The sequence below is a fragment of the Mauremys mutica genome, chromosome 2, assembly GCF_020497125.1.
Source record: "Mauremys mutica isolate MM-2020 ecotype Southern chromosome 2, ASM2049712v1, whole genome shotgun sequence".
Classification (NCBI taxonomy): Eukaryota; Metazoa; Chordata; order Testudines; family Geoemydidae; genus Mauremys; species Mauremys mutica.
Window position 1 is genome coordinate 218,627,033 of NC_059073.1, and position 121,390 is coordinate 218,748,422.

The window sequence follows — 121,390 nt, forward strand, 5'->3', positions numbered from 1 at the left end:
ATCTTGTTTGCTTGCACCCTGTTTACCAAGTAATCCAGATTGCCCTGTATCAGTGATCTGTCCTCTTCATTTTTTAACACTTCCCCAATTTTTGTGTCACCTGCAAACTTTATCAGTGATGATTGTATAATAAAGTATTACAAACTAGTTACTTACTTCTAACCCTGAAATAATGTAATAATCACTTTTATAATTATATAGATCATTATTTAAATTCAATTTGTTATTGCTCTGACCAAGAGTAGCAGCATCAGGGTAGAATAAACTCTCTTATATTAAAATTACCACAGTCTTTCTGATTCTTCTAGCATTCAGTGAAATGCCAAATGTTAGCTCTTGATATTTGTTGGACACAATACAAATCTGAAAAGGTATTAGTTGGAATTTTGGTCTGTCTAGGTCAAACAGGAGTCTGACAGAGCTACTTTTGACACAGCGCTCTCACCATGATCTCCTTTGATTTTTAAGTAGTATTTCAATCATATCATAATTAATATGGCATCGTAAAAATACACCGTGCTGCACAGAATGTGAACTGTGCCACACTAGTAACAAAATCTCTACCCTGATTTACTAAGCTGATGCCATACAATATAGAATGAATATAAACTGTGTTGTGGCCCTTACAGGTTTGTTTTTTTAAGGAGAAAAGACGGGGGTATACTGAGAAAGAGACAGAGTTAAGCATATAATGCCACATGAAAAGAGGTATGAAGTTGAGAGTGGGTAAGAGAGACAAAAATAATCATCAGGAGAGAAGCATAGACAAAGCAGAGAGGAGGAAGAGGTGTAAATGAGAGCAAAGATCATGCTGGGGTGGATTTATAGAGTGCATTACAGGTGGGCTGGAAACTTGAAATTTTTGCAGAAGAGTGGAATCACACTAGTAGAGAGATCTGAGGAAACACTGTCAGAGTGGCAGGAAAGGAAAATGATCTCAGTGGCAGCATTTTGATTACCCTGAGGAGAGAGAGATACCAATAAGAGCAAGAAGGCTGGAAAAAGGGGTACTGGATAATCAAGGCGGGAAATAACCGTAACTTACTGAGTCTTTAGCCTTTAGAGGGGAAGGACTACACTGTCCCACTGTGTGCTACATTTTTCATATTTTATTTTGCATTAATTGTAGAAGGATTGGGTCCTGCTTTCTTTTTATATTCTAAAGTACAATAAAGAAATTAAGGAGATCCTATAAAGTTGATTTAAGCCTAAAATGTAAGTACTTTGAGAAATGAGATTTCACAAAAGCTAGCAAAAACAAATATTTACATATTCTTTTAAATTCCAATTAAAACAGCATTTTTTAAAAATATAGACACATTCCTCTGTAGTGTTGGCAATCCATATGTTGTTGAAGTGTGCTAGCTAATGCATGGGAACCAAAAAGTGAAATTGACTATACATGAAAGTGAAAATAACTAGTTTATTTTATTGTCTTTATCTGAGCTGAATGACATGAAAAGAGGGAACAGTGCTAACTGTGAAAACTGAGTTAGATTATAAAATTGTTTCCATTTTAATAACATAAGGTTCCAATAATAGAGGTACATAAATTAGATTTTATTAAAATATTTTTAACCTCACAGTGTCTCTTTAAAGCCTTGACTCTTCTTTCAAGAATTCTAAAGCACAGTCAAATTGAGGAACTTAGATGGGCCTGTTCCATGCCAACTTTTTTCAGAAAATTCTTTGAATGGAGCACCACCTGGTTTTGCAAAACAATCCACAGCTGCTGACAAGTGTCCTTTCTGGAGGTCTGCCTTCCCTTATGATCCTTCTAAAAGAGATTTTCAAGTGGCATGACTCAAGTCAGTGCTTACACTTCTTAACTGTTCCTCATTTTGAAAGAATTCTTTAAAGTGCACATTTACATCAATTTCACACAAACCTGGCTGATCCCACTTTTCATTATTGTTCCTAACTGACATCACAAATACTGAAGCTGAAGCTACAAATCAATAAAGTAATTACTATGACATCATTTCATAGTTCCTCCTCTATTCCTTTCTGTTGTGTCTCTCCCTTTCTTGATCTTTGTTATGCACCTTAAAAGCCTGTGTTACACATCTAAGTTGGGGAAGGTTGAAATGTCCTCTCCAAATAGGTCAGACATTACACTTTTTTACAAATACCGGGTCTGAAGAATGCTGCTATTGCTGAATGCTGTACAGCTAAACCCCCTTATTGGATATTTTTTGGTTCTGAGGACCTGGAACTTCAGATAAAACCTTGGTTATCTGTACTCCCTGCCTTGATTAGCTTTAATTATCTGCCCACTGTCCTTTTCTGCAGCTTGTATCTTTAACACACATAGGCACTCAGCCTAAAAAAAGATCATAAGCAATAGAAGAACGCATACTGTTTGCTTCCCAGCCTACATGCGTCTTCTTCATTCACAGATAGCTTATGTTGAAAAACCTTATTACATTTTCTCTGCCTCATTTGAATTAATCATACATTATCTCCATTTTACAGGTGGAGACATAGAGGCATTTGTGACATTGATTTGCCTACGGTCACATAATGAGCCAGTCCCTTGGACTAGTATCTAAATATATTCACTCCCAGTCTGTACTCTAACTTCTAGTTTACCTCATTAGCCCTATTATTTAGAATATATTAAAACAAAAATGTTTATTTAATATTCACGGGTCCCAGTCTAGCGTTCCTGAAATGTGAATGCTATCAGGCAACAAGTCAAGGTACACTGGGTTTTAATCAGGTGTCTTCTCTTTCAAAGAACATCCAAAAATAGTGTTGGAATATTGGATTAAACACATTTGTTAAGGTATGTACAATGTTAGTGCCACTGCTACTATTTTTAGTTTAAAATTATTAAATATTACTATTTTAATTTTGATAGCATATGTTGGTAATGTAAAACTCCTTTAGAACAATTCATTTATATGGTGTACTATTCTGAACACTTATGAATCTTTAGAATGTTTGCATAATTCTAAGACAGAAGAATATTCTTCTCTTACTTTGTGAATTGTGTGTCTAACAAATGAACTATCACTAAATTTGAAACTGAAGCTGTGTCTTTGGCTTTCTCTCTTGCAAGCTAACAACTTTCCACCATTGCAGTATTTACTAATAAATACATGTAATCCCTTTGGAATTCTAACCTTATTAAAAGTAGATATGGATAATGAGCCAAACTCCATTGACGCGCCCATTGAATCTGGTTAATTGGGGACAAAAAGAGAAATGCAGACTAATTTCTTTCATTGGATAAAGTGCTTTTTACTCATTTTGAGATGAATACCTAATGTTCTTCAAATTCATATTTGAGTACACTGCAAACTGATTTGATTTTTAAAATAAGCATTTCGGGTTTACTGCAGGTGTGTGAACTCGGCAAGATAACTTAAGCAACTACCAATCCTCGACTAGTGCTAGGTTAAACTACGTTACACTTAATGGGTTGTCAGGTTCCATTCCTAGCCTATAATCTAATGCACGTTCGTTTTAAAATAAACTTTCAGACCGTATTTAGTACTGATAATGTGCTATTTGTGGCGATTTTGTATTCAAATATCTTGCTTTAAAGAAACAAAAAGAAGGGGAAAGACTCCTCCACAAAGGGTAACTAACTTATGACCTGACACACCCAAAGCCTACTGGTGAGGAAGGGGACAGGTTGAGATCCTAACTAGTCAGTTCCCATTTTAGACAGTGGAGGGCCCCTCCTTCTTTCCGTGCGCCTGAGTAGGTCTGTAGCCTCCACGTCTTCCTTGCAAAGGGACTAGAGATTCCTCTTTCTCTCCTGCGAGCTCTTGCTTCCTAATGCTGACTATGCCGTGCACGCTACCTAGGGAGTAGAGGCTGCATTTTTGCCACCCGTTTACTCGATTTACCCCGCTCTGGCTTGGACAAAGCAGGGACCAATCTCCCCTCAAGTGAGTGTGGGAGCGGTCGGGAGCAGGTGCCCCAGCATACGGAGCCGGGGCAGCTGAACTGATCTCAAGCTAGCGACAGAGAAACGGGGAACAGCAGCCTCGCTAGGTACTAGGGGCACCTCCCAGAACTGCCGCCTGGAGAAGCTCGAGAAACGCTGTGGCTAGTAGTGGTTAGGCGCCTTTTTCACAGCTCGGCCTCCGCCCTGCGCCTGCGCAGCTCTCCCTGCCGCGTGACCCTGCGTAGGGGTCCGCGCGCCGCCCTGGCTGCTTCTGGGCGAGCGCGTGAGGGGAGCGCGCGACGGGGCCTAGTCTTGGCAAAGGCGCCGGCTGAGTGAATGGGGTGGCGGGGCGCTGCGGGGACACGGCTGGAAGCCGCAGGGCAGGGTGAGCAGATAGGCGGGTGTGAGAGCCGGAGCGGCTGCCGCCCGGCTTAGGTGCGGGCTGTGAGGGGCTGCAGGCAGATCTGTATTTGTGCTCACGGATCTTTAGTTTGTGGAGGGCGCGGAATTCAGAGCCCTCGGGGCGGGGTGGAGCTCGTGAAATCTTTTCTCTGGGTCGGCAAGAGACTCCGAACAGCAGGCGGCTGGGGGCAGGTCCCCACCCACTTCCTCTCCAGGCAGGTGTAGCTTTCTGTCAGAATCCTGCTGCTCGGCTAGGGGCACCACCGCTCAAGTGTGAGCCCTCCTGGTCCTGGTGCACTGGGAGCTGTGTTTAGGAGGCGACTCAGGTTGTCCCCGAGTTTCCTCACCACCGGTCCTGCTTTCTCCCCAAATACTGAGGCTGGCCAGGTTGGTTTGTGGTATAGCTGGGGGACTGGTTTCTGCCGTGGCTAAAGGCAGTTTTTTTGCAGAACCTGGGGGCCCTTTCTCTCCCTGCAGGATGCCACAGCTAAGATCTCGGAAAGTGCAACTAAACAGGGAGGCACTGACTGCTGCGATGGGGCCCTGCCCACAACCTGTGGCTGCAGAGATGGGAGCCCACTCTGAGGACTTATCTGTGGCCAAGGGGAACCCTCAGCAGGAGGCGAAGAGTAAAGCAGTGCATTCCTTATCCTGCTCTTCATCACCTATCCTGTTCTCCAAAGTCCCATGTGAGCAGCTCACACTCCCAGCAGTAGCATCTGTGGAGGAGCAACATGGGACTAATACGAGGCTTGTAGGTAAAAGAAAGGAAGGGGGACGAGGCTGCAGAGGAAGAGGCATTGCTGCTGCTGGAGGCAGAAGAGAAGCAGCTTTACAGGTTTCAGACCATGCTGCAATTAAAGTCTGGGAGAAGGTGATGGTGCCAGTAGGGAAGTGTTGGGAAAAGGCTATCCGTAGAAAGAGAGGACAGGGATTGCAGCAGTTTCCCCCTAGAACTAGGTTGGAAGAGAAATCGGCAACAGGGATTGAGGGAAAACTAAGAAGTAGCTCCTCAGCAAAATTGGGGCTGTTGGGGCCCCAAGAGGGTTTAGGAAGCCCAGGGAAAAAGAGCAGACATTCCTTAATGGAATTGAAGCTACAAATTCCATACACCCAGGAAGAACTGGTGAGCCCAGAGAGGAGTGACAGATGCACCTTGTCAGAACCAGTAGCACTGGAGCTTGGGAAGGATGCAGGGAGCCTGATGGCACTGGATGTGCAAATCCCAGACTCTGAGAAGGAAGCAGTGAGCCTGAGTGAGAGGAGCCAATGCACCTTGGTAGAACTGGGGCTTCAGGAGGAAGTGAGGAGGCAGGGAAAAGGGAGCCAGTGCTCATTTTCAGAACCAAGAGTGCTGAGGCCCAAGGAGGGAGAAGAGAGCCCAGTGAAAAGGGTCAGATGTTCGTTGGCAGGGACAGAGTCTTGGGTAAAAGCAGGGAGCCTGCGGAAGAGAGGCAGGCGCTCCTTATCTGTCCTGGGACCCCAGGAGAAAGTAGGGAGCCCAGGGAAGAGGGACAGATGTTTTTTAACAGAGGTCAGGATGTCAGGGCCTATAGATGAAAAAAGGAGTCTGGGAAAAAAGGGTGGGCAGTCTTTGGTGGAAGTGAAACTAAAGAGCCCAGGGAAGAGGGGCAGACACTCATTGGCAGTGCTGCAGCCACAGAGACTAAGCCTCCGAGAAGAACCAGTAATCCCAGGAAAGCGGTTCAGGCGTTCCTTGCAACTACAATACTCAGGCACCCAGGAGGAAGTAGGAAGCCTGGGGAAGAGGAGGGGTAAGCACTCATGCACCACTGAGGAATCACATCTCCAGATCTCAGGTCCCTAGGAGAGTACAGGTAGCTCAAGGATAAGGGGCAGGCATTCCATGGTGGTACTGCAGCCACACAGTCTAGGCCTCCATGAGGGAGCATGTAGCCCTGGAAGGAGAGGTAGGAGCTCTTCTGTGGAACTATGACTACCAGGGCCCCAGAAGGAAGCAGGGACCTGTGGGGAAAAGGGTAGAACTGACTTGGAGGGAGCAGGAACCTCAGGACACAGGAAGAGGAGCAGGGCCTCCTCAGCAGATGAAAGGGTGAAGATGGTGATCCAGGCTCCTTCTCAGTCAAGGCTGATATGTGGGAAGGATTATGAAGCCCAGTGCTGGAGGCCAGGCAGGGGTTCTGCTGCTGGAAATACTCGAGGGAGCAGATGAGGGAAGATGGAGCAGTAACAGGTTGTAGGGCAAGAAGTGGGTTCTACACCCACTGATGATCTGTTCATTAGTAGAGTAGAGGACAATGGTGAGAGACAGAAAGATGGAAAGGAAGAGGCTGTGGGTTCAGCTGAACTAAAATTAAAGATCAGAAAGCCTAGTAAGATTTTATAAATATGCGGGTTGGGAACTAGGAGCATTGTTGTTGCCTCTAATTTCTTGATGGAAATACGAACTTTTCTCTGTATTGTTGAAAATAGTAGTATGTATTTGAGCCCTTTTTCAGATAGGCATAATTTATTGCAATAGGAAAAACTTAAATACTGAAATTATGATCTATTTTGAAAATTTGAGATCTTATTAAACAAGCACCTTAGTTTAGTGGTTTTCAGCCTTTTTTCATTTGCGGACCCTTCAAAAATTTAGAATGGAGGTACGAACTGCTTCGGAAATCTTAGACATATACCTCTACCCTGATATAACGCTGTCCTCAGGAGCCAAAAAATCTTACTGCGTTATATCGAACTTGCTTTGATCTGCCAGAGCACTGCTTTACCGTGTTATATCCGAATTCGTATTATATTGGGTCGCCTTATGTCGGGGTAAAGGTGTAGTATGTGGTCCCTCCCCCCGCCCCTCAACCACAGCTTGAAAGCTATTGCTTTAGTTTAATGATTACGTGAAGTATTATTAACTTTCTCACAGAGTTTTACCAATATTTTTTCTGATTTGCAGTGAAATGTTCACAAATACAATTTTTAGATATAACGAATACTTCCTGTTAAAAGAACAGTAATTTGCTTAGTATAATAAAGAATTTGTCTTTCTGGTTCTTCTTGAATTAAATTTTTAAACAGGTGCTTTTTTTTTGTTTATTTGTTTTGCTCGGGTGATCTTGAACACATTGTAATTTATGAATATATTTATTTCAACACATAATATGTGAACAAAAGGCTTTACCTAAAATTTAAAAGTGGGAATAGTATCTAGCATTTTCTTGCAAAAATACTTTAGTTTGATTTGCCAGTTGGGATATGTTTGAAGTTCTTTCAATTTTTTTTCTTATAACAGCCTAGCATTCTGTAAAGACTTTATATAACAGATATTTTAAGCCAGTTAATATGCTAGTTATTTCCTGTATGTAAATATGTTAGAATGTAACACAACTACATTTCACCTCTATAGTTTTTATTTGGTAGATAATAGTCTTGAAGAACCATGTTTGTAGTATTTTTTTCTAAAAAGGCAATAGTTCAGTTTTTTCTTAAAGCACTTGTATTAATGTGTAAGACTGACTGTGATCCTTTTTTTTAAATCAGCAAAGAAAAAAATAGTAGAAGTTAAGGAAGACTCAGATGCGCAGGATGGAAAGCAGCTAGAGACTGATCTAAATATATCAAAAGAATATAACATAAAGAAACCACTAGTAGCTTACTCTGAATCTCTCCAGGAAGCTAAGTCAGATGGCACTAAGAGCAAGGCACCAGTATGTCCGGGTTTAAAAAGGGGATCTGCAGTACAGGGTAACAAGAGAAGAAATAGAATCACCAAGATCAGATGTTTACAGAATTTGAATGTAAAAGTAACAGAAAATAAAGTGACAAAGAGCAGACTGGTAAAGTCTAAGGATGAAAAATGCAGAGAAACCCCAAATTATAATAGCTTGCCTTCCACAGTAGAAAAGAATCCAGTTGTAAAATTATATGACTGTCGTTACCTTAATACATTTGTAAAGTCTTCAGTTGATGCAACCAACTGCCGTTACAAAATTGGTGGTGGATTCTTGCATGTAGCACAGGGTAAGAGAGAGACTTTTTGTCCTGACAGTGTTATGGGACAGAGTGATATGAATAGCAAGCTTAATGTAATGCAGATGTCCACACAGAAAAGTATATCATTTGACAAAGAAGGAATATGCCAAAATAGAAAAAATTGTCAAAATGAAAACAGTAAGTGCTTGAGGGAAAGAAAGTGGAATATTGATAGAAAGCCCAGGAAAAGGATGAAACTTTTTGAAAAATCATCAGTCCAGAATGTTCTCCCAGGTATGGACAACAAATACTGTGAATATGAGTTACATACGGAAGATAAAACTGCCACAACAGACTCTTTAGCAGTTTTAGAGTTAAATAGCAATGACACTACTTCCTCATCTTCATTTGATCAAAAATCAGATCCCCATCTAGAACCAAATACTCAAGAAGCACAAAATGGTTGTACTGCCTCGGTTAATAGAAAAATGCACTTGAAACCCTGTGCAACAGAAGGTAGTTTTGAGAAGAGACTTGAGTTATCTGAAATTGCAAAAGGAGAAAAGGGTGGTTTTGATTCAGAAAGTAAAGAACAACAAGACCGCTCGAATACCTTAAATAGTCCAGAAGTAGTTACTTTGGTCAGTGACATCATTTCTGATTACTACAATGATGCCAGTTGCCAAAAGAAAGAGAGGATAGTGTCAAATGAAAAATTTAAAAGTAATGTTGAGAAATTACAGCTATATAGCTGTCAAAGAATAGTACCAATGTCTGGTAAAAATGTTTGGCCTCGTGAATCATGTGCTAGAACTTCGGAATGGTTTCATAAAAATCACGTGTCTGTCCTGGAAGCAAAAACTTCAACTTCTGTTTCTCAGAAATGCTCATATGAAAACAGTACTGAAGCTGTAAGAGATACGGTTTTAACTGATAACTCCAGGCAATTAGATTTAAGTATGGTAGAGGCAGAAAGTGTCAAAGAATCTGCGTGTAAAATAACAATGGATTCTAACTTTGAATGTCTGACTTCTGTTAGAACACCAGAGTCGTCATTATTGGATATCTGTGGGACTCTGAGAGTCACCTGTAATGAAAATCTAGAGTCATCGGTGGATAGTAGTCCCATAGCTTCTAAGTCTGAAGCTGTCCATGAAGCTCAGGTGATCTTAAATTTGGCAGTAAAACAAAAACAAGATGATAAAAACAAAGGAGCTTTAACAAAGAAAAATCGGATGATGGCTCTCCAGGATGGTATATCTGAAGATGACAATAGAAGTAAAATGATTGTTAATCATAAGACATCAATGATGAAAAAAACAGTTACAATTCCAAACTTAATGAAAATGTTAAACCCGGGAAATCTATCAAATTTCAAAATTCCTTTACGCAAAAATAAAACTGAATCCAGGAACGTGGACTATGTTAGATCATTAGATAAAGAAACATACAGTCCACTGGAATGCCTTCACAAATCTGCTGCTGCTTCAGCAAGGCAGAACAGAGCCGAGGAGAATTCCTCTGTGGTAGTCTCTGAGCAGCAACCTATCTCTGAAGAGGCAGATATCTCTGTAATCCCCTTAAAGGAAAATGCTGACCAAATGATCAGTAAGGACTTTGGCAGTGGTGGTTCTGAAAGTCTTTCAAACGAAATAAATATACTTTCTGAACATGTTTCTACATATCAGTGTGCTTCTCTTGAGGGAGAATTGGATTCATCTGCTCTTGAGGATGTTACTGACTCTTCTGTTACTGCACCTATAGAGCAAAGTCGCACACTAGATTATTCCAGTAAAACAGTTGACCGTTCTGTTTCATTAGAAATGCATGATGATGATAAAAAGAAATCAAGAATGGATCTTGCACAGAGTAAGATTAAAAACTTTCCAGATGTTCTTAAGGCTTATGAAGATGATATTCTTGTGATTGATGTAATTCAGGATGACCCTGACCTTTTTGGAACCACTGATGAAGGGGAGCTTGCATTGACAATGAACCATCTGACTGAAAAGCACTGTAATATCAGTACTACCTCGGAGGAAAAACAGGATGTCAAGCCAAAATGCCTTATCCTTCCAGAAACTAAGGATTCAAGGGATTACTTTAGGTATGCATATCATTGCTTTACCTTCATAAAAATATTTGTGTAATACGGAGTACGTTGAGACATCAATTTAGTTTAGTCCAAGTATTCAGGTTTCCCCAAAAATGCTGTATATGTGTATGTTTAGTAGAGTGGGCAGCACAGTTATGCATTCAATATGAACAGAAACAGTTTCATGAAACTGAAAAAAAAAATCAGCAAAAATGGACTTTGGGAATTTAAACATTTTTTGGCAAAATTCTGAATCCAAACACAGCGTATGGTTACTGCATGAGAACCAGAAAGTAAAACTGATTATAAACCAAAGTAACTGAATTGGTCAGGCTGAGTGAAATGGGAAAAAAAATGCTGAAAAGGAAATTCATTATTTAAAGTTCTTTTTAAGTAAGATGTGGGAGTAATACTGGTAATGCTGAAATGATGTATATATGAATTATCTCATTAGTGTCCTCTTAATGATAGCTTTATGTTGTAGTATGGCATTTTAAAATATTTTTAACTCTATTATTATACCTTCTGCTGTTTCTGCATTCCCATGAGTAAGTGATTTTGGTTATCCAGATAGTAACAATACGTTTTTCTCACATGCTGAATAGTTTTTAAAACTATAATTTTTCTACTAGGTTCTAGTCAATATTTTTACCATTCTTGCATTGTGGTGTTTGATCTACACATTGAGATCAGAGTAAGGCACAGTAAAGGAGGGAGAGCAGAATTACATGTACTAGCAACCTTGTATAAATGTCAGCTCACCATGTGTGTTTAGAGAGAGACTCAAAATCTTTTTATTGCTGCTTGATATATTAGCTGTTGTACAACATTGGTAATCTTATGAGAAAAGTGTAAAACTTGCATAGAGGTTTATAGTACAGGATTTTCTCCAAAGACCTGAAGACAAGTGCCTTCCTGTTCAATTTTTATTTGCTTCCTCTGTTTATGCTCTTTGCTCCCTGTCATCTTTACCTTTTTTAGGTTAATACTACAACTAACATTTTAAACTTTTTTTTTAAAATATTGCCAATTTCTTACCTTGAAATCCTCCTTGACAGTTATCTCCCTCTCCCTTTCCTGAAACTATGGTGTACAAAGGAGGAAAGTAGGAAGTTAGCTTAGGGTAGTGCTGAAGTGTGATATTTAAATATCCACTTTAAAGTTTAATTTTAACTATGTATCTTAGAATCTAACTTTTGACAAATAAAGTAGCAGCAGCAGCACAACCCCCCCCCCCCAAAATCCAAAGACCTTTAAGACAGTTTAACTCATGCAGATAAATGTTGGTCTCAGGGTTTGACAGTTTAGTGCTCCAAGAAGGTGACTTTATTATTAATAGAATATGAAGTTTTGTGTTCCCAGACGAAGTGATAGATCATATTTCGGTATTGCAACAGTATTTCTCACATGTTGCCTTACCACTGATCCTTAAGCATGAGCTAGGGGAAATATGTCCAAGGATCAGTTCCCATACCCATTTATTCATGGTTTTTCATGTGCTCCTAACCAAGGGTGAAAGCTTGTGGTGACTGCTGTAGTTTGAGATCCCAGTTATCACATGCTCATAACCAGGGGTCAGACTGAGAAGGGAAAAGGTGGGAGGTGCTCTTCCAAGATCTTCCCTGGTAAGGCACCAAAATGAGACACTGCCCACCATGCATTTTGCAGACGTTCAGAATGTTTTTGCATGCTCTCTAAACTCCACTGAGGTCTTTGAACTTGGCTCCCCCTTGGTGGGGTTTCAGTATGCCCTGGGCTTTTCTGGCTCCTTGATTTGAGAAAAAATAATTGGTGGTATCTCCCCAGTGCCGCCACCTTTTGGCATCAAGATGAGACTTGACTCACAGTATATTGTATAGATCTGTCATTCTTCCTCTCCTTACATACATGAGGAATGAAATAATTTAAATGTCAACATTATTAATTATCACTGGGATATGAGTTAACACCTTAATGGAAGAACAAATATCAGACCTATTGTTCCCAGTCTCTAGAGACCAGATTTTTCTGCCTTGGTTACATTTGGTTCACGTTTTTGATGTTTTCTTCACAACTATAACAGCTTAGAAAATTTGTTTTTTTAAAAAGAAGCTGTGATTCTGAAGAACAAAGTAGTAGCTTCGGAGAAGTGCTGGTACAGTTAATTGGTACCCCTCCCCCCCACCTGTTTCTGAGCCCTGGCTCATTCCAAAATACTCACCTTTGGGCTGAAACGTTCTGTTCTTGGTCTGTACCTGAATATGACTTTTTGGTGTTTTGAAAGAGAAAAAAGTCAGTTAAATAATTTTTCCTCATTGTTAAACAACAAAAAACAAACAAAAAACAAACAAACAAAAAACCCTAAACATCCTTCAGGGAAAGCTTGAAAAAACATTTGAGAACCATTTAGTTTTTAAAAGATCTGAAATACACCATATCATGGTGCATATATAGCTGAAAATACTTTTTAAAAGGTGGCCTTAAATGTTGCTATGATACAAAGCTAGCTAATTGTATATGATTTACATAGCAGGTCTGGTCAAAACATACAGGTGCTTAAAAGCTAGAGGAGGTTGTTCCACCTCTCAGGCCATGAGGCCTAAAGTAAAATACTCAGGGCTGGGAGCCTAAAACTTCTGAGCTCTTTTCCCTGTTAGTTGTTGTGTAATATTTGCTCTTATATAATACTTCCGTAAAATTTTCTTAGGTTTCACAGCATCTCTATACAGTAGGTAAATATAACTCCCATTGTATAAATGCTGAAATTGAGGCTCATAAATTAAGAACAAGATTATCCACTCTAATTCAGGCCTGCTCAACTGATGGCTGGGGTTGACAGTCTGGTTGGTCCAGAAAAAGATGATACTTCACCCATCTTGTCTCTAAAAATGAAAATATAGGATTCTGAAGCTTGTCAGAACCTTCCCTTGATTTGCCATGGAAAGTTAGTTATATCAGCTTGCCATATTCTTGCATCATACATTCTATAATTTATGCTCTATAACTAGCTTTTTCCTCCTAACTCAAAATCGAGGAGCTAATAGACTGTTAGTTGCTATAATGGGCCAGTTCTTTCTTGTCTCTAGGCTTCTTGGAGGAGTCAGAGCATTGAAACCATGTGAATGGTAGTTGCTCTATCCTGATGAATATGTTCTCTATGTGCAGCAACTTTAAGGGTTTACCCTTTCACATTTTTCATCTCAGATAAGTTTTTGGACATAAAGCAGAATTGTTTCCACTGCTATGAGTTCTAGCATAGCATTTTCTAGCTTCAGTCACAGTGATTACTTAAGTTGATACAATACAATATGCCCTGTGTCTTGCCTGTTTTGGTCTCTTTAAGAATGACCCTGAGGCCTGGTCTACACTAGGGGTGGGGGGGTCGAACTAAGGTACGCAAGTTCAGCTACGCGAATAGCGTAGCTGAACTCGAACTACCTTAGTTCGAACTACTCACCCGTCCAGACGCCGTGGGATCGAAGTCCGCGGCTCCCCCGTCGACTCCGCCACCGCCGTTCACGGTGGTGGAGTTCCGGAGTCAACGGGAGCGCGTTTGGAGTTCGATGTATCGCGTCTAGACGAGACGTGATATATCAAACTCCGAGAAGTCGAATGCTACCCGCCGACCCGGGCGGGTAGTATAGACGTAACCTGAGTCTGCTTCTTGTGTGTGGATGACAAGCAAAACGATATCTTTTTGATAATTGTTTCCAGTGTTCAAACCTGACTAGCAAAGCAGTCTACATGGTGAAGATCACCCCAGAATAGCTCATTTGCCTCTAGGGCATCAACAGGAGCTCCTGTACTTAAACAGTAAAGTGTGAAAATCTTTCTAAATTCAGCCTTTATGATAGGGAAATCTCATTTTTGCTATCTAGAATAAAAAGCGCTTAGTTATGGTTGATTCAGTACACAATAATGTGAAGAGTTTCTTGTCTAAACTTGGCCTGCAGCATGCCATTTGAAAAGCCCACGTTCACTATACTATCTAAATTCAAGCCAAGCATGTTGACTGGAGCTATTCCAATTCCTAAACCTTCTAATACTATTTCTATGGGATACCATCAGCTGTTCTATATTTCCATGTGCTACACCAACAACGACGGTATATTTTCCAGTCCTGCATGAATGTGATGTACATAGGCTTTTTACTCAGATGTAGGCCTGTGAATGGATCATCAGCAAGTACTGTAATCTAAATTTCTGAGGCAACCTCAGTTGTTTCTATAAAGTCTTTCATGCTTATTTTAAGATACTTTGAGCCAAGATTTAGGGCTATTTCAAATCTCTAAAAATAAAATAATGTTTGGCAGGTAAGCAGCTCTCCTGACATTGATTTTACAGAGCGGTTAATAATTGTGAACAAAATAACACATTGTCTGATCCTTTGCATTTCATATGACTAACAAAGATGTCACATTTTGTGGGGAGAAACACTTATAAAAAGACTGCCGTTTATCAGAAAGCTTTGTATAGTTTCTGCAAAGTAAACATTTTGTTTGACGTGAAACTCATTGATAATTAACTTTCAATGAATTTTGTCAGTCCACTGAGATATTTGTATTTAAGCCAAGTGTCTATCTACATTGACTTGCGCATAAGTACTCAACCTTGTACTCTGTTAGCTAAATTTCCCCAAGGTAGAATGTTTCCATTCCTACCTGCCCTCTCTGATCACCTTGCTAAGACTGGCAGCTCATTACTGCTGTACCATGATGTTGCTCAGTATGCCCCCAGGTCTCCTCTGCTGCCTTATGCAGTTTCTTGCCTGCTGAGTAATTCTGGTTGCACTTTTCAGATAACACTTTTACTTGTTTGTGGTTTCTGGAAATAGGAAATTTTCAGATTGTACCAATATTTAAGCCACAATATTTGTTGAATGCAGTATTCTTCTTTTCCTAGCTTAAATTTTGTAGTATTGCCGTACTGTGTTTCACTCCAGAAGTGGGTGAAGTCTACGTAAATTAGTAACATTTTCAATAAGTACCTTTTGGGATTCATCTTGCAGGAAAAGTGTTATAAATATTTTGAAATTGGTGAACTGGTTAACTAACACAGTATTTACAAATCTTCCTTATTTTCTGTACCTGCTGGATTTGTCTGACCTTTGATGTGAAAGATTCCCCCAACAATATTTTAGGCAAAGGTGTGTTGAGGAGAAAAGCCAAAATTGAAGAACTTTAATAATGTAAATATTACTACTATAGTTACGATAATACTAAAACAATTGTGAATGTGCTTAGACGGGGGAATTTTCAAGGAAAGCAATATGTGAGTGTAGAAAAGCCAACTCATAGTGGGACGTTATGCTGTAAACATGTTCTGTCCATAGCTGAAAGCATTCATTGTTGGACTGGAAAGCTTTGATTTTCTGTAGCTAGGTTAGATTAGTCTGCCTCTTTACTAGAGATTTGAAATGTACTTTTTGTTTAAAACAGAGAGAGTCCCATTCAAGAATCTGGAACATTGAAATCTGTCACAGATTCATATGATGCACTGCTGATGGGTAAGAATGGAACTTTTTAAAATGCGTAGTTAGGGAGAACAGATATGTAGGTATTCAGTAGCAAAACCCATACCTTAATTTTCTAAAATAAATTAGAAAATTTGTTAGATCAATAGTATATCCCTTCTTGCTTCTCTATTACTGTAATATTTATTTTGAAGAAACTCTTTAAGCTTTCATATTGAAATAATTTTATACAAATTTCACATTTAGGAAGCAATATGAGTTCTTAAATTTGATTGCTATAACAGCTTAGTATGGAAGACTTCGCAGTAATATGTTCCACCTTTTCAGCTAATAAGATTCAAAAACATGATTCCTCAAGTGGAAGCTGTCCTTTGGGAGGTGTAATTGAGGAGTCTTTTGAGGATGGGCAGCTGGTTGAATCCGATGAACTCTTAAAGGATTCTCATATGGATGAGAAGGTACTAAAGAAAATACATTGCATTATGTCACAAACTAATCTAGGCAGGAATGAAAGTAGTCCACATAGAAAATCCTAATAACTAATGGCATTTCATAGTCATGTTACATTTTAATTTTATGTAGTAAAGGGTATAGCTGCTTTTCTAAAAGAGGGTTTTATTGATTACTTTGATATGTTCTGTAGACCGGGTCAGAGTCTTATTTGACAAACTATTTTTCTGTTTTGTTACTGACACTTCAATTTAAAATTTTAACTTGAATAAGATATTACCATATTAATTATGGTAACATTACTCATGTCTTACCAATAATATAAATCAGGTTATTCTAATAAAAATATGCACAAACACTGCATTATATGTCCATTAAGACTGGTCTGTATATAACATACCTAACAAAAAGCAAGAAAAGCAAGGAAATGAAGTTATGGCATCACCTTCCTCTAAGCAGCCCAGGGTAGGTTAAGTTGTAAAATTAATTCTGTTGCATCTTGGCAGGTGCTCAGCTCAGGTAGTGATCAACAGGGGATCTGGTTCCCTGATAAACTAGAATTGGAAGCAAATTTGCTTTAGTGTGTGGGTGCTGTTTGGTACTGATGGCCTGTGATACAGAGGAGGTCAGACTAGATGATCTGGTGGTCCCTTTTGACCTTAAATTGTGACTCCATCTCCTAAAGAAAATGGGGAATGGGGTCAGGGCTCCTAATGTCAGAGGCTGTGGGTAGACAAACCCTCTCTTCACCACACATTTAATCCTCATATGAGGGAGGATGATTGAGCCCCTGCAACGGGCTGGGACCAGGTTAACGGTGAGAGAAGTGATAATAGTACTCCACTGCAAGGTATGGATTACAGAAGAAGGAAGGATGACCTGTACTATATGAGTAATTCCAAGATAGCTCCTATATGTGTTACTTAATAAAGTTGCAGCCTAGTTAAGCCACGTTCCTGATGTCTTGTCTTGTCTTCCTGTAGTGTCCAAGACAGGAATATATACCAGGGGTGGCCAGACTGTGGCTCAGGAGCGGCATGTGGCTCTTTTACAATTACATTGCCATTCTCCACCTACCAGACTTGGGAGCATGGGACCTCTGCCTTGCAGCAGGGTTGTGGGGTAGGGGCTTCTGCCTAGTGGGGAGAGGAGTCTCAGGGCTACTGCCCCGCGGGCATGCCTTCTGGGGCTCAAGTCTTCAGCAGGAATGGGGTTGAAGCCCCGAGTCCCAGCAGGTGCACCCCGGCTCCCGAACTCATGAAGATTGTCGTACGCAGCTCAGAGACTCAGTAAGTTTGGCAACCCCTGGTATATACCCTCTACTCCTCACCCCAAGGTATAAACTTTGCCACTTGAACAACCATCATATAACACATCATAACCTCCAACTGTTCCCCAATAAGGATGGAAAATCAGTCATTCATGTTTGGAGAAGGAGAGGGTTGAATGAAGAATATTTGTTTTGAGTGTCCTTGCCAATTTTTGTGTTTTCAGCAACATTTTCCTGTTTCTTCTCTTTCCTGTGGTTGTGTGAAAAATCCAACAAACTTCAGGTGAAACTAACTATATGGGAAAAACATGAAACAGAGACTATGGACAATCTGAAAAGGGTGTTTTTCCTCTAATCTTTCATTTATAATAATCTTTCATGTAGCAGTATTAGCTTAAGAAAAAGTCAGATGAATGTAAATTTGTTTCCCTTTAGATAACAGTAGTTGCTATTATCTGCATTAGATTTTGTGTAGTAAAAGATAACTGCTCATATTTGAGCCCCCATTAAAGTGGAAATGATATGCAGAAACTTTGTGTTTGTAAAATATTATATGTACAAAAAAGAACTAGATGATAAGTTCATGCATAGATGCCAACTTCCCCTCTTTCCCATGTGTGCTCGACCCCTCCCTCTGCCCCCAGCTCCACCCCCACTCCACCCCTTCCACACGGCCCCGCCTCTTCCCACCCCCTTTCCAACTCCTTCCCCAAATTCCTGCCCTGGCCCCACCTCTTCCCTGCCTCCTCCACTGAGCATGCCGCGTCCCTGCTTCTCCTCCCCCTCCCCAAGCGTGCTAACGCTGCCAAACAGCTGTTTGGCAGTGGCTGGGCAGGAAGCTCTGGGAGGTAGGCAGAGGAGCGGGGACGTGGCACACTGAGGAGAAGAGGAGGAGGTGAGGTGGGGGGTGAGGGAAGCTTGGCTGCCAGTAGGTGCAGAGCACCCATTAATTTTTCCCTGTGGATGCTTCAGCCCCGGAGCACCATGGAGTCGACGCCTATGAATTCATGGAGAATGGGGCCATCAATAGCTATTAGGCAAGAGATGGTTTCCCTAGCCTCTTGTTTGCCAGAAGCTGGGAATGGGCGACAGAATGGATCACTTGATGATTACCTGTTTTGTTCATTCCATCTGGGGCACCTGGCATTTGCCACTGTTGGAAGACAGAATACTGTGGTAGATGGACCTTTGGTCTGACCCAGTATGTCCGTTATTATGTTCTTACACTGGGCACAATTATGAAAGATTGTTTGATATACAGGATAGAGTTATCTGAATTTACATTTATTTAAACTATAATCATTTCACAGTACAGCTTTTCAGGCAAGTTGGCCGCTATAAAAGAAGAAAAAGTAAATATTCATGAAGCTGAAAAAAGGTACGTGTGGTGACATACCTTTGAGTAATGTATGCTATTTCTTCTTGAGTAATGTATGCTAATGATAAAGTGAAAAGCAACTTTTTTTTACCAAATCCCGTCAGTCTGATTTTATTTACTCTTTTTTCACTTTATATCATCACTGTTTATGTAAAAAATTAAACTGACATCACTTAATATGTTTACAGAGCCAGAAGTATCAGAGGTGTAATGTAGTTACTGTTATATCCTGGTATAAGTGGACGGAATTTTGATTGTCTGCAGTTAATTTATTTTGTCTGATGTATCTCAGTGTCTTATCTATTCAAGCATCTCAGAATGAATGTAGTTGAAAATGTATTCCAGTATGGATGATCAGTCTTGAGGTGGTGAACTATAAAGTAGTAGTATTGACTATTTGGATTTGCTGTCTTGTAGAACTAATAATTTGACAAAATTAAAATAATCCAGGAAATAATTGGCTGAGATAAGATTTTGTCTAAAACTGCTCAAGTTCATATATTGGCTAGTTTTTTACTAGAATATGGCAATGCAAAATTCTAGCAACTCTGTAGAAAACACATTTTTACATCTATTATTATGTTGATTTATATAATAGCTTGTTTGGAACGGCAAGACATTTTGTGTCTAGACACTTCATAATAAAAGATTGGAAATGGAGGGGAAATCTAAATGGAAAAATTGAGAAATTTTCAAACTGAAGAGGGAGGAGACTTTTTTTTCCAAATCAAGTTGTAGCCTAGTTCTTCCAAAAACAGGCAAAATGCTTAAATTGTTGTAATTCTCATTACTATGAAAGATCATAGTCAGTTGCTAACTGTGGCTAGTGTGAGCGTTGCAAGAATAGAGGTATGAGTCTTTCATTCTGTAGTGTCACCAGTTCTAGCAGTACTGGACATTGGCTCTCCAGTATTTATAATATAGATATCGGGAGTGACAGAGGTGGTATTCTTATTAGTTTCACTCAGTATTTTCAACAATAGAAATAGTTTTGTTTCCTAATCCTAGTGTTCAGATAAATTGTATGCCTGTCACACTACAAATATTTATTTCCATTGAAAACGATTCCCCAGGCTGTGACAAAATGTATTGTCAATGCTTACAAAATCCACTTATATTTGACCAGCAGGAAACTTTTCCAGGTTAATGTCATCAACTTCTGCAGAAGCTAAGCTTTTGTTTTTTTTAATTAACTTTTTAGCTCTTAAGCTTATTTAAGTTTAAGATTGCAAAAGTAATCTTGCAAATGTGAACCCAGGGTTAAACCATGAAGTATATCTGCCAGTTCATAGTCAGCCTAAGTTTGTCTGCTGCTGCTCAAAGATTTTCTAAGCTGTCACAGAGTGAAAATAGAGTGTAAATGTTCACTGCTGCTGTTTAGAACTGTGCAGCAGTCAAAGAATTGGATCAATATCTGTCCGTTCTAGCATGGGAATTCTTTGAGCTGTAGCAGTCAGGCTGCAGAAACTACGTGCTGTGTCCCTGAGATAGCAAGACACTTAAGCACATACTTAAATTCAAGTATGTCCAGTTGAAATCACTGGAACTTAAGCGTGTGCTTGTGTGCTTTGTGAACTTGGATTGACTCAAAAGCTGAGAGTGGAGAAAATCTTTTGAGAAACACATGTATTCGGTGCAGCCTCCAGGAAACTGGAGGAAAGGTAGGGTAACTAAAGTTTGAGTCACTCGCTCAGCAACCAGGAGGCTCTGGAAAGTGGGAAAGAGAGAGAGACAGGCTATCGCTACACTACAGAGTTTAGAGCATTGCATCTGCACTGCAGACACTCTAAGCCAACAGGAAATAGCTCTCCCATTGACTTAATTACTCTAGCTCCTGTGAGCTATGGTAGCTATTTCAGCAGGAGAAGCTCTCCCATTGACATAGCACTGTTGACACTGGCACTTAGGTCTTTATAGTTGTCGCCACTACACAGATAGGTAGACTACACTGGGCACAAATGTATTTGCATCTGATTTTTATTCTATTTATAAAATACTGCAAGTAATAAAATCCCATTGCTTTAGCGTGTTTCTCCTGATATAGCATTGGAATAAAGATGTACTCCTTTACTTGAAATGCACATTTTGCAGAGTAGAGAACAAACAGAATCTTAAAATTCAGCTTGTGGGGTAGTCAGCTAAATTACTTTACACAGCTGAACTGAAAGAAATTTGATTTAATGACAATCTACTTATAGCATCAGAGCAAAAAAGGTTGACTATGAACCAATTAATTTACCATCTTGACAAATCAAAAATTGTGAACAAGTTTAGAAGAGTGGTAGCCTGGAAAAGGTTGGCTAATGGACAGAAATAATTAAGAAAAACAAACTTTTTCAACAAGAATGAACTAAAATAATGATGTACCTCTCTTAACAAGGACATGCACAAAAATCCAGTATACCAGCAGTGCATGTGTTTGCAAACTGGAATAGGGTCTGGGGAATAAATTTTCTTTTTTTCTCTTTTTTAACCATTTAACAAATACACTTTCTCTATGCTAAGGTTCACAGATCTGTTATAATGTGTACTTCTGCGTCTTTACAGCTTGGGGACAGAACCAGACCTGTCAGTCACTAGCAGCATAGGAATGCTCCTTCTCCTGAAGTTCCTTCTAGTTTTACCTGCCACCACAGCAGCTGGCAGCTTAGCCATACCCCCCTGCTGTAGACATTTCCTGAGAAAAATTCCAAGCTTTATTTCAAATTTTTAGACTAATGGTTTGTTTCAGTAACTCCTCTGTGTCCAGCTATGTCTGAGGGTTGTGCTTGATTTTTAGGGTGATTGTTCCACTTCCCCTTTGAGGGATTTGTGGTAGTTGGTGTCCCTGCAAGCTTCAGGGTCAGAGCTAGGCCAAAAAAAGTCTGTGTTCTTCACTGGGGAGATTGTCTGGCTCTGTGGGCAGAGGTAGTTTCCCTTACAACCCACTCTGGGTGGCGTGACTTCATCTCCTCTTCCCTGGGTAAGGAGGGAACTGCCTGTCAGGATCAGAGAAGCTGGCTCTTCTGAGCAAGAAGCAGCCCAGCCTGGGCAGAGTTGTTTTGGTTCCCTGCCCCCCAGCAGGAAAGGACACAGGCAAAATTGGAAAAGAACTGGCTCTGAGACAAGTAGCCTCCACTCTCTCCATCTCCACATGGGGACTGGATTCAGGAGGGCAACACGACAAATGAAAGACTGCACTTGAAGTTCCTATAGTCCATACCAGCCACCACACCTCTGACTGTGGAGTTCAGCCACCTCCTGCTCCAACCTCTCCCTCCACTTCCCTACAGGTTGTGGATGGAAGACACCAGAGGCAGCATGGATACCATCACTGGAGAATGTGGTAAGGGGGCCTATCCGTCTCCCTCTACTGCCACTTCTATAGCAGGTGCATCTTCCCCCCCACCCAAGAGAATCCCGACTCGTATCCCAGGACAAGAACACCAGACAAATCAGACCTGCTGGACCATGTAGAGCCCATGCAACATAGAGGGACATAGCTTCTAGGAAGCCCATACTTGAGCTTCAGACCAGTGCCTTCCTTGACAGACCCATAAGGGGCACATGTTGTGTTAATTCAGATGAAATAAATGGGCAAAGAGTAAAAGGTGTTGACGTGACCTGTAACTGCCCAATGCTAAATTGTTTTAAACAAGGTTTGGGGTTTAGTCAACCGACCTCGGCCTACTTAGTACTATGGCAAACGTGTAATTAAAAATCTTTTAAATCTTTTATTAAAGATACCAAAAAACAAAGGAAAACAGTTAAAACAAACTTGAAATATAAAAAATATTTTTTTCATTTATAACAACATCCCCTATTCCCTTTTCTTGTAACTGTAGAGAAAATTTTAGAGGGGAAAATCCCTTTATTTCAACAGTCTCTTAGATAGTAATAACTGCCCTTTTTGGAAAAGAGAGAGAAGAAGTTTGTCGAGATGGGCTGGAGCTATTGTTGAAATCTAGTCCTGTTTCCTAGAAGACAAAACAAGACACACACAAAAGGGGAAAGAAAAGAACAGCAAAGATAGAAAATGCAGCTTGTCTCTCTGGTATTGACTCACTTGCAACCTTACTGCTGGAGAAACACTGACATCCCACTGTCTTATCAGCCACTCTGAGAGCTGGCACACTTGTACCAGGATCAGTCTATTTAGGGTATTGCTTTTAGTTGCCTCTCTGGTCACAGGCTTACAGCAGTGTTGCAAAGTATGCAGTCATGGCTGGCTAAGACAGACTCTTATTGGATAGAAGGAAAAAGAGAGGGGTAGGAAAAGAGAAGAAATAAGGTGAGGAAGGAAGAGGACACATTGGGAATTGGGGGGTGATGCAAAGTCTCCAGATGGTGTTCAAGAGTTAGCTGGATCTGGTGGAGGAGGTGGTGTCGTCTGGGTCCAGCCCGGTCTGGTTAGGACATTTTAGGATTAGGATGAAAAAGGCACAGTGGCATTCTACTGAATCCCAAGGTCCAAGGATCTGGTTGGGATAGCAGCCATGATGGTGAAGCTTGCTCCTTCCCCTTCTTGCTTGTTTTTTAGTCAACCAGTGTTCACATCTATTCCCTCAAAGTCTCTTTGAGGATCCCCAAAAGGAATGTGGGTGGAATAGCCCAGCTTCTGATTATTTTGTCCACTAATTAGGCCCAATTTCTGATAAACCAATTTTGGTTCATGGATTTCCCATACTTCTCTTATTTACCAGGTTTCATCTTAATCCAGTCCTGGAATTATATCAGTAGGCCTCTTTGTTCGGACTAATTTAGTCTTTTGGCCCTTTTTCACCTTTTCCCATCAACACACATTGTTCTAGGTTATTGTGACAGTTTATAGACTTTTCATAGTTGAGCTCACACTTAATGTAAATGCAGGAGGCAAATAAACCCAGCCTTTCTGAGGGCTGGGAGATCACTAACCATGTGTAATATTTTCAGAGTAATAGCTCAATTTCACTCCTCCCTCTGAAGCACTATTATGTGGACAGACTCCCAAAAGGAGTTTTTCATCTTCACAGCATGCAGCAGGGCAGATAATCCTTAGCTCTTAATTTCCCTGCTCACCCTCAAAGAGTTTAGCATGGCAGATCAGTGCAGAAAAGACCCGGACATAAATATATGCTGATTCCTTTAGGCAGAGGTACACACAACCCCATAAAGGGAATTCTTTCTCCTTAAGGGAGGAAGGCCCAGCATTCCAAATCTGAGTTAGAGAATCAGATCATAAAATAAATTTGAAACAGTTACCTGCTCCCCACCAAAAAAAAAAAAAAAAAAAAAAACCAAAGGATAGACTCTTTCAGGCAAGTGTTACTGGGTATTGTAAAACTATGCGTAGGAGCTTGGCAGCTGCCTTAGAGAAGCTATAGTTATATATCCATCCTTATGCACCCTGGGAAGTTGTAACAGTGGGATAGGAATTTCCTGCCATGTCTAAAACACTGGGAAGGTATCAGGTTGTCATCCTGAACTGCTGGTGTGGGTCATGATGCCATAACTGTTGGGCTGTCGTTCCCAGCTATTGCTGTGGGTCATTATACCCTAATGTCCAGGTTATTGTTCCCAGCTTCTGTAACAGGTTGCCATATCTTACCTCTACCACCTCCATCCAGCAGATGGCTGTGGAGTATGAGGGACAGAGGCTCAGATGTGCAATAAGGGGTCTCTTGCCCACTGTTTTTGCATGCCAGCGTCTCCCACACTTCTTGACATCTGGGCTGCTTCCCCCCACCTCCGTTTGGAGGAGGATCAGAGTTTTGGAGCCAAATGGTTTGGCCATGACCCCTCAACTCCTGCTTGCTTCCAGTTTCTCTGCCTTTGTGGCAGTGCAGAGATGATGGCTTTTACAGCTCCCACTTTCACATTTGTCTAAGGAGGACTTTTTTTGTCAAAATGCGGGGCAGTGGTGAACAGTGATCTCCCTCCCATCCCTTTCTCCCTCCTGGGCTAGTTTTTGAGCTGGGTGTTGAAACCCCCCAGAGCCTCAGCTGTAGTGCCTCTCTACTGGCTCCTCTGCACCTTCCAGGTATGGCAGAGTGGCCTAAAAGACACTGAATGAAATCCAGACAGTGCTTTATCTATGTGACTCCCCTCCCAAGCATGGCAGACAACAATTTATGCCTAACCTGCACTCAGCCTTTCGTCTCTAACTCTGTTAGGTCTCGGGGTATGGAGTTGGACAGGCATGTGGGATTCTCTGCTGCAGCTCTGATGTGGGAAAAATGGACCAGGAGTCTATGGGTAGAGCAGGGAGAGGCTCCAAGGACAAGAAGGTCCCCAGTCAACCAACTCGGGTAATTCTCAAGTGTCCCCTGGAGAACAGAGGGCAGAATTGTGGAGTCACAAATCTTCCCCCCCCCCCCAAAAAAAGTCCTAAAATGGGTTTTGAGCACCCTGGGGGGGGGGAAAGTAGGGCTCATAAGCACACAGCCCCCTTTGCAGTTTGGCTGGGAAGGGTCTGGAAGAGTTCCCCCCCACACACCTCCTGGGGGAATGGGATCCAACCAGCAAGAATTCAGGAAGAGAGCTCATGAGAGGACTTTGGACCCTCAGCAAGGCTACCTGCAAAAGACATCACCAAAGCCGCAACAGCTTGTACGCTGTAAGCAAGCTAAAAATCAAAGATAGCAAAAAATGCAAAGGAAAATATAAAAGATCTAGGAGGTATGAGTCCTGACTCCTCTTTCTCCTCCCACTCCATAACAGAAGATGAATTGTCTGGAGGATGGGCTCTAATTCCAATCAGGACCAGAGGAAGACTTAGCAAAGGTTTTTTCCCCCTGAGAAATTGGAGGCTATGTGCAACAAGGTTGTATCCACTGTTCAGATTCAACCTGAACAAAATATCAAGAGTAAGCCTCTGAGCAAATTTATTCCCTCGAAATCGTCCCCTGGGGCCATGATTCCCCTACATTCCTCTTTTGAGGAAGTAATCAGGGATGAATGGGATAAGCCAGAGGACGGCAAGTACATCTTAGGTTCTATAGGATCCAGGAACCAAAAGTGTCAATTACTGAGATGCCAAAGATTGACAGTGTCCCTGGCTAAAGTTATGGTTATCCCCTCAGAAGGGAGTTCTATCCTAAGGACCTCACAGAAGGAAAAAAATGGAGGCCACTCAAGATTTTTGAGGCTTCCTCAGTGGTCCCTAACAGCTAATTGCTTTGCAAAGCCATCCCTCTCCTGGCTGGAAGATCTCATAGCCTTCAAGCATAGAGACTTTAGCTCTGTTTTAAATAAACTTTTCCTGGCTACACTATTGTTGCTGATGCAATGAGATTCTCAGCCAAAGCCCGGTCCTCCAGCTCAGTGACAGTGCAGGTGCTGTGCTTTGCGAAATTCACTGGAGCCCTGCTTTTCAAAGACAAAGTAGTAGCGGACAATTCCACAACTAAATGGTCCCTTCCAAACCCACACGATGCCACTAAGGCCTGGTCTACACTAGGATCTTAAATCGAATTTAGCAGCGTTAATTCGAACTAATCGCTCAACCGTCCACACCAGGAAGCCATTTAATTCGAACTAGGGGGCTCCTTAGTTCGAATTTGGTACTCCACCCCGACAGGTGGAGTAACGCTAAATTCGCACTTGCTAGCTCGAATTAGGCTAGGTGTGGATGCAAATCGAACTTAGTAGCTCCGGGAGCTATCCCACAGTGCACCACTCTGTTGACGCTCTGGACAGCAGTCGGAGCTTGGATTCTCTGACCAGCCACACAGGAAATGACCCGGGAAAATTTGAATTCATTTTCCTGTCTGGGCACTTTGAATCTGACGTCCTGGCTGGACATCGGGGCGAGCTCCGCAGCACCTGCAACGATGCAGAGCTCTCCAGCAGAGGAGTCAGCCCAATGCAAGAATAGAAAGAGATCCCCAGCATGGACAGACCGGGAAGTCCAGGATCTGATCGCTGTGTGGGGCGAGGAGTCTGTGCTGTCGGAGCTGCGCTCCAACAAGCGTAATGCAAAGACCTTCGAGAAGGTCTCCCAAGCCATGACACAGAAAGGATACAGCCGGGATGCGATGCAGTGCCGCGTGAAAGTCAAGGACCTGAGGCAAGGCTATCAAAAAGTCAGAGCGGCAAACGGACGCTCCGGAGCACAGCCCCAGACATGCCGCTTCTACGAGGCACTGCATGCCATTCTCGGTGGGTCTGCCACCACTGTCCCACCACTGACCGTGGACTCAGTGGATGGCATAGTGAGCCAGGACAGTTCCTACTCGATGTTCGCCGATGGGCAAGACGACGAAGGGTCCGTGGAGGAAGGCGCAGGCGACAGCGAACACAATGCCGCTTTCCCTGACAGCCAGGATCTGTTCCTCACCCTCACAGAGATCCCCTACCAACCCTCACCGGCCGTGAACCCGGACTCAGAGTCAGGGGAAGGATCAGGCGGTAAGTCGTATAAACAAGAAAATATTTATTTGCTCGAAAACATGTATACCAAAAATATAAATTCTATCTATAAATACTATATCTAAAAGTTTTTAAAGGGAAACTAAACGAACAGTAGGTCTACACAGATTGGGATGGAACAATAGTCCTCCATGGACAATTCCACAAATGCTTCAAACAGTTCCTCAAATACCCTCCGCAGGAGGTTTCGAGGAAGAGGTGCCCTATTTGGTCCTCCGGTGAAGCTCACTCTTCCACGCCACGACATCCTCAGATACAGGGGAACCATCGCCTCTACCAGCATGGCCGCGTAGGGTCCCGGTCGGTGAAGTGCTTCCCTTAACATCCTTTCTTTCTGCACTCGAGAGACACGCCTCAGGGTAATCTCGTTACTGAAGTGCTGCATCTAATTAGGGCAATTAGCGAATAGTTACTGTTCTTAATGGTTTACTTATACTTTGCATAACAAAGCCCCGCGCTTAGCAGCCACGTGCTGTAGGCCACACAGGAAAAGCATACATTGATCTTTCCCCTGCAGTGTCGGGAGTGGCTGCAAAAGGGTCATAGTATCTGATTTCCAGATTGCCGTTAGCACGACGGCACAGCTATCCGTTAACTGATAAGCATAATGTACTGTAAGGCTTACCAGGACTCTCTGCTAGAGGGATTCTGCTCTCTCTCCCGACTTCTCCGCTCTCCTGTGCACTGGCGCAGCCAATCAGAGCGTAGGCCAAAATGTTGTGCTTCTCTGGAGACCACGTGACACTTGTTGTCCGGTACGGTCTTCTTCATGGAAATTGACTAGACGGTGTTCACTGTTCGCGAAAATGTATCTGTACAAGGAAATCACTAACTTTCCACATCACACAGCTTCGGGTCCTTCCCGGACTGCCCCGGCATCCCCCTCGCAGAGACTGGCAATGATTAGACGGCGAAAGAAGAAGACTAGGGACGACATGTTCGCTGAACTGATGGTCTGCTCCCGAGCAGAGGCTGCAGAGCAGAAACACTGGAGGGAGACCCTATGTGAGCAGCATCGCACACTCATGGAACGTGAGGATAGGTGGCGGCAGGAAGACCAGCAGACCACCCAAACGCTACTTGGTCTCATGAAGGAACAAACGGACACGCTTCGTCGCCTTGTTGATGTCCTGCAGGACCACAGGCTGGAGGACAGGGCCCCCCTGCAGTGTCTCTGCAATCGCCCTCACCAGCCAAGAAGTCCTGGCCCCCCCTCACCCAAAAGTACAAGACGGAGGGGTGGTAGAGGACGTGAGAACTGTCACTGAACCAGAGCAGAGCGGCCGTGTACCCCGCACTTCTCACGTTAGAAATTTGTAGAAGTGCTTCCCTTATAGGCTCAGCCAGTCCCAAATCCAAGGTTCATCCCCCCACTGTTTATTAGATTAATAAAAGCTGTTTGCTGTTAATCACTGTTTCCGTCATGTCTTTCCTGTCAGAGGATTTTTCGGTGTATGGGGTGGACAGGGGTTTCATACTTGCACGGTATAGCCTACAGTACCAGGGTACAGACTTGGGGAAAGGATCAACTGCGGGGCACACACACACTGCAGTCAGTAGGCACCAGGGTCATTCTGTGTTGTGTATGCTGCCCCTGTTCATTTCGTAATGTGTATAATTGTCCAGGGTCCTAGCGCCTGTCACGCCATTACTGTGAAGGCAGGCTGCCCTTACGATGCACTTGCAACGGATCCACGAGCCTATCCGCTGCCCTGAGCCCCAACAAGAGCCCTCATCCACGGACAGATAGTCACCCTTCTCCCACACCCATCACCCCTTCCCACGCAGAAACCCGCAGCCCACTGCCGTCATCCAAACCCCTATGCAAAGAAGGCACCACTCGCCCCTTCCTGCAAACCCTCCCCTTCATGCAGAACCACTGTCATCCGTCCCCCACCCCAGAGACCTATGTAGGAGCAGGAGGATGTCAGTCCTCTATGGAGGAAGCGGTCTGTACGTCAGTGCACACCGTGCCCAGCACAGTATGCGTCCATGTCTCAACACCAGAACAGAAATGCAAAGTAAAAGAAAGATTTATTAATAATGAGTGTAACAATTACTTTGCTTAAAAACGTGCTTTGGAAGTGGGGGAAACTTGGAGAACAAGGCATGTAGCCGCAGATCCAAATCGACACAAACTGACACAGGCCCAGGGTCAGTTTCTCTTGAAAGCAAGTGGAGAGTCATAGGTTACCCTGATCTCCGAGGAAACTTGCTTTCAAAGCCTCCCGGATACAGAGCGCTTCCCGCTGGGATATTCTCTCGGCACGGGTGTCTGGCTGAGCGTAAACTGCAGCCAGGCGATTTGCCTCAACCTCCCATCCGGACAAAAAGGCCTCGCCCTTGCTCTCACACAGATTGTGCAGCACACAGCAAGCAGCAATAACTACGGGGATATTCTTTTCGCTGATGTCCGAGCGAGTGAGTAAGCTCCGCCATCTCCCCTTGAGACGTCCGAAAGCACACTCCACCACCATTCTGCACTTGCTTAGCCGGTAGTTGAAGAGTTCCTTCTCACTGTCCAGGGCGCCTGTATAGGGCTTCATGAGCCAGGGCATTAGCGGGTAGGCTGGGTCCCCGAGGATCACTGTAGGCATCTGCACATCCCCAACCGTTATTTTGTGGTCCGGGAAGAAAGTACCTGCCTGGAGGAGTCTAAAGAGACCAGAGCTCCTGAACACACGCGCGTCATGAACCTTGCCCGCCCACCCGACGTTGATGTTGGTAAAACGTCCCCTATGGTCCACTAGTCCTTGCAGCACCATGGAAAAGTAGCCCTTTCGGTTAATGTACTCGCTGGCCTGGTGGGCCGGTGCCAGGATAGGGATGTGAGTCCCATCTATAGCCCCACCGCAGTTTGGGAATCCCATCGCGGCGAAGCCGTCTATGATGACCTGAACGTTTCCCAGGTTCACTACCTTTGAGAGCAGTTGCTCAACGATTGCGTGGGCTACTTGCATCACAGCAACCCCCACGGTAGATTTGCCCACGCCAAAGTGGTTCGCTACTGACCGGTAGCTGTCTGGCGTGGCAAGTTTCCAGAGGGCTATGGCCACTCGCTTCTGCACACTCAGGGCTGCTCGCATCCGGGTGTCCTGGCGCTTCAGGGCAGGGGCCAGCAAGTCACAGAGTTCAAGGAAAGTGCCCTTACGCATCCTGAAGTTTCGCAGCCACTCTGTGTCATCCCAGACCTGCAGCACTATGCGGTCCCACCAGTCCGTGCTTGTTTCCCGGGCCCAGAATCGCCGTTCCACACCATGAACTTGACCCATTGCCACCATGATCTCCACTGCCCGGCGTACCCTGCTTTCTGAGAGGTCTGCGCCACTCTCCTCACCGCGCTGCCGGAGCCTCCTCGCCCGATTTCTCAGTAGCTGACTGTTGCACAGGTGGACGATAAGGTGCGAGGAGTTGACAACGGCCATAAGTGCAGCGATGATCGCAGCGGGCTCCATGCTCGCAGTGCTGTGGCGTCCGCGCTGTAACCGACCAGAAAAGTGCGCGAACAGATTTCCCGCCGGCGCTTTCAGGGAGGGAGGGCGTTTGTGAGTGACGGTTGAATGATGACAGTTACCCAAAACCACCCTCGACACATTTTTCCCCCAGCAGGCATTGCGAGCTCTACCCAGCATTCCAATGGGCAGCGGGGAGTGCGGGAACTGTGGGATAGCTTCCCACAGTGCACCGCTTCCAAAGTCGACGCTGGCCCCGTGAATGTGGACTCAGAAATTCGAATTAGTGTATTTAGTATGGATACACAAATTCGACTTCATAAGGTCGAATCCACAAATTCGAACTAAGTTGATTCGAAATAGTCTTGTAGTGTAGACAAGGCCTAAGAGAGACTAGAGACCAGCCTTCTGACAAGGGCATTCCTTTTGGCCATCATCCTTGCAGAAATACCAGTGAAGAAACAGCAGGTTCTTCAGAGGAAAGCCCCAAGGGAATCCTGCTGCTCTCAAAACCTCTTTATGACAAGAAATGCATACATCTCTGCCTAGAGCTGAAGCTTGGGGGCAGGATTTCCCATTTCCTGGAGGAATGGGTTGCTTTGACCATGGACCACAGAGCTAGTGAATCAGGGATACTCCCTCAAGTTACAGGCTCCCCATCTATTTTTCATCCAGTCTCCCTTCTCTAATGACCCCGTAAAGCATGGTCTAATCCAGAATGCGATTTCTTATCTCCTGGATATAAAAGTAAGAGAGAGTTCCCTCGGAGGAAAGACTCTCAGAGTTCTACTCCATCTTCTTAATTGTTCAGAAGCATACAGGGGGAATCAGAGCCATTCTAGATCTCAAAAGGCTCAAGAAGTTGATTAGAAAAATGAAGTTTTGGTTGGAGACTCTAACCTCTACACTGTCATCCCTGTCCCAGGAGGATTTTCTGACTTCAGTGGATCTGATGGATGCATACCTCCATATCCCAATCAATGTGCCATCACAAGTGTCGAGCCACAGGGGTGGTGGGGGGAGCTCGGATATACTCAATGAAGCCACACCAGGTACATAAGTATAACCGGTTTTATTGCCAAAGTATAATAAGCTTCCCAGCCTTCATGCATTACTAAATATGTGCTTTCCAGCAACCAAGCAAGCAAGAATCAATGCTTACGCCCCTTCTGCTACGGACAGTCCTGGACTCTCCAGCCTTGTCCTTGAGGGCTTGTAGCAGGCACTGCTCCAGCGTGGGGAATTCCTGGGCACCCACAAGGCCAGAGTCCGCAGGTGAGATTGTTCATCTAAAACATTCACATAGCTGTTTTTTACCATCATCTCTTTCTGGGGAGGGCTGGGCATGTACATCCACAAGCAGGCTCTGGAAGGAAACACTACTGTGTTCTGTTCCCACACTTAACCCTCTCAGGCCCTCCTTATCTCTTTTTCTTGTTTATCCATTCGAGTGGCTGCAAGCCAGCCTGATCAGTCAAAGCCAGTTCACTACTAGCTTCCCCCCGCTCCCGCCCCCGGAACCATTCTGTAACAACAGGCCAAGGTAACTTGCGGTCAGCTCCAACAGCAAGTTCTTAAGGTTTGCCGATAGCAGGAAGCAATATAATTTATTGGATGCTCCCATTTGGCTTGTCCTTGCCACCCCTCCCCCGCAAATCTTTATAAAGATTTTAGTGATAATCCTAGCCAGACCTCTGGTCACAGGGGTCCACCTAAACATCTTCCTTGACATCTTAATCAGAGCTCCATCCCCAGCAACGGCACACAGAACTACATACCTGGCCTTGAATTTTCTGAAGCTGCATGGTTTTATCAAAATCAGGAAAAGCTCATGGATTCCGTCCACTCAAATAGCACCCTTGGGAATGGATATAAGCATCTTGATAGTCAGGGTATATCCATCTCTAGAGAAGTTCTAGAAGATTCAAGACCTCCTTGCATTGTTTTGGCACTGCAAAAGGACAACTATTGAACTGAGTCTTCAATTGCTAGTCCTCCTGGCATTGTGCATGGGGATCACTCCATGGGTACAATCGCACATCAGGCACCTTTTGAGGCTTCATTTTAAAGGTATGGGACTACTCCTTGGAACACACAAAATATCAAGTGAGAGTTCCGATGCAGGTGATCAACTCTTTAAATGGTGATCGACCCAGGGTGATGTCCACAAGGGCATGCCCATGTGACTTCCAGAACTCCTGATACTCACAACCGAGGCCTTCCTGGGGGGCTAGAGAGCACACCTGGGGTCCCAAACAGTTCAAGACATCTGGAAACTGGAGGAAAGGACCTTGCAGCATAAACCTCATAAACTAAGAATAGTCAAGCTGCCACTATGAAGGTTCCAGTCCAGCCTAAAGAGGAAGAGTCTGATTGTCAGACAGCATGACCAACAAAGGGGGACAAGAAGCCCAGTGCTACATACAGAAGCAATGGAAATCATGGAGTGAGGAGAGCATTCTCTCCTCTCCCTCAGGGCAGCTCACAAAAGGGAGTCCTGAACCAGAAGGCAGACTGGCTCAGCAGGAGCAAGGTGAACAACCCCAAGTGGTACCTGAATCAGGAAGTCTTTTTGAGTTAATCATGCAGTCATTCAGCCTGCCTTCAACTGACTAATTCACGAGCCACATTAATGCAAAGAGACCAAAGTATTTCACCAGGGAAGAACACCCCAGATCAATGCGGATAGATGCCCTATCCCATAAATGGTCACAGGCTCCTCTGTGCATTTCCACCCTTTCCATTGTTTGGGAACATGGTCCAGAAAATAAAACTAGAACAGGCAACAGTAATATTGGTAACTCTACATTGGCCAAGGAGACCAGGGTCTTTGGAGCTGATAGAGCTGAAATTGGGAGCTGTATGGGGTGGTGACAAAGAGACAGGACAGCCTCGCAAGGTGCCTCTGCTTCATCCAAATCTAGACTGGCCACATCTAACAGCATGGCTGTTGAAAGGGAAGGGATTGTGTCATTGTGTTGTCTTCTAGAAGAGTATATTTTTGGACTAGATTTTGTGACTGGTGCCAGGAATATGAAATAAATCCTAGAAATCCAGGAATTATGGCTTACTTGGACTTTTTCTTAAAGAAGGGTTTGACAAAGGTCTCTAATCCAGCATCGTTGTGCATCAGGTGTCTGTCCTTAGTAGCACAATGTTTGCAGGATCTGTGGGTTCTCTGGGAGAGAATCCCCAGGTACACAAATTCCCTCGTGCAGTCTGGTTAGCCAAGCCAGCAATTAGACCTTTCCTTCCCCCCCCCCCCTCCAAGTTGTAATGAGAATACAGAGAAACTATCCCTTTGAACCACTGATGTCAGTGTGAGCATTTTATTTGTACATCAAAGCTTACTTTTTGATAGCGATCCTATCAGCCAGGCAAGTGTCAGAGCTGGCAGCACTCTTTATTCAGGAACTTTACTGTGTGTTTCATAGACTTTAAATAATAGAATCATAGACTTTAAGGTCAGAAGGGACCATTATGATCATCTAGTCTGACCTCCTGCACAATGCAGGCCACAGAATCTCACCCACCCACTCCTGTATCAAACCTGTGTCTGAGCCATTGAAGTCCTCAAATCATGGTTTAAATACTTCAAGGTGCAGAGAATCTTCCAGCAAGTGACCTGTGCCCCATGCTGCAGAGGATGGCAGATGCCCTGGGTTTTTTTTGCCCATCTGCCCTGGAGGAAAATTCCTTCACGACCCCAAATATGGCAATCAGCTAAACCCTGAGCATGTGGGCAAGACTCACCAGCCAGACACCCAGGAAAGAATTCTCTGTAGTAACTCAGATCCCACCTCATCTAACATCTCATCACAAGCCATTGGGCATATTTACCGCTAGTAGTCAAAGACGAATTAATTGCCAAAATTCGGCTATCCCATTATACCTTCCCCTCCATACACTTATCAAGCTTAGTCTTGAAGCCAGATATGTCTTTTGCCCCCACTACTCCCCTTGGCAGGCTATTCCAGAACTTCACTCCTCTGATGATTAGAAACCTTCATCTAATTTCAAGTCTAAACTTCCTGATAGCCAGTTTATATCCATTTGTTCTTGTGTCCACATTGGTACTGAGCTTAAATAATTCCTCTCCCTCCCTGGTAGTTATTCCTCTGATATATTTATAGGGAGCAATCATATCTCCCCTCAGCCTTCTTTTGGTTAGACTAAACAAGCCAAGCTCTTTGAGTCTCCTTTCATATGACAGGTTTTCCATTCCTCGGATCATCCTAGTAGCCCAACATGGTGCCCAGGATTTGGGAATTGTTTATTCCAAAGGTGAACTTTTTTTTTTAACATGTTTCCCAAGGAACCTTCATTCTGCCCAAGGCCGCAACATCCTACTGAGGAAAGGTGGCACACCTTAGATGTCAGAAGGGCTCTCAAAATTTACCTCAGACATATGGAAAGAGCCAATGCATCCACAACCTGGTCAAATGCTACCATCTTTATCAAGCGATACAAGGTAGACTTCCTGTCCTCTGCAGAGTCATCCTTTGGCAGGAAGGTGTGGCAGGCAGTGGCCTAGAAATGATTTTGCCCTTTGAGCAAATATTATAGATCGGGAGGGGACACAATTTTTCCTTTTTCAGACCTTTCCTGTAGTCCTTTCTAAATTTGTTTACTGCTTGGTATTTCTCAGACATCAAGGATTGTGGGAAACACTGGGCTGCAGAACAGAAAATTTCTTACATGCAGTTCATTTCTGTTAGCAGCATCTTCAGTGATTCTACCCACCCGTGAGGGCTCATGAGTCAAGGGCCAGATATTAAGTGGAATCATTACCATATGGCCATCTTCCTTGGTCTAATATACATAGTTATTTTGTTATCTCTGAAATATGAATAACGACGTTATGCAAGTTTTACAGTTTGGGAATAACACATCTGGAAGCAGGAGCGCTGGAACCTGTGTAGAAATGGGGGGGGGGGCACTGGCACCAGAACCGTGAACCTCTGATCCCCCAGCCAGGCGGAAGCCAGAGCCAGGCAGTGGTAAGAGCTACCCAGGGAGCCTGGCTCGCTGTGGGGAGCCTCACACCCTCTACCTGCCCTGGTTGGGGGCGCAGAGTGCCCGAGAGCAGCGCCCAGCCCAGGTCCCCAATCCCTGGGGTATGCCTCCCAGGGAGGTGGAGGATCTGGGACTCCCCACAGCGGCCTGGGCTCCCTGGATGGCTCTTACTACTGCCTGGCTCTGGCTTCTGTCCTGGCCAGGGGCAGGGATTTGGGGGGTAAGAGAAGGAGCAGGGGCCCCATGGTGAGGTGGGACTAAGGACCACCTTTGCCCTCCATCTGGGAAGAGGCTGGTGTGGCTAGCAGGGGCTGCACTTTGCAGTGGGGGAGCAGATCACCTTATTAGTTCCCCTGTCATGCCTGCCTGAGGGTACTATGCCCATATTAAAAAGTGGACGGGCATGGCCCTCCCACTTTTAATAGTGTGGGTGGGGGGGGCATAGCTCTCCTGCCCACCCCTCCACCTCCGATTCCAAGATCCCTGTTTGGAAGCAAGCAGGAGCTGTGGGGGCATGGACAGACCATGCAGCTCCAAAACGCTGATCTGCCTTCATGAGCTGAAGAGAGGAGAGTAGCCCAGATGTCAAGAATTGTGGGAGATATTACTAGCAGAAGAAATTATTGGTAAGAAATTTTCCATTCTTTTTACCTCATCCTCCTCTGAGCCTCCATTTTGTGAGGCCAGAAGGTTTCTCAGTATGCACCAATCAAAAGGCAATATGGTACCACTACCAAAGATAAATGTGACCATTTTTCCTGGTGATCAGGGTCTCATTTCTAATGGGGAAGAATTTCGCCGGAAAGAATGATCACGCTGTACTGACCCTTTACAACCCCTTCTTCAGGTATGCAAATTCTCAGGGGCATCAGAACAACAAAAATAGGCAAACATGGGCTATCATCTGACATACAATGTGTCCCTGCATGCTTTCACAAGCAGTGCTAACATGGGTCGACAATACTGCAAGTACAGCCCCTCTCAACATAAAAAATAAAATCGCATGGCCTAATGCTGGCTACTCCCTGGTTGGGGATATGGGATATTAATTCACCTCTGTTTCATGCAGTTTGTGGAGCTTTGATCCTTGGGGTCAGATGATCAAACAAATCAGTTCCCATCTATCTTACTGATACAGTGGAAACTTGTAGCTGAGGCTATTCAGAGTCATCAGAAGAGTCAACTTAGAATTCTGCCAGGTACTACATGGAGGAATACAGGTCATGTGATGGGTTGAAGCAATCTAGGAAGTACAACAGAAAAAATACCTTTTTGCATATGGTAGTTAGAACAAGTGCAGAGCCATAGCTGCTTCAGAACTGTCTACATCTCTTCCATCCAGACTCCCGATTTGTGTGAGGTTCTTCCATGTTGGGAGCAAAGGGCTGGCTGTAACTTTGATCAGTAAGGTCACTGGGCATTGTCCAAAGGATGGAACTTTTGGAGGTGTGCAAGAATTTCAGGAACAGCTTTGTTCCATTCCCTGTTTCAGAAATCCACAGAGAGGCGATAACATGAATGAAATTAACCTCATCTGTTTCAGATTGGATAATTATAACCTGCTCCCCATCCTGTTTCTAGCCTCAGAGAATAAAGGGCAAGCAGAGCAGGCCCTGTCTGAGACACATAAATAAGTTCCTAAAGCAGGCTTGTTTTCAACGTATTTCCATTTTACTATCCCCAGATAATTATGTTTTGCAGGTAGATTGCTGCCTTTTTGCTTTCCCAATTTTGATCTTCACCATTTGATCTTACCTGTACTCTCTCTGGGTCTCTCTTTGGGATCATGGTAGCAATAATACTGGCTTTAGGGAAGAAGGAAATTCTGTTACATCTTCTGGGACAGTTTTTCTTATCAGTGTTCTGTACAGAGAAAGCTGGAGCAAACACAAAGTGATACAACTTCTGGAGCATTTTGGATTTAAAACAAACATTCACATGTGGTGCCAGGGAAGTCAGTCATAGATCTGAGCTGAGGATGAATACTATCCAGTACATGGTCTCCTTTCAGAAGATGAAGATGGCTATAATAGAAAACAAGTGGGGCTACAGAAACAAATCCAGTTCTTATTAGAGCCTATTGGAATTCTGATCTCATAAACAAGTATGCTTCAGTGATCCAGAGTTCATATACCTACCCATTCATTCCAGGTATCCCTCTGTGTATCTGCCTATATTATCCACTGGCAGAGATCTAGCTCTTGATTGTATATTCTCTGTTCCCCCAACTGAGGAATGCTGAGAGTCAGATTTTTTTAAGGGATCTTCCCAGTTCAGTTCAGGGAATTCGGTACCAGAAAGAGAACACCACATCCAGTAGCTGGCATTTAATGATTCATTGAGATCTCAGAGACTTGTTCCTTCCATGGATAACAGACCTGTTCTTGTCACGATACTCAGTGTGTCTGATTGTGTTTTTCTCAGTTATAACAACCCTACTCCAGAAAGAAATTCTCCTGTTCTGGGTGAAACAAAATTTCTTATTTCCTGTGTGCACTGCTCACCAAGGGAGAGAGGAACACCAAGACTTACATGGCAGAAACCTGAGTAGCAGAGTAGAACCTGAGTCCCTAAGTATTCTCTCTCATCATAAACCAATGTAGTAGGCTGGTAATCAGTCTCTTTAATCTGGAAAAAATAGTGTTCTTGGGAGCCTCTGTCGGGACCCAGGATGTGAGGGGATGAATGACCTCTCTTAAAGCTGTGGAAGGACCCTGCTTTGTCTTCCCAGTTTTTTCCACAGCCCCTCAGGACAGTACAAAGTCTAGGAACTGGATAGCAGCAATGATACTTTTTATGCCTTTCTTGTTGTAGGGGCTATGGCTTAGAGGCCTGATAGCATTGCATCTTCAGATGGCTCTTTTTTGCAGAGGAAGTCTGTTATTGAAAAAACAATCTTCCATCTGGGACTAGACAGGCTTGAAATGAATACTTGGATAAAGTACTTATTTCTCTCATGGATCCCAAAAGAGAAGATGACAAATGCAACTTATTCTACTGGCTAGTGCAAACGTCATAGTTTGGATACCATGTTAACCAATGTACATAGCCTAGAATTCCTCCAGAAGGGTTTTATTCTGGGTGTCTGAGCATCCTACCAAAAATATCAAGTCTCTGTAGTGTAATGTTCTCAGCATTTTAAAGAAAAGGAACTTTTGTACAAATTCCAGATTTAAATGCTTCTTTAAGGCATCAGCCTTATTCCAATCACCACAAGGCTTTACAGCATGACCCAAGAACCTCATTCTGCACCTTCAGCATTACCCAGATTGAACCTCTACAGTAAGCTTCCTTATACTTCCTATCTGTTAGAATGAGATTGTGCTTGCCCATACTTGCAATCAGATGAGGGCTGTTTTAATATGAATTTGGGTGCTTTCTCTAATGAGAACTAGTATTGTACTTTGAATTCAGATGGATAGTTCTTACTACTGTCATAACATTCATTCCCTAAATTCAAGTCTTCCTTAATTTAAGCATCAAAGTCAAGTTCTTAGGGGGAGTGTCAGGGTAGAGTAGTCATGTGTAGTACCTCTAACGTGGGGGTCCTCTGTCTCCTTGGGGAACTCTGATCAATCCTCAGGCGGCAGCCCCAGCAGCTCCTCAGCATCTTGGTCGGCTGGCGGTCCTGGGAGCTCTGGCTAGTCCTCAGGCAGCAGCCCCAACAGCTCCTTAGGGTCTCTGTAGGCTGGCAACCTGGGGAGATCTGGCCAGTCCTCAGCACAGCAGTTGCAGCCCAACTGAGCTGCGGGGCCTGCCTTTTGTACTTCCATTTCCTGTCCCACTCCATAACTTCTGATGGGATGGGCATGATTTTCCTTGTTCTGCCCACCAAGGGGGTGTTTTTTGGTCCCTCCCTGTCAGCCTCTGAGGAAGGTCATGCCTCCTCGCTACAGCCATATAGCCATCAATTCATAAGTTCACCAAGTTCTTCATATTGGTCATCCAATCTTAGCCATTGCCATTTCCTCTCATTTGGAAGAAGTCTCCATGCTTTGGTGACGCATGGAAGATGTAGTTTATATTTATATATAATCTACCTTGTTTTGGATGTCTGCATTTAAAAGATGATCCTGCTTCCCACCCTAGAGGTACACTATTATGAAAATACCATTTAATGGGTCTGTGAACCTTAGCACGAAGAAGAGGAAAATTTATCTGTACTTACCTGAAGATTTCCCTTCTTAGAGTAATAAGGTAAGTAATAGAGTTGGAATAGACATCCAAGAATTTGGATTTGTCATTGTTAGGTGTAATTTGCCATGCTCTTTAGTAGGAGAAATTGTGTTTCTTCCTCAAAGTATATTAAACACAATCTGTGTAAATTATCTTGGCTGTGGATGTTATCTCAACTGGCTGGAACTTTGCGGGGATGGAGCATTCCTATACTGCCAGTGACTGACAGGTTTGGTTCTGCCCCCAAACTGCAAATAGGCTGACATACCCATTGTGATGGATCTGTGTGCCTTATTACTCAAAGAAAGGAAATTTTCAGGTAAGTGGGGCGACATTTTCTTATTCCTTTAACTATAACCAAGGAAGGAAACAACAAACATATTTTGCTGCACTTGCTGAAAATATTCATGTTTCTAAAAAATATACTGTTTAACAGTGTTGAGCATATATATTTGAAATCAGTTGCGAGGTAGAACACTTAATTGGGGCTCAGGCGTATTTTCCCTTTGAAATATTATTTAAAAAATTCTTCCTTTTAGTGTAATTGGTCCATTAGAAAATAAGATTTGCTCTTCAGAAGCAACTTTATAAGCCCCACGGATTTCATCTCTGGCAGGGAACATTTAGCAGTACGTAGAAAAGGGGTTAACTCAAGCATACAGCACAATCATCCCAACCTTCTTTTTATTTTAATGGCAGAATTTTAAACCAGTGGCTCTCAGGTGCTCCCTCCACCAAGTTACTGGATTTGACTCTTGGTTACATAGTTGCTATCGCCTTCTCCCTGCTTTAATATAACTATGGACAAGTTGAGATCACCTTTCACTAAAGCAATATTGGGGGGGATTGCTCTTCAGCTACTTAAATTTACAGTGAATATTTAAGTTTTGCTTTAATTGTTGAAGAAATTATCTAGTGTTTTATAGTTAATACATGACATGAAGAGTTAGAGAAGCATTTGTCTTATTTTGTTAAACATGTTTTTCTTTTACTATTTAGCAATGATTCTAAATATATAGAATTTGTGAGCAGTGAACTTCAGTTAGGATTGCAACTGCCATCCCTGCAAATAAATGCCTACCAGGAAGACACAGTACTGAAACCCTGGATCAATGGTATTTTAGTCTGTAATTCAGTAGCTTGTGCTTTAGCTTCATACTCTATTTAATCTACATTTTAATTAGAGCACTTTAACGTCAGCTGTTAAAGCTCATGCTTCTTCAGAAACTTGATTGTATGTCTGTCCCCTTAGATAGCATTTAGAGAGAATTTTTCCATAATACCTGCATATTTTGATTTGTCCAGATAAGACAGTTTGTTAGGGCGCTCCATTTCAGCCTCTTAGCATGATTTTTGTATATTGTGTGGTCTAAGGTTTTTTTATTTTATTTTTATTTAGAATCAGGTTTTTCAAACTGTTAATATGAATTCGCTGTCATTTCTGATTTGAGTCAGATAGTTATCAGATATGTTGGATTTAATGTGGGTGAACAGAACTCCCTCCTCAGAAAACATTTGCTCTTGAATGAATGCCCATACTTAGGGTTGAAACAGTAAAAAAAATAGTAAATCTAAAAAGCTCTAAATGATACTTTCTGAAATAACTGGAGGAACCCAGGGAGAGGCTGGGAAGGGGGAAAAAAATTGTGACTGGAGCAATAAGATTATTTTGCTCATTATATTCCCAGTTAGTTATTTGGAATAAGAAATATAAAGATTTTTAAAAGTGACTAGTGATTTTTGGGTGCCTCAGTTCTTGGGTGCACAACTTGAGACCCCATAAATGGGTCTGATTTTCAGAATGTTCTGAGCACTCGCTCTTTGAAAATCAGGTTCTTCCAAGGAGTCAAGTTGAGCACCCATAAGTTGAGGCACTCAAAAGCACTATTCACTGTTTGAAAATTTTAGTTTAGTTTTTTCAAATATATAACCAACACTTATATTAACTATTATTCAAAGGAAAAAATCTTATGTCTTATATGGTGGGTGGTGGGTACATGATGTGTGTATAGATAAATATGATTTTATTCAAGTCATTCTAAAATTTCATGTTTTCATGGTGAAAATATTTATAGTATCTCTGATCAGTTTTCCTGTTACAGTGCAGAAAGTAGGCCTGTCTTACATATGTAGGAAATAACCTGAAATGTCATTAAAGGAAAATAGTAATGAGCTGTTATAAGGATTTGATAAATTTAAAGAAAACTAATATTCATGACTAGCATATGACCCATTTTATTACGCAGTCCGTTAAATATTCTTGTCCTGAATCTTAGATTTCAGATATTCAGGAAAAAGCTCTCTTTTGCCGTTGCCAAATTCTGACTGTTATGAACCATGGAAAATGGACAAAAATGTGGTGGTAAGTTGCTAAACACTTAACAAACTTGTAATATTGGGTTAATTTTGTTCATTATGAATATTTAGACAGTTCTTCATAAAAATACTTAGATATCAGCCAAAACTTCAACCACCTTAAAAATGGTATAATTTAGTGAATAAATAGTGAATAAATTTAGTGAATAAAGGGCATAATCAGTGATGAACAAACAGATGTTCAAAATGCAGCTGTGTTGGCTTCTGCTGCACTAGAAACACAATGTTTTTTGCCAATTGGGAGGGATAGTAGCTTATATTTTGTAAGGTTTAGCAGAAGCTGCAATGTCTGTTAGATTGGTCACTGGACTGAGAATAAGGGGACCTGGGATATCATCGCAGCTCAGTCACTAACCTGCTGTGTGACCTTGGACAAGTAATTTCAACTCTCTTGGCCCATAACTTCTCCCACTGGTAGTCCGTTTTATTTATTTAGATTATAAGCTTTTTGGGGTGGAGACTCTTACGGTGAGTGTGTGTACAGTGCCTAACACAGTGTTAGGGGTTTTTTTATGTTTTCATCAGTTTGTCTGTTACACTTTAAAATATAGTTAGTGTCTAACTTCTTCTAAAATGTAAATACACTTTTCTAATGAAAGATGGAAAGAAGAAATTACTATACTACTTTGAGTGATGGTCCCTATGTGTTTTACACATGTGGGTACGCATGTGTGCCATGCACCTGAGTCAGGAGATTTTTAGTAAGCAGGGTCCAGTGGTTCACATATGCGCAGTTCTCCTTGTACTCTGAACTGAGAGTATAAGGGGCGGTGCGGACCAGCATCTCTCCATTTCCTTTGTACCACCATGTGGCCTGAGTCAGAATCTGCTTCTGTCCACAGCTTCCTTCGACTGCTTCAGTCTGTAAATGTACTGTAAATCGTTCCATTATTTTGTTGATTTACTGTTTGGTCTTAAGTACTAGTGTGTAGTTCTTTTTCCCCCATCCTGGGGAAATTCTTCCTGGGAGGCTAAGATTATAACTAGGGTTCAAGAATTGTGTTTCCTTTTCGGTGAGTGATGAACATTGCCCTTAACGCATAGCTGAAATGTGAGCCTCACATAAATGCAGCATTTGCCATTCCTTCCCTTCCAGAACTTGTGATGGTCAAGAGCTAAGACTTAAAAAAGCATTTGATGGAAACACCCCTCTGTCCCCGTATAGCAACCTCAATCAACAGGCAGCGCCCCTTTGAGCACAAGCTCAGGACTTGAGGTTAAAACTTCCAAGCATAAGGAGAAGGCTTCTCATGAGATTAAGAAGAGACAATCTGCCTTCTTCCAAATCTGCCCCAGAGAAAAGAGATTCCTCCCTCATTCCTTCAAAGTTGGGAGAGTCCTCGTGCACGGGTCCTAAAGATTGAAGCCTGAGTAAACCTCTTCAGAGGGGAAAGTGATGCAAAGGAGCATAGATTCATTGGTTTCTATACCAGTTTCAACATGCAAATTGAAAGACAAACATCCACCACTACTCCCTTTGACATCCAGATCAGATTCTGTGCCAATATCATAACAGCCATGGGGGAATCTGACTTTTGCTGTGACTAGGGAAGCACCAGATCTGATGGCTCCACTAACTGACTCATTCTGCACCCCAGAACACTCTGAGACCTTCATCTCCCCAGAGGACATTTTTGTTCTCCCCTGTTCTTCACTCCTCCCTCCTCTCAGGTCTGTCTTTATTCAGAGAGAGTTATACTGGAGGAAGAAGCTATCCTGGAGACACAGAGCCACTGTCCTCTTCCACCCGTGAGCCTGAGTACTCAATCATTGGTACCGTTGGTTCCAGCAGAAGTTTGGGATCCAGCTTTTTCATCCAGTGAGTCGGAGATTTCAAAAGAGCCCCCATCCTATTATACAGAAAGAGGAGGTTACTCTCTAAATTAATCTCTAAAGTAATTTCAGAGTATCATGAGTCATACTTATTGATATTTTTTGTGAAACTGCATGCCTCTGATGAGGAAAGAATGATTCATTCTCTAGACATCCCAAGAGCACTGGTCTTTTATGTATAAACAACAAAAGCAATTAGACACCTAGACTTTTTGTTACCATAGCAGAGATCAAGAGGTCTAGCTATATCTGCGCAGAGATTTTCTAAAATGGATCTCATTGCCCTGTGTTACCAAGTGGCTCACATCCCTCCCCTGGAGAGGATGAGGGTCCATTCCACCAGAGCCCAAGCAACCATTGCTGCATCTCTGCAAGACGTACCTCTACTAGAGATATGTAGGGCAGCTTCCTGGAGCTCCTTACCATCACAGAACATCACACTTTGTTCCAGTCTTCTGCTACAGACACAGCTATAGGGACAGCAATATTAGACAGCCATCACTTCTGCAATACCTCCTGTTTGACTACTGCTTGCTAATTTCCCACATGTGGAATACAGATTGGAACCAGCACTTGAAGAAGAAATGGAGGTTACTTATCTGTAACAGGTGGCTCTTTAAGATGTGTGGTTCTTATCTGTATTCTACTACCCGTCCTCTGTCCCTTCTGCTACAGATCATAGTTAGATTTGTGGCAGGAGAAGGAACTGGAGCGGTGCTGGTCTGCACTCCCCTAGTACCTCAGGTCAGAGCATGAGGAGAACAACTGAAAATGTGCTGACCAACAGACAGTGCTTACGAAAAATATCTGGACTCAGGTGCATGGTGCAGACAGGGACCCCATACATCTCGAAGAACCTCCAGTTATAGGCAAGTAACCTTCCATTTATCTGATGTTTAGGTTTCCCATCTGATCCAGCAGAACCTTGGAATGATTGAGTTGCCCCGTAAATATTGCAGATTTTATTTCAGTACATTGCGTGGCTGTGAAAGAGTGGAATGTTGGTTTTGGCATGTTCCTGAACAAGGAGATGAAAAGGTAAAGGAGTTTAATTGCGGGGAGGAAATCCACAATTTTAACACTTTCTATTTTGTATAAAATGTTTTGTATTCAATTGAGTTCAGTGTGAGTTACCTTTGAAGCTGAGAAATCCAAAGTGGGAACCCAGGAAAACACTTCCTTCCAGGTGCTTTTAACAGTTCTTTTAAAATGTTTTCCTATAGAGCATGTTGATTTCGGCAGATTTTCAAGAGAGTAGACAGCAGCAAAATCATAAAAAATTATATGTACTAACCCACTCTCTGTAGAATGTAATGATGTATTAATAGGAATGCCTCAGTAAACCCAAAAGACCAGATAAGCAGAAATTGTATATGCTCCTAAAGCAACAAAACCATCTACATTATGTCATCCTCCAAAAGGTAGGTAGCAATGTTATCTCTCTGTAAAGATGATATAGTCCTCCTTGAAGAACTGACAGACGGAGTAGAACTGGCCTTGTGTCCCAACTATGAAGCATCGTTGGCAGGTTCACAAGTATCAGTAGCTTCCACCTATTTTGCATGAAGCATCATGACTTCTAGTGATTCTGTATTTCAAGATGTCCTAAAAAAAACCCAAAATATTTAAAATCTATTCTCTATATGATCTCCTTAGCAGCAACATTGCATCAGACTTACAGTTTTGCACACATCCCACATGGTAGCCAGGGAAGTATTTGTGGAGATATTTGTTGAAGGCTGATAACCAGGCCAAGCACTTCATGGTTGCATCAGAGTATACTGATGGGAAAACTGGTGAATCAGTGCAAAAGAAGTGATTGAGTCCAAAAACAAGGAAAATAAATCTTTTAGGAATTGTCATACAACTTTGATCACGGGTTCAATTACTCAGGTATTCTGTTCCTGACAATGACCAGTATCAAAAGCTTCAAAGAGAAGTGCGGTGGAGGGGGGAATTTATAAGGGAAGTTTCTTCTTAACTTCTATTAAATTAGTTAGTGGATGCTTTATTGCCTGAAACTCAGGGGTTTATATCCTTTATACATTTAGTGTTTTATGCTATTTAATAAAGCTGGATTATTTCATGGTCTACACAAAAGTGTAATCCTCTTTTGAATCCAGTATGCTCTTGGCCGTGATGAAGCAATGAGTTCCACTAGTGAATTAACCATTTTATTTTTTAAAAATTGAGTTTCATTGAATGACCCTTGTTTTTATATTATGAGTGAGTAAAGTGGCTCATTGTATGTTTACTGATGAGTTTACTGATGATCCTTAGAGATCTTCCATGCTAATCAGTTGTTCCCATATGAATCACAATCATGTTGGCTGCTTTTTCATAAAGTTATGCCCTGCGTAAGGGAAACAATAGGTGGAATCAACAGGAGCCTTTAATAAACAGCATGATTTCCAATCCCACTTCAAAATGGAACACTCTGATTTTTAAATGTTACTAACTTCTAGGCTTCAATTGACCTATTTTGTGGATGGATACATCAACTCCTAGTCTAGAATCCAGTGTTGTCATTAAAATTCTTCTGGACTCCTGCATATTGATCTCCTCAAAATTACTCATGCATGGAAAAGTATATGTTGTCAGCTTTTTAAAATTAAAGTCAATGTGACTTTTTCTGAAACTGTCTGTTTTCTACAAAGTAATGACCCAGTTGAAACAGGGTGACAAGTTTCAGAGTGGTAGCTGTGTTAATTTGTATCCGCAAAAACAACGAGGAGTCCTTGTGTCACTTTAGAGACTAACAAATTTATTTGGGCATAAGCTTTTGTGGGCTAGAACCCACTTCATCAGATGCGTGAAGTGAAAAATACATTTCCCCAATACTAATTTCTCCCTACTGTTACTCATACCTTCTTGTCAACTGTCTGTAATGGGCCACTCTCTTACCGCTTCAAAAGTTATTTTTCCTCCGTTGGTGTCCTGCTGTTAATTGATTTATCTTGTTAGACTGACCACACACTTGGTAAAGCAACCCCCATCCTTTCGTGTATTTATACCTGCTCCTGTATTTTTCACTTCTTGCATCCAGAGAAGTGGGTTCTAGCCCACGAAAGCTTATGCTAAAATAAATTTGTTAGTCTCTAAGGTGCCACAAGGACTCCTTATTGTTTTTTCAATTGAAACACTTTCTTACAGGAATCAAGGACTTTAAAATCCATTGCATTTTCAGATGCCAAAAGCTACTGTCCCTGTCCATCATTCAATAAGACTATATCATAGAGGCAGGCTTGGACCAAATTCTCCATATAATTTAAGTGTATATATCCTCTCCCATCTAAATTTATTACAATTAACTCTAAATGTAGACTTTCCCATTTTTGCTTGGTCCGTAGATTCAATTATACCCCTTGTAAATTGAGACAATTAAATCAAGGAAAGTCTCATACAAGCTGGAAATGAGGCTCACAATTAGGCTCTTTTATGCATGTAATGTGGACTTGTCCCATGATTAAACCTTTCTGCAACTGGATTTTCCAAGCAATTTCACTAATATTTGGAACAATGATTGCTCCAGATGCAGTCTTGGTATTTTTGGGCATCAGTCCAAAATAGGAGGAAAATAGATTCCAAAAGAAAGCAAATTAATTTACATACTTTTGGCCTGTGCTAAAATTTGTTTTAAATGCCCTCAGCCACCTGGGGTTTTAGATGGGGTTAAATTAGCTCATCCACTACCAAGCGACATTGCATTTTTTTAACAGTAAAAGATCCCATGTGATTTTTTTTCCCAAAAGGGACCTTTTTACGCCTTAACAAAAAGCGGTACTGATAGCTACTAAAAAAATTTAATACAAACTCTTATTTTTGATGTTCTGCATGTGTTTTATTTATAATAAATTGAAGTACTGAGATTCTAAAGTGTTAAGATTGTCTAGTTCTTTCACTATCAGCCTTGCTGATCTGCAGATGTTAATTTTTTTTAGGGAAGAAAGATTGATTTATGGTTAAGTCATAGCTCTGGTTCTGACATTAACTCACTGTGTCACCTTAGACAAGCTACTGGAAGGGACATGTCCACTTCAAAATTAAACTATTTTTTATTACTTATAGTTGCTACAAGTGACACACAGGACTATAAATGAAGGATGCAGCAAAAAAAATTCACTTTGTATATTTGATAGCATACTTATGTATTTTCAGTCTCACTTTTTACTAGAATAGTCAATCAGTTCCCTTTTTTGGGTCTTTCACAGAACAATAGGGGAACAAAAGACATTTAAATATAGGGGAATATGTTGTAAATCCACAAAAATTGGAAAGGCAATTGTACTTGAAACTTTTTTTTTTAACTGACAAGATTTCAAGTTAGAGAGAGAGGAGGTGGGTGAGGTAATATCTCTTACTAGACCAACTTCTGTTGGTGAAAGAGACAAGCTTTCAAGTTTACACAGAGCTTGAAAGCTTGTCTCCCTCACCAATGGAAGATTCTGATACAAGATATTACCTCACCCCCCTTGTGTCACGGCTACAACAACACTGCATACAAGATTTCAAGTTGACAGTGTCCTTTTAATCTGACTGTGCCTTGGTTTCTTCATCTGTAAAATTACAGGAGAATACTTTTATATTGCAAAGCTAAATTCATTAATTTTTTTTAAAGCATTTTAAGATCCTTCAAATGAAATTCTTGACAAAATATTTCAAAACCTCATTTTAATCTTGCGAAATAATTTATTTTAAAAGGCTCTTTATCACTGGCATTGGTCTGTAGTGAAATAACTTCAAGTCAATTTTCTGGGAAATTGCTTTATGGGAAAACAAAGTAATATGTGAACATAAGAACATAAGAAAGGCCGTACCGGGTCAGACCAAAGGTCCATCTAGCCCAGTATCTGTCTACCGACAGTGGCCAATGCCAGGTGCCCCAGAGGGAGTGAATCTAACAGGCAATGATCAAGTGATCTCTCTCCTGCCATCCATCTCCATCCTCTGACGAACAGAGGCTAGGGACACCATTCTTACCCATTCTGGCTAATAGCCATTTATGGACTTAGCCACCATGAATGTATCCAGTCCCCTTTTAAACATTGTTATAGTCCTAGCCTTCACAACCTCCTCAGGTAAGGAGTTCCACAAGTTGACTGTGCGCTGCGTGAAGAAGAACTTCCTTTTATTTGTTTTAAACCTGCTGCCTATTAATTTCATTTGGTGACCCCTAGTTCTTGTATTATGGGAATAAGTAAATAACTTTTCCTTATCCACTTTCTCAACATCACTCATGATTTTATATACCTTTATCATGTCCCCCCTTAGTCTTCTCTTTTCCAAGCTGAAGAGTCCTAGCCTCTTTAATCTTTCCTCGTATGGGACCCTCTCTAAACCCCTAATCATTTTAGTTGCCCTTTTCTGAACCTTTTCTAGTGCTAGAATATCTTTTTTGAGGTGAGGAGACCACATCTGTACACAGTATTTGAGATGTGGGCGTACCATGGATTTATATAAGGGCAATAATATATTCTCAGTCTTATTCTCTATCCCCTTTTTAATGATTCCTAACATCCTATTTGCTTTTTTGTCCGCCTCTGCACACTGCGTGGACATCTTCAGAGAACTATCCACGATGACGCCAAGATCTTTTTCCTGACTCATTGTAGCTAAGTTAGCCCCCATCATGTTGTATGTATAGTTGGGGTTATTTTTTCCAATGTGCATTACTTTACATTTATCCACATTAAATTTCATTTGCCATTTTGTTGCCCAATCACTTAGTTTTGTGAGATCTTTTTGAAGTTCTTCACAATCTGCTTTGGTCTTAACTATCTTGAGCAGTTTAGTATCATCTGCAAACTTGGCCACCTCACTGTTTACCCCTTTCTCCAGATCATTTATGAATAAATTGAATAGGATTGGTCCGAGGACTGACCCTTGGGGAACACCACTAGTTACCCCTCTCAATTCTGAGAATTTACCATTAATTCCTACCCTTTGTTCCCTGTCCTTTAACCAGTTCTCAATCCATGAAAGGACCTTCCCTTTTATCCCATGACAGCTTAATTCCTCTCAATTTTATTTCTGGACATCCTTTTGACTTGGGGTCTCTGTACATTTTTTCTTCCACACTTGTGTTTTCTACCCTTATCTGTTCCCTTTCCTGAATGCCTATTTTCACCTTTTAGTGAACTCTGGTAATACTATGGTAGCCTTTTTTATTTCCAATCTTTTCTCCCGCTTGATGCAAATATCTGTGTGGGGCCTGGTCTACACTAGGGTGGGGGGTTGAACTAAGGTACGCGACTTCAGCTACGCAAATAGCGTAGCTGAAGTCGAACTACCTTAGTTCGAAGTACTCACCCGTCCAGACGCCGCGGGATCGAAGTCCACGGCTCCCCCATCAACTCCGCCACCGCCGTTCATGGTGGTGGAGTTCCGGAGTCGACGGGAGCGCGTTCGGAGTTCGAACTATCGCATCTAGATTAGACGCGATAGTTCGAACTCCGAGAAGTCGAACTCTACGCGTCGACCCGGCAGGTAAGTATAGACCTACCCTGGGAAATTCTGATATAGGTCTGTTTATACACACATGCAATTATTCCCAACAGTTCCTTCAGAAAGGTCCCAAAGCAGCCATCCAAATCTTTTTAAGTTGACAGTATCTGTCCTGCTTCAGCACTGCTTTGACTATAGGCCAACTAGTTTATCATGCATTCACTGTCATCAGATGTAATTTAATCAACCAGAAGCAACCTAATGCTTACTTGCAATATAAAATTGACATTCAGTCTACTCATATGTTGGAATACAGCTTACACTGTTGTAATGGATTCTGCTTTTATTTTTCTAGATTTGCATGGCAATACTTAAGACGTATATAAATATCAATGAATCAAGTTTGCTACAACGTTCAGGTATGATATAACAGAAAATGAATGTGTAATATTGTGATTTATAAAGGAAGTCCAGGACAGGAGCCATGAGCAGAGAGACAGACTAGTTGTGTAAAATCACAATGAGTAATGATAACTACAAGTTATTTAAGGCAAGAATCATGATTGGTCCTTTTTTTGTGCAAACCTCCCATTGACATTGAGTGTTTTGCTGTAGATTGATGGCAATACGTGGTCCTATTCCTAGACAAACTATGATAAGATAAAGTTAGGTTGAGAGTGCGTATCAACACTTAAAGACAAAAAATATTACCGGGAGTAATTATTCCAAAACCAAGCATTACAGACTTAGGAAATTCAGAGTTAAGGTTACATTTAAAAGAAATTCAAACATGTTAAGGTTAAAAAAAAAATGCAGTTAAGGCACCCAAACAACTTTAACTCTGCCCTCTAGTGAAACCAAGCAGCAACCATACAATTATGATTACGGCATTTTAGTATTTAATTACAGATACATTAAGTTTTTTTTTAATATATATATATATATATATTTCCATCTCATGACATCACTACAGGGAGTTTAAAGAATAGGGATAAGAATGGTTGGAGGAATGGAATTCTGATGAAAACTAAAAAAGCTAAATGTGCATAGTGTGGCTTCTGAGATAGTGTGAAGAATATAACACTGTAAAGGTATTTGAAGGGTGCAAATGTCAACGACGGACAGCAATTTTAGGTCCTGATCCTGGAATCAGATCCATATAGACATACCTATGTACACATATAGAGCTCCGTGGAAGTGGAATTCTCTGCTCACATTATTCAGTTGCAGGCTTACGGCCATAGATTGGTACCCAAGGAACAGGAGAATTATAACTGGGAGTAATGGGATCAAATTGAACTTGAAATCTAGTTAATTTAAAAAAAAAATAGCAGATTCAGGGAATATAATGCTTCTAAGTCTCTTGCAATTTGGGTCAAATAAATCATTGTCTTGTGTGTTAAAATGTTTTTCTCTTTCCTATTTCTGTTTGGAAAGCTCACACAAATGAGGAGATTGACTATGCTGGGAAACAGCAAAACTAACTATATGCCAAATGTCTGAGGCACAAAGTGCATAGAGAAAAATTGCTAAAAATGAAACTGACAATCTTAGTTACAATAGTAGATGAAAAGTATTCAGATGGAAGTCTGACTTTAAGTTGTCAGTGTTTCTTTGAGAGGAAACATAAACTTAATGTCAGGTGGAATGCTTGCTGACAGTGGAAGGTGTTGCTAAATTGTCTTCCCAAAGTGGTAAAAGCCATATTGTTTGGGACATTTTAAATCAGATTGGAACAAGTGCTCTAGTCAGATTCCCTGTATTTCCAGTGAGGCTGGACTAAATTTACTGTAGAATAGTAATAGATCTTCTAGTAATATCTTTTTAATTGCTAGTTTCTGTGATTCAATGAAAATATGATGAGCAAAGCTGAGTGGCTCTGAAGACTGATAATAGAATATGGATCTTTTAATCTCTAGTATTCTCTCTGATTAATACCTGATCTTGGGCGTGACAAAAAGTGATTGCTGTCTGACACTTGTGTGGCCTGTGTGAAATAGGTCCAGTTAGTGGACAAGTGTTGACATAACAAACACCATCTCAGTTTGCATTGTATCTTTCTCGTCCATCTCATCAGAGTTGCCAGTTGCTAAATGGATATGGAGGTTGAACTCTACCTTCTCTTAAGTGTTCTCTAGTGCATGGTGGAGGCTCATTTGTGTGGCAATATAGTATGACACTGCTAATCCTTTTACAGTATCCGTTTTATGGATAATTCAGGAATCTGAGTCAGTCTGGCTCCCATTATCGCAACTAAACTCACAGAATTTATCGCAAAATATTTTGTTTTCACATTTGTATTTTAATATAGTGCCTGTATTAAGAAATAACTTCTGTTTCAGGAAATAAGTTGTTTAAATACTTAAGAATGTCAGATACCTGCAAATAGGATTGACTGTTTCATTTGTTGGTTGTTTTTTTTCAGTCCAGATATTTATGAATTACTACAGAGAAGTTACTCCTGGTGTGCATTTTGATTCACAAGTGCTGAATGATCTTCTCATTTCTTTGATCAAGTGTTGTTTGTTGAAAGAAGTATTTCAGTTGTTAAATGTTGCTGTAATGATTAAAATGCTGGTAAGTGACCAGGAAATATTTTGAAAGTCTATTAGATTTATGGGATCATAGTTCTCCTAAAACTCATTAAGTTAACTGTAATAAGTTTTCTGTTTTGTTTACGTGGACTCAGTTCTGAAAGACAAAACTCTGCATAAGGCAACTCATAAACTACTATTATGAGAACTCTAAAATCTTTACAGGAGACAAATGATTAAACGATTAGGATTTTTTTAAATACTTTTTTTTTATTTAGCCAGCTGTTGATGTATTCCTGAAGGTGTTTGAGCATGTGGCTTCCATGAATATAAAAGATGCTGTACCTTCATTAATAGATATCTTTTGTAAGGTATGACTTTTTTCCATTATCTCCTCCTGTGTAGCAATGTCACACAAACATCTTGCCTACTTTTAAAACCTGGACAATGAAATTTTAAAGATTGAATTTAAAACAAGCATCTTTGTTCTAATGTAGCTAGGCTCTTTGCACAGGTTCTTCTTTATCCCTTACTTTTTAAAAATCTTCTCTCCCACCTTTATTTCTTACACTATTATGTTATAGCCTCCATTGTGCTTGCTACTTGGTTCTGGAAATATTTCAGAGATGCTAATTTGTATGTACATCTGCATTTTTTCTTTTGATGCTACAGCTTTTTGATGCTGGAATGGTTTTTGAGCTTGAACATTTTAACTGTATTATTAAGTTCCTTCACCAACTGCAAGTTTCCAGTCAAGAAATTAATGTTATTTTGAACATGAAATCAAGGTGCGTATTTAGTTTAGGGAGTTATTTTACAGTTAATGTGTAAAATATATTTAATGGTTTCTTCTGGTTTTCATTTAATACAAAATTATGTAAAGAACAGACTTAAAGTATATTCCAGTTTTTGGATTGTTACTAATTAGAAAGCATGGTAAAAAGGTGCAAATTTATACACTTTGTACAAAAATGAGAAGTTCAGTTATTCAGTAACTACATGCTGATGATATTTAAAAGGGCTGCCAGTTTAATGGAGAATGCTAACACCAAGTAATGGGAATCAGAAGACCAGGATTTTTGTTTCAGTTATTTATTAGATTTTCCACAGCATTCATGATTATTAAATCTGATTAGCACAGCGGGGAGTAGCATGCACAAATTATGGTGTGACCTTGGGAAAATCATCTAATGAACTCTGTTTTAAATGGTTTGCAACACCTGTGTGAGGTAGGTTGTATCATTTTTACAGATAAGGAAGCTGATGCACAATTAAGTATGCCGTGCAAGGTGTCACAGAATGTCAGTTGCAGAGCCAGAAAAAGACACCTTACAACCATGCTCTTGCTCTGTTCACTAGATCACACTTCCTCATGTAATTTGACATAATTTGAGACTGTTATAGAACTTAGTGGGATATATGAAACTCAGTTTACATTTTGTCTTATCACTGCCTTTTCATTGATAGTTACATTGAGATAAATCTTTTCTATTGCAAGTTAGTGCCTTTTTCTGTGGAAATAGTTTTCTCACTAGAATAATATTTGAGAAATATGATAAGTAGTCTAGTAAAATATTTGAAAATGATTTGTGCAGTATTCATTATAATAGTACACTGTTGAAGCACAAATAACATTCTTAATATGATTAAATATATTTGCCTTTTCCCTCTTGAGTGGTGTGTGTAAGCCGAGGTGCTGGGGGGTTAGAAAGGTAATGATCTAGGACTGAAAACAGTGCTGCTTTTTTTTTTAAGTGATAATACAAAGTACTATACTCTCAAACAGGTAACTATAATTAACAATTTTCTCTTGTTGAAGATTTCAGGCAAGACAGTTTAAAAAGAACTGGCTTTGTGACCTAAATTTGGCAATAGCTGAAATTCAGGTACAGTATGAGCATTTAGTTTTTGGAAACAAATTTCAGAACTAAGCATACAAAATATATAGTACTTAATCAGTTTGTATTTTTGTTTTTAGTCTAGTTGCTGGTTTTATTTCTTTAAAGCCATAGAGCGCAGCAATGTTTTGTCAGTCATAAAGGAATGTTAGTTACTTTTACTTTGAAGACTATTAAAAATACGAAAATATGTTCCTTTAGTCAAAGCAAAATTGTAGACAAGGATGGCTAGCATCCAGTTAGTTATCTTAGTTATAAAGTGATGTGTCCATGTGGCTTTAAAGTTGTGGATATTTGTAGATTGTCTATATATGTCTTAAATGACTTAGGATTTCAAACTCTTTTTTTCTTTAATAGCAAGTGGTTCAGTTTACCTTTTTAAAATGTTAATGTAAACTGAGAACTTTTTATCTGAAAATACCAGGATTCAGATTCAAGCACTTCCTAGAATAAGAGGTAACATAACAAATACCTAAAGCTCTACAAGAGCTACATTACTTAGTGCTGAGAGCTAGGATTATGGTGCTACCAGGAAGATAATTAGTTTAATTGAAATAGTGCCTCCTAAGGAACCTGATAAATTGTTATTTTTGGATGAAACAATTGTATGACTTACCCTTGGAATTTGTGGTGCTTTTGATTTGTTATGGTGTATCATTCCTTAACAAGAATATACATTTTATATTCACTTACAATTAATAGGATTCCTGTCTTATGAAAAAAACAATTCCAAAAGGGGCCTATTTGGAGTGATAATGGTTAACAAATTATAAATAAGAGCAGCAATGTGATTATTTTTCTTAATATGCATTTTATTTTGTAGTATTTGTTATTTTCACTAACAGTAATACTGTGGTTTTTAAAGAACTATCCCCAAAGCTGGTGTACATTTGAGCAAGAATTTAAGGAAATAGTGGATGTAGGTTTCTTGTTAAATAGGAGGGGAGAATCTTTAATGCATCCCAATTAATGTCATGGTGAAGAATCAAAATCTCTTCCATTTTGAGGGGCTCAAGTTACTGACACTCCATAGCACTTAATCAGCATGAAGCAGCTTCATACTGAACAGGAGCATGAGAGTACTACACAAGGATTTCAACCAACCTCTGGTGAGATAGGGCACACAGCAGGTGCTGATTTTACAACATTGTTTTAAATGGCCTCACATATGAGACAGCTGGAATAGATGATGAAGCACCAAGCTGGCTTGATTTATTCCTGTCTGATGTATCTGAGAGAATTATGAATGGTAACTGCTTTACATTTCCAAAAGTTCTCTCAAAGCTCAATCTGTCTCTTCTTTTTCAGTGTGTTTCTATATCTGAGACCTCTGTCCTCATCCACTGTTGAGAGTTTTTGTACACCAGTTATCAAAATAGTGCACTGTGGTGGTCTCATGTTGGGTTTACCAGTGCTCCTAGACACACATAGCAACAGTAAAGAAAGATTGTCTTCCCCCTTCTGCTGGGATGGAGATTGTGCCCATTCCTCTCAGATGAGGACCAGACAGTTGTGCTCCACTCTTTCATCTCCCAGTTTGAGTACTGTGACTTGCTTCACCTAGGGCTAAAGATGAAGGCCACTTACAAGTTTTGACTCGTGCAACATACAGCTGCCTGCCTCCTATGAAGGAAAGACCAGCAACACTAAATGTCAGTGTCCCATTTGCTCCCCATTTAACTTCAGGTCCAATTCAATATTATGGTCCTAACCTTTAAGGCCCTTTGCCATACTCCAGCTTGTTTTCTTGCAGACAATTTCTCTATTGTGACCCACCAAGACACTAAATTCATTGGAGGTAAGGAATCTGTGTGTGACCAGGGTAGAAGACCCATCTAATAGAAGGCAGGGCATCCAGAATAGAAAGCCCTAAACTATAAAACTACATGCTGTCAGACCTCAAGATGAATCCTAGAGTCTTACCATGTTTAAACGATGATGTGAGATGCACCTCTTCAGAAGTCAGTGACATCATAATCTTGCAGTCCTCATGAAAGGAAAAATAAAGTGGGAGGAAAAGATGAAGATGCAAAACATCTATGAAGATCACCTGATCCATGCAGCAGAGAGCAGAGCTCTTAACTGAAAATTCCTTCATAATTTTTAAATATTTATCTGGCACGTACATCCTAGAACTATGCAATGCTTGAATACCAGAGTTAAGTACCTTAGAAATGCTACAAATACATACTACAGTGACTGGCACCTTTTATACTAGTCATTTAGCCATGAACAAGGGTTAAAAACTTTTCCAGTTAACAAAATGTGTGGTGTATTTTGATTTGTTTTCCATCAAACTTCCTTTCCTTGTCTATTATGAATGGTAATCATTACATTAGCCTTCTTGAATCTTTTTTAATTAAAAAAATGATAAAAAAGGCCCTACCTAGATTAGTTGAAGTGCTGTAATAGACAAATCACAAGATAAGAGCACTGTGTGGTACACTTCTCTAGTAGGAAACCAGGTTTCTATAATTCTCATGGGTTATGCAACATATGAGTGCAATATATGGTATGGTACACTGTATGGTACACTTCTCTAGTAGGAAACCAGGTTTCTATAATTCTCATGGGTTATGCAACATATGAGTGCAATATATGCATTTGGTTTGTATTAGGAATGGACGATGGTAATGTAATTGCTATTGGACATAACAACAAATCAGTATTCATGGTAATTTGAGTAATTTGAAGTTTCAGATGTCAAGCATTAATTTATCCCCACAATGTATTATTTTGGTTATATTAAAAGGGTAAGAATAACAATTTGATGTTAAGTCTGGTAGGAGCGTTGATTTTGCATATTGGTTCCAATTAGTTCTTCTTCGAGTGATTGCTCATGTCAATTCCGAGTAGGTGTGTGTGCGCCACATGCACAGTCAGAAGGTTTTTCCCCTAGCGGTACCTGTTAAATCAGCTGTGGAGCCCCCTGGAGTGGTGCCTTTATGGCGGTATATATAGGGCCCTGCCAACCCGCCGCCTTTTCAGTTCCTTCTTACTGCCAGTGACGGTCGTTGGAGTTTCTTTTACTCTCTTGCCTTGGGCAAGTGATTCCCTAGCATTCCCTTTTTTTGTTTTGTAAATAGTGTGGCAAGATAGCCGATATTATTTTGGGTCCTGCGCTTTTCTTGGCGGGGGAGGCTAAGATGCCATCCCTTGCCCCTGCTCTTAGGGCACTAGTGTCCTGGAAAGGTGGTAGAGGAGGGAAGTGGGGGAGGGGCCTGGGTTTGCTTCTCACTCTGAGCCCCAGCCCCTCTCAAACCCTGTGGGTTCTTACCCTCTTCCCCCTTTGGGTGGGGTACCTTCGGCCCTTAGATGCTAGGGAATCTCCCTCCCCTCCTGGGGCAGGGTCTCCCTTACTTCGGTTCTCTAGTCTTTCAGATATCACAACACACCTCCAAGCTCCAGTCCTCTCTGCTTCCTCCTCCTCCCTGACTGCCTGAAACAGGGGGGTTTATTAGGTTCCTGACAGGGCCTTAATTGACTGCAGGTGCTCCAATTAACCTGTAGCCACCCTCCGTAGTCAACAGGGAACCAAACCATAATTAGCCTAAGACTTATATATTTCCCTTCTACCACGCTCCCACTGCTCCCTTGCCCTCCTGTATCACATATTCTGTCCCCATCCCTCCGGCCGCTCAACACCATGGGGTTGGGCTACTTGGGATGAGAAACAGTGTTGTTGTGACAGGCTGTCCGCGTCGCTGTGTTGGTTTCCGGCTCTATACTGTATCCGAAGTCAAAAGGTTGTAGGGATAGGAACCATCTAGTCACTTGTGCATTCCTCTCCTTGTTTGTGTGCATCCATTGGAGTGGTCCATCACAAGGGTGAACCGCCACCCAAGTAGGTAGTACTGTAGAATCTCCATGGCCCATTTAACCGCTGGGCATTCCTTTTCTACTACAGAGTACCGTTGCTCCCTGGGCAGGAGGTTTCGGCTGAGGTAAAGATTAGGTGCTCCTCATCCCCCACCATCTGTGAAAGGATGGCCCCAAGTCCTACCTCCGAGGCGTCTGTTTGTAGGATGAATTCCTTTTTGAAATCTGGGGCTATGAGCACTGGATGGCTGCAAAGGGCCGTCCGTAGGTCTGTGAAAGCTTCTTCTGCCACCCCTGTCCACTTAACGATCTCTGGGCCCTGAGCTCTTATCAGATCCGTCAGAGGCACTGCCCTTGTAGTGAAGTGAGGGATGAACTGGCAGTAGTACCCCACTATTCCTAAGAATGCTCTGACTTGCTTCTTGCGGATCAGGCAGGGCCATTCCTGTATTGCCTCCACTTTGTTCCATTGGGGCTTCGCCAGGCCCCTTCCAACTACACACCCGAGGTGTCTGGCCTTGGCTAACCCTGTTGCACATTTGGATGGGTTAGCGGTGAGGCCAGCCTGTCTAAGAGCATCTAGTACTGCTTCCACTTTCCCCAGGTGTGTCTCCCAGTCAGGGCTATGGATTATCATATCATCTAAATAGGCGGCAGCATACTTGGCATGAGCTCGAAGAAATCTGTCCATCAATCGTTGGAAAGTTGCAGGGGCCCCATAGAGCCCAAAGGGAGGATGGTATATTGGAAGAGGCTGTTGGGTGTAGAGAGAGCATTTTTTTCCTTAGCGTCCTCAGCCAGGGGCATCTGCCAGTAGCCTTTTGTCAAGTCCAAGCTGGTCAGGTATCGGGCCTTGCCTAACTGATCCACCAGCTCATCAATACCTGGTATCGGGTAGGCATCAAATTGGGATACCTCGTTTAACTTCCGGAAGTCATTACAAAACCTTAGGGTGCCATCAGGCTTGGGGACCAAGACAATAGAGCTGGACCACTGGCTGTGGGATTCCTCAATCACCACAAGTTCCAGCATCTTCCTTACTTCTGCCCCAATTTCTTCTCTTTTTGCCTCTGGTATGCGATATGGTTTTATTGTCACCCTTGCTCCAGGACAGGTGACAGTGTGGTGTTGGATCAGCGTCATAAGGCCTGGTTGTGTGGAGAACACGTCTTGGATCCGCTGGATCATTTCGAGGACCTCTGTTGTTCTGGGGCTAATTCAGGGGATATCTTTACCTGCTCTTTTGGGCCGTGTGCCTGGGGTGAAGCTGGCAGGATGGCCAGGCACGTCTCCCGATCGAACCAGGGTTTCAGTAAGTTGACGTGATAGATCTGCTCTGGCCTTCGGCAGTCTGGCTGCTCCACCTTATAATTTACCTCCCCAATGGCTTCCACAATCTCATAGGGTCCATGCCAACTGGCCAGACGCTTGTTTTCTGTTGTTGGTACCAGCACCCTTTCTCCTGCTTGAAATTTCCGTGGTTTTGCCCGACAGTTGTAGTAGGTTGGTTGGGCCTCTTGTGCTTTCTCCAAATGCTCTCTTACTGTGGGGGTCACTTGGGCTATTCATTCTCTCATCTGGGCCACGTGTGCAATGACGTTTTTCCCTGGGTTGGGTTGTTCCTCCCATTTCTCATTCATGATGTCTAATATGCCATGTGAGTGGCGTCCGTACATTAGCTCGAAGGGGAAGAATCCAGTAGATGCTTGGGGAACTTCTCGTATTGCAGACATCAGGTATGGTAAGAAGTTATCCCAGTCTCTTCCATCTTGGGCCACCACCTTTTCAGATCGTGCTCTTGAGAGTGCAGTTAAATTGTTCGACCAGACCATCTGTTTGGGGATGATAGACCGAGGTCCGCAAGGCTTGGATGCGAAGCAGGGTACATAAGTCTTTCATTACTTTCAACATGAAGGGAGTACCTTAATCTGTCAGATCTCCTTAGGGATGCCTACCATAGCAAAAACCTGCACCAGTTCTTTTGCAATTGCTTTGGACGTGGGGTTTCTTAAAGGAATGGCTTCGGGATACCACGTAGCATAGTCCAGGATGACGAGTATGCTTTGGTGGCCCTGGGCCATTCTTTCTAGTGGGCCCAATAGATCCATTGCTGTCCTTTCAAAAGGGACTTCAATTATAGGCAAGGGTACCAACGAGGCCCTTAACTGAGGTCGGGGGCTATGCAGCTGGCATTCTGGGCAGGAAGTGCAATAGCACTGGACTTCTGCTCGAACCCCTGGCCAGTAGAACCTCCTTAGGATTCTATCCAGGGTCTCATCTGCTCTTAAATGTCCCCCAAACAGATGACTGTGAGTTAACTCTAATACAGCCCTCATGTGCTTCCTTGGCACCAAGAGCTGTTCTACTTCCTCCCCCACCCCATATTGGCACTACCCGGTACAACAGATCCTGTTTGATTATATAGTATGGCCCTGGACCTTTGGTTTTCCCTTCTACTGGCATGCCATTTAGCTCTACTACCTCCTCCCTCACTTTTGCATAAAGAAGGTCATCAGCTTGGTCCTGCCCAAAACACTCGTGTGCGGGACTGATCTGGCCTGATTATATTGGACTGGGCTCCCCTCCTTCTCTTGGGGTGCTTCCGCTCGTGCTGGGGGCCGTCTCTGGGTCTCCACTGGTTTCCTCTTGTGGTTTCCCTGATGGGTTCTTCCTCCCAACCAGGGCAGCTCTCTGGTTTACTGCCAAAATCCTGGTTCCCAATCTTTTATCTGCCCTCCTTTCCTGTCTAGATTTCCGGGACTTCCCAGGGAGTGAAAATAACTCTGGGAAAACACAGCAAAAATTGTGGTAGGGCCATCCATGGGCGCCTCGAGCTCTGCTTGGGGTTTACTTCCCGCCCCTAATTCGATGGTGGGGAGTAGGCTCTCGAACCCAGGAAAATCCCTGCCAATTAAGACCAGGTAAGGAAGCTTGGGACCCACCCCTGCAGTCATCTTGGTGGGTCCCAAGCTTCTGGATCTCAATCCGTATTGGATCTCAATCCATATTGGAATTGTGGGGTAGAAATTTACTGTGCCATGGACACGTCACTCCGGTGCTGTTGGCTCGGCTCAGTTGATCTTGCACTACTAACTTCCCTGAGATCAATGTGATAGCTCTCCCAGAGTCCACCAAAGCTACGCTCTGGATGCCGTTCATCTTTACTGTCCTAGTGTACTCATGTGGGGCCGTCGCAACCCCCACCAGGCTGATTAGGCCACATTGTTCCCCAGGATCCCCGAGATTACGTTGCATGGGCTCCTCCCTATTGAGGCACTGGGCTCCTATATGCCCCAACTCCCCACACTCATAACACCAATATCTCATCCTGGAGGTTGCCCTCCAGGAAAGCCACAGCTGGAAGAACAGGCCCCAAGGAGCAGCCTGAGGCCCCAAAGGGACCTGGAGGTTCAGGGGGAGAGAGTTGGCGTCGAAGTGTCTCAAGGAGTAGCAGCTTGAGGCGGTACCGTTCCTCGACATCAGAGTCCCGGTCCTGTGGCAGACGCCATGCTCAGTACCACCGTGTGTACCACTCGCACGGCACCGACAGGTCATTGGTAACCCAGACCTCGACCCACACGCAGCGTCCTATGCTGGTGCCGCACCAGAGCCAATGGCAGGGACCCCCGTGGCAGAGCCAGTGGTGCCAGTGGACCCCATGGCCCCCCATGAATGCTCAGCAAGGCCCTGGGTCGATAGCAGGAGCATTGGAGGCTCTGTCAGTTGCGCTATCCAGACCTCCGAGGGATAGATTGGCGGGTCACGGCTCCTCGGCACCACACGAGGAGTCCAGTCAAGGGGTGGATCCTGTGACACTGGAAGGTAGCTTCCTCGTGTCCATCACGTCAGCCCGGCAGATGTCAGAGCTCAGGGCCCTGACCTGCGACCCTCCGTACACTGTCTTTCACAAGGACACGGTTCAGCTTCGCCCACAGCCTGCATTCCTCCACAAGGTGTGTCCGTCTTTCATGTGAGCCAGGACATCTTCTTACCTGTCCTCTGCCCTAAGCTGCATACCTCTAACTAGGCACGCCACTTCCATATGCTTGACATGCGCAGGGCTCTGGCCTTTTATCTGGATCGGACTAAGCTGTTCCACAGGTCTTCGCAACTCTTCGTTGCTTCGGCTGAGTGCATGGGGGCCAACCGATCTCCACCTAGAGGCTTTCCCGGTGGATTACATCGTGCATCCACACATGCTACAACCTAGCACTACCTATTATAAGGGCTCACTCGACAAGGGCTCAGGCCTCGTCAGCTGCCTTTGTGGCTCATGCCTTATCCAGGACATCCGTAGGGTCGCTACCTGGTTCTCAGTACACACGTTCACATCGCACTATGTGATCATCTCCCACACGATGGATGACGCTGTTTTCGGTAGGGCTGTGCTCCAGCCAGGGAATCTGTGAACTCCTACCCACCTCCATCAGACATAGCTTGTAATCACCTACTGTGGAATACACATGAGCAAGCACTCGAAGAAGAAAGGACAGTTACCTCTTCTTGAAGAATATCAGTTACGGATGTGTTGCTCATGTCTATTCCACATCCCACCCTCCTTCCCCACTGTCGGAGTTGGTCCGTTAAGAAGGAACTGAGGGTGGGGGGAGCATGCGGCTCCCAGTATAGTGCGCTATAGCGGCGCCACTCCTGGCCTTACGGGGACTGCTGAGGGAAAAACTTACGGCACCGGTGCACGTGGCAAGCACGCACACCTACTGTGGAATAGACATGAGCAACACATCTCAAAGAATGCCAGTTACAGAACAGGTAACTGTCCTTTCTCCTTGGCAGCAGAAAGCCTTCCACTTGTGCCACTTATCTGGCTAAGTGGAAGAGGTTTTCAATTTGGTCACTTCAGAAGGGCATTACTCCATTGCAGACCTCAGTTCCCTTCATCCTGGACTATTCACTCCAGTTAAAAGCAGCAGAGGTTGGCAGTATCGTCAGCAAAGATTTCAGCTTCCCACCCTGGTGCAGTGGGTCACTCGGTGTTTGCTAACCCTATCATTGGCCCTTTTCTCAAGGGTGTAGACAGACTGTACCCTAAAGTACAGCAACCAATCCCCCCCATGGGTTCTCAGTTTGGTGCTCTCTAGGCTGATGGGCCCTCCCGTCGAGCCCCTGGCAACTTGTTCTCTCCTTTATCTTTCATGGAAAGTAGCATTCCTAGTGGCTATAACATTGGCCAGAAAAGTGTCTGAGCTCAAGGCTCTGATGTCCAAGCCCCTTTATTCCATGTTTTATAAGGACAAGGTGCAGTTACAATCACACACGGCTTTCCTCCAAAAGGCAGTCTTGCAATTTCACGTGAATCAGGACATCTTTCTGCCAGTGTTCTGCCTCAAGCCACATGCTAACGACAGGGAACGCATGCTCCATTCTCTGGACGTTAGATGCACGCTAGTTTTTTACATTGAGCGGACAAAGACGTTAGAAGGTCGACGCAGCTCTTCATGGCCATTGCCGAGAGGATGAAAGGTCTTCCTGTCTCATCCCAAAGAATCTCCTCTTGGATCACGGCCTGTATCAGGACGTACTATGTCTTGGCAAAGATTCTGTCTCCACCATTCACAGTGCATTCTATAAGAGTGGAAGCTTCCTCTGCAGTGTTCCTGGCTCAGGTCCCGATTCAGGACATCTGCAGGGGGGTGACGTGGTCGTCGATTCGCACCTTTACGTCGCACTATACCATCACCCAACAGACTAGAGACGATGCTGCATTTGGTAGAGCAGTGCTTCAGTCTGCAACTTGGTGAACTCCGACCTCTCTGGGGGACTGCTTGGGATTCACCTACTTGAAATTGATACGAGCAATCACTCGAAGGGAAAAAAAAAAAGTAACCTAACATTCGTAACTGTTGTTCTTTGAGATGTGTTGCTCATGTCCGTTCTAAGACCCCTCCGCCTCCCCTCTCTGAGTATCTGGCAAGAAGGAACTTGAAGAGGCAGCGGCTTGGCAGGGACCTATATACACTGCCATAAAGGCACCACTCCAGGCAGCTCTACAGCTGACCCAACGGGTACCGCTAGGGGAAAAACCTTCCGATGACTGTGCACGTTGTGCGCAGACACCTACTTGGAATGGGCATGAGCAACACATCTCGAAGAACAGTTACGAAAGGTAGGTAACCATTTTTTCTGGGAACAAACACCATTCTCTTTATTCCTGTATTTCAAATAGGAAATTGTATAACTTAACTGTTTTGAAGGGGCAGATGAGTTCCAGCTTGTGTAATTATTGGCTGGTTTTGCACCTCAGCCCTACCCCTAGGGCTTGTCTGCACATAAACCATTACAGTGAGACAGCTGCACCAGTGCAGCTGCGCCGCTGGAGCATTTCAGTGAAGACACTAGCTGTGCTGATGGGAGGGCTTCTCCCATCTGCATAGGTACTCCACTTCCCCAAGAGGTAGTAGCTAGGTTGATGGGAGAATTCTCCCATTGACCTAGTATTGTCTACACCAGACATTAGGTCAGTTTTACTGCGTCGCTCGGCATGTGGATTTTTCACACCCCTGAGTGACATAGTTAGACTGACCTAATTTCCTAGTGTAGACCAGGCCCTAGTCTGCCTAGAGGGCAGTAAATACACCAGAACTGATATATATATGTGATCGTTCTCTGAAAAGTGTGTCTGTTTAAACAAATATACATTAAGAGGTTTGTGTTTTATCAATTATTTCCAAAAGACATTTGCTCAATTTGCAAGAGAAAATGTTACTTCTAGTAACTCTTAACTTGTAAACTGAGTAAATTCAGTATGAAAATGGAGAGACGCTAAAAATGAAACCACACAATGACACTTTTAAAGTCACTTTTCAGAGTAGAACAGAACTTTAAGAGTGTATGTTTTGGAAAAAGATATTTAATATGTGGTTTGTGAGGCTATCAGTTTGATCAAATTTTCAGATGATACAGAAACTCCATATATAGCAAACACAGTATATGATACAAGAAAAATAAAGACATACATTTTGAAGGGCTGGTTTGATAAACAACTCTAATAGTATACATTTGGAAAGGGTCAATATTAAATAAATATAAAATGGGAGAATGTGATAGAAACATTGCAGAAAAACATTTAAGTTGGTTGAACATGCATAACAGACATGGAAAGCAGTTTATAGAAACTTGCAATGTGAGGCTATAATAAAATACCTGGAATGTGCATACTGAAGTATTGCATATAATACCATTAATGTTCCTTTGCCAGTAGTGACGAAGACCTCATTTTAGTTCAATTAGGGGTTTTTCACTGAAAAAAGGCTGGAAAAAAAACAGCATGAAGAATAGCAACAAAGAAAACAGGGTTGGAAGACATGATACATGAATAGACACGGTGCAAATAAGTGATGGTCACATTAACACCACCCTATATCGAAAACCTACTGACCGCTATGCCTACCTTCATGCCTCCAGCTTCCATCCCGGGCACACCACAAGATCCATTGTCTACAGCCAAGCACTGAGGTACAACCGCATCTGCTCTAACCCCTCAGACAGAGACCAACACCTACAAAATCTCCACCAAGCATTCTCAAAACTACAGTACCCGCACGAGGAAATAAGGAAACAGATCAACAGAGCCAGACATGTACCCAGAAGCCTCCTACTGCAAGACAAACCCAAGAAAGAAACCAACAGGACTCCACTGGCCATCACATACAGTCCCCAGCTAAAACCCCTCCAACGCATCATCAGGGATCTACAACCCATCCTGGACAATGATCCCACCCTTTCACAGGCCTTGGGTGGCAGGCCAGTCCTTGCCCACAGACAACCTGCCAACCTGAAGCATATTCTTACCAGTAACTGCACACCGCACCATAGCAACTCTAGCTCAGGAACCAATCCATGCAACAAACCTCGATGCCAACTCTGCCCACATATCTACACCAGCGACACCATCACAGGACCTAACCAGATCAGCCACACCATTACCAGTTCATTCACCTGCACGTCCACCAATGTTAATATACGCCATCATATGCCAGCAATGCCCCTCTGCTATGTACATCGGCCAAACTGGACAGTCTCTACGGAAAAGGATAAATGGACACAAATCAGATATTAGGAATGGCAATATACAAAAACCTGTAGGAGAACACTTCAACCTCCCTGGCCACACAATAGCAGATCTTAAGGTGGCCATCCTGCAGCAAAAAAACTTCAGGACCAGACTTCAAAGAGAAACTGCTGAGCTTCAGTTCATTTGCTAATTTGACACCGTCGGCTCAGGATTAAACAAAGACTGTGAATGGCTTGCCAACTACAGAACCAGTTTCTCCTCCCTTGGTTTTCACACCTCAACTGCTAGAACAGGATCTCATCCTCCCTGATTGAACTAACCTCGTTACCTCTAGCTTGCTTCTTGCTTGCATATATATACCTGCCCCTGGAAATTTCCACTACTTGCATCTGACGAAGTGGGTATTCACCCACAAAAGCTCATGCTCCAAAACGTCTGTTAGTCTATAAGGTGCCACAGGATTCTTTGCTGCTTTTACAGATCCAGACTAACACGGCTACCCCTCTGATACTCAATAGAAAGGGGGATGACCTACTTGTGGCTAGTCAGATGTATTACAAGAATTACTGTTTTTAAATTGAAGTTAGGAAAAACTAACTTTCTTATCTGATCTAGACAAAATAAGAACAATAAAACAGCCTTCTATAAGAGCTGGGTGAGACATCATTGAGGGAAATGTTCAGAAGGTATGATAACATTTTTGAGAATATAAAAAGGAGAATTTGTACAAGGTGTATTTTGAGCACCTAATAGTTCCTGCCAGCTGAACCGTCTGAGTTATAATAACTAATAGCTGTATCATGTTTTGTAGCAATCTTATTTACATTTATTATTTGACTTTTAACAGCACTGTAAAGAAAAAAGTGACTGGGCCAAATTGGGAACTTTGTATGTTAATATGAGAATAGGATGTGAAAATTTTGGTGACCTTCAGAAATTGACTTTATATATTGCTGACATACTAACAAGAGACTCCAAGGAAGAGAGACCAGGAGTTCCTTTTTGTGAATTTGCTGAAGCAGGTAAAACTAAGATGATAATGTATATGTTGCATTTGACATTTTAGCATTCACTTTCTACACTGAACAGGTGTAAGAAGAAAACGAAATTATGTGATGAATTATAAAGCTACCATTCTCTTGACCTTATTTATTTAAATGTATATTGTGCACTAATCAAAATTCCTGTTGCTACATGTAAAATTAACATTAAGTAAACATGTTAAATAGCAGCTAAACTCCCTGAACCCCCTGATCAGAAAGAAAAAGTAAACCCCATCCCACTCAACTACCCCTCCAAAAAAAATAATCAGAGTAAATCTATTGGCCTTTCAGCGTGCCCTAAAAGATGCAAACTTTGCTTGTCAGGCCAAGAAGAAAAGCATGTTCCAGAGTCGAGGGCCCTATACTGAGAATGAGCTGCTCCAGACAGATAAATGTAAGAACCAACAGCTTGCCTCCAGGTTGGGTAATGGCACAAGGAGAGGCAGACATAGGCTCTTAAGTGCACATGACATGACCAAACCATTAAGGACTTCAGTGGGCAAAGCAAACACGTTGAATTGAACCCACAAACAAATAGAAACAGTTTGTGTTTCTGGAGCAGAGATGTAATATGCTGTATGTATAAACAGTATTAAGGAGGAAAACACATTTTGTACTAGCATGCAGTGTGAGGAGGTTTAAAGAGATGCAGCCCCTGAGTGAGACTCCTCATTTGTTCAAGCTGACAGAGCAAGGTCTGTCTCCATCCATCTCAACTGCCCTTAGTCTTTAAATTATTTATATATAGTTCTTGATTTTTTTTAAGGTTAAATTGTACTAAAATTGAGTTTTATACTGCTAGGTCCATGCCATTGTGCAACATTATATCATGATGATGGTGATGTCATGGTAGGGGGTCTACAAACCATGAAACCAGGAAGAAGAGATGGATGAGGCTTTTTTTAAACAACTAACAAAATCATCCAAAGCACAGGACTTAATGGTGATGGGAGACTTTAACTACCCAGACATCTGTTGGGAAAATAATGTGGCAGGGCACAGATTATCCAACAAGTTCTTGGAATGTATTGGAGGCAATTTTTTATTTCAGAAGGTGGAGAACTGCAGGGGTCAGTTCTGGGTCCGGTTCTGTTCAAATCTTCATCAGTGATTTAGATAATGGCATAGAGAGTACACTTATAAAGTTTGTGGACAATACCAAGCTGGGAGCGGTTGCAAGTGCTTTGGAGGATAGGATTAAAATTCAAAATGATCTGGACAAACTGGAGAAATCGTCTGAAGTAAATGGGATGAAATTCAATAAGGACAAATGCAAAGTACTCCACTTAGGAAGGAACAATCCGTTGCACACGTACAAAATGGGAAATGACTGCCTAGGAAGGAGTACTGCGGAAAGGGATCTGGGGATCATAGTGGATCACAAGCTAAATATGAGTCAACAGTGTAACTGTTGCAAAAAAAGAAAACATTCTGGGATGCATTAGCAGGAGTATTGTAAGCAAGACATAAGAAGTAATTCTTTCGCGCTACTCTGCGCTGATTAGGCCTCAACTGGAGTATTGTGTCCAGTTCTGGGCGCCACATTTCAGGAAAGATGTGGACAAATTGGAGAAAGTCCAGAGAAGAGCAAAAAAAACGATTAAAGGTCTAGAAAACATGACCTATGAGGCAAGATTGAAAAAATTGGGTTTGTTTAGTCTGGAGAAGAGAAGACTGAGAGGGGACATAACAGTTTTCAAGTACATAAAAGGTTGTTACAAGGAGGAGGGAGAAAAATTGTTGTTCTTAACTTCCGAGGATAGGACAAGAAGCAATGGGCTTAAATTGCAGCAAGGGTGGTTTAGGTTGGACATTTAGGAAAAACTTCCTAACTGTCAGGGTGTTTAAGCACTGGAATAAATTGCTTAGGGAGGTTGTGGAATCTCCATCTCTGGAGATATTTAAGAGTAGGTTAGATATATGTCTATCCGGGATGGTCTAGACAGTATTTGGTCCTGCCATGAGGGCAGGGGACTGGACACGATGACCTCTCGAGGTCCCTTCCAGTCCTAGAGTCTATGAATCTATGTCAAGACCTCAGAAGTAGTTTTTCTGTAGGCTATACACCTTGTCCAGATTACTCAGAGTTGAAAGAATCTTTTGGGTTTAAGCCTAACATCTGTTTGGAGAAGGAGTTAAGTGGTTTGGGTTCAAGGACTTCAAAGTCTTTGGACCCAGAATCTTTGAATCTATGGGCTGAAATGTTTAATAGAATGGGGCACTCTTTGGAACTGCTGCCTTCTGCTTCCCAAGAAGAGAAGAAAGGAACAACATAAGAGCAAACAAAATTTATTTAGGGATTTATTATGGAGTCCGTGCTGGTAATTGGTTCTGATCATGAGATGCAGTATTCAGCCTCCCCAGGTCTTATAGATCAGAAGCTGAGAGGGCTTTCTCAGATATCAGGCATTCAGATCTCTTGTCTGCCCTAGAGGGAGCTTCTGGCTTCTCCTTCAGGGATGTTGTTAGGCACTATCTGGGCTTTGCAAGAGAAGTTGTCTTTTTGGCTTTTTTCAGTTTCCAGCCCATATCATTTCCTTATTAGATTAGCACGTTCCATAGTGTTGCAGTTCTCTTTAGGGCTGTCATCCCCTTGGGTCTCTGAGTCTCCACCTGGACTATGGATTTGACAATTTTAGCTTTTCTTAGCTTTCCCAGAATGGTCTCTTTTCCTTTCTCCCTCTGCCAGAAGACTTCTTGAAAGGTTTTAGCTCCAGGCCAGTTTCTCCCTTCTTTGGATATTTTGAACTGGATGAGGGCAAGGGAGGGTTATTGTTTGGCTTTGATGTGTTACAAAGGTTTTATAAGGATAAAATAGTTTTGCAGCCTCCTCCAACATTTTTGACTAGGTGGTCTCTGGTTTTCATTTGAACACTTTCATTACCAGTATATTTTCCAAAGCCTCAAATTTTTCTGGTAAAGCTTGGATATTTAAAAGGGCTATTATCTACAATCTTAATAAACCCTTCAGGAAGTTCACTAAGTTGTTTTGTACCTTTTTGGTGAAAATACTGAAAGCAAGTGTATCTTTCCACAAGCAAAATATTCAGGTTTTGTAATCGGATACTGTGTGACCTCACTGAAACTGAAAAGTCCATTCTTCTAAAGAGAAGTAGCATCCTCTGCATCTATTTGTTTTGTGCCTGTTGACATTTGTAAAGCTGCTGCTTGGGGTTTAACTTAGACTTCTAATTAAGCATTATTCTCTGGACACTGAGTCCAGGTATGTGCAATTCAAAGGAGAAATGCTTGTCTCATTTACTTATTAGTACTCTACCTTCTTCCTGAGCATTGTCGTTACTTGCTAATCTGCTATAGTTAGGATGTTTAGGGGGCAATGCCATGGAAAAAGAGTAGTTACTTTAGTATTTGGTGCTCTTGCCTTTAGATCTAAAATATTCCAAGTAAGGTGTAAAATATTTGATTTAAGAGACTAGAGCTTTTAGGCTGGAAAGTAAATTACATTCTTCAGAAACTATAATACTTTAGATCTACACTTTATTGGGGTTGAATCATCATTTTTATTTAAAAAAAATTCCCTCTTTTGGTCCAAAAGTAAGAAAGCTAATATGAGTAGCCATTGGATTGTCCTCACCGATTCTTCCAAAAGAAAAATGTTTGTGTGGAGGCAGAGAGCCAGGCACTGTGCTCCTAGCACATCTTTGGTTACTTCATCTTTCAAACATCAGACTTGAAGGTGTTTCTGGGAGTTCAAAAACAAAAAGGTGATGGAAATTATTCAGAGGTTCCTCTACTTCTACTTCATGCTGCCCCCAACTCTTTTCCCTGGAATGTTGAGATGAAGTTTTCCATTCCATTCGGGGCATTCTAAGTTTCTAAAGCAGTACTGGGAGAATGGGGAGTCTGTTCCCAGTATTTTCTATTCCCGTGACCATTCTGTTATTAAGTATATGCATTTGGTTTGGAGCTCTTGTCGTGATGCATGCTTTATATCCATCAGACCAACACAGAGAAGTAACTATGATTTTGCATAAGTGAGAATCATCATCAGTACAAAATCCTCCTTTTGGGTGTTTCTAACTCCAAGAATTATCATCAGGTACTCAGGTGTAGTGACAGCCTACAAGAGACTTCTGTATGCACTTATTTAGATGACTGGGCTGTTAAGAGTTCATTTGCAGTCTGCAGCACAGGCATGCTCAGAGTTTCAGTAATGTTAATGCTCAACAAAGGGAAAAAATCATCTCAGTTCAGTGAGAACCTTCATAAAAATAACCGTCAACTTATTATTAGCACAACATGTGATATCTAATGAAAATGTACGTATTGCAGCTGGACAATTTCAATTAAACTTGAAGGTGAACCTAAATTTTTTTTAAAAGTTCAAAAAGTTATGAGATCCCAAATTATTAACAACATACATATTAATTGCAAATACATTTCAAACAATTCTTGAATATTGGTTAATTTTACTCACTGGCTGAGAAGTTTGTTTTCTCTTCTATACTTAGCCCTGGTTTACACTACAAACTTATTTTGTTATAACTACATCACTCAGGGTGTGGAAAATGCAGTTAAATCAACCAAACTTCTGGTGTAGACAGCACTGTGTCAATGGGAGGGCTTCTCTCATTGACGTAACAACTGCCTCTTGGGGATGTGGAGTACCTGCTCCGATGGGAGAAGTTCAGTGAAGTGCTATAGCATTGCAGCGTTGTAAGTGTAAACAAGTCCTTAGTGACATTATGTACACTTATAGTAAGAAATGCGGAAACTTCTTCGAATATCCTCTGCATGTTAGCACTCATGAGATGCTCCAACGTGTGCAGCCTGAATGGTAGAACTCAAGCTAGCAGTAGCAGCTCACATGTCCCTTGCCCTCTCTGTGAATGTTGATTGTTCCAGGGTATGGTGCTTCAACTGCCTCAGGTTCTTCAAACTGAGAACAGCTGAACAAATCAGGAAATGCTCTGGACTGCTGCTGGATCCGTATCTTGTCAGCTAGTTAATAATTTAATTTAGTTAAAATTAATTGTCTGTTAGTGTTGATTAACTTGGTTGTAAATATTTTGGTTTTGAAATGATGAAACTGAAGAATAAAAAGCCCCATCTTAAAAAGGTGTATTATGTCTGGTTCTGGCATCTGACCCACATGCCTGGCTCTTGGGTGAAGGACACTCACTTTTAAAAATGCTTGATTTGCTTTATTTTCATAACACAAGCAACAAAAGTGAAACAGAACAGATTTCAGGTGACTTTATTACAAGAAGCACAGTCAGCAAAACTATATGGAACCAAGCAAGCTTCAAACAAGTCTCAGAGACCAGTGTCAGGCCGAGCAAGTCTGTAAGGAAGAAGGACAAATCCTCCACCTTGGGACAAATCCTCCACATTGTTTCCAGAGCCAGTCCACTGCAAAAGGACACAGCTATTATGGAGAGCACGAGCGCTCAGTCCTCGTTGGAGTCAGCCTCTTTTGAAGAGCCAGTCCATGCAAGAGAGAGACATCTGACCAGAGGGTCTTCAAGGAACGTATGCAGCATACACATTCTTGTGGTAGAGTCAGATGTTCTTCATCTGATCTAGATGAGCCAGTTCCAAAAGCATGAGGTAGGAAAAAATATATGGAAGTGGTAGACACAGCACTGCAACAAATAGTAGTTATGGCACAATTTCATCAACTGGATCTGGATCTGGCTCCGGCTCTATTGGTAATTAACCCATATATTTCAATTGAGCAAGAATTGGACATTTTGCTGCAACCGATTCATTTAGATGCTCCCCCAAGGCAGAGAGGAAGAGTTGAAGAACTCAGGATATCTTCTGCTTCTGCCATCTAAGACCCCTTCTGGGTCTCCAGAAAATATTTTTTTTCTCTATATTCTCCTTTATTCAACCAAGGAGATTGCTGTCTCTGGTTCCATCTGAACTAAGAATGGGCTTGGATTGGAGAAGAAATACAGCTCAGCGATCTGATCTGGAGAAAAAGTATTATCAGCAACCTCATTTGTGTGTTCTAGATCCATGTGGACAAAGAAATGTGCAATTGATCTGAGTATGGAGTTTTGGCCTGACTGGCAAGTACCCCTTTCAGGTATCATTGGCTATCTCCTGCACCTTATCAGCATGTTTCTCTATATGACAATAGACATTTGCCAGTTTGGTACTGAGAGGATATATTGTCAGATCTGAAGGATACATATCCACCAATGCAACTAAGTTCTGATAAGTCTACAATGGTAAGAGTTATTATTAGAAGAGGAGGAATTAGTAGTGATACAAGAGTCAGATCCAGACCTCTGGAGGGGTTGCCTTCTCTAGGGGAAAATGTGGGCAACACTTCAGTGGCACCACCATCAGAGGATGTGGTGTCATTTCATGAATTATGGATTGCATCACAAAGACATTAGATATTCCCTCGGTATCAAGGAATTCTCACCTGTTTTTTGATATTTTGAGGGTAACATTCCCCTTATTAGAATGATGGCTTCAACCAGCAAAAACAAGCTGGAATGCTCCCTCAGCTGCCTGTGTCGAAAAAGACTGCCAAATTATACCAATTCCCTCAGGAAGGTCTAGCTATGTTTATACCTTTATGCTCTGCCATCTCCTACTTTGTTAATGATGGAGGCTGTGCTACATAAATGGAAAGTTGCCTAAGTTCACTGTACTCCTGATAAAGAAGGGAAAAGACTTGATATATTTGTGAGGAAAATGTTTCCTTCAGCTATGTTAGGCGTGCATATTTAAAATTATGAAGATTTCTCATGGCTGGTTACCAGCATCATCTGTGGGGGGAAAGTTGTCATTCCTCAGTTCTCCACTGGAAGAGCGTAGAAGGTTAGCTAATGCCCTTTTGATGGCGGGGCAGAATGTTGCTAAACATCAGTTAAAGGGCTGCATTTGATTCTTTGGTTGCGTCAGCTAGGGTAATAGTTTTGGTTATTGTATTCAGAATGCATGCATGGCTGCGATCAGTGGGTCTTTCTCCAGAGAGTAAGATGAGAATCAAGGATCTTCCTTTTATGGGAGAGTAGGGTCTGTTTAGCATGCAGACAGACGAGGTGCTAGAGAAAATAAAGAATGGAGGTCAGCTAAATCTTTAGATTTCTTTAATATAGCATAAAGATCATCTTTGGTTCCACGATTCAGATACCAAAGGCAATACCCATTATATTCTTCATCAATTCCTTACCCCATCAAAGAAGGAATTATTACTACCAGCCCTCAATATTATTCTTGTCAATATCAGCAACTGAAGAAGAGAGAGTTTAAATCTTGTAATAATAAAAGGAATTTTTTGACTTCATCTTCTGCAATTCCTGCAAGTTTTCACATTTGGCTAGGGACCCAGCTACAAGTCAGTCCTGTTAGACACTTTTACCTCTCTGTTTGGGGAGTATTTGTCCTGTTTTCACCATCAGTGGAAATTAATAACATTAATTCTGGAAATTATTGCAAATGAGAATTCAACACAATTTGTAACTCTCCTTCCCAACAAACTACCACATCCCTCCTTGATTGGGGATCAGGTTCAACTCAATTTGCTCAGAAAAGAGATTCAGTCTCTATTACAGTTGGGTTCGATAGAAACCATGCCTTCTGAACACAAAGGGCAGAATTTTTATTTATGCTATTTTCTAATTCCAAAAAAAGATGGGCACCTTCATCCCATGTTGGATCTCAGAAAATTAAATGCCTGTATACAAAGTTTTGTGTCTGCATGTCCTCTGATTTCTAGAATCCCTTATCTTTCCCTTCAGGATTGATTTGCAGCTCTGGATTAAAACATGCATATTCCTATATTTTAATAAAACCATGTAATTGAAAATACCTGTGTTTTATGGTAGGAGAGGACCATTTTCAGTACAGGGTTCTTCCCTTTGGTTTATCCGTAGCTCCGAGGATGTTTACGAAATATATTTCTGTAGTGGCAGCATATCTAAAGCAATGGAGTTTGTCTATCCTTACTTAGATGACCGCTTAATCAAAGCATTGTTGAAGTAAGAAGTCTTATGTGTGGAACAAATATGTTTACTTTTTGCAAACCTGGGATTATGCATAAATTGGGAAAAATCATTCCTAAATCCTAAAATGCTCCTTTTCATAGGGCCTTATTAGACTCAACTTCAGCAAAAAACCTTTCTCCCAGAAGAAAGCTTTATGAAAATAAAATAGTTTATACATCTCCTTCTGAAGTCTCCATAACAGTCAATACTCCTTTTTTCTTGGTTCACTGGGTCTCTTAGCATCAACCACATCAGTGATACCATACTTTGGATGACTGACCTCCAACACTGGCTAGTGAGAAATTACAAACCAGGCTTAGACAACAAGCATCGCAAATTAGTGATTCCATAGCAGGTATTGACAACACTGATGATGTGGACATGTGCTCTAAATGTAATGAAGAGTATACCTTTCAGTCTTTCTCTTTCTGCCATCAGTGGTACTTAAGCCATGTCTACACTACACAATTCAGTTGACCTATTTAGGTTGACTTACAGCCACCACAGTAATTACTGTGATTTTTTTCATGTCCCCACTACCCTCCTTCTGTCTGTGGTGCACGTCCTCACCAGAAACATTTGCACCAACTTGATAGCTAATGTGGGGGGGGGGGGCGCTGAGAGACCTGGCGTCAGCTGGGAGCTCTGTGAGAAGCCCACACCTGGCTCTTGGTGCCAGGCAGTGAGGCTCCAGCTGTCAGCTCTGCTGGAGCGCACAGCTGGAACACCCTCGCTCCCTTATCTCTCCCCCCACCCACCCAATTTCAAAACAGAGACTCTACCAGTAGTGAAATTGGCATTCTTGTCAAGAAGTCAATTTCACGGCCAGTGCCAACAGGCAATGCAAGCAACACAGTGTCTGTACAGACATTGTGTCACTCAAACTATGTAGTCCTAAGCCTTATGTCTCTCGTCGACGTGGATTTACTAGGTTGGCGGAGTGGGCAAGTTACAGCAGCAGGAGGAACACTGTAATATGTAGACTTGCATAGTTAGGACAACATAAGCTGCCTTAGCTTGACTTGCCCCTACTTCCAGTGCATCTACTTTGGGATGGCAGGCCCATTTAAACAACAATCTATTAGTCAGAGCTCACTGGTCACTAAAGAAAGGAATCAACATGTCAGTATTTTAGAATTGAGAGCAATCATGGTGGCTCTAAAGTAATTTCTGCTTCAAGTAAAAAACCAGGGGAGTGCGGGTGGTGACAGAGAGTATGACAGTATTATATTATCTAAACAAACAAGGCAGGGCTCCTTCCCTACAATATATAACAAGACATTCACCCAGTAGCAATTCATGTATCTGGGGAACAAAATATCCTTACAGGTCATCTAAGTAGGTTGACTGCTCAAATACAAGCATGGTCTTTGGAAGGACAAAGTGGTAATATACCTTTTCAGGTTGTGGGGGAATCCTATAATAGATTTTTTTTGCATCGGATTTTGTTTGAGAGCAGGGACTCACTGTCGAATGCATTCCCAATAAATTGGGGTCAAGGGTTAAGTTACGTGTTTCCCCATTTTTCTTCATTTAAAGAGTAATAAACAAAATATGACAAAGCCAGAGTAATTTTAATAGCATCAGCATGGGCCAGACAACTGTGATACCTGGACTTAATTTGCCTGTCCAGAGGGTTAATTGAACATCTGCCACTGTACCAGTTTTGTTAGACCATCCCTTCTTGTGTTATGTCCCAGATCTTCAGTATCTCTAACGGCCTGGGGAATAAAACTCTGGGATTGATAGAAAAGTCTTATTCGTTAAAGGTGTAAAATGTATTGATAAATTCAAGAAAAGAGTCCACATGAAAATATTTTATAGTCATAAATGGAAAAGATTTTTACTGTGGATTTCCATATATGATATAGAGCTATATACAGCACCCATTAATTATATATTAGAATATGTATTATAGAGTGGGTTTCTCACTATCTTCTATGAAGATTTACCTTTCAGCCATATCAACATACAGCTATGGAAAATAAATCATTTTTTACCCGTGAAAGAGCTATAAGAGTCTTGGTAGGTCTTACTAATGTATATGCTTCAATAAGACACCCTATGCCATCTTGGGATTTGAACACAGTGCTTTCACAACTGATGAAACCTCCCTTTGAACCTTTGGGAAAACTGTACGTTGTTCCACCTGTCTATTAAGATAATGGGTTTTTTTTATAGCCATCACTTCAGCAAAACATATAAATGAATTAAATGCCTTACTGGCTAATCCACCATTTATTGTTTTTCATAAAGATAATTTTTCATACATACCCAAGGTTTTTACTAAAGATCATTTTGGATTTTCATATAAATCAGTCTATAATTTTACCAGTATTCTTTCCCAAGCCTCATGCTCAGGATGGGGAAGCTAAATTATATATACTAGATATTAAAAGGACTTCGGTCTTTTATTTAGACAGAAATAAACAATTTAGACAATCTCTAAAATTCCTTTTATCATAAGCAATAAACAAGGGTAAAGTTGTTTGAAAAAGAAACACTCTCAAGATGGTTAATTATGTACTTATAGATTGATGGGTTTGTCTCTTCCACAGGGAATTAAAACACATTTTACTAGATTGAAGGCAGCTTCTGTGGCTTTTTCTGGATACATTCCTCTAATAGAGATATGTAGAGCAGCAACATGGAGTTCAGTACACATTTTTACCAAACACCACTTGTTAGATTTGGAACCTAGATCTGATGCAAAATTTGACAAGGCAGTTCTGCGGACCTTGTTCAAGTAGAATTCTGTGGTCCCACCATCCTGGATCAGAGTACTGTTTTTTAATCTATCCCATAAGTGGGAATATGCAAAGGACATTCAAAGGAGAAATGAAGGTTGCTTACCTGTAACCAGTGTTCTTCAAAATGGTCTCTGCGTATTCACACTCATGGGATTTTCTCCACTACCTCAGAGTCCTGTCGTAGGGGAAGAAACTGAGGTGGCTGGAGTGCCACACCCCTTTATACCTTTGCCCTGAAACATTCATTCATTGAGGGGAGGAGGCGATGGAAGTGCATGAGTGATCCAAGCTAGCTACTGCTAGCTAGAGGTTTACTGTTCAGGCTGCACTGGTTGGAGTATCCCAGGAGTATGAAGATGCAGAGTCCATCTTGAAGAACTCCTTTTACAGGTGTGTAACCTTTGTTTTTGCTTGTCATCAACAGCAGCAAGTTAAAGCACACATTTCTGACCTCAGATCTTTGCAAGTAAAAACCTTGCAAAAATCCTTAAAATATTTATTTGTGAGTTGTTTACACAAACATTCTTGTATTGGTTTGGAAACTTAAACATGTCTTTTTTTTTTTTTTTAAAAATAGTTTATCTCAAAATTCACTAAGCTGAAAAAATGTTTTTTACTCAACTAAATTATTTTTTTCATGGTAACAGTTTCCCATATTGTTTTTGTGAATGTTAATTTAAGTCAAAAATTTGATTCCTGACCACAAGGGATTCAGTAATGGTAATTTAAATATTCTGGGTTATTTGAAGAAAATCCTTCCTTTTTAAAACTGAAAATTCTACTAGATGTATTTTTTTGTGCCTGTACACACAATTGTTTAACAAGATTACATAGCAATTAATTTAACTTCATATTTGGATTTCCAGAATTGTTTAATCCTTTAAGGGCTAAAAGTCTTTGTAAGAGTTACTTATTAAAAAATATCTTCCAGTTCAGTATCTTAATCCTCTTCACCTGTTCTCTTGCCTGTTCATAGCACTGTTCCTATCAGAACTTTAATTCTGGAAAACTGGATAGCTCAGGATGTTGACAGTGAAATAGCAGCAAGCCTTTTGCCTTTCTAGGTTATTGGTTCAAATCTAGCCTGGACTGTTACTAACCAAAAATTACCACCTGATGGCTGTTTGACTCAAATTATATGATTGTGGTCTTAGTCCAAATTCACAGTTTCATATCACAAAATTACTATTACAGTTGGGAGCTTTGGCACAGAGCAAATCTTGGTTATGCTTGGAGCCTGGACTGCCTTTTCTGCCCTACAGGCTTATATCCATAATGAAATTGAGGCAGATTGGTAGCATAGTATGGAGAAGTTTGCCATACTAACACCCATTCTATACCAGTTCTGTGGCTGAACTTCGTTCCCCAGTAAGGCCATTTCGGTAAGCTTTTAGAGTCACAAAATTCATTTTAAAAACAAAAACTTGTTCTGTATTGTCATCACTTATTCAGGCATCTTAGGCCTGGTCTACACTGGTGGGGGGATCGAACTAAGGTACGCAACTTCAGCTACGCGAATAGCATAGCTGAAGTCGAACTATCTTAGTTCGAACTACTTACCCATCCTCACGGCGCGGGATCGACGTCCGCGGCTCCCCCGTCGACTCCGCCACCGCCGTTTGCAGTGGTGGAGTTCCGGAGTCGACGGGAGCGCGTTTGGAGTTCGATATATCGCGTCTAGATGAGACGCGATATATTGAACTCCGAGAAGTCGATTGCTACCCGCCGATCCGGACGGGTAGTATGGACGTACCCTTATTGTCATGGGTGAAGGAATAAAACAATGTACTTTGAATAAAAATGTTAATGGATTAATTACCTTAACTTTTGTATTAAGACATAACAAGAAATACTTGTGCCCAGTGCCATGTGTTCAAAAAATGTATCTTATACTTGAGAAATAGTTTTTTTCAGAACATATATTTTCTTTAGACTTAGGGCTTTTTTTTTTAAATGTAAGCTATGCCAGGATTTGGAAAATAGCAGTCATCAATCTTTTTTTTTTCTCCCCCCTCCCCCCCCAGTTATCAAAAATCCACAACATAATGAAGCAGACAGAAATTTCCTGGGAAGGATTGGGATCAGTGTAATGTATTCTTACCACACAGTTCAGCAATGGTCAAAGGTATTTTACTGGATTATAATAATTTGATGGGGAGACTGTGCCAATTCTGTTTAAATTTTAAACACCGGGGTTTCTCTAATTGACAAGGTTAATTTGAAAAGGAAATATTTGTTGCCAATGCTACTTAATTGACTTAAAGATACACCTTCAGAAAGATGATCTTAGTTGCCATTCGACTTCAAAAAGTGACTCTACAATTGTCGTATGGGTTCTGCACTTATTGCATCTGTGTCCCATATTACATATGCAGAAATAAAAACACGTTTTTTCCTAACTTCAAACTCTGCAAATTCAGCAGGCATGCATGAATCAAGCTGGGTTATCTCTTTGCACATCACCACCATAAATAAAGATTCTGAAAGCCAAATTATGCCCGAAATGACTACTGTGCAGTTCAAGTCTTTAGCAGGTTTGCACAGAAGCAGTTGCTACACCTTTGTAAATAGTTCTGTTGATCTACAGAAAGGAACAAAATCCAGTTTGTAGTGCTACCTTTAGTAAAAAGCAGTAAAAACTTATTTTAGTTGGATCAAGTAAGCAAATATGACTGAATTACATGAAGTGTAACAGATAAGAGGTATGTTTTTTGCATAGTCACTTATCAGAGTAGAATCACAATTCATACTATCTCTAAGATTATCAATTAAACAATTTGAAAAGATGAGAAGTTCTGTGTTTTAAAATTAATATGTATTGCATATAAACTTACTAAAACATACATGCACTTCTAAACCGATATAACGTGACTCAATTTAACATGGGTTCACATGCAACGCGGTAAAGCTCTGACATGCTGCTCTGGGCAGCGTGCTAAGGGGGCTGGGCCGGGGCCGAGGGGTTGGATAAGGAGCAGAGGGTCTGTGAGGCAGTCAGGGGCTCCCCCAGGGTCTAGGAGGCAGGAGCTGGGGGGGGCAATTTTGGGGGCCCCGGAGTGGCCCGGGGGATTAGCGGGGGGCCGGGAGCAGCCCGCTCCGCTTCCCTCACCCTGGCCCCAACCATGTCGCTCAGGGGAGGGGGCTTGGGGAAAGAGATCCCCCTCGCACTCACTGGCAGCGGCGGAAGCGGAGCAGCCTGGCCCTAGCCCCCTCCACTCCGCCAGCTCCCAGCCATGGAGCTCCGCTTCCCGCTGCAGGTGAGTGTGGGACCTTTCCCTGACCCCCCACCCCAGCGACACAGCTGGGGCTGGGGCTGGAGCTGGAGCTGGGGCAAGGAAAGTGGAGCGGGCTGGAGCTGCATCGCTCCGCTTCCCTCTGCAGGTGAGTGTGGAGAGCATCCTTTCCCCAACCTCCCCACACTCATCGGCAGCAGGAAGCAGAGCAGCCCGGCCCCAGCCTGCTCTACTCTGCCAGCTCCCAGCTGCGGCGCTCCGCTTCCCGCCACCAGTGAGTTTTGGGGTCAGCCTTTCCCCAACCTCCCCGCACTCACCAGTGGCAGGAAGCAGAGCGCCGCGGCTGGGAGGTGGCGGAGTGGACCGGGTTGGGGCCACATTAATCCACTTCCCGCCGCTGCCAGTAAGTGCCTATCAGGGCAGGGGGGGTGGATAGGGGTCGGAGCAGTCGAGACAGGGAGCAGGGGGGTTGGGTAGGGGGTGGGGTCTGGGGGTAATTAAGACAGGGGTCTCTGGAGGGGTCTCTGGATGGTCAGGGAACAAGGAACAGGGGGGCCAAAGCAAGTTTGATATAACGTGGTCTCACCTATAACGCGGTGAGATTTTTTTTGTCTCCCAAGGACCACGTTATATTGGGGTAGAGGTGTATTTAATACATATTAAAATTGATTTTATTTTTAATATAAACCTGGTCCTAGAGTCTGAACAGTTGGCTAATATTGCTGCACTTACATAATATTAAATAATTAAGCTATTTGCTACATCCATTTGCACCTCTGCTTTTTTTTTCTCTTGCTTTAGGGAAGGAAGGTTTTGGATAAACTACATGAACTGCAGATTCATTTCACAAGCTTGAAAGGATTTATTGGTCCAGAAAGGTTAGCCTCAAGATGCCAAATTGTTAATGCTGCTGCAGAAATCTTCCTTAAAAGTGGAAGTCTGGATGGAGCAACATGGGTATTGAGAGGTAATGTTATTTTTATTAGAATCAAGTTTTGCAGTTAAACTCATATATAATATACTAGTAAAACATAACTTGGTCATTTTTAAACCGTTCTCTTTGTGAAATATTTTAGTTCAAGGTTATAGTCTGTTCCACACATTAGATTATAGAAAATACACTAATACTGAGAGCACTAAAAGGAAATGTGACCTGCCTTAAATGCTAATACTATTCTTGATGATATAAGAAATATTATGCTTAATCTTAATTAAAATGGGAATTATTTTCAGAAATATCTTTTACAGTAGACTAAACTCAGTTAAAAACTACCATACGTGGGTTTTTAATTAAAAAACCAAACCCATGCCATTGCATTGGAAAAAGACAAATAACCTGTCTGTTCGGGGTGTACTTTGACTGTTAGACTGTCTCCTTTAACCCAGTGGACACCAACTGACGTTTAGCACCAAAAGTTTTCAAGAGCCACATTAGTGACATGTTCTGGTCCAGAAGCACAGTGCTAACTGTGTGTAATGAAACTAAAATTGGAATATTGTATTCTGTTTGACACTTTACCATAAAACAATCTGTAATCATTGCACTTTTGGCATGCATACTGGCCTGGGCCTGAAAAAAAAGAGAATGCACAGAAGTCAAAGAGAACAAGGAGGTGGTGAGGCAATAGAGAGAGAAAGTGGGGATCCAAAATTTGGTATTTCACATCATTCTTGATAGAAGAGTGTTATGACTCTTTAAAAGAAGCAAGCTATTGAAAAATCCAATTTCATTAGCATGAAATTGAATGTGTTTTTACCCTAGATTAAAGGAATAAAGCTTCTAAGAATCAACTTTGTGAGAAACTGTTATTTGTTTTTAACAAAAACTAGATAATTTAAATTGTGCATTTTTCTGTGAAGTTTTGAAACTCCTCTTCCATGTCAGTATTCACTACGGGTTTCATAGCCTATTATTTATTATTCACAATTTTAGTTCAAAACAATTCTATTGTCTTCACTTCAGAGTCAGAATGGATAATAAATACACCATTGTGGCCCTGCGATAAAATGGATGTCCTCAATCGACACAACCTGCTGTGTGCAATTGCATGTGAATACTTGACCAAGAATCTATATAGACAAGCATTTGAAGTTTTGCAGAATCTACCAGGTTTCGAAAATTGTTGTGGTAAGTAAGAAAAGTTAGTGTTAAGAGCCAACAAATTAAAAGATGAGAATCTGGTACTACTAAACATGGTTTCTATCTTATCTGATTTTCTGATTCAGTTTTTTAAGATGTGTTGCAGAGCAGTGCAGATTTAGAATTCTTATTTCTTCAGGGGAAACATGACAATTCAAAAAATAATATAGATAACTATACTTAAATCTATAATCCAAACAAAAATAACTGCAATTTGGGTTACCGTATCCATCCCCTACTTCCCCCATATTCTTAACCAGTCCCAGTTCCCTGAGGTCCATGAAAATGGAGCACCATTCCTGTATATCTCGTAAGGAGTTTAGGCAGTCTATTAAGTGGGATGGAATAGGGACATTCTAAGATGGATAGATATCACATTAGTAACCATCCTATCATCACCACCTACAGCTCTCCCGGACCCACTGCATCCTGAAAACTCCCTTCCCCACTTCCCCTGTCATCCTGCTCCCTTGGCCTTCCTGTACCCAGCTGATCCCGAAGTAGGGGATGAAGATCTACTGCTCGACTACTCCTTGAATAGCATCTAGGGAAAGGTGTTCGTTTCCCAGCCCCCCTCCCACTTTCACCTCATCACATCAAAGCTTATTCAGCTGACACGCCTGTTTAGATTTACAAGCCTCAAAGAGCTATGGCATGCACCAAGGAGCTGAACAGCCTATTAGTGATTGTTGGGGGAGTGAGGAAAGGAATCTTCATTTCTCAGCACACCCACATGTACTGGGGAGCAGTAGGAGGCAGTGTAAAGGGGTGTAAGGAAGGGAGTGAAGAATCCCTTCCTTACACCCCTATCTGTCTTCTCCTATTCTCTATCCCTGATAGAGAGGATTTAAGAAATCCTACATCATCTTCCCTGTAATTATCCTACTGCTTTTTGAGCCCCATTCAGTTACCTGGTGAATGATGTCTCCTACCTTTACCTGATCTTTCAACACCCTCACCACCTAGGCTGGCCATTCTAACTATGATTGTTGAGAGCAGGGTGGATTTGATTTAAATCACTAGTCAGGAAGACTCGATTTAATCATGGATTTCTACATAAAAGTGTATTCTTATTGGTGATTATAACCTTAATACATATTATTCACAACTCAGAGATAGATGTAGGTTTCATTTTTAGAAGGTACACACTATAAATTTTTAAGTGATTTATTTTGAAAACTTTTCAGATTAGTTTTACAGCTATATCCAAAAATGAATGATTGTTTGGTTATTTCATTTACCAAAGGTAATTGAAGCAGATATTTATGACGTCATTGGGAGGTGAACTATCTCCAATACAAGAGGTTAATCGTTCATATTTAGAGGATTTTCTTGCCATGCTGTATTAGGAGGAGAATATCACCAGACAGATATTTAAATTGTTTTATTTAACTAAAACAACAACGTCATGTATTCTGGATTTTTTCTTCAATAGCAAACATACAGTATTGTAACAAAACAAGCATGATTTTTTGAATTTAGTTCAACATTCAAGTTTTTTTAAGATTAGGTTTGTTTTTGTTTAAATTGTTTTTATCTAAAATAGTTACATGAAATATTTTTTAAAAAACAACAAAAATTAAATTGACTATGTCAGCCAGGTCAACACGAGAAACTTAAAATATTGGCTTCTGCAGCTAACTCGGTCGTGTTCACCTCATTTTCCTGTTGGTTCATAATCTGGTGGGGGGGGGGGAAACAAGCTTTCCTACTTTTTCAGGTCTGAAACGTTTTCTCGATTTGGAATGAATTCTTCCAAAGGAAGAAAATATTCTTTCTACACCGGCAGAAGAAGCTATTGCTGTTTAAAAGTGAGATTATCACTTCAACAGTCTCTGAATCCAAGTGCTTAAGTGACTTCCACCAGTTCACTGGTGTAACTTTCTTTAAAACATCATCAGCAAACATATATTTCCAGAATCATAGAAGATTAGGGTTGGAAGAGACCTCAGGAGGTCATCTAGTTCAACCCCCTGCTCAAAGCAGGACCAACCCCAACTAAATCATCCCAGCCAGGGCTTTGTCAAGCCGGGCCTTGAAAACCTCTAAGGATGGAGATTCCACCACCTCCCTAGGTAACCCATTCCAGTGCTTCTCCACCCTCCTATTGAAATAATGTTTCCTAATATCCAACCTAGACCTCCCACACTGCAACTTGAGACCATTGGTCCCTGTTCTGTCATCTGCCACCACTGAGAACAGCCAAGCTCCATCCTCTTTGGAACGTCCCTTCAGGTAGTTGAAGACTGCTATCAAATCCACCCTCACTCTTCTCTTCTGCAGACTAAACAATCCCAGTTCCATCAGCCTCTCCTCTAAGTCATGTGCCCCAGCCCTCTGATCATTTTTGTTGCCTTCTGCTGGACTCTCTCCAATTTCTCCTCATCCTTTCTGTAGTGGGGGGCCCAAAACTGGATGCAATACTCCAGATGTGGCCTCACCAGTGCCGAATAGAGGGGGATCATCACACCCCTCGATTTGCTGGCAATGCTCCTACTAATGCAGCCCAGTATGCCATTAGCTTTCTTGGCAACAAGGACACACTGCTGACTCGTATCCAGCTTCTCATCCACTGTAATCCCCATGTCCTTTTCTGCAGAACTGCTGCTTAACCAGTCGGTCCCCAGCCTGTAGCGGTGCTTGGATTCTTCCGTCCTAAGTGCAGGACTCTGAACTTGTCCTTGTTGAACCTCATCAGATTTCTTTTGGCTCAATCTTCCAATTTGTCTAGGTCACTCTGGACCCTATCCCTACCCTTGAGTGTATCAATGAAGGCTATACTCAGAAAGACCTCAAGACTTCTGGAATATGCTGCTCAAACAGTTTCACTTTTGTTTCTACTGCCTGTCCCTCCCTTCTCATGTTTATCTCCAGACTTCTCCTTGTCCAGATCTATTCCGCCCCCAACAATCTTCTATTCATTGAACTTTTTGAAACTTTGCACTTTTAGAGAGAGGTAAGAGATTGACTCTGGGTACACAAATTTGCAGAGGGACAATAGGGTTGAGGTCTCTTATTTCTCACCTCTATATTTTATTTATTTAATTAATTAAAAACATTTTTGCAGTTAACAAACATGTTATCTCTGAAGATACAAATCCACAGTTTGAGAACTGCAAAACTAAGCATCTCTGATGATATCTTCTAGACTGAGCACTGAGTCCCATTGGGTAGATAGAAAGATTAACCTAAATAATCTATACCGGGGGTCGGCAACCTTTCAGAAGTTGTGTGCCGAGTCTTCATTTATTCTCTCTAATTTAAGGTTTCGCGTGCCAGTAATACATTTTAATGTTTTTAGAAGGTCTCTTTCTATAAGTCTATAATATATAACTAAACTATTGTTGTATGTAAAGTAAATAAAGTTTTTAAAATGTTTAAGAAGCTTAATTTAAAATTAAATTAAAATGCAGAGGCCCCTGGACCAGTGTCCAGGACCCGGGCAGTGTGAGTGCCACTAAAAATCAGCTCGCGTGCCGCCTTTGGCACGTGTGCCATAGGTTGCCTATCCCTGATCTATACAGAAGCCCCTGGAACTCCATAAGATTGGGTCCCTAATCCATGAACTGTTGGAACTCATTTACAAAACTTTTCTTAAATATTACACAAATATATTGTCTGATACTATAGAATTAGAATTTGTAGTCACTATTCCATGATACATTATATCTCAAAGAGTTTTAATTAAGATAAGATATATCTTTAGATTGGATTTTTTTTTTATAAAAATGCTTTTTGAAGGGAAAAAACTTTTTTTTTCTTTAAATCATTGATTTTTATCCACCCTGGTTGGGAGGCTGAAGAGCCCAACAAGGCATATTGGGCTGAAATGAAGAGGAGCAGAGTCCTTTGGATGAATAATTCCTTCCCTAGTCTTTCCACCAGGTCCTAATGCTGTCCAAGAAGCAGAGCAGGGGTTTCTTCATTTGAAGCCAGGAAGGCATAGGAAGTTGTGGTGCTCAAAGCCTTCTGCCAGTTGCTTCTCCCTTTCTTGAACTCCATGGAGGGCCCCCAGTACTTCAAGTCTCTTCTGAAGGATAAGACTGATCTAGGGATCCTGTACTGCTTAACAGGGTTCAAACACCCTTTCTACAGACCTTAATATTATTTTATAGCTCTGAAAAGACAGTTAGTGTTGTGAATGATAGCATTATTGCTCAGCATGGAAATGTGTTATTCTTCTTCGAGTGATTGCTCCTATGCATTCCATGTAGGTGTGCGCGCCGCGTGTGCACGACTCTTCGGAACATTTTTACCCTAGCAACTCCGGCGGGCCGGCTGGGCGCCCCCTGGAGTGGCGCCGCCATGGCGCTGAATATATACCCCAGCCGGCCCGTCCGCTCCTCAGTTCCTTCTTACCGCCCGTGACGGCCAGTTGGAACAGTGGAGTGCTCCTTTACCTCCACAGCCCTAGCGTTTCTCCATTTCCTACGTGTACATAGTTGAATAAGTTTAGTTAGATATAGTATAGTTAGGGAATTAGAGGGGTTTAGCCCCTCTTCTTCCACAACCGGTGCGGGCTCATGCCCAAGGCACTGGGGTTTGAGCCCTGTGCGGCTTGCCAGCGGCACATGCCTGTCGGGGACCCGCACGACTCCTGCCTGCGCTGCCTCGGGGAGACCCATCGTCCAGATAAGTGTCCCATCTGCACGGCGTTTAAGCCGAGAACTAGAAAGGAGCGGGACACTCGCCTGAAGCAGCTCCTTATGGAGGCGACACTTCAACCTCTCGCGCCGACCCCAGCGGCACCGAAATCGTCATCGGCGCGCAGCGCACCGGCAGCCCCGAGCCGCTCCGGTACCGAGACTGCTCGAGCTCCGCAGCCGGCACCAGCGTCCCGGCACCGTTCCCTCTCTCCAGCGAGGAAACGGAAGTCGGCGCAGACGGCCTCTAAGCCGCATGCTACGGGACCGCTTGCCCAGCCACCACCGGCGCCTCTGGTACCGGCTGTGGCGGTTCACAAACCGTGCACGGTACCGTCGACTCCGGCGCCGCAAGAGCCGTTGAGTCTGGTACCACCCTGCTCCCCGGTGCCAACCGCGGTTGAGCTGCAGCTCCCGTCCACGCCCGAGACATTCTCGACGGCAAGAGAGCTCATCGAGCTCACAGAGGCAACGAGCCCCCAGCACCGCCGGTGCGGGCTGTTCAGTCAGCGGGCAAGCCGGCGATGGTGCGGCCGCCTCCCCCTGACGGACGAGATAGACGTCGGTCCCGCTCCCACTCCCGGTCCCGCAGACGGTCACCGCCATGCCGTTCCAGATCTCGGCACTGTTCACCATCGCGGTACCGCTCCCCATCTCGGCACCGGTCGCAGTCCCGGTACCGCTCAACATCGCGGTACCGGTCGCACTCCCGGAGACGCTCCCGGTCCCGGTCGCCCGACCGTCGGTACCGAGGGAGGTCCGGATCCCGGTACCGTTCCCGGCACCGCGACTCCCGAAGCTGCTCCCGACGCCGTCGGTCGAGGTCACGGTCGAGCTCCTGGCACCGCGACAGTCGCTGGTCCCGCTCTCCATCCCGGCACCGCGATGACCGGCACCGATTCTCGGCACCACCCAGGGACCTACTGCCGGCATCCACGGCGCATTCTTTCAGCGCCTCTGCTCCGCCTTGGCCTTCTCGTCAGCCCTCAGTCGCCTTTCAGGCGGGCAGCGGGAGAGATCTCCTGGCCGACCCCCAAGGCCAGGACCACGGACCGCAGCAGTGGGGTTTTTGGGTCCCTTGGGCCTACCACAAGCCTCAAGGACTCCCCTTTCCCCCGAGGCACGTGGGCGCCGAACATAGGGTGCCCGAAGCCACGGTGAGCAGACCTCCCCCATCACCACCGGGTGAGGCCCTGTCGCCACCTGGTCCCGCACAGCATCCAGGGTCCGAGACGGCTTCACACCCCCTGGAAGAACCAGCTCCAGAAGCGGTGGTCCAAGGTCTGTCCTCATCATCCTCGCCGGATGAGGCGGTGGCGGGGGCTTCTACGGCAGACCCCCCTCCTATTGACTTGCGGGCCCACCAAGACCTTCTTCGCCGGGTGGCAAAGGCTATTGACCTCCCCGTGGCGGAGGTCCCGGAGGATGACGACCCGGGTGACCAACGTCATTGGAGCTGAGGCCCCGCTGCGGGTGGCCCTGCGCTTCATCCGCACCATACAGCGGAATGCCACTACCATCTGGCAGTCGCCGGCGTCCGTCCCTCCCACTGCGCGTGGCGTGGAGCGCAAGTACTCGGTCCCACCCACCTGGTACGAGTACCTCTATACCCACCCGACTCCGGACTCCCTCGTGGTACAGTCCGTAAATGACAGGGAGAGGCATGGGCAGCCCGCTCTGGCGCCAAAATCCAAAGACGCACGGCGCATGGACCTGTTGGGCCGGAAGGTCTATTTGGCGGGTGGCCTCCAGCTCCGGATTGCCAACCAGATGGCTCTTCTCGCTCGTTACATCTTTGACATCTTGGTGTCCCTGGCGAAATTTTCGGAGCTGATCCCAACAGCCTCAGGTCAAGAGTTCGCGGCCCTCTTGGAAGAAGGCAAAAAAGCCTCCCGGTCCTCCATCCGGGCCGCTCTGGACTCGGCGGACTCAGGAGCCAGAACCCTGGCCTCCGGTGTGACCATGCGGCGTATCTCCTGGCTGCAGTCCTCCACCTTGCCGCCTGAGGTGCAGTACACCCTTCAAGACCTCCCGTTCGACACTCAGGGTCTCTTCTCGGAGAAAACGGACTCCAGAATTCAGACCCTCAAAGACGGTCGAATTGCCATTCGCACCTTGGGTATGCACACCGGCTACCCAGAGGAGGTCATTCCGGCAGCAGCCCTACCGGCCCTTTACCCAGGCCAGGTCAAGGCCATATAATAGTCGGCGTGCTAACCTAAACCGCCGTAGACCATCGGGCAACAGACGCAACCAGGCCCAGGCCCCTCCCAAGGCCCCTCAAGGGCCCAAACAGGCCTTTTGATGGGACGCCCGAGGACGGCCCATCAGTCTCTTTCCTGGATCCTACCCCGTTATTTTACAACTGCCTTTCCCACTTCCTTCCGGCGTGGTCCCAAATAACATCGGACAACTGGGTCTTTCGCACTATCCAGTATGGTTACCGCCTTCAGTTTGTTTCGCCCCCTCCTTCCCACCCACCTTCCCCGTCCCTCTTCAGGGACCCCTCTCACGAGCAATTCCTCCTACAAGCGGTCGAGACTCTGCTGAGCTTGGGGGCCATAGAGGAGGTGCTGCACGACATGCGTGGCAGGGGATTTTATTCCCGATATTTTCTCATCCCCAAGGCGAAAGGAGGTCTCCGACCCATACTAGACCTCCGGGAGCTCAACAGGTACCTGCTCAAGCTCAAGTTTCGCATGGTCACCCTGGGGACCATCATTCCCTCTCTGGATCCGGGAGACTGGTTTGCCGCCCTCGATATGAAGGACGCGTACTTCCATGTCGTGATTTACCCTCCCCATCGACGCTACCTGCGCTTCGTGGTCAACAGCGCACACTACCAGTTTGCGGTGCTACCCTTCGGCCTGTCCACCGCGCCAAGGGTCTTTACCAAGTGCATGGCAGTGGTTGCCGCAGCCCTCCGCCGTCATCGCATACACATCTACCCGTATCTCGACGACTGGCTGGTTCGCGGGACATCCCGACAGCTGGTAATGGACCAGATGATGGAAATACTATCCCTATTTCGGCTGCTGGGCCTTCTCATCAATGCCGAGAAGTCCACTTTAACTCCATCGCAACGAGTGGAGTTCATCGGAGCGGTCCTCAACTCCAGTTTAGCCAGGGCCTGCCTCCCTCGGTCTCGGCACCAGACAATGGTCTCCATCATTCGGGACCTACACACCTTTCCCACGATGACGGTTCGGTCCTGCCTGCGCCTCCTGGGCCACATGGCGTCCTGCACATTCGTGACCACGCACGCCAGGCTGCGCCTTCGCCCATTTCAATCTTGGCTGGCGTCGGTGTACCGCCCGCATCGCGACCCCATAGACATGGTGGTCACGGTCACGAAGCCTACCCTCGATTCGCTCAGCTGGTGGCTGGACCCAGAGGTCGTGTGTGCAGGAGTCCCATTCCGCCCTCCTCGCCCATCCGTCACTCTGACCACGGATGCCTCGGAGTTGGGATGGGGGGCTCACCTGGGCGACCTTCACACACAAGGTCTCTGGTCGCCCCAAGAGCTCTCCCTCCACATCAACGTCCGGGAGCTGCGAGTGATCCGCTTGGCGTGTCTCGCCTTCCGCGCCCGTCTGCAAGGCCGCTGCGTGGCGGTGTTCACGGACAACACAAAAGCGATGTTCTATGTGAACAAGCAGGGCGGAGCTCGCTCCTCCCTGCTCTGCAAGGAAGCGATGCTCCTGTGGGACTTCTGCGTGACCCACTCGATTCGCCTGGAAGCGTCCTTTCTTCCAGGAGTGCAGAACACGCTGGCCGACCATCTCAGCAGATCGTTCCTCTCCCACGAGTGGTCTCTTCGTCCGGATGTGGTGCACACAATTTTCCGGAGGTGGGGGTTTCCCCAGATAGACCTGTTTGCCTCCAAGGAGAACAGGAAGTGTCACCTGTTTTGTTCGTACCAGGGTCGCTCCCCAGGCTCCCTGTTGGACGCATTCCTCTGCTCCTGGACGGATCACCTCCTCTACGCCTTCCCTCCGTTCCCGCTCATACACCGGGTGCTACTCAAGCTTCGGAGGGACAGGGCCCACGTAATACTCGTCGCGCCGGCCTGGCCGAGGCAGCACTGGTACACCCTGCTGCTCGAGCTCTCCGTTCGGGATCCCGTTCCCCTTCCGTTATGGCCGGACCTCATCACACAGGACTTCGGCAGACTCTGCCACCCGAACCTACAGTCCCTCCATCTTACAGCTTGGTACCTGCGTGGTTGACCCACGCAGAGAGGGACTGATCGGCGGCAGTACAGCAAGTCCTACTTGAAAGCAGGAAGCCTTCCAATCGCTCCACCTACCTCACGAAATGGAAGCGTTTCACGCTCTGGTGCGATCAGCACGGCCTTAATCCCTTCCTAGTCCCTATCCCTACAATCCTGGACTACCTCTGGTACCTTAAAGAACAAGGACTCGCGGTCTCCTCCTTGAAGGTGCACCTGGCAGCAGTGTCCGCCTTTCGTCCATCCATGGGAGGTCGGTCCATCTTCTCCAACCAGATGGTTTCCCGCTTCCTTAAAGGCCTGGACTGCTTGTACCCGCCGGTGCGGCGTCCTACCCCGACCTGGGATCTAAATCTCGTTCTGGCCAAGCTTATGGGACCGCCCTTCGATCCCCTGGCCACGTGCTCTCTACTCTACCTCTCCTGGAAGACAGCCTTCCTAGTCGCAATTACATCGGCAAGACGAGTTTCTGAGCTCCGTGCTCTAACGGTTAGTCCACCATACACCGTCTTCCACGGAGACAAGGTGCAGCTTCGACCACACCCGGCCTTCCTCCCTAAGGTGGTGTCGGCCTTTCACCTCAATCAGGAGATCTTCCTTCCGGTCTTCTTCCTGAAGCCGCACGCCTCACCTCGTGAGCAACAGCTTCACACCCTGGATGTCCGCAGGGCCCTCGCTTTTTATATCGAGCGGACGAAGCCCTTCCGGCGTTCGCCACAGCTGTTTGTAGCTGTTGCCGACCGCATGAAAGGCGAGCCGGTCTCCTCGCAGCAGATTTCCTCCTGGGTGATGGCATGTATCCGGACATGCTACGAGCTTGCTCGCGTGCCTCCATGCTGCCTCACCGCTCACTCGACAAGGGCGCAAGCCTCGTCGGCCGCCTTCCTGGCCCATGTCCCCATCCAGGACATCTGTAGAGCGGCCACCTGGTCTTCTGTTCACACCTTCGCTTCCCACTACGCGTTGGTGCAGCAATCCAGAGACGATGCAGCCTTCGGCTCAGCAGTCTTACACTCTGCCACGTCTCACTCCGACCCCACCGCCTAGGTAAGGCTTGGGAATCACCTACATGGAATGCATAGGAGCAATCACTCGAAGAAGAAAAGATGGTTACTCACCGTAGTAACTGTTGTTCTTCGAGATGTGTTGCTCCTATCCATTCCAGACCCGCCCTCCTTCCCTACTGTCGGAGTAGCCGGCAAGAAGGAACTGAGGAGCGGACGGGCCGGCTGGGGTATATATTCAGCGCCATGGCGGCGCCACTCCAGGGGGCGCCCAGCCGGCCCGCCGGAGTTGCTAGGGTAAAAATGTTCCGAAGAGCCGTGCACGCGCGGCGCGCACACCTACATGGAATGGATAGGAGCAACACATCTCGAAGAACAACAGTTACTACGGTGAGTAACCGCCTTTTTCCATGCATGTTAACATAACATGGTATTTAGGAATCAGTTTTCAATTCACCATCAGAATTCAGTGTCATCTTAAAGGCTTTTTTATTTTATTTTATTTTATTTTATTTTATTTTTTGCTTTCAGCATTAAATTATTTTAAACTGAAACTAATTATCACTTGATCTATTAACACTTTTTTAAACCATTGTAAACAGAATGTGTGTTATTGGGATCTTTGCAAAGAGACCTTCCAACAGGGAGGAAAGTGCATCATTATCATAAAGCATTTAACTCTAAATTGCACCTTTTTTTCCTGAAACCAACTGCTCTGATTTAAGTTTGAAGAGATTGAACTTTTGCTCTTTTTATAGGAAGTACTGGGAAGATCCAGCAATTAAGATTGCTTTTGACTGATTTCAATAATTAACATTCTTTTCATTTCAGACACTCTAGATGTCTCCCAGTACAGCCTTCTTTTTAACAAACTTCTAGATGCCTGTATTGAGAGCAAGGGCTTTGGTATTTCTTCTTGTGTAACAGACTTTATGCTGTCAAAGAACATCCCCATTGATTTTACTTTAATTAGAGGATTAATTACAGCATTGGGAAGGAGCTGTTTGTGGCTTAAAGCCAGGATCCATTACAAAAGTAAGTTTCCCTTGAAATCTTATTCTATGCTTATGATCCTTGAATAAGCTATACTCCTAAGAACTTAATATTTTGGGAAGTAATGGGTAAGAATACGACTGGAAATCAAATACATTTTTGTGGTAAATCAATTAGAAAAGTAATATTAGACATTTAGCACGCTAAACTGAGGGCCAGACCCCATAGACATCTTTTCTGTGCCTGGGTGTTGGGCTGGGTATAGGTCCCCAAATGTGGCTCTGAGGTACAGGACAGTCACAGAGAAAAACTTAAAGTAGTCTCATGGTAGTTCTAAGTGGCACAGGCTACAAACAGCCCCTAGGGAGCCATGCTGACACTCAGGGATCACCAGAGCACAGCAGTACTCCAGCCACAAACCTATGCCAAGGGCAGAGGATGTGGTGTGGAGCACACATTTAGCTGGGAATTCCCCTTTACCTGGGGAATTACTAACCAGTTAGATAGAATAGCTTCCTGCCTACTTCATAAAGTTGGAGTGGTGTAGAAGAGGAGCCAGGAGCTAACCTTGAGACTTCAGACTTCTTTGATGGAGAGAAGAAAATAATCCTGTCTGCTTCATTGCTGAGCATTATTTTATTGTGAAGAAAAACTTAAATAGAAAACAGTTAACAGTTGAAAATGTGAATGAGTGGAGTCTACATAACACCCTGAAAATATATTTTCATAAAATAATTCTATTTCAATACAAAATATCACAAATATAAAGCTCTGAAAATTAATATTTACAGGATGCATCCATTTTATTTATGCCTCATATTCCCTCTTCATTTCTATCACCCATGAAAATTATGCCTCAGCACCCAACTTTAACTTTGACCCCCTATAATTTTCATAAATGTAACACTAAAAACAATATATTACAAGGAGATTGTAACATCCCATTTTCTTATTTTCTGCTCTAACACATAATACACCTTTATTTTAAAATTACAATTAAATATCAGTTGGTAAACGTTGTGGACAAGGGCACCCTGTACTCCATGGCACAATGGGACCAAATTCCAACTGGCAACAAACCCCTAAATAGCACTGCACTATTAATTTATATGTCTTTGTGAAATATCTTTCATTCCCAGCTTCTGACACACAGTTATGGCTCAGCTGAAAATACCCAATGGTGTAAAATTGGTTAATTTTCTACAGCGATTGTTTAGCAGATGTGGTTTTTTTATTATGCCCTCAGGCAGCCCACTCCACTCTGCTGCCACATTACTATCTTGTCACAATATACAGTTAACCTGTCGAACTCTTTGCCAGAGGGTGTTGTGAAGGCCAAGACCATAACAGGGTTCAAAAAAGAACTAAATAAATTCTTGGAGGATAGGTCCATCAGTGGCTATTAGCCGGGATGGTGTCCCTAGCCTCTGTTTTCCAGAAGCTGGGAATGAGCAACAGAGGATGGATCATTTGGTGATTACTTGTTCTGTTCATTCCCTCTGGGGCACCAGACATTGGCCAGTCGGAAGACAGGATACTGGGCTAGATGGACGTATAGTCTGACCCAGTATAGCTGTTCTTGTGTTCTTAGGCTCAGGACCTCCTTCCCCCATGGTAGCAGGAAACTTGTAGCTGGTTTCAGCAGCTCATCACTCCAGTCCTTAGCTGCTGTGTTCTTCAAGCAGCCCAGCTTACCATGCCGCATTTCTGCCTCTCCCCACTCGCTAGCTGAAATCTAGGTTCTAGCTCTCTGATTACTCCTGCGGGAATTCTATGTCAAAAAAATAAAAATTCTGCACCAAAAAATTTAAAAATTCTGCACACATCATTACAAAATTCTGCAAATTTGTCAAAATAACACTACATAATCATGCCAGTTTCAATTATTTTGGTAATGTACCTGTCAAAATACCTGTCAGCAAGTATGTCTGTAACAATACAGGTACACACAGAAACACCTGCACCTCTCCCTCTCATAGCCCAGCCATTCCCCCCCAGCCCAGACACCCACACCCCAAAGCCCATGGATCCAGAGGGAAAAACAGCCTGATTCTCAGACCCCAGTTTGTGTAGCGTTTCCTGCACGCTGCTGTCTCCTTCCCTCAGGGCGTGTGGGGAACTGAATCTGTTAGGAACTCTCTACTCTCTCCTCCTCCCCACAGTGTCTTCTGTGTTTGAGCTGGGCTATGCCAGGTTCAGTGGCCCCTAGGGGCAGCACTACAGCCCATCTGCACAAAACACATTAATTTCTGAAAAATTCTGCATTGCGCAGTGGCACAAATTTCCCCCACGAGTATCTGATCTTCCATTTGCCTGGCTCTACAAAAAAGTGAAGGGAATGTGCACTGTAATCCAATTAAATCCTCTTTGTGAGGAAGCAAGTAAGCAGGAGGCAACTGCAAATTGATCTGCATAGAGCAGGGAAACAAAACAAAATGCTGTGTATGTGGTGAATTCTGTGACAAATGCTGAATCCATGTAATTTGGGAGAAAGCAGATTAATTCCACAGGCATAATTTATTTATAGGTAAGTATACTGAGTGCAAATGCGGTCAGGATTTTGCATTACAAACCAGTGTTGGGGAAGAAAATGAACTAAACTCCTGTGTGAAATTACTTTCTTCAAAGTTGAGTGCCTTGATAAAGTAAAGACCTCAGTGACCATCATAGACGCGGACTTCCCCTCTTTCTTATGGGTGCTCGATCCTCCCCGCACACTGCCCTCAGCCCTGCCCCCATTCCAACCCTTTCCCCAAATCCCAGCCTCACCTCTTCCCCGCCTCCTTCCCTGAGTGTGCCACGTTACCGCTCCTTCCCCTCCCTCCCTCCCTCCCGGAGAGTGCTAATGCTGCCAAACAGTGGGAATCGCTGGGAGGTAAGCGAAGGAGAGGGGATGCGGCACACTCAGGGGAGAAGGAGGAGGTGGGGTGGGGGGGTTAGGGGAGCTTGGCTGCCAGTGGTGCAGAGCACCCATTAATTTTTCCCCGTGGTTGCTCCAGCCTCAGAGCACCCATGGAGTCAGCACCTATGGTGACCATCACTGTAGACAAAAAAGTCTGTTCAGATACTTAGGGTTGGGGGTTTTTTTGCTTTTCCCCACATCTCAAGCTATGCACACACATTCAAAATAGGTGGTAGTTCAATGTTAACAACCTAACTTTTGTTTTTATGCTTCCAATGTCAGGTGCTTTATCAATGGGTTGCTACCCACCGCTAGAGGGAAATTTATACCGCAAACTTTTACTGATTCCTTCTTACATGTCTGAGATTGAGATGTTGTTGGCCATTGAAATATTCCTAGTTTCAAATGCTAGTAATATTCAGAGTCCGGGTGCCACCAGTCAGACACTTCAGGTAGTACTGAAAAGGTTAGTTGGTCAATTTTTAGTACTTTTCTTATGTCTGTTTCTCAGTGTATGGTATAATATCTGGAAGAGAAAAAGTTTGCTTATTCATTTAATTCACTGTTGTGCTTGGGGGAAAAAATCCTTTTTTAAAAAAATTAACATTTTTTTTATTCTGGTTACAGGGGGCAGTAAATATGTACATCAAGAACTTTAGAAAAACAAAACAAAAATAATTATTTCAGATTCAAGTAGGGAGACCAGATATCCCTCAACATGTCCAACATAGTAACAATGCACCATATTATCAAAAAGAATAAGATTGTGTGGTATGTTATTGTATAAAATATTGTCCTCTAGTTAAGCATATAGAAAGGTATGGTTGAATCAGAAAACATACTAACACTTTTCAAAGAAACACCTTGTCTGTTCTATTATGGAATATCCCAACCCTCTGTCCTTGGCCGCCTCTGTGTGGAATGTTTCATTGGTTACAGCTTTGAAGAACCCTTGTAAACAGATTATGTACTCTTCTCAATTCTTCTGCTTCCTTAGTTAAAACTAAAGTTGTCCCCTCTGTCTCTGACTCCACTGCCACTCTTGCTAACTTAGACTTTCACTTTGTTCCCAAGGCCAGTAATCTTGAAGTAATCTTTGTTTCTTTTTCAAGTAATTGTGTATGTCAATTATACTAGGTATGTGTGCATTGTGTGTGCTGGTGCCAGAGTGTTCTTCGAGTGATTGTTCATGTCCATTCCAAGCAGGTGTGTGCGCACCGTGTGCACGCCAGCCCAGAAGATTTTCCCCTAGCAGCGTCCGTAGGATTGGCCTTGGCGCCTCCTGGAGTAGCGCCTCCATGGCGCTCTATATAGGGGCCTGCCGACCCTCCACCCCCTCAGTTCCTTCTTACCGCCGGTGACGGCTAGCTGGAATCTCGCTCGCTCTTACAGCAAGTTTAGCAGTGTCCTGTTGTCAGTTTATATAGTTTAGTTTTAGATTAGAATTAGTTGTACATAGTTGATAGTTGTTGGGCTATCCCCAACGTATTCATCGCCCTGCTGGGGCATGCGCGGGTCCCCAGGGTTTAAACTCTACAGGGACTGCCAGAAGTTTATGCCGAAGAGTGACCTGCACTCTTGCTGCTTAAGGTGCCTCGGAGTGAGCCACCAAAGAGACCGGTGCAGTATCTGCAGGGGCTTCCGTCCCAGGACTCTTAAAGACAGAGAGCAGAGACTCAAAGTGCTCCTGATGGAGGCAGCCTTGCAGTCTCAGGCCTTCCTCATGAGGTCCAACAGACCATCCAGGACCTCCCCTTTGAGGGGACCATGCTCTTCTCCGAGAAAACGGACAAGCGATTGCATAGCCTGAAGGACCCAAGGGCTACCCTTCACTCCCTGGGCTTGCACACCCCAATAACACAGTGCAGGCAGTTCAGACCGCAACCGGCCCCACGTCCTTACCAGCCTCAGAACCGCACAGGCGCAGGCGCGGCAGGAATGGCAGAAGGAGGCACCAACATCAGCCCTTCGGCCAGACAAGACCATCATCGGGGCCTAGGCCCCCAATTTGATGTTACGGTCGGGGACGACCTACCGGTCAGAACCCTGGATCCTCCCAGCCCTACCTTTGGGTCACGTCTGTCCCCCTTCTATCGTGCCTGGTCCCGAATCACATTGGACAGTTGGGTGCTTCGCACGGTAGAGAGGGGATGTTCTATCCAGTTCTCCTCCCTCCCACCCCACCAACCCCCCTCCCTGTCCCTGTTCAGGGACCCCTCTCACAAGCAACTTCTAACTCAGGAAGCGCAGTCCCTCTTTGCAGCAGGGGCAGTGGAGGAAGTTCCTCAGGAACTCAGGGGCAGGGGTTTCTACTCCTGTTATTTCCTAATACCGAAAGCGAAAGGGGGGCCTCAGACCTATTCTGGACTTGTGGTGTCTGAACAAGTTTGTAAAGAAGCTCAAGTTCCACATAGTCTCCCTAGCCTCTATCATTCCCTCCATGGATCCAGGGGACTGGTATGCTGCCCTCGACTTGAAGGGCGCGTATTTTCATATTGCCATAATCCCCCAATGTTACCTCAGATTCGTCGTGGGCAACACCCATCTTCAGTTCACAGTGCTGCCTTTCGGCCTGTCAGCAGCCCGAGGGGTTTTCACAAAGTGCATGGCAGTCGTGGCAGCCTTCCTGCGCAAGTAGGGGATTCAGGTTTTCCCCTACCTGGACAATTGGCTCATCAAGGGCCGTGCCAAGGCACAGGTGGAGGCTCAGGTGCTCTTCATCAGACGGACCTTCCTTGAGCTCGGCCTCCTACTGAATGAGGCCAAGTCCACCCTGTCTCCCACTCAGAGGATAGAGTTTATAGGGGCAGTTCTGGACTCGACACATGCAAGGGCGTACCTACCGGAGTCCAGGTTCCGATCCATGTCCAGAATCATTCTCGGTCTCCAACGTGTCCTGACCACCACGGCAAGAAACTGCCTCAAGTTACTGGGTCACATGGTGGCGTGCACCTATGTGGTGAGCCACACCAGGCTCAGGCTGCGTCCTCTCCAGTCCTGGTTGGCGACGGTGTACCGCCCGGCCAGGGACGCCCTACACTCTCTGGTGATGCTCCCCAGAATGGTGCTCGATTCCCTCCAGTGGTGGCTCGACCCACAGGAAGTGTGTGCGGGAGTACCTTTCGCCAGCCCCCAGCCCTCCCTTTCCTTAGTAACGGACGCATCAGATCTGGGGAGGGGAGCACATCTGGGGAATTTCAGGACCCAAGGCCTGTGGTCACCAGAAGACCTATCCTTGCACATCAACATCATGGAGCTGCGAGCGGTGTGTCTGGCATGCCTAACCTTCAGATCTCACCTGGCAGGCAGGTGTGTTTCAGTCCTTATGGACAATACATCAGCCATGTTCTATATCAAGAAACGGGGGGGGGGGAGATTCACGCTCCTCTCCCCTGTGCCGGGAAGCCCTCGCGTTATGGAACTTTTGCGTACGGAACACAATTCACCTGACAGCATCCTACCTCCAGGGGGAGCAGAATGGCCTGGCGAACGCCCTAAGCCACTCATCCATGGTCACGAGTGGTCCCTTCGCCTGGATGTAGTACGCTCAATTTCCCATCTCGGGGGCTATCCCCAGATTAGACCTGTTTGCCTCGAGAGAAAACAGGAAGTGTCAGCATTTCTGGTCCCTCATAGGCCGCAGTCCGGGGTCTCTGACGGATGCCTTCCTCCTCTCTTGGGAAGGCGGCCTGCTTTACACCTTCCCCCAGATTCTCATGGTTCACAGGGTACTCCTCAAGATTCGCATGGATTGCGCTCGTGTCATCCCAATAGCGCCGGTGTGGCCGCGCCAACACTGGTACACGTCGCTCCTGCATATGTCCACTCGGGCTCCCCTCACACTGCCCCTGCTCCCAGACTTGATCACACAGGATCAGGGCCACCTCCGCTACCCGAATCTGGAGTCACTCCACTTCACAGCCTGGATGCTCCATGGCTAAACCCTGTGGAGATGCAATACTCTCAACAGGTCAGGCAAGTCCTCCTTGGCAGCAGAAAACCCTCTACCAGGACCACTTACATGGCTAAGTGGAAACGCTTCTCCATCTGGGCCAAACAGCAGGGACAGGCTCCATTGCTGGCCCCGATCCCTCTTATCCTGGACTACTTGCTTCATTTGAGACAGCTAGGACTTTCCCTCTCTTCCCTTTGGGTTCACTTGGCGGCCATCTCAGCATTCCACCCAGGAGAGCAAGGTGCTTCGGTTTTCGCAAACCCACTGGTTGGTTGCTTCCTCAAGGGCATGGACAGACTGTTTCCACGTATTCAACAACCAGCCCTGGCCTGGGACCTCAATTTGGTCCTTTCTGCCCTCACAGGGCCCCCCTTTGAGCCTCTGGCTTCGTGCTCTCTGCTATATCTTTCATACATACAAGGTCGCATTCCTTGTGGTTATCATCTCGGCCAGGAGGGTCTTGGAACTCAGAGCACTGACATCTGAGCCCCCATACACTGTCTTCCATAAAGACAAGGTCCAACTCAGGCCACATCCAGTGTTCCTTCCGAAGGTGGTCTCCCAATTCCACATGGGTCAAGATCTATTTCTCCCTGTGTTCTATCCAAAGCCACACTCCTCCGGCATGGAGCGTAGACTGCATTCCCTGGACGTCTGCAGGGCCCTAGCATTCTATATTGAACGAACCAAACCGTTCAGGAAACAACCCAGCTCTTTGTTGCTGTGGCCGATAGGATGAGGGGACTCCCAGTCTCGTCACAGCAGATCTCCTCATGGATCACGACCTGCATCCGAGAATGCTACCATCAGGCTAAGGTCCCTGCCCCGCCGATCATGGCCCACTCCACAAGGGCGCAGGCCTCCTCCGTGGCATTCCTGGCTCAGATCCCGACACAGGAAATATGTAGAGCTGCCACGTGGTCTTCAACCCACACATATACGTCACACTATGCCATCACGCACCAGGCCAGAGACAATGCAGCCTTCGGCCAAGCAGTGCTTCAATCAGCAGTGAACTCCGACCTTACCGCCTAGGTTCAGGCTTGTGAGTTACCTGCTTGGAATGGACATGAACAATCACTCGAAGAAGGAAAAACAGTTACCCACCTTTTTGTAACTGTTGTTCTTCGAGATGTGTTGTTCATGTCCATTCCAATACCCACCCTCCTGCCCCTCTGTCGGAGTGCCAGCAAGAAGGAACTGAGGGGGTGGAGGGTCGGCGGGTCCCTATATAGAACGCCATGGAGGCGCTACTCCAGGGGGCGCCAAGGCCGACCCTACGGACGCTGCTAGGAGAAAATCTTCCGGCTGGCGTGCATGCGGCGCGCACACACCTGCTTGGAATGGATATGAACAACACATCTCGAAGAACAACAGTTACAAAAAGGTAGGTAACCCTTTTTTTCCCCCCAACTGTACCCACAGAGGTGGCCACCTTTGTATTCTGGTGTTACTCATGCGCCAAGCTAAGAGTATAAAGGGCGAAGCCACCCCCACCCATCCTTCAGTTCTAGCATGCTGTCTGTTTGTTCCTTCAGCAAATGTGCCATTTTTAGTTAGCTGATATAGTTAGTGAAACTCATTTTGGGGTCCTTGGATCTTTTTGTTTTTTTTCTTTTCCTGATTGGCCATGGTGCGTGGATGCCAGGCTCCACACAGTACCAAGGGAACCTATGCCAAGGTACCCTGGCTTCAAACTCTGCTCCAGGTGTTACAACTAATGCCCATGAGCAACCCTCACTCTCACTGCCTGAAGTGCTTGGGTGAGGGTCACATCAGAGACAGGTGTACAGTTTGCTGGGGCTTCAAGACAAGAACTAAGAAGTAAAGAGAACAGCACCTCTGGTACATTCTCATGGAGGCTGCTCTTCATCTGCCATCCGTACCATCTCAGTCAACTAGAGGGAGTTCCTCCCCATCCAGGAGTGCTCCCCATGTCTTACCTGGGGATAGAAGCAAAAGGGGATCCCCTTTGCTGGGACAGTCCTTAAAGGGCACAAGCACTTAGAGCACCCTCAGCTTCTGAAGCCAAAGAAGCGGACAACTTGCACATCCTCTAAGTCCTCAGTGTTTGACTTCTCAACTGTAGAGGCAAGTCACTTCGGTACCAAAGGTGGAGTGCACCCTTTGGCCTACTGCTTCCCAGTGCTGAATCCTAGTAGCAGCTTGACCAGACCAGAGCTGTTGACTCCACTTGCTGTTCTGGGACCGTCAAGGCCAGCTCCTTCCTTGTTGAAGACTCTGGAGCCATCGCTTTTGCTCACAATTGGGCAAAAGCCTATTTTGGCGCTGACCACCACAGAGACATATGCAGCTGGGAAGGATCTGTTGAGCCTCTTGGAACTGCTCTCATTGATTATTCAGACTGACAATGCCTTGCCAAGCCTATTGCACATGGGAATCCACATTATTGGGATCTACTACAGCATCAGTGACTTCAGGTCCTCTACCACTTCAAGCAATCTCGATGCTAACTCTGAGACCAACAAAAAGAACAGGAGTATTTGTGGCACCTTAAAGACTAACAAATTTATTTTAGCATGAGCTTTCGTGAGCTGCAGCTCACTTCTTCGGATGCATAGAATGGAACACACAGACAGGAGAAATTTATACATACAGAGAACATGAAAAGGTGGAAGTATGCATACCAACAGGAAGAGTCTAACCAACAGTAACTGCTTTGCTCTGATAGCTAGGAAGCCCCTGTTGCTTCTGGTACTACAGATCCCTCATAGAGCACTGTCCCAATCTCCCATGAAAACACCTGGTACTGCTCCATCCTGGCCTTCGGAGTATTCCTCAGAGTCTGAAGTGGGTTTCTACATCTCCCACTTCAGAGAATCCAGGACTTCCTTCAGAGAACATCGCCCTGTCATAGTAACAATATAGGAGTCATCCTGACCAGAACAGATCAAGAGAATGGAGGGCTTGGTCTAGATGCAACTGGCCTCCAGTACCATACCAACTCCATCATTGGCCCTACTGGGTACTTTGAGGGGTGCCTCTGGCATCTAGATCATTTTCTCCACTGCACTACAGAACTAGGTTACCAAGAAGAGAAGTCTCCTCACCTGGTACCAAAAGACCATTCGAAGTTGGTGCTGGGCAGCCACCACACTATGGAAACATATGTCCCCAGGGGAGAACATTTCTGCATGTGGTACCTATAGACAGCTTGATGCTGGTATCAAGCTTCTGCAAGGCACCAAAGATCAGCACTGCCTGTTGCCTGCTTCAGACAGGCCTCTTCTGAACATCTTGTCCATTTCACTGTTGGAGGCCCTAAAACTGGAGTAATCTTTTCCTGTATCAGATGATTTTAAATCCTCCCAGGAGCTCCTAAAAAGGATGGCTACATCTCTAGGGATACAAATAAAGGTTGTAGAGGAAAATCCCTACAAACTCAGACATTTTACACCCAACTACATCATGGAAGGTTGCTCTCCCCATGGGCGCCAACTTATATGGGCTCCTGGGGCTTTAGCCCCAGGAATATTCACAGTCAGGGGCTCTGCTCCAGCAATATTTGGAGCTAGGTTTCTCCCCTGCTCTGGGCTGCCAGCAGCCGCCCGGAGCCCAGGGCCTTTTAAATCCCAGCCGCGGCTGGGAATCAGAGGGTTGCAGGCAGCTCAGAGCCCTCTGATTCCCGGCTGCAGATGGGATTTAAAGGGCTCTGGGCTCCCCGCGGTTGCAGGCAGCCCAGAGCCCTCTGATTCCCGGCCGCGGCTGGGATTTAAAAGGCTCTGGGCTCCCCGCGGTTGCAGGCAGCCCAGAGCCCTCTGATTCCCGTCCACGGCTGAGATTTAAAGGGCTCTGGGCTCCCCGCCGCAGCGGGCAGCCCAGAGCCCTCTGATTCCCGGCCGCGGCTGGGATTTAAAAGGCTCTGGGCTCCCCGCGGTTGCAGGCAGCCCAGAGCCCTCTGACTCCCGGCCGCGGCCGAGATTTAAAGGGCTCTGGGCTCCCCGCTGCAGACTCCCGGCCACGGCTGAGATTTAAAGGGCTCTGGGCTCCCCACGGTTGCAGGCAGCCCAGAGCCCTCTGACTCCCGGCCGCGGCTGGGATTTAAAGGGCTCTGGGCTCCCCATGGCTGCCAGCAGCCCAGAGCCCTTTGAATCCTAGCCCCTGGCCGCTGATTGCCCCCTCCCCAGACCCCTGCCCCAACTGCCCCCCAGGACCTCCCTCCTCTGGCCTCTGTCTCTCTTCTGGACAGGGAGGCCACCTGATCTCTTTGTCCCCAACACCTTCAGTTGGCATCTTGCAGGGAAAACTGAGGCACCCACACAGTATTCAGAGAAAATATTAAGAACATTCCCAATTCATCACAACAGGTGCAACAAAATATAATACTGTATATTGAAGTAGGCAAGTGCTGCTTCTGACTTTCCACTTTTAATTGACCCTTGTAATCTTGTGGCACTGACGCGTTGTAGCTTCATTTTATATCGGCTTGCAGGGGGGGGGCACCACCATTTTGGGCCCCACCAAAAATTATACAAACCTGCCGCCTATGGCTCTCCCTATAAATGAGGTAATTATGTAGCCTATGAAAGCCTTATGCCAAACTCTGTCATCCCTCATTTGTCACATTTCCTAAATGCGTGGTAGTTCATCACTTCAGACAAGTAGGTGCTAAGCATGGTGGCATCAGGATATACTCTGCAGTTCTTGTCTCTCTCACACCTTCCTTGTCTCCCTTCAGGGATCCATCTCATGAGTCTACTAAAGCAAGGAAGTGCAGACTCTACATTCTTTGAGAGTCACAGAAGAAGTGCCTACTCAGTACTCCTGCTACTTCCATATGGTTTCCCTCACAACTATTATCCCTTCACTAGATCTTTGAGGGATGCTAATTTCCATGTGCCAATCCACCCTGGTCCCAGGAAATTTCTAACGTTCATAGAAGAACACCACCTCCAGTTTGCAGTTCTATCATTTGGCCTGTCAGCCACACTGAATGTTTTCACCAAATACATGGTGGTGGTAGCAGCCTATCTCTGCCATCGAGATGTACAACTATATCTATACCTGGACTGGAAGGGGTAACATTACTCTCATCAGCACATAAATAGAAGTGTCCATCAAATGCTCCATCTGTTTTCATGCTTAGGCCTGATGTGGACATATGCAGAACAGAAACATGGTCTTCAGTCTACACCTTTGCTAGATGTTATGCAATGACTACCACATCAAGGGAAGATGTGAATGTGAGGAAAGCAGTTCTGCACTCTCTCTTCCCATAAGACTCCTAGCCCCACCTCTATTGGATGGAGCTTGGATAATTGTTGGTCTTTGAGATGTTACACATGTCCATTGCATGATTCACCTTCCTTCCCCAATGTATCAGAGTCTATCATCTAAAAGTCCAGTGTGAAGGAACTGAAGGGTGGGCAGGGTGGCTCTGACCTTTATAACCTGGCTCAGGGTATTAGGAATACCAGGGTGCAGGCATGGCTACACCTACAGGTATTGCTAGAGAAAACTCTCTTGCACCAGTGCATGGGACACGTCCACACCTAATGCAAAGAACATATGCAACACGTCTCGAAGAAAAAACGGTTACTCACCTTTGTAACTGTTGTTCTTCAAGTTGTGTTGCTCATATCCATTCCAATTAGGTGCGTGCACGATCATCAGAGAATTTTTACCCTAGTAACACCTAGTGGGTTGGCTGTGGAGCCCCCTGGAGTGGCGCCTTAATGGCGCTGGAGATATACCCCTGCCGATCCAGTGCCCCCTCAGTTCCTTCTTGCTGGCTACTCTGACAGAGGGGAAGGAGAGCGGGTTTGGAATGGATATGAGCAACACATCTCAAAGAACAACAGTTACAAAGGTGAATAACCATTTTTTCTTCTTCGAGTGCTTGCTCATATTGATTCCAATTAGGTGACTCCCAAGCCTTACCTAGGCGGTGGGGTCAGAGTGAGACATTGCTGAGTGCAGAACCGCTGAACCAAATGCGGCATCATCTCTAGACTGCTGAATTAACATGTAGTGAGCGGCAAAGGTATGTACCGATGACCAAACCGCAGCTCTACAGATCTCGTGAATTGGAACCTGGGCCAGGAAAGTGGCCGATGAGGCTTGAGACCTCGTGGAGTGGGCAGTGAGGTGTAGGGTTGGGACACCGGCTAAGTCGTAGCAAGCACAGATACAGGCCCTGATCCAAGAGAAGATGCGTTGCGAGGAGACCAGTAGGCTTTTCATCCGGTCAGCCACTGCAACGAAGAGCTGGGTCATTTTCCTAAACGGCTTCGTATGCTCGATATAGAATACGAGGGTCCTACGAACGTCCAGAGAGTGTATACATCGATCCTGCCGCATAGCATGTGGCTTCAGATGAGAGGCCAGGAGGAAAATGTCCTGGTTCACATGAAAAGCTGATACTACCTTGAGGAGAAAGGCAGGATGGGGGCGAAGCTGCACCTTGTCTATACGGAAAACTGTATACGGCGGCTCCGATGTGAGAGTTCTGATTTCAGATACTCATCTCGCTGAAGTGATGGCTACAAGGAAGGGTGTCTTCCAAGATAGGTAAAAGAGTGAGCAGGTGGCCATTGGCTTGAACGGGGGCCCTGTGAGCCTGGAAAGGACCAGGCTAAGGTCCCACGCTGGAACCAGTTGTTGCACTTGTGGGTAGAGGCGATCTAAACCCTTCAGAAATGACCATCGGGTTGGAGAAGACAGAGGAAGCATGTTCTCCTGGATGGAGAACTGAGATGGCTGCCAGGTGCACCCTGACAGATGATATCGCCAAGCCCTGCTGCTTTAGGGATAGGAGATAGTCTAGGATGAGAGGTATCGACGCCTGCAATAGGGGCGTGTCCTGCTGCTCGCACCAACAGGAGAAACGACTCCATTTAGCCAGGTACGTGGCTCGAGTCGAGGGTTTCCTGCTCCCTAACAGAACCTGCTGCACCGATTTGTGAAAAGAGTAACTCCGACAGAGTTAGCCATGCAGCATCCACTCTGTAAGGTGGAGCGATTGCAGGTTGGGGTGACAGAGTCGTCCGTGATCCTGCGAGATCAGGTTCGGCCACAGTGGGAGCGTGATCAGAGGCTCTACCGACAACTCCGGGAGTGTGATGTACCAGTCGTGCCTGGGCCATGCTGGGATGACCAGAATCATGCATGCTTTGTTCCTGCACAGCTTGAGTAGGACCCTGTGGACCAGCGGGAATGGAGGGAAAGTGTAGAACAGCTGGTCTTTCCACGGAAGAAGGAGAGCGTCTGATAGGGAACCCTGAGAGCGCCCTTGGAGAGAACAGAACACTTGGCACTTCCGATTGATTCGTGAGGCGAATAGGTCGACCTGGGAAACCCCCACCTCAGGAAGATGGAGTGGATGATATCTGGACGAATCGACCACTCATGAGGCTGGAAGGACCTGCTGAGGCAGTCTGCCAGCGTGTTCTGGACCCCTGGGAGAAACAATGCCATCAGATGTATCGAGTGGACTATGCCGAATTCCTACAGGCAAATGGCCTCCGGGCATAGGGGGGACAACTGGGCTCCCCCTTGCTTGTTGATGTAGAACATGGCCGTGGTGTTGTCTGTGAGGACTGACACACAACAGCCATGTAGGTGCTCGCGAAATGCTTGACGCGCTAGGCGTACTGCCATCAGTTCTCGTACATTGATATGCAGAGTCAGATCGGATATGGTCCACAGGCCCTGTGTTTGGAGCTCCCCAAGGTGGGCACCCCATCCCAGAGATGATGTGTCTGTGACCAGGTACAAGGAGGGTTGTAGGGTGTGAAATGATACCCCGTTGCACACTGACGTGGGGTCCAGCCACCAACAGAGGGAAGTCAAAACTGATTCTGGGACAGTGACCACCATGTTCAGGCTGTCTCGACCTGGTCGATATACTGTTGATAACCAAGCCTGAAGCGTGCGAAGCCGAAGTCTGGCATGCCTGGTTACATAAATGCATGAAGCCATGTGCCCCAGAAGGCTGAGGCATGGCTTTACCATGGAAGTCAGAAAGTTTAGGAGGCTGCTGATGAGGTTTGCCATCGACTGAAAGTGTGTGTCCAGCAGGAGAGAGCGGATGAGTCTGGAGACCAGGACTGCCCCGATAAACTCTATTCTCAGGGTTGGTTCCAGAGTCGACTTTCCGTTGTTGAGCAGGAGACCCAGCTGGCGGAATGTGCTTAGGGCGAATCGAACATGGGACTGAACTTGGTCTCTGGTTTGGCCTCTAATGAGCCAGTTGTCGAGATACGGAAACACTTGGATCTGTTGACAACAAAGGTAGGCTGCCACGACGGCCATACACTTGGTGAACACCCTGGGAGCTGGGGACAGGCCGAAGGGAAGGACAGTGAATTGGTAGTATTCATGATTGACCACAAAGCGAAGGAAGCACCTGTGCGGCGGGTAAATCGCTATGTGAAAGTACACATCCTTCATGTCGAGAGCGGTGTACCAGTCCCCAGGATCCAGGGAAGGAATAATGGTCCCCAGTGAAACCATGCGGGACTTCAACTTTACCATGAATTTGTTGAGTCCGCGCAGATCTAGGATGGGTTGAAGCCCACCCTTGGCCTTGGAGATTATGAAATAGCGGGAGTAAAAACCCCTGCCCCTTAGCTCCCTTGGAACCTCCTCAATCACTCCCATGGACAGGAGCATTTGGACCTCCTGTATAAGGAGTTGCTCGTGAGAGGGGTCCCTGAAGAGGGATGGGGAGGGAGGATGGAAGGGAGGGGAGAAAGAAAACTGGAGAGAATATCCCTTTTCCACCGTGCGAAGAACCCACCGGTCTGAAGTTTATATGGAACCACGCACGGTGGAAATGGGAGAGTCGATCTTGAAATGGAGGGGAAGGATCCTGAATGATGACTGATACGCCATCCTCGGGCGCATCTTCAAAAGTTTTGCTTAGGCTCCGCCAATGGTTTGGGAGGGCCTTGGTTCTGACCAGGTTGGTGGCCGGTGGATTTCTTTCTACCACCTCGTCTTCTGTAGAAGTCCTGCCTCGGATGAGGGGGAGGGTAAAACCTTAGAGGCTGCAGCTTAACAGGCTTGTGCTGGGTCACCGGGGTGTGTGTACCCAGGGAGCGCATGATAGCCCTGGAATCTTTCAGGCTCTGTAATCTAGAGTCCATCTTGTCTGAGAATAGGCCCTGCCCATCAAATGGCAGGTTCTGCAGGGTCTGTTGCAGATCTGGTGGCAGGCCAGATATCTGCAACCAGGAGATGCGTCACATGGCTATGCCCGATGCCAGGGTCCTAGCTGCAGAGTCTGCTGCATCTAAGGAGGCCTGTAAGGAGGTCCTAGCCACCTTTTTGCCCTCCTCCACTAAGACCCCAAACTCATCCCTGGACTCCCGTGAAATTAACTCCTGAAATTTCCCCTTAGAGTCCACGAGTTAAACCAATATCAGCTCAGGCGCGCTTGTTGGTTTGCGACCCTGAGCTGAAGACGTCCCACTGAATAAATTTTGCGCCCAAACAGATCTAAATGTCTGGCGTCTTTTTATTTGGGTGCTGGGGCCTGTTGACCATGCCGTTCCCTTGCATTCACCGAGGACACCACTAGTGAACACGGCTGAGGGTGAGTATAAAGGTACTCATACTCCTTGGAGGGGACAACGTATTTCCTCTCCACTCCTCTAGTCGTTGGTGGGACAGAGGCGGGGGTCTGCCATATTGTCCTGGCATTGGTCTGGATGGTGTGGATGATGGGCAGCACTACTCAGGATGGAGCCTCCGCCGAAAGAATATCCACCATTGGGTCCTCCAACTCTGCTATCTCCTCTGCTTGGAGGTCCATATTACGTGCCACCCTACGTAAAAGGTCTTGGTGGGCACAAAGGTCTATTGAGGGAGGACCCGAGGCTGTTGTCGCCGCCACTGCCTCGTCTGGAGAAGATCATGAAGATGCCACAGGGCCAGGGGGTCTTCTGGCAGATCGTGTAGCAAGGAGTCCTGTTGCCCAGGATCCGCTACACCGGGGCCTGGGGCCTGCGTTGGGGTAGGTGCAGCCGCTTCCATACCCCCCGGAGGGGGATGACTTATGGTGGCTTCTGGTACCCAGGATTCTGAATGGGCTGAGTGGGAGGCCCCTGATGGAGCCCCTTGGGCTGGTGGTACGCCCACGGTGTCCAGAAGGACCATTGTGTAGGATCCTGATTAAGATCTTGGCCTTCGTCATGCCACTGACCCACATTACCCTCACCCTGGCCTGAAGCTGGGTAGGCCGAGTGCGAGGCATTCTCAGACTGCAATGACCATGAGGCGGAGCGCGAGGGCCAAGGCGGTGTGGAGCGCGTCTGTGTCGACTCTCCGGGGCATGATGAGGACCGATACCGGGTTGCTGGAGAGTGGTGCCGGCGAGGCGTCAGGGAGCAGTACCGGGATTGAGATCGATGTCAATGATTGACCCAGTACTGGGATCCAGACGTGGATCGCGACGATGAACGTCTGCGGGAGCGGTGCCGGGATCGACTCCGGGAAGGCGATTGGTGCTGCGATCGGTGCCGGGAGTGACGTCGGGAGTCCGAACGGTACTGCGGCCCGGAGTTGTGCCAAGAGGTGGACTGGTGCCACAAGTATGACCGGCACTGTGAGAGGGAACGGCGTCAGGACTGCAAATGGCGCCGGGATCGGGAGCGGTGCTGCGTCTCCACGCTAGGAGATGGCGGACGTATTAAGGTAGGCTTTCCCCTAGACTGTATAACAGAAGTCGGAGGCGGTGCCAAAGTCTGCGCCGGTGCCGGCTCTGTGAGGGCAATAAGGTCTCTCGCTGTTACGAATGTCTCCGGCGTCGACGGAAGCCGGGGCTCAACCACAGTCTGGGTCGGGGACCCAGTGTGCACCAGACCCAACGGCTCCTCCATCGGTGCCGAAGTCAATGGTGCCAATATTGGCGCTTGTACCCTTGGTCACTCCAGTGCTGGGCGCAACTCTGAGGTTAGCAAAGGTGCTGGTGCCTGTTGCTGCAAGAAAGTCACCCCCCGGCTTGCGCAGTCTCTTCTGTCCTGGAGACAGGGAACAGCGCCGAGCCACTTGCACTGGATGTGGTGCTGGAGAGGTCCGGTGCCGCAGGCCTCTATCCGAGTCTCCCCGCAGTGCCGTACCTGAAGCCACCGCTGGGGCACTGCGCACCAATGTGCTTGGTGCCAGAACTTGGCATGCTGATAGGGGATCCGGGCTAAGGGCCACCTCTATAAGGAGCTGCTTGAGCCTAAAGTCCCGCTCCTTTTTGGGTCGAGGTCTGAACGCCTTACAGATCTTACACTTCCTGGCCTGGTGAGACTCCCGAGACACTTCAGGCAAGAGTCGTGGGGGTCTCTCTTGGCATAGGCTTTGAGCAGGTTGAACACGGCTTAGAACCTGGAGCCTTGGGCATGAGCCCAGGCAGCAGGCAAGGAGGAAGGGGGAGGACCCCTTCCAACCTTCTAAATTTAACTACAAGCCTAACTTTATAACTATAACACTAAGCTAACTATATAACTATAACTAGAACTACTATCTAAAACTGGGAAGCAAAAGCTAGGGAGAGTGGAGGACAGCTATGCCGCACTCCACAGTTCCAGCGACCGTCACGGGCGGTAAGAAGGAACTGAGGGGGGCGCTGGGTCGGCAGGGGTATATATCCAGCGCCATTAAGATGCCACTCCAGGGGGCTCCACAGCCGACCCACTGGGTGTTGCTAGGGTAAAAATTCTCCGATGATCGTGCATGCGGCGCGCGCACACCTAATTGGAATCGATATGAGCAAGCACTCGAAGAACACCACCTGTTACAAGAAAATGAATAACTTTTTTCTGAGCTCTTCCTCCTGCCCTCCCCTGGCAATCTTTGTCCATTAATCACCAACCATATCAACCAGATTATTTCCAGGATTCATCCTCCTTCACTGAGGATGTTTTAAGAAATGTATTGCCTGTGGCTTTGAGCTAAAGACTTAAACACTTTTCTATAACTACGGTTTTCTGTTAAAATTCTTACATTATTTATATGTATTTGTATACTGTTTTTTGCAGTTTGTCTTGGATAAATAATTGAAGTCTCGATCAGTCCTTGGTTAGTGAAGTCAGGTTGTTAGCTGAGGACAAAAAAGTGGCAGTCTTTCATCAGCACATAGGTGTTGCTACCTGAGGCAGAAGGAAAAGGAGCAATCCAGTTTCCAGCTTGTTGGAGCCCCCTAAGCAGAAACTCCGTTTATTGAGAAGTAGAACAAAATCTGCTACTGACATGGGACATACCAAATCATTTTTTAAAAAACTATAGTTGGTGGTGTAAAACTTTACAAACCAAACTAAATAGCCAGATTCAAGTCTGTACTACTGTAACTCCTCTTGTAGGTTTAAATAATAATAAATAAGGACCCTGTCCTTGAAAGGTCTTAAGCACATCCTTTAACTTTATGTACTGTGAATATAGTCAAAGGTATGCCCAAGTTCTTGCCAGGTCAGTGCCTAAGATGCTCTACCGCTTGTTTCTAATTCTTCCACTCTGGAGTCTAGTAACTCCTGATGGAGTGTGCTGTTGTGGAAGCTTGCAACTCATTTGTCACTGAGATGTTAAACGCCTGAAAGCACCAGTATTTTTAAATGTGTTACTTTTTACTTTTTCTGATAGGTGCTAACTTAGTTCAGAAACTTCAGAATAATCAGCTGTCAGTATCTAGCAGTTTACAATATTTGCATTAGGAAATATGAACACCAGGATTTTTTTTACTGTTTTAGTAATCTTGATGCCAGTAAATGAAAACCATCAATGAATGGTATATCTTAGTGTTTGTGTTCCATGATTTTTGTACTTGTGAAAACTCTTTTGCAGATCTGAAGAACAAAAAGTGCGGAGTAAAGATGACTATCAAGCAGCAGTTGAGAGACTGATTCAAGCTGCTCGTATATCTAATCCAAAGCTTTTTCTTAAGCACATGACAATGAATGTTAATATGGAACAGGTTTACAGTTTGGAACATAATTCTGCTCTGAAATGGCTGAAAGAGAATATGAAATGGGCTGCAAAAGTCTGGCTTTTCAGTAGTCATTAGTTGGTAAAGACCTTTTTTTTATGTATGTATTTTTTTGAATAGTTAAAGTAATCATTGTTAAAAATAATAAATCAATAGATCGTTCCCACTGTGTTCATACTGTTATTGATTCATTTTAAGAGTCAACACTTGTATTAGAAAAGGTTTCAAATCTTATCCTGTTTTTGGAATGTTTGTAGATTTTCAGAGATGATAACATAGGAACAGAATAACATTTTTCTTGAGGCAAGAATCATTGCGTAGATTACCTCACTAGAATCACTTTACCCTCCAGTGACTGACATCAGAAATACTCTGAATATGGTTGAATATCCTCCACAGCTTCCAGTTAACTATTTCCTTTTTCCAACTGAGAAATTAGAAGCATAATAGATTTTTTGTGTTTTAGTTCTTCAGAATATCTAGGTTCCTTTTTTGGAGGAGCCATATTTTTTCTATTTTGAGTATTTTTAAACCACCAATCACTATTTATTTGAATTATGCTAGTGACTAGGAACCCTATAAGCATTGTACAAACAATTAATAGAACAGTCCCTGTCACAGAGAGCTCACAGTCTACTTGTCAGGCAGGACACACACTTCCATCTGAAGTAGAAGTGAGTTGGAAAGCTGAAGTAGCAATATAATGAACAAAATTGAGTAGAACAGAACTTGCAGCTTGCCACTTACCTAACCAGTGCCAGACATCCAATCGACGCATCCATTTCTTATCTAGCTTGTTATTTTTTTTAAGATGCAAACTGCCATTTTTGTTAGCTGCCTATCAAGCTGCTGAATTTTAGATTAGACCAGTGGTGGGCAAACTACAGCCCGGGGGGGCCCCCATCCAGCCCTCCAGACGTTTTAATCCGGCCCTCGAGCTCCCGCTTGGGAGCGGGGTCCAGGGCTTGCCCCACTCTGGCACTCCAGGCGGGGTCAGGGGCTTGACCCACCCCGTGCGGCTCCTGGAAGCAGCAGCATGTCCCCTTTCCAGCTCCTATGCATGGGGCAGCCAGGTTGCTCTTCACACTGACCCCGCCCCAAGCACTGCCCCCGCAGCTCCCATTAGCTGGGAACTGCAGCCAATGGGAGCTACGGGGCAGCGCCTGCGGACAGGTCAGCGCACAGTGCTGCCAGGCTGCGCCTCTGCATAAGAGGTAAGTGCCACCTGGAGCCTGCACCCCTGATGCCCTCCCATGCCCTAGCCCTGATCCCCCTCGTGCCCTCCAAACCCCTCGGTCCCAGCCCGGAACACCCTCCTGCATCCCCAGCTGGAGCCCTCACCCCCCTCCCACACCTCAACCCCCAATTTCATGAGCACTCATGGCCTGCCATACAATTACCATACCCAGATGTGGCCCTCGAGCCAAAAAGTTTGCCCACCCCTGAATTACAGTTGTTTGATCCAGTCTATTGAAACATAGCTAGACCCGCACATCATTGGAGAAATTCCTATGAGAAAAGTTCTACTTAAATTACATGGAACACAAATCCCAGAGCATATAAACCCAAAAGTCTTTTATTCAGAACTCCTTTATGGTTTTGGAGAATCTTATGTAACTATGTGATGAGTTGTCTTCTCTCCCTTGCAGCCTATTTGTTTTTTCCCTTGCCTGGCTTGGCCATGCCTATATTTTAAATGATATGGGCATGCAGGGATTATTTTCAGTTCTGATATTTTCAATGTGAGAGGCCTCTATGCTTTCATGAGCCTACAGCATATATTTTAGCCTCCTTTTAATTTTTAATTGCTTCAACATTATATTCACAAATTTATAAAACTAAAATGTAATCTAGTTCAGCTGCATAAGTAATTTTAGATAATCTGCTTTAATTAAAGGTTTAGTTTATTTCCTACATAAAAAATTAAATAGATCCTGCCCTACCTCTATCTCTAGGCAAAGATTCAGAAAGCCCTGGGAGATGCTGAGTAAAGGCTGAAGACAGTGGGAGTAAAATAGTGTTGAATGGTCATAAAATTTCAGAAGAACAGGGGCTTCTGCACAATAACTCGGCTTCCCCGTTCTCCCCATCATAGGTTGTTGTTGAAGCTAGTCCCCTATGTTTAAAATGCAAAGGGATACCTGTCCGGCACATTATTGGTAAGACTTTCCAGATGAATGCCTTTCACCCCGATTACTTTTGAACCAATAACTGTCCTAGAGGTGCCTTATTCCAGATACTCTTCTCTTAAAAGGGATCATTCAGCCCTATTAACTCCCAACCAGCCTCCTTCAGTAAGGTTTATGAACTTTGGCCTCTGTATAGTGATAAATGTTTATTAGGTGGGACACAGGACATAACCCCATTTTCCCTTTTTCTGAATATCTGTTACATCTCTGACTACAAGTTTTTCTTTTTAAAAAGGTTAGATTTTTATTAAGTAGGAGGGGCCAGACCTGAAATTTCTCAGCTAGAATAAAGAGACGTGTGGAAGCTTGCCATAAGTTAGTGATCAGGACATGCAAATACATGGAGAGACACAGGGATGGATTTAAGTGGCAGGCTGCAGTTTTATTAATTTAATGCCTCTCTGCAGTATTATCTGTCCTCATTCCCCACCTCTCATGTACCAGGCATTTAAGTGTGTTCAAAGTGGGATTACAGAGCTCCCACTATATAACCTATTTCTCTTAGTCTACTCCAAGGATTCAACTCACTCCTGAATCCTCTCACCCTCATGTGTGCTGCCCCTTCCCCCATCTCTCTTGCTGAACTAATGAATGCAGATGTTGTCAGCCCTGGAGCTTAGCTGTGATCAATTTGCTAACCTGGCCACCGTCCTGTGGGCCCAATGCGCTACAGAGTGTTGCAATTACGGAGAGTCAGGCTTGTTCGGAATGTCTCCTGCAATCACAAAGAAAGGACCCCAGCAACACTTCCATAGGGACAAACATAAGCCTTGTAACAGTTTGGTTTCTAGCATCCTATTGCCTGAACTCTCTGGGAATCAGAATCCTCTGATGCTGTGGATGTCACTGCTCTAATACTGAAGGAAAATGTACCAAGATGAAGAACTAAGGCCAATAATACCTTCTCCATTACAGCAGCAAACTGATATCTGGTCAGGTAGCTGTCATACCTATGTACAAATAGTGGGCCAGGCTCACCTTTCCATATGTCTAGAAAGGCTTTGACTGCATTCATATGGCACAGATAGTCATCTGTTGGGGGTTGGACTAGATGACTTCCTGAGGTCTCTTCCAACCCTAATCATCTATGATTGTATGATAGTCACCCAAGTGTACTTTTAGCAGCACCAAAGCTGCTTTTCCTGTTTGTTTTCAAATACCTCAAATGCAAACAAAATGCTCTTTGTGTAAACCTTACATCAGTTATTTCTAATGCATGCTTAGACCTGTCCCCTGCTGCCTGTGGCACCAGCTCACTAACCCTAAAAGCACCACAGGCCACAACAAATGCATCTTTAAATAGAACTGCCTCCATCCTACAACCCTAACAGAATCTGTTTTTATGGGGTGCTTGTCTTCCCTGCATCTGTCACCTCTGGACTATCCCTCGAAGACCTTCTTTACTAAGAATTCTCTACATGGGTTAGGAACTCCTGCACCAAAAGCACAGACTAGCTAGGTGACCAGATATAGTGGATGAAGCCAATCCATGGTGCACCAGATTCCTTATATCTCATCATGTGTTGCTTGGGGATGGACCAAAGATGCTGGAAGCCTTCCCTAGCTCTAAATTCCCTGAACTCAACATGTTGTAAACCCTGTTTCCTGAAATGAGTTTTTTCTGCTTAAAATTTCAAACTTTTGGTGAAAAATCAAAACATTTTATGTGAAAACTTTCAGAAATGCTGCCAAATGCTGGGTGTTGGAGTATGGAACCCCCAAACTACATTTTCCTCTATGGGCTGGTCTCTCTGGCTGAACTATAATTCCATGATGTGCCGTGTTCTCTCTTCTTACTGAGCACTTGCAGTACATCATGGAAGTCGCTGGCTGTGAAGTATCATGGGAGAGGTCATCTGACTGGGGAACCTAGGCCATAGAGGAGAATGGCGGCATGAAGCAGCCGAACAACCACCCCCACAGGCACAATGGCAATATTCCTAATCGTTTTTTTGTTTGGCTGGAGATTTGGGGGTTGTTCAGTTTTTTTGACAGAAACTCAAAATTATCTACTGAGAAGAGACATTTTTCATTTAATCAAAAACCTAATTTTATGTCAAAAACCAGTTTCAGTGAAAAATGTTTGATCTCCATTGACTTTAATGTTAGGAGAGAGAATCATCAGGTGACATCACATGCTACTGACTGCATCACACAAACCTACATAATTATACAACCAATTTACTTACATGACTTATTGATTGGCATTTATTAGGATGCAAAAACATCTGAGTGCATGTAGGAATATTTATGCAGAACATGACAGAGACAACGAATGGATGCTGACTTAATTTAAAGCTTCACTGAAATATGGATGAATCCTGTAACTTATCAGCCCTGTTTCTAATTTCTTGCTGTGAGAAAGAAGTGGATCCTGAAAACACCACAGATTCCTAGACTGCAAGGAAAACTCTGCTTCCCTCCCACTTTCCCTATATATCACAGTAGTGGTATACAACTTTTACCACAGTGAACACCATTTTTACTGTGGGGTTGTTACAGTTATCTGGATCTGATTCTGACTGCCATGTACCATCTGAAAATATATTGTAGTATGAATGTATTACTTGTATAATTGTATTTCATGGATATAAATGTTGGTTTTTACCCTTCAAATGACCATGGTACAAGTGAGTCTGGTTTCACTCATTTTGATATTCCTTTTATACCAAATGACGGAATTTGGAATATCCCTACCTAGTTTAGATGAATTATGCCTTTCATTTCCTGTATTTCTTTTTGATAGGAGTGATTTCTCATTTTAGGAATTTCACTTTCTCATCCTAGATGCATTTAGCATGAGAAATTCTAGATAACTAGAGGCAGCGATTTAAACTCAGATTTTCAGAGTTTAAATCTAGGACAGATTTTCTACTCTCTTGCCTCTGGTGTAATCATACATTTCTGTAAAGTAGCTGTAAAGTGCTAACATTCCGGTATACTAGATGGAAGGCAATAATGGTAGGCTCGGAAAGATACGCTTATTGGTAAATGTCTATAAACACTGATTTCACCACACCCACAAACTGATGAAAAAATATTTCCTTCAAGAACTACTACTACTTAGTGTATGCACAATGTGCCTCAGGTGACAGTGACCAGGATTGATCACTGCCTTTGGTCCATTGGTTGGAACATTAGCTTCCCTGACTTGGGCCCAGTACTGACAGGGAGAGCAAGGTGAATACTGATCTATTCCCCCCCACCCCCTGAACTGAAATTTACAGATCAGCAAAGTAAGAAAAATGCTGCTTGAGAAATTACTGGAGTGATTTAAACATATTTACTTTGTATAGATTTACACATGATGTTGACATGTTTTAACAGCTAAAGCTTTAACTTTTTTAATCTTAACATCTCTTTAAATAGTTTCTGGCCCACAACTTAAAATTTAAATTAATAAAAGTCTAAAAAAAAAGTTTAAAAATAATATCCATCAAAATTATCAAAAAAATAAAATTCAGATTCTGCCACTCCTAGGTAATAGTCACAGACTTCATATAGTGCCTATTACTACTGAATTTAACTATATTTTTATGTTTCGCATTGAATCCCAAACACCGTTGTTATTGTGTATGCAATGTGCTCAATAATCTCTGTATTGAAATGTTGAGAAATTCTATTGGATCACCAACTTGCCAGAAATAAGGATAAGGGCTGTATTTGCATCTGGCCACCAACCTCAGGGTGTACTTTGTGTGTTTATTTAAAAGGAATGCAACGTCCCACTTGCTTGCACATCTAGATCCCAAATGAATATCAATTGCTGGGTAGCTCCCACGTATCAGAGGGAGAGCCGTGTTAGGTTGTAGCCACAAAAACAACAAGGTATCTGGTGGCACCTTAAAGACTAACATTTATTTGGGCATAAGCTTTCGTGAGACACCCCACAACCCAACTTCTGTGGGGGGTTTTACCCACGAAAGCTTATGCCCAAATAAATGTTAGTCATTAAGGTGCCACCGGACTCCTGTTGCTAGGTAGCTGCGTTCAGAAGTAGTGAAAGCTGATTTCCAGCTCAGAGAAAGAGCAGTGTGGGGCTCCCCAGCCAGGCTCACTACTCTCGGTGCGTGGGTGAGGAGACATTGCCAGGCCCCCCATTCCCAAACTCCGCGGAAGAAGTTGCAGCTTCGGGAGCTCAGGGGCGTGCAGCTCGCAGCCCCGCACCGCAGAGCTGCTCCAGCGTGCGTGGTTACAGGCAGGGACCCCCACGAGAGTTTTTCAGGGCCCTTGGAGTGGGGTCCTTCACTCACTCCGGGGGCCCCGGAGCTTCTTCCGCAACTGGGTCTTCGGCGGTAATACTGCGGCGGGGGGGGGGGGCCCTTCAGTTCCGGACCCGCCACCGAAGACCTGGCTGCACTTCGGCTGCGGGTCCCGCTTCGGCGGTAATTCCGCGGGGGGGGCGCCCCCGCCGCGGGGTCTTCGGGGCACTTCGGCGGCGGGTCCCGGAGCGGAAGGACCCCCCGCCGCGGAATTACCGCTGAAGCGGGGGGGGGGGCCCGGAATCCTCTGGGCGGCCCTGGCGGGGGGCGGGGGGACAGC

The 121,390-nt window shown here is 44.3% G+C and overlaps 1 protein-coding gene across 2 annotated transcripts; it reads left to right on the forward strand.

The window, feature by feature from the left end:
- Positions 1–4,177: 4,177 nt before the first annotated feature.
- On the forward strand, positions 4,178–114,821 carry TOPAZ1 (testis and ovary specific TOPAZ 1). 2 transcript variants are annotated; one of them, XM_045005290.1, is made up of 21 exons: positions 4,576–4,690; positions 4,781–4,992; positions 7,817–10,355; positions 15,761–15,828; positions 16,123–16,253; positions 18,826–18,893; positions 40,925–41,040; positions 42,202–42,287; positions 45,035–45,172; positions 50,934–50,997; positions 53,004–53,155; positions 53,391–53,483; positions 53,785–53,900; positions 54,932–54,998; positions 67,709–67,883; positions 80,649–80,749; positions 82,659–82,824; positions 83,821–83,985; positions 94,707–94,910; positions 98,053–98,236; positions 114,518–114,821. In XM_045005290.1, the coding sequence occupies exons 2-21, from the start codon at positions 4,782–4,784 to the stop codon at positions 114,735–114,737; spliced, it is 5,064 nt and encodes a 1,687-aa protein (XP_044861225.1). In that variant the 5' UTR covers positions 4,576–4,690; position 4,781; the 3' UTR covers positions 114,738–114,821. The 2 variants fall into 2 exon arrangements, with proteins under 2 accessions (XP_044861226.1, XP_044861225.1); XM_045005291.1 differs by lacking the exons at positions 4,576–4,690; positions 4,781–4,992 and adding an exon at positions 4,178–4,286.
- The last annotated feature ends 6,569 nt before the right edge of the window (positions 114,822–121,390 follow it).

Excerpts from the sequence above, each read along its gene's own strand:
- TOPAZ1 (XM_045005290.1), top strand. The coding sequence starts at position 4,782 with ATGCCACAGCTAAGATCTCGGAAAGTGCAACTAAACAGGGAGGCACTG. Across the intron at positions 45,173-50,933 it reads CTGAACAAGGAGATGAAAAG|ATTTGCATGGCAATACTTAA; the intron begins GTAAAGGAGTTT and ends TTATTTTTCTAG. Across the intron at positions 53,484-53,784 it reads TAATAGATATCTTTTGTAAG|CTTTTTGATGCTGGAATGGT; the intron begins GTATGACTTTTT and ends TTGATGCTACAG.